The 144,179-nt window shown below is 41.1% G+C and overlaps 1 protein-coding gene, 3 long non-coding RNA genes and 1 other non-coding gene across 5 annotated transcripts; 4 read left to right on the top strand and 1 right to left on the bottom strand.

The window, feature by feature from the left end:
• The first annotated feature begins 36,993 nt into the window (after positions 1–36,993).
• Positions 36,994–54,182, top strand: LOC133251545 (uncharacterized). Its single transcript, XR_009737678.1, has 5 exons — positions 36,994–37,323; positions 44,748–45,116; positions 48,069–48,158; positions 48,664–48,853; positions 53,226–54,182. It is a non-coding gene; the product is annotated as an uncharacterized LOC133251545 (long non-coding RNA).
• A 1,112-nt stretch (positions 54,183–55,294) lies between these two features.
• LOC133251544 (uncharacterized) lies at positions 55,295–61,917 on the top strand. Its single transcript, XR_009737677.1, has 3 exons — positions 55,295–55,746; positions 56,588–56,629; positions 59,146–61,917. It is a non-coding gene; the product is annotated as an uncharacterized LOC133251544 (long non-coding RNA).
• Positions 61,918–77,104: 15,187 nt separating this feature from the next.
• On the bottom strand, positions 77,105–115,101 carry LOC133251543 (uncharacterized). Its single transcript, XR_009737676.1, has 3 exons — positions 114,306–115,101; positions 113,486–113,623; positions 77,105–77,303 (listed from the first exon to the last, which is right to left on the bottom strand). It is a non-coding gene; the product is annotated as an uncharacterized LOC133251543 (long non-coding RNA).
• On the top strand, positions 98,615–126,838 carry LOC133251542 (T-cell immunoglobulin and mucin domain-containing protein 4-like). The gene is made up of 8 exons (XM_061424152.1): positions 98,615–98,724; positions 103,182–103,523; positions 106,609–106,890; positions 108,695–108,781; positions 122,581–122,627; positions 124,214–124,307; positions 125,654–125,693; positions 126,688–126,838. The coding sequence occupies exons 1-8, from the start codon at positions 98,667–98,669 to the stop codon at positions 126,758–126,760; spliced, it is 1,023 nt and encodes a 340-aa protein (XP_061280136.1). The 5' UTR covers positions 98,615–98,666; the 3' UTR covers positions 126,761–126,838.
• Positions 125,305–125,377, top strand: TRNAG-UCC (transfer RNA glycine (anticodon UCC)). The gene has a single exon. It is a non-coding gene; the product is annotated as a tRNA-Gly (tRNA).
• Positions 126,839–144,179: the final 17,341 nt, after the last annotated feature.

Here is a 144,179-nt window from a genome sequence, read left to right as displayed (position 1 = left end):
CCTGAACATCCTATGACATCAGAACTGCCCCATATGACCACTATGCTGATCCCTTTTTCTACAGATCCATTTTGCATCTATTTTACACTTAGGGAATCATACAAAAAGTATTCTTTCATGTAGAGCACCCCCCTGAAGTATTATATTTTTGTGAGATATATCCATGTTCAGTGTGGCTACAGTTTGTTCATTCTTCTTGCGGTACAGTACATCCATATGGCTGCAGGCCCTGTGAGAGACAGGCTGCCTGGGTGTCCTTCACCCTGACATTGGAAGGTGGCTGGGGGGATGAAGAGGATTTCTTCGGGTCCAGAAGGCCAGAGCCCCTGGCCTTGCCCTCTGTGGGGCCCTTAGAGGCTGCAGGAGGGCCCATGGGGCCTCAAGCACCAGGTGACTGATTGCAAGGAGCAACTCTGTGAAAGCCGGCGGAGCCACGGGCAGGACTGTTAGCACTGAGGTCCCCACGGTGACATTCTCATACAAGCTGACATTGTACAGTGGCTGGCTGAAGATGGGCCGGTTGTCATTCTCATTGATGAGGGTGATCTTCACCTTGGCATAGCCCACGTGGTCAGGTACACTCTCATTGGCAAAGAGGTCAAAGTCGTAGCAGTCCACAGTCTCATAGTCCAGGGGGATTGCCACTCGGATGCGAATGTCTGCTTTCCCTTGGACGGATGTCGGGAAGATGATGAAGTGGTGGGAGTTATTCCCCACCAGGTACACCTCGAACATGCTCTTCAGGCTCAGGTTCCTGTGCGAGCTTCTTCCCGAGGGCCACATGATGGACGTGAAGGAACACTGGAGCTTCGGAACGCCTCCAGAAGAAATGGAACTCACAGAGGTGGGCAGCAGAGTGAGGATAAGAAGAGCCCGGTGCGCAGGCCCGGGTGCCTTCCAGACCAAGGGAAGCAGAATTGGGGCCTGACATGGGCGTCCCCCAAATGCAGCTCCTGGGTGTAGAGGGGCATGTACTAGCATTTCAGCCAGCAGTATGAGTCGACTGAGCAAACCGAGATGGCATTGCTGAGCATTCCAGGGCCGAATCTAAGAGAACACCAGCGGAAGTGGGCTGCCCCGAGAGAGGTTGTCTTAGGAATGAAGGGAAAATCCCATTACAGTATTCTTGCCTGGAAAATTCTACGGACGGAGGTGCCTGGCGAGCTACAGTCCATGGGGCCACAGAGAGTCAGACACAACTGAGCGACTAAGCACACACACACACACAACCCATAGTGGGAGGGCTGTGCTGTGCACATTGGACTATTGTTAGCACTCCTGACCTCCACCCACTAGGGGGCACTCGTGTCGCCCCAGGTAGTGACAACTGCAAACGTCTGCAGACCTTCCCAACGTCTCCTGTGAGGCTGTGTCACCCTTGGTTAAAAAATGCTGGACAGAGGATGCCTGGAGGGTGTGGGGGCGTGGGGAACTGGTGTAGCTTTAGCTGGGTTGGTCAGGAGCTGCCTCTCAGAAAGTAGGGACTTTGAGTGAAACCCAAGGAATGTGTAGCTGGCCGCTGAGGGAAGAAATCCAGCAAGTGCAAAGGTGCTGAGGTAGGAAGAGCTTGTTTATTCAGAGGGAGAAAGTGAGGTGCGTTCTAGTGTGGCTGAGGCAGAGTAAATGAGGAAGATTGAAAAGAAATGAAGCTGGAGAATCGTGTGCCATTTCAGGCGCTGATGCAAAGGGCTGTATGAATGTATCTGTTTGAGGAGAACCCCATTCTTGGAAATCAAAGCCTTTTGCTGTCAAGAGTTAAACCTGCAGATTACATTTTAACATTTATTAACCTGCTTGGTGATACTGTTCTAAGTTCAGATATAAAAATCCAGTTTGGTTGGGGTGACAGGAGAGGGTACCTAGGGTAAGGAAGGGGGTGGATCCTGGCATCAAGGGGCTTTTCAAAGCACTGTGTGAGGGTGCCCAGGCCCAGGAAGGAGGCTCCTGAAAGAAGAGGGCCAAAGTTTGAATCACATGGGCCTGAAAGCAGCTGAACTCATTCTTTCTAGACTTACAGCTTGGAATCCGTGGAATGGAGCCGTTGCTGCCTTCAGCTAGTCCACGATTTTTAAAATAGTTATGTGTTCTAAAAAATAAATAAATAAATAAAATAGTTATGTGTTCTAATGTACATTTTTAGAAAATAATGCATCAAAACTATAATTTAGTGGACATTTTTTAGGATGACTAAAATTTTAAAGTTAACCTAAAACTACTTGCGTGAACAATGGCGAAAGGACAATGTGAGTATGGCAAAGGTTATGCAAATGTCTGAAGCCAGAGAGGCAATGAGTTAGATGAGGTGTCCCTACCTCCTGGGCTGTGAACCAGTTTGGTCCAAGGCCTCTTAGGAACAGGGCCACAGAGCAGGAGATGAGAGAGAAAAACTTCATCTGCTACTCCCCATTACTCCCCAGAGATCGCATTACAGCATGAACAATCCTTCCCACCCCATCCCTGGAAAATTTGTCTTCCAGGAAACAGGACCCTGGTGCCGAAACGGTTGGGGATTGCTAAGTTAGATCAACCGGGAATTCATTAGAATACAGATTCCCAGGCTCTGCTCCTAGAGATTCTGATTCAGTAAGAAAGGAATTTATTTCATGTTTGTTTCAATTACAGAAGGTGACTTTAGAAGTAAAAATTTGACAGCAAAGGGTCTGAAAGAAAAGCTTTCTTTAGCAATGCATCTCCTTTCCCCCTTTTTCTCTTCTTTTCCCAAACTAGAAAATTCTTAACATGCATGGGCCCTGTTGAAAAGAACTTCAGTAGTAGAGTGGGTGTAGAGCTGATGACAGGGAAGGAGCCAGTTCAGTAACCAACCACAATGACAGCGATAAAAATAATCACATTCCTCTCCCAAAGAGTCTTCTCAAATTGAGTCTTCTCAATCCCCAACCTTTTTGGCACCAGGGTCCTGTTTCCTGGAAGACAAATTTTTCAGGGATGGGGTGGGAAGGATTGTTCATGCACAAACTGTCTTTGTACAGTTGTATGTACTAAACTTATTCCTCTTGAGTTCCCACAAAGAGTAACTCTTCTCAAAGCCTCTTTGCTAGAAAAGCCAATAGAACTGGAAAGTCAGTGGAGGAGATTAATTTACACTTAAAATTATTTTTTCATTTCCACTCTTTCATTTTCTAAAAGGAATATTTTCAGAGCCCTTAGGTAGAAGGAAATTTAGTTATCATTTAGTACAGTCTCGTCACTTTATGGATGAGAAAGTAGGTGGAGAATATACTGTGTAGGTTTCATTCTAATCTTTGTTTTCTTTTTTGCTCTTGAGTTTAGATTGTTCCTTCTTGTATTATATAACTGTTCCTAAAAGGGTTGTTGCCTTAGTAACTCTGACTCACAATGACTCTCCTGGGGTTTTTCTAACAGAAAAGTATCTTCTTTCTTAAAGACATGAGGTTCAAACCCATCAGGATTATTTCTATTTGAGAAACGAACTGTTCAACTCCCCTCACTTCATCCACTGCATTTTCCTGTAATTTTCGTCTTTTTTGTATCACTCTTCCTATTATAGAGGAAGAAATAGCCCTACTTCTACAGAGGCAAATTTTTCACTTGTGTTCCTTTCCCCATTTTGCTTCATAAATTTTAAAACATTAATCTATGTTAACTGAGTACAAAATAGAAAGTACCAAGAACTCCCTGGCAATCAAGTGGTTAGAATTCAGTGCCTTCAGCATGCTGGCCCGGATTCAATCCATGTTGGGAAAAGATGACCCTGCAAGACAATCAGCAAGGCCAAAAAAAAAAAAAAAAAGGTAGCTAAGATGTGAACAGCAATTGCTAGCAATAATTGTCTAGAAAATATACGATATAAATTACATTAGCTATAGGAAGGTGGTGCTAGAGGTAAAGAATCCACCTGCCAATGCAGGAGACTCCAGAAACATGGGTTCAATCCGTGAGTTGAAAAATGACAACACACTCCAGTATCACTGCCTGGAAAATTCTATGGAGAGAGGAGCCTGGTAGGCTACAGTCTGTGGGGCCACAAGAGTCAGACACAAATAAGCGTCTGAGCACAGAGGAAGTATAAGGTAGTAATTAACCTAATTAAGGTTAAAATTACTCTCTTAGCAACTTTCAGATATATGATACAATACTGTGAACCTTTGTCACCATGTTGTACATTATATCCTCAGAACTGATTTATCTTACACCTGAAGTTTGGATCATCTGACCGCCTTTACCCATTTTGCACCCCCATCTTAACAGGATCTTTTTAAGTACTCAACAATTGAATCTAGAATTTTCATGAAAGCTTAAAATATAAAATAGTTTTAAACTTTTTTAAAGAAGACCAAAGTAAGTTGGAGAGTTTAGAGTTACCCTTTTTTTTATTAAGTCCTGACCCAAAGCTGTTATAATAAAGAATACATAAAAAAAAACAAAGATGAAGTCCCAGTGATTCAGAGTAAAGAACATAGAACACACACACATCCACACACATTTACTTACCTGTCTAGTAGTCTATATTATATGATAAATTTTCATCACCAATCATTGAAGAAAGAATAGACTTATATCCGAACTTAGTGATAAAAATTGCTTCAGTTCAGTTCAGTTCAGTCACTCAGTCATGTCCAACTCTTTGCAACCCCATGAACTGCAGCACACCAGGCCTCCCTGTCCATCACCAACTCCCAGAGTTCACTCAGACTCACATCCATCGAGTCAGTGATGCCATCCAGCCATCTCATCCTCTGTCGTCCCCTTCTCCTCCTGCCCCCAATCCCTCCCAGCATCAGAGTCTTTTCCAATGAGTCAACTCTTTGCATGAGGTGGCCAAAGTACTGGAGTTTCAACTTTAGCATCATTCTTTCCAAAGAAATCCCAGGGCTGATATCCTTCAGAATGGACTGGTTGGATCTCCTTGCAGTCCAAGGGACTCTCAAGAGTTTTCTCCAACACCACAGTTCAAAAGCATCAATTCTTCGGCACTCAGCCTTCTTCACAGTCCAACTCTCACATCCATACATGACCACAGGAAAAACCATAGCCTTGACTAGACGAAACTTTGTTGGCAAAGTAATGTCTCTGCTTTTGAATATGCTATCTAGGTTGGTCATAACTTTCCTTCCAAGGAGTAAGCGTCTTTTAATTTCATGGCTGCAGTCACCGTCTGCAGTGATTTTGGAGCCCCCAAAAATAAAGTCTGACACTGTTTCCACTGTTTCCCCATCTATTTCCCATGAAGTGATGGGACCGGATGCCATGATCTTAGTTTTCTGAATGTTGAGCTTTAAGCCAACTTTTTCACTCTCCACTTCCACTTTCATCAAGAGGCTTTTGAGTTCCTCTTCACTTTCTGCCATAAGGGTGGTGTCATCTGCATATCTAAGGTTATTGATATTTCTCCCGGCAATCTTGATTCCAGCTTGTGTTTTTTCCAGTCCAGCGTTTCTCATGATGAACTCTGCATATAAGTTAAATAAGCAGGGTGACAATATACAGCTTGACGTACTCCTTTTCCTATTTGGAACCAGTCTGTTGTTCCATGTCCAGTTCTAACTGTTGCTTCCTGACCTGCATACAGATTTCTCAAGAGGCAGATCAGGTGGTCTGGTATTCCCATCTCTTTCAGAATTTTCCACCGTTTATTGTGAAAATTGCTTACTATATAGAAAAAAGAATGTTGAATCTCTACATCATACCATATATATGGTAAACTGGACTGGAATTAAAGAACAATTTCAAAAGCAAAACTATAAACTTAATAGAAAAAGTATAGGGAAATACTACAAAGTTTGGAGTAGGAAAAAATACTCTTAAATAAGACCTTCAAGGCAGAAGGCATGAGGATAAAGGTGGATTTTAACACATCATTATTAAGGATTTCAGTTCACTGGGAAAAGCTGGCAGTGTTCAGAGTTGACATTGCTAGTGTTGCTTAGTCGCTTCAGTCATGTCCAATTCTGTGTGACCCTATTGACTGCAGCTTGCTGGGTTTCTCTGTCCATGTGATTCTCTAGGCAAGTGTACTAGACTGGGTCATCATGCCCTCCTCCTCCAGGGAATCTTCCCACGGGATTGAACCCAGGTCTCCTGCATTGCAGGCAGATTCTTTACCTCTGAGCCACCAGAGAAGCCCAGATTTGACATTATACATACATATATTAGAAAAATGGGCATAGAGGAGAGAAGTCAATTCACTGAAGGGGAAATGCAAGCAGTTACCAGTAAGTGAGGAGATTATTAAAGTCACCAGTAGTCAAAGAATTCCAAAGGGAACACTGTAGCACATTTCATCTATTTGCATGGCAAAAATTCTAGAGGGATCATGTTGTTAGCAAGGCTGTGGGGAAACAGAACTCTCATGCTCAACTGGTAGGAGTAAAACTGTGCTGTTATTCTGCAGAGAAATGTGTCAATATGTGTTGAAATTAAGTGCTTGACTAGGCTATAATTTAACAATCCCTTTTCTGGATATAAATCCCTATGAAACTACTTCTCAAGTTCATGTCAGGACATGTGTGAGGTTTTCCATTCAAACATTTTTTTGTATTAGCAGAGAGTTGGAGGCAAACTAAATGTTAATCCTTAAGAGAACAGATGACAATGTAGAGGGTATGCCTACAATTGCATATCATGCAGCAGTTAGAAACTCTAAGATAACTGTATATATGGTAATCTAGCTATAGCTCTGGAGAAGGCAATGGCACCCCACTACAGTACTCTTGCCTGGAAAATCCCATGGATGGATGAGCGTGGTAGGCTGCAGTCCAAAGGGTCGTGAAGAGTTGGACACAATTGAAGTAACTTAGCAGTAGCAGCAGCTATAGCTCAAGAACATCTGGTTGAGTAACAAGGAAGCAGAGTGAGATCTATACATATCAAAATATTTTATGAATTTGAAAAATTGTATACAAAGCAATACTATGCATTTTTCAAGGAAAGTTACATATTCAATGACATTTCAGTTCAGTTCAGTTTAGTCACTCAGTCATTTCTGACTCTTTGCGACCCCATGAATCCTAGCACGCCAGGCCGCCCTGTCCATCACCAACTCCCGGAGCTCACTCAAACTTACGTCCATCGAGTTGGTGATGCCATCCAGCCATCTTATTCTCTGTCGTCCCCTTCTCCTCCTGCCCCAAACCCCTCCCAGCATCAGAGTCTTTTCCAATGAGTCAGCTCTTTGCATGAGGTGGCCAAAGTACTGGAGTTTCAGCATTAGCATCATTCTTTCCAAAGAAATCCCAGGGCTGATCTCCTTCAGAATGGACTGGTTGGATCTCCTTGCAGTCCAAGGGACTCTCAAGAGTCTTCTCCAACACCACAGTTCAAAAGCATCAATTCTTCGGCGCTCAGCCTTCTTCACAGTCCAACTCTCACATCCATACATGGCTACTGGAAAAACCATAGCCTTGACTAGACAGACCTTTGTTGGAGAAAGTAATGTCTCTGTTTTTCAATATGCTATCTAGGTTGGTCATAACTTTCCTTCCAAGGAGTAAGCGTCTTTTAATTTCATGGCTGCAGTCACCATCTGCAGTGATTCTAGAGCCCAAAAAATAAAGTCTGACACTGTTTCCACTGTTTCCCCATCTATTTCCCATGAAGTGATGGGACCAGATGCCATGATCTCAGTTTTCTGAATGTTGAGCTTTAAGCCAACTTTTTCACTCTCCTCTTTCTCTTTCATCAAGAGGCTTTTTAGTTCCTGTTCACTTTCTGCCATAAGGGTGGTGTCATCTGCATATCTGAGGTGATTGATATTTCTCCCAGCAATCTTGATTCCAGCTTGTGCTTCTTCCAGCCCAGCGTTTCTCTTGATGTACTCTGCATATAAATTAAATAAGCAGGGTGACAATATACAGCCTTGACGTACTCCTTTTCCTATTTGGAACCCGTCTGTTGTTCCATGTCCAGTTCTAACTGTTGCTTTCTGACCTGCATACAGGTTTCTCAAGAGGCAGGTCAGGTGGTCTGGTATTCCCATCTCTTTCAGAATTTTCCATAGTTTGTTGTGATCCACACAGTCAAAGGCTTTGGCATAGTCAATAAAGCAAAAAAAGATGTTTTTCTGAAACTCTCTTGCTTTTTCCATGATCCAGTGGATGTTGGCAATTTGATATCTGGTTCCTCTGCCTTTTCTAAAAGCATCTTGAACATCTGGAAGTTCATGGTTCACATACTGCTGAAGCCTGGCTTGGAGAATTTTGAGCATTACTTTACTAGCATGTGAGATGAGTGCAATTGTGCAGTAGTTTGAGCTTTCTTTGACATTGCCTTTCTTTGGGATCAGAATGAACATTGACCTTTTCTAGTCCTGTGGCCACTGCTGAGTTTTCCAAATTTGCTGGCATATTGAGCGCAGCACTTTCACAGCATCATCTTTCAGGATTTGAACGAGCTGTACTGGAATTCCATCACCTCTACTAGCTTTGTTCATAGTGATGCTTTCTAAGGCCCACTTGACTTCACATTTCAGGATGTCTGGCTCTAGGTGGGTGATCACACCATCATGATTATCTGGATCATTAACATGATACATTAAAGAAACATTGGGGTAAGTGTGGAGATATAAAGGAAAATCTGAGAAGGCTTAAGATAATATTGTGCCTTAAACTGCAAAATGAACTCGACTCTGCACCTGTGAAAATACACACATTCACACACAGAAAGAACATGTATTCATTCAACAAATACTCATTGAGCACTTGCATGAAGACAAAAAAAAAAAAAAAATCACCAAAGCCTCACCACATAGAAAGAACCATTTTTGACATTTTGTATACCTATGCTGTTTTCTCTACCTCCTTCTCATATTTCTGAATCTTTAACTAACAAAATTTTACTTTTCTGCCAAAACACATTTTCCCTTTTGAATAATACCATTCCTAGTGCTATAAAACTGGCTTTTTCCCATCCTAAAAATGACCCATTCTCTTCATCATCATTTGCCTTGTATTTCTTGTGTCAAGTCATCATCTTCAAATAATTTACTTTCACATTCACCTCTAAACTTAGAATGGTCTTAATTTCTTCCAAGCTTCCATTTATTTTCTCAGAGGTCACCATCGGTTACTTAATTTTAATCAACAGTTGTTTTCTCTGTTTAAAAAATCAGCATTTATTGTGTGTATACCTTGATATGTAGCATGATGCCAAGATCTAGGTGCTGAGAATACAAGAAGATTTTAGTACAGTCCTTGTGTTCTGGGAGATCACACTCTGGTTGGAAAGTAGATGTGGAAATGGAAAATCTTATGTGATGTTCTAATTACAGAGATCAGATATGACCAGATTGCTACTGGAGCTCACGTGGGAACTTTGGGTGCAGGAGACCATTTTGGAGAAGATTCAGTCTGAGTGTTGAAGGGTGAAGCAGCTAAATAACATTAAGGAATTCTAGACAAGTAGCTCTCAAACATAGCTGCACATTTGGCTTGAAAAGTGCTAATGCGTAGGCTCCACACCAGACCAATGAAATCACAATGTCTGGGGTAGAAGCTGGGCATGTATTTGAGGTTCCTCTTGTGATGTGAAGGTGTAGCCAGATCTGAGAACCACAGATCTAGGCTGATAGAGGAACACGAGCAAGGCTAAAGGACACAGAGTGGCAGGACATGTGGACAGTAAGTGTCAGAGCCTCTAATCCTGGACTGTCTTACTTCAGAGAATGTTTTAACCCCTCCTATTGCTGCTTCCACATGACCGCAGTGATGTTAGGACATGTGACATTATGCTGCAGTGAAACAGTTTAGTGGTTTAGGATAATACAGTTGTGTTTGTATTGCTGTTTGCTTCCATGGAGGATCATAGTGGAGGGGTTCCTGCTTGACCTCATTCTTGTCCTGGGGCCCAAGCTTGTGAAGCTTTCACAGTTTCTAACCAGTTTCTCTGTCAGGGGAGGGAAAATAGTGAGTTGTACGCCAGTTTTTACAGACTTCTATTGTCTATTAGGAATACTGGGGTAGCTTCAAGGGGTGCACACACATGGTCTCTTGTCTTTGAGGACTGCTCTACTAAACAAGGTGTTATTTGTTGCTCAACTAACATCTTTGTTTTCTCCTATTAGAACTCTAATACTTATTCAGAAAGCTAGCGTATTCCATCCCTTGATCAGAGACCCTAAGTTCCTATCCCAGTTTCAGGGGATGTCCCTGCTTGGTCTAAACCTGTCATAGACATCTCATAGGTTGGATTAGAGAATGGACTGGTAAACTTGTTCTAGATAAGAAGTGACAGAGGAAATCTGCTTAGAAGGTCTTCCTCTCCCCAATGGAAGTCACAAAACAATGATGGGAAACTGCTCTGACTCTCCTTTCCCCTTCCAAATGATGAACTTGATGTCCAGAAGTACCTCAGCCCTGTTGTAACAATATGGTAGCAAATCAATAGAGTGGAACATAAGGAAAAGAGCCTGGGTCCTTGGTATTTTTTAATCTATAGGTTGCCTGTATCCAGATCTCTTGTTGTGAGAGGAAAACCCCCTGTGTGTTTAGGCTTCTGTGAATTGGATTCTCTGTTGCTCACATTTGAATGGATCCTTAAGTGACTTGACTGACTATTTTGGTGACAGACATAAATAAATTCATATTTGTGGTAGAGTTCTTAGTCATTGCTGGTTGACCTCAACCACTTCTGAAGAACTACACCCCATTCATAGCCCTCATTGCTCAAACTACAAATGGAATGATTGTATTCTACCCAGTGGGGTCTTTCTTCTCATGGTCATGAATGACCCTGAGGTTCTAACCACAGAGCTGCCAATGAACTATAACCTGAGGTCTGCCATGGGAAATAAGTACTGGAGAGACTGGGGTCCTTGTTCAGGGCTATGACATTTGTAATTGAGAGAATGGGTCACTGAGCTCAGATTGCTGAGGTGAGGGTCTCAGAGAGGACTTGGGGGCTGGGATGTGTGATGTGGACCAGGAGCAAGCTGAGATTATGAGAAAACTGATGATGAGGAGTGGTTCAGAGAGGAGAAGGAAGAAAAGAGCAGAGCAAATGATGCCTTGAAGATTCCTGATGGGGTAGTGATTCCTGACAATGAGGGCCCTCGTCAGGAGTCACCTTTTTCCTGGGACAGTATGAGTGACCCACTGTCCTTGTCCTCAAGTAAGCTGTAACTAATACACTAGAGAGCAAAAGCTATTTGTGAGTTAAACTTTTAACTTATCCAATCCCTCTTTCTTTGCATACATAGTATAAAAGGTAATAATACTTCTTACAGGTTTGTAGTTGGGATTATTTGTGAACAACACAGTACTTGGCACATAGTGGCAGCTGGGCGAATATTACTTCCTTTCCATTTCCCTAATAATTATGGCTGTAGGGAGCTAGAAAGGACCACTTGGAAGAAAGACACAAGCAGAGGCTTGACCACATGTATCAGGTTTTGGATGGATGGTAAATTAGTGATCTTTCCCTTGACTTTCATTTCCAAGATTCATGATTCTCCATGCCTCTGAACTAGCCTCTCCTAGTCAACCAGTGTATTTTCTTTACCGTATACTAGTTTCTACAAAAGAATGTTTGTAAAGTTAAAAAATAAAATAAAATTTAAAAAAAGAAAAAAAAGAATGGATTAAATTATTGATTGTACTCAGATGCTGGATTGGATAATTCCACAAAGGAAAGGCTGTTGAGCAGGCAGTGACAAGATACACACTGCAACAGGTCACTCTGTTTTCTGTGCTCTTCCAACATTATTGGAATAGCAGCTACTTGAATAATAATTACCACTTGTGAGGTGTTCACTATTTGCCTGGTAATCTGTCAAATGCTTTTCAAGGACCTTGTCATTTAGTACGCATAGCAATCCAAGATGTAGCTACTGTTATCTGCATTTTGTGGGGGGTTATTGTGCACAGAGAGGTTAAGTAATTTGCTCATATCCACACAGCTCATGTGTGGTCAAGATGGAATCCAGGCAGACTGATTTTTCACCCCATAGGAAATCACAGAAAGTACAGAAGCGATGCAAGGGTCACAGATAAAAGGAAGCTTGCCGAGGGGATCCTCATAGTTGATGATAAGCAGGAGAGAATACTCTTCTCCTCTTATTAAAAGAACCCATAAAAACAGGCTCCTTCTCAGGTTAAAGTCATTTCCTGATCTCAAGAGTCATAGACTGTATAAGTTGGAAGATATTTAGAGATCTTACAACTAGTCAGTTATTAAAAATTCTCCATAATGTGAGATTCTCTTTTTTTTTAAATAAGATATACTCTTAGGTTCAATTATAATATTCAAAATATAGAAATCAATAATACTTCAATTAAAGGAAAAAATGATGAGTTCCTCTATGCTCCCCCGACACTGTCCATACCACTTCATAGGGCTTTTCAGGCCTTGGTGTCCTGGCCCTAGCCTGTGTTCCAGTCTCCTCACTTGGCACTTCCACTTCGTCTGATTTCAAGTCCAACCATAGTGACAAACGCACACCCATCACTTGTAATACTTGGACCGCTACATGATCTCATTATTGGCCTACCTGTATCTCTGTTTTATATTTTTAGCTCTTTTTTTTTGCAGAAAACATTTAAGTTCTACTTTTATTTTTAAATAGTTTAGTACAGGTATTGAATGGTTTAAATAATATTACAAATCCATGAAAATCTGAAATTCTTTAGTTAGTCTGAGGTGCCTTGCAGCTATTACCACTGATAAGCTCCTCCTTCTACCTGAATTTTTTTCTACCCCACCCAAGTCCTCTCCAATGTCCTTTTGGTCTAGACTTAGGAAGTGTTCTTGACTCTTTCCTTCCACCTTTAAGACTAGGCTAGGATTCTTTCCTACCACCCCCAGTGTTCTGTCCTTTCCCCGTCTCATCTTATCACAACGTGCTCTGTTGTTAACTTGCTTGTCTCCCACTAGGAAGCACTAGTCTGTGAGCTTATTGAAGACAGGAATGGCTAGGGTAACTCTGCAGCCTGGCACAAAGCAGGAACTCAATATATGGTTCAGAGGTTGAGAATTCTTTACTGTTGAGACAAGATAGTAAATATTTTCGGCTGTGCAGGCCATGTTTTATCTGTTGAATTTACTCAACTGTGTGCACAGGCTTAGATGCATCACGACATGTGGGATCTTCCCGGCCTAGGGATCAAACCTGTCTCCTGCATTGGCAGGTGGATTGTTTACCACTCAGTCACCAAGGGAACCCCTGGACCTTCTTCATCTTTGATGACCTTGAATGTTTTCAGAAACATTTGTCAGATGCTTTGTAGAACACCCCTCAATTTGGTGGTGTCTGATGGTGTGTTCTAGGGAGAGACTGCAGAAATAAAGCTCCATTTACCTCACATCTCTCAAATGTCAACATGACTTACCTCCGTTGACATTGATCTTGACCATCTGCCTCTGGCAGTGTTTGCCAGGTTTCTCCACTTAAAAGTTAGTATGTTTTTCTCCCTCTTCTTGAAGCACTTTTTGGGAAGAAAATCACTGTACCCAGCCCACATTTGAGGAGGAGGGGAGTTTTGCTTCACGTCTTTGAGGAGGGAGTCTTTACATCAATTATTTGGTACTCTTCTGTGTACAAGATTTGTCTCTTCTCCCCCACATATGCATTGATTCAATTATTTATCAATATGGACTCATAGTACACATTGTCTACTTTGGGTTATAATGCAGTACTACTTTATTTTGTTGTTCAGATTAGTCCAGTTCTGGTCACTGGGAACTCTTCCTGTTGTCTCCTTTGTCCCTTTAATAATCCTATTGTTAAATTATGGATTTTTTTTTTTAACATTTCCTACTTCCTAGTGCTGCAAGATGCTCTGGAAACTTTTAATATTTTTTTTCCTTATGTCTGAAATTCTTACATTTCATGATAACATACTATTCTTGTGCAGTTCTTTTTATTCATCCAGGCTTCCCTCATAGCTCAGTTGGTAAAAATCCACCTGCAATGCAGGAGACCCTGGTTTAATTTCTGGGTTGGGAAGACCCACTGGAGAAGGGATAGGCTACCCACTCCAGTATTCTGGCCTGGAGAATTCCATGGACTATACAGTCCATGGGGTCGCAAAGAGTCAGACTTGACTGAGTGACTTTCACTTTCACCTTTTATTCATGAAATTTAGCATTTGGTTGGCCATCCCAGTCTATAGGCTCATGTCTTTTGGGTATTAGAATTAGGAAAAATATTTCTTTAACAATTTCCTCTTCTGTATTTTCTATTTTAATATTTGGAACACCCCTAGCCATTTGGCTTTATAGATGGGTTATATTTTCTAGAAAATTTCCTTTACTTTTCAAACGTTCCATAAAATTTGGGGATAGGTATAAACTTTTTAATTTCTAAGAGTTCTTTCTTTTTCTAAGTTAATTTTTTCTTTTTAAAATTTACTTTTAATTGGATGACAACTGCTTTATAATGTTGTGTTGACCTCTGCCATATACCAGTGTTAATCAGTCATATACACACATGCTCCTCCCTCTTGAGCCTCTTCCCCACTTGCCATCCCACCCTTCTAGGTTGTCACCGAGGACAGGTTTGACTTCCCTGTGTTATACGTCATTTTCCCACTAGCAATCTATTTTACATATGGTGTTGAACATGTCTACTCTCTCAATTTATCCCACTCTCTCTTTCTCTTGAAGTGTTCACAAGACTGTTCTTTATATCTGGATCTCTATTCCTGCCCCTCAGATAGGTTCCTCAGTACCATTTTTCTAGGTTCTGTGCATTTGCATTAATATACGCTATTTGTTTTTCTTTTTCTGACTTAATTTCACTCTGTATAACTGGCTCTAGTTTACAGTCTCTCCGCTCCTTCTCTTTTTCTCTTGGATGAGACTAGTTTTGGGTTGTTTCTTTGTCTGCTTGGTTTCTTCTACTCCCTCTGTTATTTTTTTATCTTTTCCATACTGAGTATTTTCCTGAAAAGTCTGGAGACCCTTGGTTGTCTGTTCGTATCTTAAAGTGACAAACACTAATTAGGATGGATGCATGCATGGCTGAGATTCGTGCTCTGATGACTTTATTGAAGTGAAATTGGATGATATTGTTGGGGGACACAGAAATCTCAGTATCTTTGAGTGTTTTATTCAAACCATTCAGTTTATTCAGAGAATACATTCCACAGGTTCCTGGAAATGGGGTGGGAAAGGATACCACAGTTTAGTGAGCATTCAGCGGAAAGGTTTTCTCGGAATCACTCTATTACCATCCTTTCCTCCCTGTTCTGGCTTCTCTGAGTCTAAACTTCACCCAAGATTTATATTTTCACTAATCTTTCGGTGTTAGAAATTTCAAGAGTTAAGGTTCATTTGTTTGGTTACAATCAAAAGAGATTTTTTTTAAAAACCCTGGAACTTTTGTGCATTTTTATCCAATAACAAAGAAAAGCAATGTGAAAGAATGCTCAAACTACCATACAATTGTAGTCATTTCGTGTGCTAGCAAAGTAATACTGAAAATCCTTCAAGTTATGTTTCAACAGTACATGACCGAGAACTTCCAGATGTCCAAGCTGGATTTCAAAAAAGCAGAGGAACTAGAAATGAAATTGACAACATCCGTTGGATCATAGAAAAAACAAGGGAAATTGAGAAAACCATATACTTCTGCTTCATTGACTACACTAAAGCCTATGACTGACTGGATCACAAACTGGAAAAAATTCTTAAAGAGATGGGAATACCAGATCACCTTACCTGCTTTCTGAGAAACCTGTATGCAGGTCAAGAAGCAACAGTTAGAACCATACATGGAACAACAGACTGGATCAAAATTGGGAAAGGAATACATCAAGGCTGTATATTGTCACCCTGCTTATTTAACTTACATGCAGAGTACATCATGTGAAATGTTGGGCTGGATTAAGCACAAGCTGCAATCAACATTGCCAGGAGAAATATCAACAACCACATATATGCAGATGTTACCACTCTAATGGCAGAAAGTGAAGAGAAACAAAAGAGCCTCCGTTCAAATCAGTTCAGTTCAGTCACTCAGTCGTGTCTGACTCTTTGCAACCCCATGAAAGGCAGCACGCCAGGCCTCCCTGTCCATCACCAACACCCGGAGTTCACCCAAACTCATGTGCATTGAGTCGGTGATGCCATCCAGCCATCTCATCCTCTGTCGTTCCCTTCTCCTCCTGCCCTCAATCCCTCCCCGCATCAGGGTCTTTTCAAATGAGTCAGCTCTTTGCATCAGGTGGCCAAAGTATTGGAGTTTCAGCTTCAATATCAGTCCTTCCAATGAACACCCAGGACTGATCTTTAGAATGGACTGATTGGATCTTCTTCCAGTCCAAGGGACTCTCAAGAGTTTTCTCCAACACCATAGTTCCAAAGCATCAATTCTTCGGCACTCAGCTTTCTTTATAGTCCAACTCTCACATCCATACATGACTACTGGAAAAACCATAGACTTAACTAGATGGACCTTTGTTGGCAAAGTAATGTCTCTGCTTTTTAATATGTTGTCTAGCTTGGTCAACACTTTCCTTCCAAGGAAAGAGCCTCTTGATGAGCGTGAAAGAGGAGAGTGAAAAACTTGGCTTAAAACTCAATATTCAAAATATGAAGATCATGGCATCCCGTCCCATCACTTCATGGCAAATAAATGGGGGAAAAGTGGTAGATTTTCTTTTGGGGGGCTCCAAAAACCACTGCAGATGGTGACTGAAGCCATGAATATAAAGACACTAGCTCCTTGGAAGAAGCTATGACAAAAGTAGCCAGTGTATTAAAAAGCAGAGACATAATTTTGCCAACAAAGATTCATATAGTCAAAGCTATGGTTTTTCTAGTAGTTATGTACAGATGTAAGAGTTGGACCATAAAGAAGCCTGAGCACCGAAGAATGGATGCTTTCAAATTCTGGTGTTGGAGAAGACTGGTTTGCTGTTGCTAGACAGAAAAGATATCAAACCTGTCAATCCTAGAGGAAATCAACCTTGAAAATTTATTAGAAGGACTAACACTGAAGCTGAATCTCCAATACTTTGGCTACCTGATGTAAGAGCTGACTCATTAGAAAAGACCCTGATGCCAGGAAAGACTGAGGGCAGGAGGAGAAGGGAATGACAAAGGATGAGCTAGTTGATTGGTACTACTAATTTAATGGACATGAGTTTGAGCAAACTCTGGGTGATAGTGAAGGACAGGAAAGCCTGGCATGCTGCAGTCCATGGGATCACAAAGAGTCTGACATGAATTAGCAGCTGAACAAATTCCTTCTCTATAGCTAGATAGGAGCTGCCACTGATACACTTGGTCTCATGGTGCATTGCCCTAAGGGTCACAGATCAAAGGAATGTATAGTGATTAAAATAAGGAGATTTGGGATCAGAAAGTCTTGGCTTGAGCTCTGTTTCTGAAATTTTTGCTATGAATGCCAATTACTTGGATCTCTTAAGCATTAGCTTCTGCATCTATTAAATGAGAAAACAGTATTATATCTTTCTTAGGGTTGTGAGAATTAAATAATACTTCTATATCGTGTACTAGAGTGCCAGGCATGTAATTAAGCATTCAATAACTGATGATGATGAGATAAATATGCTTTAGAAAACACATCTGGTTGGTGAGCATTGATTTGATTCTTCATCTAACTGATGCTGTGGTCCTGGATATATTGTTGAATCCATAGAATCCAGAGGGTTAGAAATATCATGAGATTTAAGCCCTGAAATCTGGTTCATGAATTATATTGTGTGCTCTTCCCCATCAAGCTGTCTCACTAAGAAATGGTGGAAATGGGCCTAGACCTTGGGCTTATTTGTTACCTGAGGCTTCCTGGTAGCTATCACCACATGCTTCGTCTATTGAACCTCTTCTTTCCTTGCTCAAAAAACTCTTATGGTGTTTTTGGCTTATGGGATGGTTGATGGCAGCTGTGCTTTTATTTCTCTATTAGCAGGTCAAAGGGCCCAAGGGCCTGGGTAAGGGAGAACTCAGGATGATAGCAGACCCAAATTCCCATCTAGCTTCCTTTTGGTTGTCATGAGGAGTCTGTGTGTGAACTCCTGCCAGTGGGGAGAGTTAATTGCATTCGAGTGTGAATTGCATAGTAGCCAGGAAGACCATGGCTGATGCAGTTTACAAGTGTGCACATACACAGCTCAGATTCTCATGTACATGTGGAAACCCACTACATGAGAGGACAAGTGCATGTCCACACCACCACTCCACGTGTCTGTTACACATAATAATAATCAGAAGAAAATTGCTTAGCACATTTCATCATATATCCCAGATTGAGGAAGGCCATTCAGGATGGGGAAAGGGAAGATAATGAGGCAAAAAGAGAAATGAAACTTCAAGGACCTGCCCTGTCAGCATTAACAGGGGTGTAAGAAATGGAATTTGGACAGACAGACAGACTCCTGGGGCCTGCCAACAGCCAAAATGTTCAAAAGGCCTCGGATTCTCTGGCTGGTAATTGAACTCAGGCAGCTTTGTCTGAGTAAGAGTTCTCAGTCCTCCCATCAGGAGTCCCTGGAGGTTTGGCTCCCTGTGATGAATTTCCATGGATGATCTGTACAGCAGAAGCTCAGTGCACTCCTGCATCCACTCACTTTCTGTACTTTGGAGCCACTCCCTCTCTTTGTGACACAGGGTTTTTCCTGAGACTTGCTGGAAATTTTCAGTTCAGTTCAGTTAAGTCACTCAGTCATGTCTGACTCTTTGCCAACCCCATGGACTGCAGCATTCCAGGCCTCCCTGTCCACCACCAACTACAGGAGTTTAATCAGACTCATGTCCATTAAGTCAGTGATGCCATCCACCATCTCATCCTTTGTCGTCCCCTTCTCCTCACACCTTCAATCTTCCCCAGCATCAAGATCTTTTCCAACGAGTCAGCTCTTCACACCAGGCGGCCAAAGTATTGGAGTGTGAGCTTCAGCATCAGTCCTTCCAATGAATATTCAAGACTGACTTCCTTTAGGATGGACTGGCTGGATCTCCTTGCGGTCCAAGGGACTCTCAAGAGTCTTCTCCAACACCACAGTTCAAAAGCATCAATTCTTCATTGCTCAGCTTTCTTTATAGTCCAACTCTCACATCCATACATGACCACAGGAAAAACCATAGCTTTGACTAGATGGACCTTTGTTGGCAAAGTGATGTCTCTGCTTTTTAATATGCTTTCTTGGTTGGTCATAAATTTTCTTCCAAAGAGCAAGCATCTTTAAATTTCATGGTTGCAGTCACCATCTGCAGTGATTTTGGAGCCGCCCAAAATAAAGTCTGTCACTGCTTCCACTTTTTCTCCATCTATTTACCATGAAGTGATGGGACCAGATGCCATGATCTTAGTTTTCTGACTGTTGAGTTTTAAGCCAACTTTTTCACTCTCCTCTTTCACTTTCATCAAGAGGCTTTTAGTTCTTCTTCACTTTGTGCCATAAAGTTGGTGTTATCTGCATATCTGAGGTTATTAATATTTCCCCCCGGCAATCTTGATTCCAGCTTGTGCTTCATCCAGCCCAGCATTTCTCATGATGTACTATGCATATAAGTTAAATAAGCAGGGTGACAACATACAGCCTTGACGTACTCCTTTTCCTATTTGGAACCAGTCTGTTGTTCCATGTCCAGTTCTAACTGTTGCTTCCTGACCTGCATACAGAATTCTCAGGAGGCAGGTCAGGTGGTCTGGAATTCCCATCTCATTAAGAATTTTCTACAGTTTGTTGTGATCCACGGAGTCAAAGGATTTAGCATAGTCAATAAAGCAGAAGTAGATGTTTTTCTGAAACTCTCTTGCTTTTTTGATGATCCAGCAGATGTTGGCAATTTGGTCTCTTGTTCCTCTGTCTTTTCTAAATCCAGCTTGAACATCTGGAAGTTCATGCTTCGTGTACTGGTGAAACCTGGCTTGGAGAATTTTGAGAATTACTTTGCTAGCATGTAAGATCAGTGCAACTGTGTGGCAGTTTGAGCATTCTTTGGCATTGCTTTTCTTGGGATTGGAATGAAAACTGACCTTACAGTCCTGTGGCCACTCTTGAGTTTTCCAAATTTGCTGGCATATTGAGTGCAGCACTTTCACAGCTTCATCTTTTAGGATTTGAATGAGCTCTACTGGAATTCCATCACCTCCACTAGCTTTGTTTGTAATGATGCTTCCTAAGGCCCACTTGACTTCACATTCCAGGATGTCTGGCTCTAGGTGAGTGATCACACCATCCAAATATCTGGGTTATGCCCAGATAAATTTATCTGGGAATTTTAGGGTGGTGATATTTATGTTCATATCAGAAATGGTAATTTAAGACACAGGGATAAGGGGTCAGATAACATGGAGAAAAGACATGTCTTTTGCAGGTATTACTAGCAGAGTGTTCTAGCAGAGGAATTTGTTCTGCTAAGAGCTCTTACTATAATCTTTATTTTCTCTTTATTTATAGGAATTTTTGTTTGCTTCTTGGTTTGTTTTATTTTCCCAGAGGTCAGGATTCAAGGTGAGCTTTATGTTTTCTTTCGGACAACACAACACAACACAACACAACAACACACTCAGTGTGGACCGGTACAGACCCTCACATCCTGATGCTATAGGGCAGGATACTCTGAGCTGAGCTGAAGTCACATCTTGGTTATTATCCTTTGATGACTATGGCCCTTCCAGGTAAGAAAGGAGGGACCTGGATAGGACCAGTTTTAACAATCCATGATCCTAGGACTAGACAGTATCTAATGTCTCTTGCGGTTTAAGCAGTTCATAGTTTCTGCATATGAATCTCTCAGATGTGCTGTGTGAGAAAACACCTGTATTCCAAGAAAAATTAGCCTTTGTCCTACTGTTCTCTCTGCCTTTCTTTCCTCTATAACTCTATGCATCCTGAGGTTTCCACCTAAGTCAGGCTTTTCCTGACCACCCATAGTCTCCAGACTGGTTTAAATGTTTCTGCTGTAAGTTTCTGTCCTCCCTGGAGTACCCCACTTTAGAGAACTTGTTGCCCCATAGTAATTACTCCTTTAACTACCTCTCTTCCAAGACACCCAATGGGAGTTAATAGAATGAAAGCAGTTCTTGTCACTTTCTTTACCATTGTTTTTCCTGGTCTATATACTGTTCTTGAGCTGGAGGCGTGAAGGATTTGGTGATGCAGATAGTTGCTATGGCCGCCTTTCCCGCTATTGGCTGGATACTGATTAAATGGGCATCTCCAACCCTACCTGAAGAAGGCAGCACCTAGTTGATGACTGTTTTTATTTGGTGCCTTTTCTAAAAGATGGGTTTTGCCAGTGACTACTCGGACTCATCAAGCATCAGAGGTGAGAGTGCTCTTTAATGATGTCAAGTTAGCCAGCACCAGGGACTGAGGATCCTTGGTCTCTCTCCCTAATGGGACTGGCATCTCAGGAGGCAAGGTCTTGCTAGCCATATGTGTAATAAGCTTCTCAGGTGAGTCTCATACACTCTAAAATTTAAGAAGAACTGATGTGAAAGCTTTCAGTAAGAGAACTTTCATAAGCATTAGTGTACTTTTCCCTCAAAGCAACTTTGTGAGATAGAAGGTATTATTTGGATTCGATGAAGATAAATGATGCCAATCCAAGTCTTTGCTTTTCATGCCTGATATAACCAGCTACTAATATTATTTTATAAAATATTGGTTGACTTCAATACTCTATGACATCTTCAATACTCTATGAGTTCTAAGCTCAGTTGAAACTAATGATAAGTTTCTGGTCCATTAGAGTTAATGGAGATTTGGCATATTTAAGAAAGAGTGGTATATGTAGTGATGCTAATTCAGATGTTTAGGGGGTGAGTGGTTTTGACATGAATCAATCTTTAATATCTGAAAGAGACTACATTTTCACCGTATATTATATAGTCTTTGAGCTTGCTTTTTTTAGATTTTGATTTTTATTGTTGAAAGAACACCAAGAATAAGTTCAACTGTCTTCACACGTTATCAACTATAAAATAAACTATGGTAACTATGGGTACAATATGTGCAGCAAATTACTAGAGCTTATTCATCTTGCTTAACTTAAATATTATGTTTAGACTCACTTTGGAGAAGGCAATGGCACCCCACTCCAGTACTCTTGCCTGGAAAACCCCATGGATGGAGTAGCCTGGTAGGCTGCAGTCCATGGGGTTGTTAAGAGTCAGACAGGACTGAGTGACTTCACTTTCCCTTTTCACTTTCATGCATTGGAGAAGGAAATGGCAACCCACTCCAGTGTTCTTGCCTGGAGAATCCCAGGGCTGGCAGAGCATGGTGGGCTGCTGTCTATAGGGTCATACAGAGTCAGACACTACTGAAGTGACTTAGCAGCAGCAGCAGATTCACTTTTAATGGGCTTGCTCATTTACTCATTAATGTTGTGTTTAATACTTACTATCTACAGGACACTGTGGTAGGTATTAAATTAGTAGCAGAGAACAACATAAATTCCAGCTTTTTGCTCATGGAGCTTACAGTGTAGTAGGAGAAACAGACATTACATAATAACTTGTCACTTTCAAAGATTACTCTAGCCACTCTGTGAAGAATCAGTTGGATAGGCCAAGACTAGAATTAAGAAACCCAATTTTCATGAACATTTAAAGGTCCAAGTTGTGGACCAGATGAGGCAGCTAAAACACAGAGAAATGGAGGGTTGTCAGCTAAATCTGTGGTGTTTCCCTCTTCCTCCATTTCCACTTGGTACTGGACATATCTTCTATTGGTTACAGCCCCTACAATCACTCACACAACAACCACCCACTGCCCAACCACCACTACCACCACTGCTGAGATGATGCCCACAGCTGTGTTTCCAACAACATACATGACTACACCTGACCTCACAACCACAAAACCACTTCAGATGAGAGCTGCACTGGCAGCCATGGCCTCCACATGCTTTCTGACAAGCTCCCTTCCTGAGGAAGACATGACACTGCTGACCCTTGAGCCTTCCACCAAAGGGCCCATTCTCCCCGGAGGTACCTGGCTCACCTGGCCATTTGTTTCCTTCTGCTGTTCAGATGTACCTTGAATCCCTTGGAAGAAGTTTCTCCTACTGAATGGGGCAGCTCAGCAACTTGCTCTAGGGTCTATGCGTGTACGTATATGTGTACGGGTTTGCCAGGGCTGTCATAACAAACACCACAGGCTGGGCAGCTTAAACAACAAAAGTTTACTTCCCACAATTCTGGAAGCAGGAAGTCTGAAACCAAGGGGTCAGCAGGGTTGGTTTCTTCAGAGGCCTTTCTCCTTGATGTCTGCCTTCTCCCTGTGTCTTCAGGTAATCTTTCTCCTTTGTGTGTATTTGTTCTAATTTCCTTTTTTGTGAGAACATCAGTCATATTCAAGTAGAGCCCATCCATATAACATCATTTTTACCTTAATTATCCCTTTTAATGTGCAGTCTCCAAATATAGTCACATCCAAGGTCCTAGGTGTCAGGGCTTGAACAAATGTATTTGTGGGTGGGGGCCACACAATTCATCCTGCAACTCTGTGTGTCTGTATGTGCGTAATTTAAATTAAATTGTTGTCATTAAATTGTTCTTTTACATTACTCTATGGTTTCCTTTTGTTTGTTGCTATTTATTTTTAACCTTTGTACTTTTGAAAAGTCAGCATTTTGGGTTCTCCAATTGACCTCCCTCCAGGACACTTGGAGACACTTAGTAAAGAACCAGGAAATGTTACCCTGGGTCAGAAGAGTTCCATCCTGCCAGGGCTCAACTGTTTACTTAGGCATTAGAGGAAAGACCTCTAGATGCCTTAAAATATCCCTTGATGAACTGATTCTACTTGTCTTTTTTCTTCCTTCTTTTCTTTCTCTCCCTCCCCTTCTCTCCCTCTGTCTCTCTCTATTCTTCCTCTGTCCCTCCCTTCCTCCTGAAACCTTCTTAATACTGTATCTTGGAACTCTCACTGAGTCACTAGCTCCATTAATCATAGGGACTTATCAGAGTTCCCACCATCTTTCAACCTCTGATTCTGAGGTAAGATTTTCAGAAAAGAATCATGAGACAGCTTGAAGCCTTAGGCATTTTGGCTGCCTCAATAAGGCCTGGATTAATTTAAACAACTTTATAGTATTGAATTGGCTAATTCCATTATACTATGAGTAGTGACCTAAGGTCTATGAACCCTAAGCCAATTTTTATATGTAAATTTTATTCCTTTGGTCTTTAAAAGCATCATCTTAGAATACAACATTTATAGTTTTTCACCTAGATTCTAAAAATTACTTAAAATCATTGGAAAAAAAAAAGTAAACATAGAAGAGTAAAAAGACAACAATAAAAATAGTTCCAAATCCTACCACTCAGCACAAATACTTCTTTTTAACTGCCTAGCCATGAAATTAAAAGACGCTTACTCCTTGGAAGGAAAGTTATGACCAACCTCGATAGCATATTCAAAAGCAGAGACATTACTTTGCCAACAAAGGTTCGTCTAGTCAAGGCTATGGTTTTTCCTATGGTCATGTATGGATGTGAGAGTTGGACTGTGAAGAAGGCTGAGCACCGAATAATTGATGCTTTTGAACTGTGGTGTTGGAGAAGACTCTTGAGAGTCCCGTGGACTGTAAGGAGATCCAACCAGTCCATTCTGAAGGAGATCAGCCCTGGGATTTCTTTGGAAGGAATGATGCTGAAGCTGAAACTCCAGTACTTTGGCCACCTCATGCGAAGAGCTCACTCATTGGAAAAGACTGTGATGCTGGGAGGGATTGGAGGCAGGAGGAGAAGGGGACGACAGAGGATGAGATGGCTGGATGGCATCACTGACTCGATGGACATGAGTCTGGGTGAACTCCGGGAGTTGGTGATGGACAGGGAGGCCTGGCGTGCTGCGATTCATGGGGTCGCAAAGAGTCGGACGTGACTGAGCGACTGATCTGATCAAACTTTTCTCTCATCCAGAATCAGAAAGTGTCCTCCCCAGGACCTCTCAGAGAAGCACAGAGGCGATTTCAGGAGACACTGCCTTGCTCACATCCAAGGTACGGGTATGTGGTTCTCTTTCTTTCCTCTCCCCTTAGATTGAGGGGGAAACACTGAACAGAGTGTCATCGAATCAGATGACTAGAGATGACTGTTGGGTCCTGTGAGGTGAAGCCCACCTGGGACACACCAGTGTCAAGACTGTGTTTGCGGCTTATTCCTCCCTGTGGATTTTAGAGGGTAAGAGAGACCATTGACCTTGATTTCTTTGTGCAGTTCTCCATGGTAGATCATCTTTAGAATACTTGCCTGTCCACTCTAGGCTGGATGGAGCTCGGCTATCTCATCCCATTTCCAGATACGCTGGTCTTCTTCCTTGAAGCCCCAGAGGGTGACCTCACTAGGCCCCTTGACTCCGTACAGTGGAGGCAGTGTTCTTTCATTCATTTGTCCTCTCCTCCCTCTACCAGACTTCTTTAGGTGTATACTAGGGCCCAGGGGCAGAGAATATCCAAATACTTTACATCCTTGGAGGTGCTAGAGGGCTGCCTGGGTTTGATTATCAGCTGCTACTGCTTTTCCCTCGGGGTCTCTGGCCTCTGTTGCGTAACCTCAAGCACGTAAAATTTAGATGAGTGCCTGGCTAGCTAGTAGACACACAAAAGGTAATTGCTACCTTAGTGAAGTTTATAATTAAGAAGAGGAAAACAGACTTCTATGAGGTAAATAAATCAATGCTTGTGAGAGTAGAATGTAGGGGACAGTAAAATAGAATGGTTCATGCGTGTGTTCCAGTGTCCACTTCATGATGCCTTGTCTCTGCTGTGTGATTTTGGCAAAGTTCCTTAATCTCTCTGGGCCTTGGGTTCCTCACTGGTCAAATGGGAATAATGAAACCCCAATCCTTTTCTCTTTCTGGGGATTAAATGAGACAGTGCATGTAGATCACATAGAACAGTGTCCGCCATGTACTAAATAAAAGGTTTACTCAGTAAACCTTTGCTCTTCTTCTTCTTCTTTTTTTTTTTTTAATGACAGAAATCAGTTTAGGGCAATTGTGGGGCCCCCCAGATAGGAATACAGGCATTTACCTAAGTTTGTTTTCTCCTTTTCTTTTTTTCCCCCCAGTGTCTAAAGTTTGGGTTCTTCAGTTGAAATCCCAGAATTTGATGCAGGAAGTGTAGGACTTGGTGATTTTTGAGTCAGGAGTTAGGGGGACTGTGCTGCTGTGAGGGATTTGCCTTTGGCCATGGGAACAGTCTGTCATCTGCCTGCTTGTCTAGAATTCTGCTCTTTGGGGAGCACTGTGGTCACGGCCTACATCCCCCTGCAAGCTGGGATGAGATTGAAACAGGCTAAAAGCATCAGTGCTGGTTCCTTCCCGTCTCTGCTCATTTCTGAAACCAGTCTTGGGATCTAAAGCTAGGACTGCTAGTAGGAAAAACCCACATTCGTCTTTCAAAATGTTAGTAATTTATTTTAAATTATACAGACAGTTCAAAAATGTATTTTTGTTAGAGATAAAGTTTTTTTTTAATGTAGAAATAGTGTGCTATTTGATTCCCTTCTTTAATCTCAGTTCCTCCCCAGATTAATGATTGATATTAGTTGAAGGTGATCACTGTTCAGATCTTTTCCTAGTCCCTTATGTATGGAGTTATAGAAATATACAGCATTATGTATAAAGTTTTGAAATATACTGTCAGCCTTCTGCATGTTTGTTCACCTAACATTATACACTGGACCACTTTCTTTACTGGCCCATGTAGATCTTCATCACTATGTTAAATTGTTGTGTAGTCTTTTGTGCTTCCCTGGTGGCTCAGCAATAAGGAATCCACCTGCAATGCAGGAAACACAGGAGACACAGTTTCGATCCCTGGGTCAGGAAGATCCCCTGGAGGAGAAAATGGGTTGCCATTTCCAGTATTCTTGCTGGGAAAAATCCCATGGATAGAGGAGCCTGGCGGGCTACAGTCCAAGGGGTCGCAAAGAGTCAGACAGGACTGAGCAACTGGGCAGGCATGCTGCCTCACCCAAGCCATATATATATATATATTTTTTTTTTTACTATGAATACTTATAGTATCCATTGCCCACTGAGGGGCGCTTAGTTGTTCCAAAGCTTCATTCTTAAACAATCTGCACTGAGCATCCTTGTAGGTATCTCTTTAAGTGATTAAGCAAGTGTCTCTCTAGCTAGGGCAATGACAAAGAAGGAGAAATGCTAGGTTCAAAGAAATGTGTGCTTTTAAATTTAGTATCTTTTATAAAATTTTTCTCCTGATAATTTCATTTCACTTGATAAACCCTGGGAGAGAAAACACTTGTGACCATACCCATAGGTGGCACTGTTGAAGAGGAGGTGTCTTGGTCCCTTTGTGACATCTACTCAACCAGGGTTTACTGAGCACAGATCATGTGCTGGTGTGCGGTCAACTGTTCTTAGGGGCCATGCCATTCAATCCCTCTTAGCAATGCTTCTATCTCTCTTTGACATCTTTCTCAAGGTTGCATAGCTCTTGGTTGCCAGATCCAGGAAGTCTTGCTCTGATTCCATACTTTTAGATATTATTTTATTTTCCCTTATCTTCCAGTCTGAAATAAAACATCATGTTTTTGTCATTGACCTTCCTTTTCCCCTATGGTATTTGTAATGAAACATTTATAATCCATACTGAGGATTTAGGTAGATGTTAGAATGGCACCCTACTCCAGTACCCTTGCCTGGAAAATCCCATGGATGGAGGAGCCTGGAAGGCTACAGTCCATGGGGTCACTGAGAGTTGGACACGACTGAGCAACTTCACTTTCACTTTTCACTTTCATGCATTGGAGAAGGAAATGGCAACCCACTCCAGTATTCTTGCCTGGAGAATCCCAGGGACGGGGAAGCCTGGTGGGCTGCCGTCTATGGGGTCACACAGAGTCGGACACAACTGAAGTGACTTAGCAGCAGTAGCAGTAGCTGTTGTATAAGGGTTTTAACATGTATTCTCTTATTTACATCTCACAAAGACCTTCTCATTTCAGTTCAGTTCAGTCACTCAGTCGTGTCTGACTCTTTGTGACCCCATGAATCGCAGCACACCAGGCCTCCCTGTCCATCACCAGCTCCCGGAGTTCACTCAGACTCACGTCCATCGTCATGCCATCCAGCCATCTCATTCTCTGTCGTCCCTTTCTCCTCCTGCCCCCAATCCCTCCCAGCATCAGTCTTTTCCAGTGAGTCAACTCTTGGCATGAAGTAGCCAAAGTACTGGAGTTTCAGCTTTAGCATCATTCCTTCCAAACAACACCCAGGGCTGATCTCCTTTAGAATGGACTGGTTGGATCTCCTTGCAGTCCAAGGGACTCTCAAGACCTTCTAGCCAGGTACAAATATTATTCCCACTTTACAAGTAAAGATATGGAGGATCAAAGAGTTTATTAGAGAAGCTAACACATACTGAAGTCTGTCTTTGTTTCAACATTATACATTTTACATGTATTAGCTCATTTGGTTTTTCACAAAATATTATGAGATATATATCATTATCACTTACATTTTAGAATCCATGAGGGTTATACAACTTGTCTGGTAGATAACAGACCTTGATTTAACTCTGTCTGCTCAATTCTGGTGCCATTCTGACATCATGCCACAGGGCCCCTGCCCCATCTACCTGCTGGAACCACTTATTGAATAAAACTTCTTCATTTGCATAAAAATGCTTTCAACCTATTCAGAGAACCTGCATGCCTCTGTGGGATTTTTCTTACCTTGGCTAAATATTCCCAATTCCTTCCTAGTTTCTTCCTTTAGTTTTTGGGTGGCAAGTGGATGGTTGAAGGCCACTTTAAACATAAACACACACACACACATATATAATTGTGTAAGTATAAAAGTCTAGAACTCTTATTAGATTCTCCAAGAATTCTGCAAAGCCCCAAATGATTAGGAACTGAGTTCAAACACAAACAGCAATAACAACAACACAATTAACATTCTCATAGGTTTCCTAGACCCAGGTAAATGCAGTCTGTTAGGCGAATATGAACTGTTACACCTCAGTTAGATGGGAACTCAGATCATTCCATTGAGCCTGAGGATTAATTTCATTTCTCATTTGGCCACAGGAATGTGTGAAATGGTCCCAAATTGTTTCCTACAGACCCAACATCTCTACTGAGTCAGGAGCCTGAAGCCAGCATGAGGAGACACACACGACTAAGTCATTTCCTAAACAAAATCCAGTGGCCTGAGATTAAATTCCCTGTGTTTATGCCTCAGGCTCACTTTTACTACCTCAATAACATCCCAAATCCTTTTTTTCTAGTCCTTTTCCCTCCCAGTCTTCTGGTAACACTGCTGCTGCTGCTGCTAAGTCACTTCAGTCGTGTCCGACTCTGTGCGACCCCATAGACAGGCAGCCCACCAGGCTCCCCCGTCCCTGGGATTCTCCAGGCAAGAACACTGGAGTGGGTTGCCATTTCCTTCCCCAATGCATGAAAGTGAAAAGGGAAAGTGAAGTCGCTCAGTCGTGTCTGACTCCTAGCAACCCCATGGACTGCAGCCTACCAGGCTCCTCCGTCCGTGGGATTTTCCAGGCAGGAGTACTGGAGTGGGGTGCCATTGCTTTCTCTGTCTGGTAGCACTAGGCAGAGGTTAAAATACCTTTGCTGGGAAATATAAGTCTCAGCTCCACCATTGTATGCCTTATTTTTTCTTTTAAAATCTCAGGTTCTTGTTCTAAACTTTTCTAAATCTCTTTCCTCAAAATGTACCATGGAGATGACAGTACATGTTTCACAGGGCTGTTGACTTAAGAAACGCATGAGGACGGTCCTGGTCCATAATTCCTGGTGGTGAATCAGAGCCCTCAGGCGGGACTCCCATCCCCTCTCCTCACTGCATCTCTGCTGCTCTTCCTACGCACACACCTTCATTCTCAGGCCAAGCTGGCTGGGGAGCAAGAGGCCACATCTACCAGCTCCCAGCTGACTTGGTTCCTTCCAAGTACAGAGACATTTTTTGGTTTTATGATTTTTTTTTTTCACTGTTCATCACACCAGGGGAACAGCTGATGAGTGGCAAAATTACAAACTTGGAAAAGTGACAAAAATTAAAAACAAAAAAATCTCATGGTAGTCTTACTTGACTCACTATTAGAATAAGTCTGAGATTATGAAAGCTCCACTGACTCCTTTTTACATGGCTCTACAGAACTCTCAGTTTCGTTTCTTTCTAGGTTTTGTTCCTCCGGATGGACATCTTTAATATTCTGATGCCTCTCAGTTGTTTTTTCCTGCTCATATCACTCAGTAGAGAGGCTCCATTCTATGATTTAGGCTCAAAAGTTGTGTGTGTGTGTGTGTGTGTGTTTTAAAGAGCTGTGGTCACGTATGCCATGCAAGGGCTTCCTGACTTGTATTATTTATTTTATAAGACATCTCCAAGTATGGATCTCCTGCTGCAGGGCCCTCCTCTACTCTGAATGTGTTTGGTCTGCAGACACCATCTGAAGAAACTCTACCTAGGTAGGCAAATCCTTACCTCCACTCTGTGGCTGCCTAGAAAGGGAGCTCAGAGGCATGGTGTGACTTTCCCAAGATCACACAGCAAAGCAGAGGGAGAGCTGAGACTCGTTCCTCGGTTTCAGATGCTTTAAATTTGGGCCCATAGACCCCTGAGGGTGATGTTTTCAGTAAAAAACTGATATTAAATTGAGGCCCAGAAAAGGCCAGTGGGGTGAGAGAGGGCTTGCAGTGAGTCAGGGAGATTGCTGAGCCCAGAGGCCAGTGCTTCTGATCCCATGTGCAGTTACTGTTGTCCCATGACTGGCAGCAACTATCTCTCAGGAGAGCTCCCGGAGGGCAGGTTTTCCTATTTGATCCTCAAGTATCAGGATTCACTTCTTCTCAGCCCTGAATTGGATCATAATGCTCACCAACAATATGAAGTCCAAGCAGTTTTTAATGTACCCCAAATGTGCATGAGGACTTGGCTGTCAACCCAGGAACACTGAAAATAAAGTGAACACGGAAATGAAGTGAACATTGTTCTGATAATAATCACATTTTTCTTTCCTTGAGGTTCTTCAGTTCAGTTTAGTTAAGTCGCTCAGTCATGTCCGATTCTTTGCCACCCCATGAACCGCAGCACACCAGGCTTTCCTGTCCATCACCAACTCCCCGAGTCCACCCAAACTCATGTCCATTGAATCATTGATGCCCTCCAACCATCTCATCCTCTGTTGTCCCCTTCTCCTCCTCTCCTCAATCTTTCCCAGCATCAGAGTCTTTTCAAGTGAGTCAGCTCTTTGCATCAGGTGGCCAAAGTAATGGGGTTTCAGCTTCAACATCAGTCCTACCAATGAACACCTAGGACTGATCTGCTTTAGAATGGACTGGTTGGATCTCCTAGAATTCCAAGGGACTCTCAAGAGTCTTGTCCAACACCACAGTTCAAAAGCAACAATTCTCCAGCACTCAGCTTTCTTTATAGTCCAACTCTCACATCCATACATGACCACTGGAATAACCATAGCCTTGACTAGGTGGACCTTTCTTGACAAAGTAACGTCTCTGCTTTTTAATATGCAATCTAGGTTGGTCATAACTTTCCTTTCAAGGAGTAAGCGTCTTTTAATTTCATGGCTGCAGTCACCATCTGCAGTGATTTTGGAGCCCAGAAAAATATAGTCAGCCACTGTTTTCACTGTTTCCCCATCTATTTGCCATAAAGTGATGGGACCGGATGCCATGATCTTAGTTTTCTGAATGTTGAGCTTTAAGCCAACTTTTTCACTCTCCTCTTTCACTTTCATCAAGACATTCTTTAATTCTTCTTCACTTTCTGCCATAAGGTTGGTGTCATCTGTATATCTGAGGTTATTGATATTTCTCCCGGAAATCTTGATTCCAACTTATGGTTCCTCCAGCCCAGCATTTCTCATGATGTACTCTGCATATAAGTTAAATAAGCAGGGTGACAATACACAGCCTTGATGTACTCCTTTTCCTATTTGGAATCAGTCTGTTGTTCCATGTCCAGTTCTAATTGTTGCTTCCTGACCTGCATACAGGTTTCTCAAGAGGCAGGTCAGGTGGTCTGGTATTCCCATCTCATTAAGAATTTTCCACAGTTTGTTGTGATCCACATAGTCAAAGGCTTTGGCATAGTCAATAAAGCAGAAATAGATGTTTTTCTGGAACTTCTTGCTTTTTCAATGATCCAGCGGATGTTGGCAATTTGATCTCTTGTTCCTCTGCCTTTTCTAAAACCAGCTTGAACATCTGAAAGTCCACAATTCATGTGTTGCTAAAGCCTGGCTTGGAGAATTTTGAGCATTACTTTCTAGTGTGTGAGATGAGTGCAATTGTGCAGTAATTTGAGCATTCTTTGGCATTGTCTTTCTTTGGGATTGGAGTGAAAACTGACCTTTTCCAATCCTGTGGCCACTGTTGAGTTTTCCAAATTTGCTGGCATACTGAGTGCAATACTTTCAAAGCATCGTCTTCCAGGATTTGAAATAGCTCACCTGGAATTCCATCACCTCCACTAGCTTTGTTCGTAGTGATGCTTCCTAAGGCCCACTTGACTTCACATTCCAGGATGTCTGGCTCTAGGTCAGTGATCACACCATCGTGATTATCTGGGTCATGAAGATCTTTTTGTACAGTTCTTCTGTGTATTCTTGCCACCTCTTCTTAATATCTTCTGCTTCTGTAAGGTCCATACCATTTCTGTCCTTTATCGAGCCCATCTTTGCATGAAATGTTCCCTTGGTATCTCTGATTATCTTGAAGTGATCTCTAGTCTTTTCCATTCTATTGTTTGCTTCTGTTTCTTTGCATTGATCGCTGAGGAAGGCTTTCTTATCTCTCCTTGCTATTCACTGGAACTCTGCATTCAAATGGGTATATCTTTCCTTTTCTCCTTTCCTTTTCGCTTCCCTTCTTTTCACAGCTATTTGTAAGGCCTCCTCAGGTACCCATTTTGCTTTTTTGCATTTCTTTTTCTTGGGGATGGTCTTGATTCCTGTCTCCTGTACAATGTCACAAACCTCCATCCATAGTTCATCAGGCACTCTGTTACAATAGGTTTTTCTTGGTCTCAGAGTTGGATGGTGGAAAAGTGGGCATGGGGAACTTTTAGGAACATTTGTTCTCTTACCGTATCTCTCTGTTTTACAAAACCAGATGAAGCTCCATGGTCTGAGCAAGCTGGCCTTTCCCTCAAATCAAGGGATTCTTAGAGGGAAAAGTGGTTGGAGATGAGATTTTATATCTTTTTCTTGGGACTTCATTTGGATACATAGAAATATGTAACATGATACTTGGTAAATGCCTTCTGAATCTATGATTCATTAAGCATGGCTTACCTGGTTGCTTCTCTATTCAGGGACCACAACATATCAAAATGAGGAAATCTTGACCTCTGTCCATAAAGGTGTGGGATACACAGGCTTGGGTTGAGCAAATAACCACTCAGTGGGCTTTGTTTTGGAGTAGAAGTGTGAAGAAGTGCCCTGGGGACCCAAAGGAAGGAGAGAAGGATTCTAACTGGGAAAGGAGGGCCAGGATGATTTATCTCAAAGATCCTTGAATTGGCTCTTCATGGATGAGAGCATTTCATTGAGCAGAGTGAACAGGCAGGGATAACAGTCTGAGCAGGGATAGGGTGACTTATAGGAGCATGGAATCTCTGTGATTGTTTAAGAGTCTAGTTTAATCTAATGGAGATAGGAAGCTAGAAGTAGCCTAGGTTCTTAAAGGCTTTGATTGATGGAATGAGGAATTTAGATTTGACCCCAGGGTCCTAAGAAACTGTTCATGTGTTTGGAGAAGGGAATGGCACTTTCATCTCTGTTTTTTGGAAATATTGTGCTGGCAAGACTATGGAAGCTGTATTGGAGGGGAGTACACCTGGAGGCAGAGAGGCTCCCCAGGAGGCTCCTGCTGTTGTTATTCAGACAGGAGAGGAGTGTGTCAGCTAGAATGATGGCAGCAGTAACAGTGAGAAGGGACAGAGTCAGAGCCATTTAGGACTTGGAATTGAGAGGAGCTGGTGACTGGAGTAAGAAGGAAGGATGACTGATTCTCTGTACTTGGGATTGTAGGTGATGTGATGGGTTCACTGGTAAAGGAACCCCAGAAGGAAGAATGAAAATTATCTGGGTGATCTTGAGTTTGAAGTAAGTGCCCCTGGGTGATGTCTAACAGGAAGTTGGAAATGTGGGGCTGGGTGGACCTACAGATGCTTCGGTGGGGATTGGTGTCTGATCACTGGCACCTCCCTCTGATTAAAATAATCATTACTGTGATGATACAGTGTAAGTGCTGAATAAGGACTTGCCACTATACCAAAGCTTTCATATGTATCATCTCATAGGGGAGCATTTTGGGCTATTGATATTATTCTTGGAGTCATTGATAATAAACAATAGTTACTGACTGTTTATTATAGGAAAGGGCTTGGTTTGATGCTTTCAGAGCATTATCTTATTGTGAACCCTTGTCCAAATGTTTGGGGTGATTCTATTATTACGTTCATTATAAAGGAGAAGAAACTGATATTTGTGAGATTAAAACATTTGCCGGAGTTGGATATGTGACATTTCAGACTGAACAACCCTCATTGTCCTGAGACCTGGACTAATTTTCCGGAGTGCCATGACAGTGCCGGATGCACCACACAGGATCAAATATCCTCCCATCCAAGAAGACTAACAGTGAAAAAGAAGGTGGTCTTCTCCCCTCTCCTTCTTCTTTTGATTATACAAATGTAACCCACTAAGTACTTGAGGCAGCACAATGCTCACCTGTCTCCTTTTTTTTTTTTAATTTTATTTAATTTTTAAACTTTACATAATTGTATTAGTTTTGTCAAATATCTAAATGAATCCACCATAGGTATACATGTGTTCCCCATCCTGAATCACCTGTCTCCTTGTAAGTCTTACAAGCATCCTATTTTAATGGATCACTTCTCATCTATCACTCCTCAGGCTCTGGCTCAATTTTTTCTGTGCTGAGGCATAAGGAACCTGAGCTATTTGGAACCCCTGGAAAGCCATCTAGTGGTGTCCAACCTGATACCATCTGCCTGGGAGCATACAAACCAGTCAACCTTCACTTTCCTTCAGGCCAGTAGCATCATGCACCCTTGGGTAGCCATCCTGGGCCTCCTACTCCTTCTGACAGGTAGGTGCACAGGTGGGCTGTGCTTTGGAAGCCCTGAGGATGGGGGAATATAGCGGGTATGTAGGTATGGTTGAGCAGGGTAGATTTCTAGGGCATTGTTTAAAAATAATGGGGTCAAGTAGTGAGCAAAGAACAAGGCTGAAACCTTAAGCCAAAGAAATTGCTTAAACACTAAGAATTATAAAATCAGTAGCTAGAGGAACAAGGCATGATACAGCACACATGCATCTGCTGCCATTTGTGTTGTTCATGTGTACGCATGAACTTCTCACGTGTATGTAGTAAACAGCAACCATGGTTATCATGGCATGGAAGGGAACGGGAAGAAGGAATGGGGACGGATGGGAAGGAGAATGACCTTCCCTCTTTCCAGTGGCTTTAGACTCCATGCTTCCAATGTAGTGGGTGTGGGTTCCATCCCTCTTTGGGGAACGAAGATTCCCCATCTGTGCTGTATGGGAAATTTTTTTCTTAATAGATAAAATATTTTAATTCAAAACATTCTATGAGAGAGGGGAGAAAATTAGTGATAGATATATCCTAAAATTTAAAAACAATCTTTACAGGTGGAATATGAGTAAAAGTACAATTTAAAATTATACTTCTATAACAAATTTTTAAAATTAATATGTATTAGCTTTGTGATCCCAAAATGATATTAAGCAAAATTAAATATTATCAGAATTCCAGTGAAGAAAATACTCTTATACTATGTAACAATGAGTGTCTTATTCCCAAAGTACTTCCCAGACTCATAGCCCAGTCCTAACTATGAAAAGGGAAAGTGAAAGTGAAGTTGCTCAGTGGTGTCAGACTCTTTGCGACTCCATGGACTGTAGCCTACCAGGATCTTCCATCTGTCCATGGGATTTTCCAGGCAAGAGTACTGAAGTGGGTTGCCACTTCCTTCTCCAGGGGATCTTCCTGACCCAGGGATCAAACCCATGTCTCCCACATTGTAGGCAGACTCTTTTTACCGTCTGAGCCACCAGGGAAGTCCTGAGTATGATTAGCTGTTAAGTCTCATATTTCTTTTAGGAACTTTTTGCCAATGCACGGTTTTTAAGCCAGTGCCACAGGTGAGAGTTTTTCTGCCTGTTTGTTCCTAAGAGGCAAAATTTAGTATTTTACTGAATATTCTCTAATTTTTTGGTTTTGTCTGGGTAAGTGGACTGTAATTAATTGCACATAGCTCTAGAAAGGATTCTTGCTTGAATTTTTTGGAATGACCCTAAAGCCCATAAGACTCGATTTCTCCTGAAAGTATTATAAACTCATTTTCCTAAAAACTGACTTCTAAAGAGTTTACAAGACTTCTGCCTTCTAGTCAATGATGTTTAATAAAATATTAGACCTGTTTTTTAAAATTTAAATAAGAAAGGGTATTATGAAGTGACTATGTTCAATGGCCACTGGAAAATTCAAATAAAAATTGAAAATCAAAACTTTGAATGCAATAGAGTTTTTAAACCAGATTTCAGTTAAGGCAGTGATTGAATCTAGGAGAAAGGAAAAGACACCAGTGTGTTTTATATATTTAATAAATGGATACCTGTCAAATACAGGATGAATATCCACATACTCATGCATTACTAGATGTCATTTGTTTCAATCAAATCTTTTGGAGAAAAGTTTGATCATATTCACCAAAAAAGCTGAACATAGATCTGACCTTTGTCCTGATATTTTCTCTAGAAAAATCTGTCCTATTGGGAAGCATAGGACATTTTCATCAATCGAGAAAAATGTTTATATGATCTTTCATCTTCAATCATATCTAGTAAATAGTGATGCTGCTGAAGAACATGTTAACATGGAAATTTGCTTATACTAAATTCTAAAAACTCAAGATACAGTCACATAGTTTCAAACCAAATAAGCTATATGAAAAAAATTAAAATTATTAAAATGAGAATATTGAGACCTCATATTCTCACGCTCTGGTTTCTCTTTATTTACAGATGGTGTAACCTCTTACCATCGAGTGACTGGAGTAGCGGGTCAGTCTGTCAGGCTACCCTGCTCATATACTGGAGAAATCACAACTGCATGCTGGGGCCCAGGGGCATGTTCTTTGCTGAGCTGCGGAAGTAACATTATCTGGACTGATGGATACAAAGTCATAGTTCAGACAGACAGACGTTATCAGCTAAAAGGAAATATTGGTGAAAGGGATTTGTCTTTGACCATAGAGAATACTGTCCCATCTGACAGTGGCTTGTATTGCTGCCGTATTGAGAAAAGAGGGTGGTTCAATGATATAAAAATCATTCAGGAGTTGAATATAAGGCCAGGTGAGTTAGTCTTCCTACTTTTTTTGATCACTTACTCTAGGTTCCCAGAGATAAGAGTTTCTGTTTGGTATTAACTTCCTCTTCCTTTAATAGGGAAACAGGAGGTTCTTATAGTTTTGTTTTCTAATAACTCTTCAGTAGAATAACTTGTATTTGTGTGGAGTGGAATATTAAAACTAATTTTGATTCAGGATCATAGGCTAGAGGATCTTTCCAGTCAGCATCTCCTAAAGCCGTGCTTCAGGAGTTCTAGTTGCTTAATGAAAATGCACTCTGAGGTATAGTGAACATTGCTATGGAGCTAAATTTATTCCACTTGAAGAACTGCTCTTTTCTCTAGATCATATCTTAAAAGAATTTTTAAATGTTCTTTCTAAACCTTTTAAGACTTATAAAGAATTTCACATGTATAAAATAGATACTTTGACAACAGTCAACATAGTCTTGTTGTGCATACATTGTTCAGTTCAATTCAGTAGCTCAGTCATGTTCAACTCTTTGCCGCCCCATGGACTGCAACACACCAGGCCTCCTGTCTATCACCAACTCCAGGAGTTTATGCAAACTCATTTTCATTGAGTCGGTGATGCCATCCAACCATCTCATCCTCTGTTGTCCCCTTTTCCTCCCACCTTCAATACTTCCCAGCATCAGGGTCTTTTCAAATGAGTTAACTTTTCACATCAGGTGGCCAAAGTATTAGAGTTTCAGCTTCAGCATCAGTCCTTCCAATGAATATTCAGGATTGATTTCCTTTAGGATGGACTGGTTGGATCCCCTTGAAGTCCAAGAGATTCTCAAGAGTCTTTTCCAACACCACAGTTCAAAAGCATCAGTTCTTCAGTGCTCAGCTTTCTTTACAGTTCAACTCACATCCATACATGACTACTGGAAAAACCATAGCTTTGACTAGATGGACCTTTGCTGGCAAAGTAATGTCTCTGCTTTTTAATATGCTGTCTCAATTGGTCATACATTTTCTTCCAAAGAGCAAGTGTCTTATAATTTCATGCATGACTGCAGTCACCATCTGCAGTGATTTTGGAGCCCAAAAAAATAAAGTCTGTCACTGTTTCCACTATTTCCCCATCTATTTGCCATAAAGTGATGGGACCAGATGCCTTGATCTTAGTTTTCTGAATGTTGAGTTTTAAGACAACTTTTTCACTCTCCTCTTTTACTTTCATCAAGAGGCTCTTTAGTTCTTCTTGGCTTTCTGCCGTAAGGGTGGTGTCATCTGCATTTCTGAGGTTATTGATATTTCTCCTGGCAATCTTGATTCTAGCTTGTGCTTCCTCCAGTCCAGCATTTCTGATGATGTACTCTGCATATAAGTTAAATAAGCAGGGTAACAATATATAGCCTTGATGTACTCCTTTTCCTATTTGGAACCAGTCTGTTGTTCCATGTCCAGTTCTAACTGTTGCTTCCTGATCTGCATACAGATTTCTCAGGAGGCAGGTCAGGTGGTCTGGTATTCCCAACTCTTGAAGAATTTTCCACAGTTTGTTGTGATCCACACAGTCAAAGGCTTTGGCATAGTAGATGTTCTGTTAAAGCAGTAGATGTTTTTCTGGAACTCTTTTGATTTTTTTGATGATGTAAAGGATGTTGGCAATTTGATTTCTGGTTCCTCTGCCTTTTCTAAATCCAGCTTCATCATCTGGAAGTTCACAGTTCATGTACTGTTGAAGCCTGGCTTGGAGAATTTTGAGCATTACTTTACTAGCATGTGAAATGAGTGCAATTGTGCATTGAGTTTAAGCATTCTTTGGCATTGCCTTTCTTTGGGATTGAAATGAAAACTGACCTTTTCCAGTCCTGTGGCCACTGCTGAGTTTTCCAAATTTGCTGGCATATTGAGTGCAGCACTTTCACAGCATCATCTTTTAGGATTCAAAATAGCTCAACTGGAATTCCATCACCTCCATTAGCTTTGTTTGCAGTGATGCTTCCTAAGGCTCACTTGACTTCACATTCCAGGATGTCTAGCTCTAGGTGAGTGATCATACCATCCTGATTATCTGAGTCGTGAATATCTTTTTCATATAGTTCTGTGTTTTCTTGCCACCTCTTCTTAATATCTTCTGCTTCTGTTAGGTCCATACCATTTCTGTCCTTTATTATGCCCATCTTTGCATGAAATGTTCCCTTGGTATTTCTACTTTTCTTGAAGGGATCTCTAGTCTTTCGCATTCTATTGTTTGCCTCTATTTCTTTGCATTGATCGCTGAGGAAGGCTTTCTTATCTCTCCTTGCTATTCTTTGGAATTCTGCATCCAAGTGGGTATATCTTTCCATTACTCCTTTGCTTTTTGCTTCTCTTCTTTTCTCAGCTATTTGTAAGGTCTCCTCAGACAACCATTTTGCCTTTTTGAATTTTTTTTCCCTTGGGGATGTCTTGATCCCTGCCTCCTGTATAATGTTACAAACTTCCATCCATAGTTCTTCAGGCACTCTGTCTATCAGATCTAATCCCTTGAATCTATTTCTCACTGCCACTGTATAATCATAAGGGATTTGATTTAGGTCATACCTGAATGGTCTAGTGGTTTTCCTTACTTTCTTCAATTTAAGTCTGAATTTGGCACTAAGGAGTTCATGATCTGAGCCACAGTCAGCTCCCAGTCTTGTTTTTGCTGACTGTATAGAGCTTCTCCATTTTTGGCTGCAAAGAATATAATCAATCTGATTTCAGTATTGACCGTCTGGTGATGTCCATGTGTAGAGTGTTGTTGGAAGAGGGTGTTTGCTATGATCAGTGTGTTCTCTTGGCAAAACTCAATTAGCCTTTGCCCTGCTTTATTCTGTACTCCAAGGCCAAATTTGCCTGTTACTCCAGGTATTTCTTGACTTCCTACTTTTGCATTCCAATCCCCTATAATGAAAAGGACATCTTTTGGGGGTGTTAGTTCTAGAAGGTCTTGTCAGTATTCATAGAACCGTTCAGCTTCAGCTTCTTCAGCATTACTGGTCAGGGCATAGACTTGGATTACCGTGGTATTGAATGGTTTGCCTTGGAAATTAACAGAGATCATTCTGTTGTTTTTGAGATTGCATCCAAGTACTGCATTTTGGACTCTGTTGTTGACTATGATGGGTACTCCATTTTTTCTAAGGGATGCCTGCCCGCAGTAGTAGATATAATGGTCATCTGAGTTAAATTCACCCATTCCAGTCCATTTCAGTTCGCTGATTCCTAAAGTGTTGACGTTCACTTGTGCCATCTCCTGTTTGACCACTTACAATTTGCCCTGATTCATGGACCTATCATTCCAGGTTCCTATGCAATATTGCTCTTTACAGAATCATACTTTACTTCCATCACCAGTCACATCCACATCTGGATGTTGTTTTTGCTTTGGCTCCATCTCTTCATTCTTTCTGGAGTTATTTCTCCACTGATCTCCAGTAGCATACTGAGCACCTACTGACCTGGGGAGTTCTTCTTTCAGTGTCCTATCTTTTTGCCTTTTCATTTTGTTCATGGGGTTCTCATGGAAAGAATATTGAAGTGGTTTGCCATCCCCTTCTCCACTGGACCATGTTTTGTCAGAACTCTCCACCATGACCTGTCCGTCTTGGGTGGCCCTACATGGCATGGCTCATAGTTTCATTGAATTAGACAAGGTTGTGGTCCATGTGATCAGATTGGTTAGTTTTCCGTGATTGTGGTTTCCAGTTTGTCTGCCCTCTGATGGAGAAGGATAAGAGGCTTATGGAAGCTTCCTGATGGGAAAGACTGACTGAGGCAAAACTGGGTCTTGTTCTGATGGGTGGGGCCATGTTCAGTAAATCTTTAATCCAATTTTCTGTTGATGTTGTTGGCTGTGTTCCATCTCTGTTAATTACCTGGGGCAAACTACGGTGGAGGTAATGAAGATAATGGTGACCTCCTTCAAAAGGTCCCTTGCATACACTGCTATACTCAGTGCCCCCAGCCCTGCAGCAGGCCACCACCAACCCACGCCTCTCCTGGAGACTCCTGGATACTCACTGGCAAGTCTGGGTCAGTCTCTTGTGGGTCACTGCTCCTTTCTCCTGGGTCCTGGTGTGCACAAGGTTCTGTTTGAGCCCTCAAAACAAGAGTCTATTTCCCAGTCCTGTGTAAGTCTGGCAGCTCTATGGTGGGGTTAATGGCGACCTCCTCCAAGACGGCTTATGCCAAACCCAGGTCTGCTGCCCCCAGAGTCCCTGCCCCTGCGGCAGCCCACTGCTGACCCATACCTCTACAGGAGATACTCAAACACAGTTTTGTCTCTGTCTCTGTGGGGTCTCTGGGTCCTGGTGCACACAAGGTTTGTTTGAGCCCTCTGAGTGTCCCTGGTGGGTATGGGGTTTGATTCTAAATGAGATTTCACCCCTCCTACCATCTTGCTCAGGCTTCTCCTTTGCCCTTGAACATGGGGTATCTCCTCAAAGTCACTCCAGTGCCACGCAGCCGCTGCTCCAGCACCTACCATCTTGATGGACTTCTCTGCCCTTGGAAGTGGGGTATCTCCCCAAAGTTGCTCCAGCACCACACAGCCTCCGCTCTACTTGAGTGGGTAGACTTTCCCTTCTCCAGGGGATCTTCCCAACCCAGGGATCAAACCCAGGTTTCCCATATTGCAGGTGGATTCTTTACCAGCTGAGCCACAATATATGAGCGTATATAGTTTCACCCCTTCCCTCTGCTCTGTCTTGGATTTTTTGAAACATGTTTCACCCCTGATCATTAAATTGCTAGTTTTAAATTTAAAATAGCCTTATCGCTCTATGAGAACATTTGCATCTCAATAGCTGTTGACCTGTGGCTTTTAAAAATTTCATGAAATTAAAAAAACTGGGAAGTTTACATTTTTCCATCTTGAGGTAAATATTCTAATTTTCCTTACTGTTTGATGAAAGGATCAAATTCTTCAGGATTTCCTAGTTTCTGGTGCTCTTTCCTAATAAATGTTCTCCCACTAAGGTCTTCCATTGACAACAGAACCCAATGCCCCTGGCCTTCTTGAGCTATGTCTCTTGTTTAATTTAAAGGAGCTTGATATTACATTACAACCTTCCATCTTTTGTACTTGGCTTGTGTCCTTGAAGGAAAGTAAAATAAGGTCAACTTTGATACAGCAAATAGCTGACTCTGAGGAAAGTACATCTAGGAAGTAATTTAAGGAAAATAGGCTGGTGCTAGAGACATAGGTTTTGAACTGTGGTGCTGGAGAAGACTCTTGAGAGTCCCTTGGACTGCAAGGAGATCCAACCAGTCCATTCTGAAGGAGATCAGCCCTGGGATTTCTTTGGAAGGAATGATGCTAAAGCTGAAACTCCAGTACTTTGGCCACCTCATGCGAAGAGTTGACTCATTGGAAAAGACTGATGCTGGGAGGGATTGGGGGCAGGAGGAGAAGGGGACGACAGAGGATGAGATGGCTGGATGGCATCACTGACTCGATGGACGTGAGTCTGAGTGAACTCCAGGAGTTGGTGATGGACAGGGAGGTCTGGCGTGCTGCAATTCATGGGGTGGCAAAGAGTTGGACACGACTGAGCGACTGAACTGAACTGAGAGACAGAGGTAAGGAGGTTGCATGTGGAGAAGAGATTTTTTTTTAGAGTTGTAAAATTGTATGATTGGTCTGGCTGAATATTTTTTCAACGATACAGAAAAAAATTAGTAGGGGACTTTTATCGTGTTTAATAGATGAATATTTAAAGTCACTGCCCTGTACAGCAGGAAACTGGTCCATAACTGAGCCAAAGTGATTCCACCTCCAATTCAATTCTTTGCTTAAATTTTCTGTACTTTTCACAGAATGAGCTTACTTTCCAACCTTCTGTTAGGGCTGTTCCTCAGCATCTTCTTCTACCCTTAGCTTCCTAGCTTCTTCCTCAGGAAATATTTACAACCAAGGAAGATACACAGTTAAACAAGCCAATTCAGTTTCCTCCTTGTTACAGTCCTTTATCGGATTTTTTGCTTACTTCCTTTTTTTTTGTCTAGATTTGATTTCAGACTGAACAGAGGGGATTGAGATTGCTCTCTTTGTCAAAACCTCTGACTACACTGTTAGACCAGAGTCAGCAAACTGTAGCTCCAGGGCCAGGTCAGATTATAAAACAGGCTCACCAACAGCTTTATAAATAAAGTTTTATTGGAACATAGCCACATCCATTTGTTTACATTGTGTCCATGGTTGTTTTCACACTGACAGATTAGAGCAATTACCACCAAGATCTCAGGAACCCCCAGAGCCTAAAATTTACTAATGCCGTATACATAATAGAACTCACAAATACCTGTTGAAAAAAGTTTTTCTTTTTTAAGGCAAAAATTAACTAGTATTCAAATTAAGTTGACTCGAATCCCTCAAAATAGTTTTCACACCAATTTCCCCCTATTTAAGTGACTTGAGGTTCCAATTCATAGTTAGTAGAGTTGAAATTTAAGAATACTTCTGTGCAAAAAAATGCTTGGTGAGAAAGAAAAGTACTTATTTTTTATTCAACCCTACAATTTCTGCTTTTGTGTCAGGCACCGTGTTTTGTTTTAATTTTAGTTCCAATTCTTTCTCTGGGTAACTCTGAGGACTTCAGTAAGAGATTTGGAATCCTATACCATTTCAGACTCTGGAAAGAGTCAAAGTTATTACCTGTTGTTATTATCTCTTAGGTAGAAAGGAACTTTAAAGCATCCAGTCTCTCTTCTAACCAGATTCAAAATGCATTTGTGTTATTGAGTATATGTTAATGGTTTAAACTAATCTGTGTTTAAGATGTAGTTCTGTGACTTCCCTGGTGGTTCAGATAGTAAAGCATCTGTCTACAATGTGGGAGACCCAGGTTCGATCCCTGGGTCGGGAAGTTCCCTGGAGAAGGAAATGGCAACCCACTCCAGCATGGACGGAGGAGCCTGGTGTCCATGGGGTCACAAAGAGTGAGACACGACTGAGCGACTTCACTTTCACTTTCTGTTGGGAAAGTACCCCTAGGACTGATCAAACTGAATGCTGTTTATCTGGTAAATATTTTGGTTCTTGGGAACTACTATTTAGGTCCTAGGTGTACACCACTGAGAGGGTAAAGATGGTTTCAGGTTCTAGACATTTTCTCTTTCTCACAGATGTTTTTGAAGATACATAGATTTGGTATGCATGACTAGTCTTTACAAAGTGCTTCAATACAAATCCCATATGTCAGTTTTCCTTTCAACACCTCCTAAAATTTCATCCTTTCAATGCAGCTGTTTCCTTGCTGTGACCATGTCTTCACTCCCTGCTTGTCACAGATTCTAGCTGACCAATGATGAGAATTTGGAATTCATGGGCAATAAACACAGAGTTCTACCTGGGGACAGTCTCCTTGGTCATGTTGTTGAACAGACCCAGCACATGGCTCTTGTTACCTGCAGCTTATTGAATCCTTGCTTTCATGTTAATTTCTAGCTCCAGCTACAACAACAACAACCACTACTCCAACAACTACCACCACTACCACTACTCAAAGAACAGGAGCCAGCACTACTACTACTCAAAGAAAAGTGACCATGACTGCTACACCTCGAAGAGAAACAACTGAGGCTAGTACTCCAACAATGACAGAAACTAATCAGACAAAAACTACTACTTCAACAACCACCGTCACCACTACTCCAACGGCAACCACCACTATTCCAAAAACGACCACCAGTACTACTCCAGTAACAACTGCCACCACTGCTTCAACAATCACGATGATCACCACTGTTCCAACTACAACGAAGGCTTCTACCTCTGCTCTTCCGATGGCAACACCCACAGAGGACTTCCAGCCAGGTAAACAGATGTGCTTCTGATCCTTTAGGCTTTAAAGGAGAGGGTATTGACTATGCAAAGCACTGTGTTAAGTCAGATGTACAATCTACAGTAAGGATTCTTAACAGGCCTCCAAACCTAGCTCTACAGAGTCTGTGAATCCCCTGTCCCCTGTTATATTCATCTTTTATATCTATAAGCATTTACAGAGTGAAGGAGACCTAAGGCTTTTTATCAGACTCTCAAGAAATTCATTAATACAAAAAAAAAAAAAAAACAACCCAGATCACTGATCTTGGACATCTAAGGAGAATGGCTCATTTGAACACAGAATTGTGAGGGAAAAATAAGGATGCCAGAACAGAGCCTGGTGAATGAGATTCTGCCCTTTCAAGGAGCTCTGAATAGAGATCATTTATTCATTTTAAAGCCTAACCCAACACATGAGGATAAGATTTCAGTGAAGTTAATGCTTACTCTGTTTCCTGTGTCAGGAAATGTGCTAACTGCTTTACAACTATTAAGCCACTTAATTTTTATGACAACCCTACCCATTGTCAGTGTGAGTCAATCCTACTTTATATTCCTGAGGACTGAGGCACGGAGTCTGAGTTCATCGTTGTTTCTGTTCATTCATATGAATGGAAAACGGTTGGGTCTAGATTGTGCCCATTAATTTGAATGTTGGCCTTTGCTGCATTCTATACTGAACATAGAGTTTCTGTTCGGATGAGTTTGTTCTGATCTGACATCCTCACTGGAAAAGCTTTCATACAATTACCCTGCTTTTTCAGGGTGTCAGTGACTGACACATTTTTCTTCTAACCTCCTTTGTTCATGTATCAGAGGAATGCCATTTATACTGATGACAAAGTAAATATCAGATTTAAGTATTATGCAATTTAGAATGCAGACATTTGTTTTTTTCCAATTCAGGCTACAGTGTTCATACTTCAAATTTCTGTTAGATAATAGTTTAGGTTTAATATAAATGGAGAATATTTTTGAATTATAGGTGGGGAAATAACTTCTCATTTTGTGGACATGTTTGGGTTCAAACTTTCTCTCTTTAGGATTAAAAAGATAACTTTTATGTGGAGATTCTCAAAGCCTCCACAACCCTTTGGCACTTTGAAGTGGCTCTGGAACTGAAGAGAAACAGAAATATCACAAACTCTTAGCCAAAATGTCTGAGGGAACACATTGATTTCCCTTCACGCCTGTTGATCCATGTGTGTATTCAGTGAGGAGGGATCTGAAGGATTTTCTTCAAGTTGAATTTGGAAGGAGGTCTTTAGGTTGAAAGTGGGATTTTTACAGCCATAAAAGTTTGCAAGAAAAATGCACTAGAGCAACTGTTGACTTTTTCAATATTGATTTAACTTAATAGTTTGTGCCTGCTGAGGTGGATGGATTAGAGCTCCTGTTTTGAGGGACATGTGTAAGTTATGGCCTTTGTTTAAAGCAGAAGTTCAGAAGGAAAGTGTTGGTGCATATGATCGTGTGACCTCCTAGGGGTAGTATTAGTTGAGTCTTATACATGTCCTGATAGTTTCCTAGTGAGTTTGAGTTTAGAGTTGAACTTTACAATACAGAAAGGATGTTAGCACTGGAACAGATCTATAGCACGGGCATTTGTATTTACACTCACTCCCTCTCTGTGTTCTGTGCCCCTGTCCATGCTAGTCACCTAGAGTACTCCTGAACTGCTTGGAAGTAAAGTCCTAGGAGAACAGGAGAACAGAAAAATGCCCACAAAGACCAAAACTACAGATAGAAGTTAAGATCAATAGGTCTTCTGCACAGATTTAAGTTGAATGAAGACTGTGATCTTTTGATTTTCTTTTATTGTCCTGTTCTTAATTCCTAAAGAGAGCCATATCCTGCTACAAATTTGAGCATTAGACAAAAGCAAAACCAAAAAAAAAGAAAAAAGAAAATAAATACACCACCAACAACAATGACCAAAAAACTCCCATAAAAACAAAAATTTTCACAGAAAACAAAAGATAGCTCAGAACAAGAGAAGAGGTAATGTTGAAATGTGAAGTCCATGGTGAGAAAGTGGAAAGAAGACCTATGAGAGGCAATAGGGAAAGCCTGGGTTTGGAACTCTTGTTCAGTCAGCACCACTGCCTTGCTCTAAAATTCTGTGATGCTCTCAGAGGAGGGGATATAAAAATCTTATTAAGAGGCAACTGGTCAACTCTGCAGGTCAGATGAGATGTTTGATAGAAAATAAAGCAGAGATTTCAAGAAAGGAAAAAGGAAACATAGCCCCGAGAATTCTCAGTAAAGCTTTCTGGTGAGAAATAGAAGATGAGTCAGATAACATCTGAAATCAGTCTTATGAAAGGAGTGATCAAAACACAACTGCATAAGGAGCCAGGGTACCAGGAACATTGCTTTGAGGCTTATTACCAAGACTCAGACAGTGGACAGTACTGACTCCATAAAGTGACTTCAAGAAATTGAATAATCTCAGTATGTTTTCTGTGCTGGTCAATGTGTACATCTCCCTGGAAAGATGTAGATGGGTAATTAGGAACTTGAATAAGGTCAGGAAATCAAGATCGGGGTTCTTGTGAACAAGGTGGGTTAGTGCCCGCCCCAAAGCCATGCTCCACAGAATTGAAATGTCATTGGTATGAATAAAAGTTTGGTATGAATAAAGACTTAATTGAGTGTCCTATATAAGATGCTCTGTTGATAGGTTTTAAGAAGATACTAAGAGTATAAAAGAAGAAATGATTCTGTCTATTGATAAGCGCTTCAGATCATTATCTAGGTAATATTTATTCATGATAATGAAATACATATATGGCAGGGTAATGTCTCAAGGCCATCCTTGAATACTTCTCTAAGAAAGAGTCAAAGGGTAATTCCTAATTTTAGTTTTGTTTGCTATTTTTTTCTGGAGTTGGAAAATTCCTCCACGAATTGAACAACATTCTTTCATTCTTATCATTTCAGTACCTTCTCCAACGCAGGCTGCAGAAACCAAGCCTACCACACCATATGAAACAAATAAAACTTGCTCACCATCATACTCTTGCTCAACAGGTAACTTTGTTTTCTTTCCTGAAAGCCTGGGAGCTTTCAAATTTTGATAAATGTTAGCACACTGTTAAGAGCACATATTCTGTAATAACACAGGTCTGACTTGAGTACCTACAAAGGCTACTCCAATTAGCTATACGACTTAAACAAATGTCTTACCCTCTTTGAATCTGTGTTTATCTTTTGTAAAATGGATGGAATTTTACTGATGTAGAATTCTTTCAAGGATTAAATTAGCTAAAGATTGGAACATAGTTAAATGGTAGTGATACATAGAGTGGCACCTATGACTGTCACTTAGCATGTCCAGAAATATGCACACCTGAGCCACATAGCTAGCTTGTAAGATTTGGGAACATCCACATGTGTATCTGCATTTCCCTAAATTAAATGAACCAGCCTTTTCTTTAAACTTATTAGTAGGTTTAATCCCCTGGACAGAGCCTTAAAAAGCCTAAATCCAAATTAACCAGACTAGTCACTTGTTTATGTTTCTCCTAAACTCCAGAAACTACATAGAAAGAACCACAAGGCCCTCCCGCTGCCATGTTAAGCTTTCATTTCACATGGACACTTTGAGATGGGTTGAGAACATGGACAGGAGAACCAAAGAGTCATGCCCTCCTAGGATTGGGCTATGCCACCAGAAAAGTCTCCCTGCTCTCCTCAATTTTGGAAAATCCATATTCTTTTCAGAGGTAAGATTTGTCTTGTCTTTCCTGTGATGGCGAAAGGTGATGCTGAATCCTGTCATCTGTCCCAGCTAACTTGCTACCTGTGGTGGTAACTTTGGGGACGTGGCACATGCTGAACTCCTTTGCAATGCAGAACTGGCTTATGTGTCCTTGTGCCTGTGATGCGTTCAAACAAGGTCAGGCTTTTCAAGACTCCTCGTGCATATGACTCATCATGCTCAGGAGCTGCCAATCTGTAGCAGACCCCCAGTATGGCCTACCTTTTGCCAATCATCCCTGGAAGCTGGTTAATAGAAAATGGACCTGCAGTAGGATGCACAGAGGGACCAATTCCACTGGGAATCAATCTCTAAAATATGTCATTAAAACCTGGTCAAGGTAGAGATTTTCAGAATGGATCAGACATTGGAACAGCTGTGTCCCCACAACTTCTGTGACTGCTGCCATCTTGGCAGTGTCTCTGAGGTTCTCCAGCCAAATCCTCACAATGCCCAAGTCAAACTTCAGTGGGTTAAAGCCTCACAAAACAAAGAATTTTAGTATGGAAGGAATTTTGGTCATCATATGGCCTGCCACCCACCTTTTGACAGACAGATGTACCAGCAAACTGTCAACTTGTTGTGGTTGTTCATTAGCTACGTCATGTCTGATTCTTTGTGGCCCCATAGTCTGCAACATGCCAGGCTTCCCTGCCCTTCACTGTCTCTTGGAGTTTGCTCAAATTCATGTTCATTGAGTTAGTGATGCCATCCAACCATCTCATCCTTTATCACCTGCTTTTCCTTTTGCCTTCAGTCTTTATCAGCATCAGGGGCTTTTCCAGTGAGCTGGCTCTTCACATCAGGTGGCCAAAGTATTTGAGCTTTAGTCCTTCCAATGAATAGTCAAGATTGATTTCCTTTAGGATTGTCTGGCTTGACCTCCTTATAATCCAAGGGACTCTCAAGAGTCTTCTCCAGCACCACAGTTCAAAAGCATCAATTCTTCAGTGCTAGTTTTATGGTCCAATTGTCACATGCATACATGACTACTGAAAAAAAACCATAGCTTTGACTCTACTCACCTTTGTCAGCAAAGAGATGTTCTGCTTTTTAATCTGCTGTCTAGGTTGGTCATAGCTTTTCTTCCAAGGAGCAAATATCTTTTAATTTCATGGCTGCAGTGACCATCCACAGTGATTTTGCAGCCCAAGAAAATAAAATCTGTCATTACTTCCCTTTTTTCCCCTTCTATTTGCCATGAGGTAATGGAACTGTATGCCATGAGCTTAGTTTTTCAAGTGTTGAATATCAAGCCACCTTTTCAATCTCCTCCTTCACCATTATCAAGAGGTTCTTTAGTTCCTTTTCACTTTCTGCCATTAGAGTGGTATCACCTACATATCCAAGGTTGTTGCATTTCCCCTGGCAATCTTGATTCCAGCTTGTGATTCATCCAGTCTGGCAGTTTACATGATTTACTCTGCACACAAGTTAAATAAGCAGGATGACAATATGTAGCCTTGTCATACTCCTTGTCCAGTTCTAACTGTTGCTTCTTGACCAGCATACACATTTCTCAGGAGACAGATAAGGTAGTCTAGTACTCCTGTCTCTTTAAGAATTTTCCACAAGTTGTTGTGATCTATACAATCAAATAAGTCAAGAAGATCAAACCAATCAATCCTAAAGGAAATCAAACCTGAATATTCATTGGAAGGACTGATGCTAAAGCTGAAGCTCCAATACTTTCGCCACCTGATGTGAAAAGCTGATTCACTGGAAAAGACCCTGATGCTGTGAAAGACTGAGGGCAAGATGAGAAGGAGACAGCAGAGGGCGAGATGGTTGGAGAACATCACTGACTCGATGGACATGCGTTTGAGCAAACTTTGGGAGATAGTGAAGGACAGGGAAGCCTGACATGCTGCAGTCCATGGGGTCACAAAGAGTCAGATATGACTTAGTGACTGAACAATAACAACATAATCAAAAGCTTAGCATAGTCAATGAAGCAGAAATAGATGTTTTTCTGGAATTACTTTGTTTTATCCATGATCTACCTAATGTTGGCAATTTGATCTCTGGTTCCTCTGTCTTTTCTAAACCTAGCTTGAACGTCTGGAAGTTCTCAGTTCATGTACTGCTGAAGCCTAGCTTAAGGATTTTGAACATAACCTTGTTAGCGTATGGAAGGGTTATCCAAGTCATTAAGACCTTTTTGTATCATTCTTCTTTTGTATCATTCATCATTCTTGCCAACTGTTTTTAATCTCTTATGCTTCTGTCAGGTCCTTACCATTTCTGTCCTTTATCATGCGCATTCTTGAATGAAATGGAGAAAGGGAAGACATACCCAACTGAAAGGAAAAGATATATCCAACTGATTATAGAGTTCCAGGAGAGATAAGAAGGCCTTCTTAAACGAACAATGCAAAGAAAACTGTCATATATTATCTCATTTAATTCTTTTGGGGCACATTTATTTCTTGCCTTTGCCAGACTAAGGAGCCTGTTTAGTACTGTTTTGGAGACAGACAGTCTTCAGTTCAACTGCTAGTTACTAGCTGTGCACCCATGGGCAAGATGTTGCATTCCTCACTGCAAGTTTGTGAGGAATGAAAAATAAGATGTTTGGAAAGTCCATTGCATGGTGTCTCTCCCCACATTGTTCCTATTTTTATATAATAACAATAGTAATAGCTGATATTTGTCTAACATGGTGTTAAGCATCTTATAAGCATCATCTAATATGACTGCTTTATGAGATGGGTGCTATCAACAGCTTGTAGTTCTAATGCTTACCTTAGCTAGAAACATAAATATATACATTTATGTGTATGCAAAGGACCTTGATCAAGGTCACATTGTTGAGGGGCATTGTCAACATTGAAGTCAAGTTTTATCTTGCTCAAGTCCATGCTGCTTTTACAAAATTACCCATTCTATACCTGAAACACTTACCTAAGGTTATAATACAAGTCATGCACAAAGCCTAGACTATAGCTATTGTCTTTGGCTCTCCAAGAAGTACTGTCAGAATAATTAAAATGTAAACACAATATGTAAAATGTAAAACTTTAGAGGGGATTGGATGGATTCATTTTCACTGCCATTGCAAAATGACATGACAAAAGTTTTGTCAGTAGTTAAGGACTTTCTAAGACCTTCAGTGTTTTCATTGGATGAGAAAGTAACTTGTGTAGAGGTTATGAACTGAAGCTCTTGTCCTGTTCTGTAGTTGGAAACTTAGAACCATTTCAGGACTACTTCCTCAGCTGTAAAATAGGATTAAGAAAATTGGTATAAGAATATAAAGGTCTTGGTATATAATAGATACTCAGTAAAGAAAGAATCCTGTGTCTGACCTATATGTCAGATAGATTGCTTAGAAAGGTCAACAGTATATGTTCTGTGTAACAAAAGGCATATTTCAAAACACTATTAAAATTTGAACATTCAAAACTTTAAAGCATAATATTCTTTTATATCAAGATTTCAGGTACATAGCATCCTTGTGTGTGTGTGTGTGTGTGTGTGTGTGTATGTGTGTATGTCTGTATGTGTTAGTTGCTCAGTTGTGTCCAGCTGTTTGTGACCCCATGGACTGTCCCACCAGGTTCCTGTGTCCGTGGAATTCTCCAGGCAAGAATACTGGAGTGGGTTGCCATTCCCTTCTCCCAGGGATTATCCTGACCTGGGAGTTGAATCCAGGTCTCCTGCATTGCAGGCAGATTCTTTATTATCTGAGCCATCAGGGAAGCCCATATAGTATCCTTAGAAATTCTGCATATATCCTCACATTACATTAGCTTTGGGGCTGATGTAACACATCTTCTAAAGCTGTTTTGGATCAATATCTGGGCATACTGGCACATAATGTAGGAGTTGGATGCCACCTGTTTGGGATATCTTAATGCATTTCACTCACATTTTAAATGTAAAGCCAATGTAACATCTGTTTTGAAAAGGGTGGTTCTGCTGTTTGGTGTGCAGTGGCCTCTGAGCACTCACTGGCAGTTTCATAGCTGTTATAAAAAAAAACTGATTACCTACCTTAAGTGGTCATCTTTAACCTAGTTCTGAGAATGGGCCACTATAACTTCTTGAAAATTGTAGGTAAACATTCTGTGAACATATACTTGTTTCCACAGATAGAAAAAAAAGGGGGTCCATTTTGGAAGGGTGGGTGATGAAAATGGTTAAGAAGCGTAGGTTACAGGTTAAATTAAATAATGTTAGTTATTTGATTTAACTCCTGCAGTGCCTACAGCATTTGGGGATATGATTATTCAAGTTTTTATTCATTACCAGAAAGCAATGTGAATGTATTTGGTGTTTGCAATGAAAATTCAGTATTTTTATAATTCTAATAAATTTTCCTTCTTGTGGAACAGATGGAATGGCACTGTGACAGAGTCTCCAGATCCCCTTTGGCGTAGCTATCAAGTTGTAAGCATACTCCTTCCTACTTCATTAGCCTGATTCACTTATATGTTTCCTTGGAAACAAGTTACATTAGAGAGTATTATTATAAGTCTTGTTCACAGTTGATTATTTCTAATTCATAAAATAAAGGAAGAAAAGAATTTGACTCTTAAATAGGGATGTTTTCATTAATTTTAAAAAATTATATAGATGCACTATTTTGTTAGAAATATCCAAAAAGTGATATTATACTCCACACAAACACTCTACAAAATGTCTCCTGGCCATAAAATTAGAAAAAAAAAAGAGTGAATTAATTCAAAGATAGTGAATTAACATTACATATCAAGAAAGACTTTGATCATCATTAGAGAAATAGCATGCCTTGGATTGACGTGGTGGAATGGGGGCCATCCCAACCAAAACTATTATGGAAATCAAAGTGTGCTTGCTTAAACTTAGGCCCCCTAATATCTTTTTCCAACCCAACTGTCCTCCTATTGAGAAATTTTGAGGCCACTGCTGAGTCTTTGTATATGTAATCCTCCCCATTTGTTGCTGGTGTTTAGTCACTAAGTTTTGTCCAATTCTTTGCAACCCCATGGATGGTAACCTGCAGGCTCCTCTGTCCATGAAATTTTCTAAGCCAGAATATTGGGGAAGGGTTGCCATTTCCTTCTCCGGAGAATCTTCCACACCCAGAGATCAAACCCATGTCTTCTGCTTGGCAGGCGAATTCTTTACTAATGAGCCACTTATGAAGCCCTGATCCTCCCCATATGATGACTTTTTAAGGTCCTAAGGTCTTGAACAACTTTCTGATTCTGTAGGATATTCTCATACATAGTTTGAGAAAAAATATAAGGAGCTGTAGTCTCATGATGTTCATTAAAGTCTGATCTTTGTAAGTTAGAAGAATTTATCAATAGAATCTTTTCTTTTGGCTCACTTGGTTAAAAAACTTTTCTTTTTACTATGTGCAAGTAACTCTTAGAAGCAACAAACAAAAAGAGTTTAGGTATGAGAGTAATCCTGATTGCAAGTGGTGAGAGATTGCAACATGGCCATTGTAAGAGAAAGTCAAGCTCAGAAAAAGTGGAGTTATTTAGTGTGAGATCAAATGGCTTTATGTTGCATACCTGAGTGACAATGATAACACTACCATACAGGAATGACATGAAAGAATTTAGCCGCTCTCACCAATCAGCTATGGGCACTGATTGATCTGATGAATACGGGTAGAATTTGTTTATATCTATTAAATAGCAGAACTGCCACTGTGTAGATGAATGTAATATTGTTATACAGTTAGATTTATGCTGGATTAAAAAAAAATATTCTGAATGGTGGGATTTTTTTTTAATCTTTAGGACAGGTATGTTTAGCAACAAGTAGAATCATTACAGAAGCAAGTCCACAATAGGCAGTAGCAAAATCGTGGGCTTTTTGTGTCTTGCCTCTGAAGATGTCACAGTGTCTCCCAGGTGTCCTGAAAACCAAGGAGCATATATTTTGTCCTAGTAGTAAATCATTCTCCTGAACTCCACTTTAAAGAGAGAATTGAACAAATACATGAAGATGTATAAGAAAAGATGTTCTTTGCTGCTATGCATAATCATAAAAATGTTTCAAATAATCTTAATACTCAATAATAGGGATTAATTAGTCAATTAAACATGCCCATTTATTGCCATTAACAATGTTGGCACCGCAGTGTACTTACTGACATGAAAAGAAAATGTCAATTGATAAGTGAAAAACTAACTTTTAAAATAATGTAAGGACTTCCCTGGAAGCCCAGTGGGTAAGACTCCACACTTCCAATGCGGGGGTTCACAGGTTCCATCCCTGGCTGAGGAACTAAGATCCCACAGATTGTGCAGTACAGCCAAACAAATGTGTGTGTGTGTGTACATATGTATATATATATATATATATATATATAAATATCAGAACTAAAAAATGTGTCAAACTTACATGAGAAAAAACATTTTTTGTTTTAATATCATAAGAATAGTATATACAGAAATACCTTATTCATTTTTAAAAGTATTTGTAATTTACGTATTATAAAACAGGCTCATTTGAAATGTACAGTTTGAGTTTTGACAAATGTATACACCTTTATAAATACCATCACAAGCAAGATATACATTTCCACCACCCCAAATGTATTTGAATTTTAAATTGTCTTAGAATTTCACCATATGATTATAACTTCAGATCATTTGGTCTCACCCCTCATGATAACAAACTAGCCAAATGTTAATAAATATATCTGGGTAATTTATTTTAGGAAGTGTGTTCTATGCATAATTCTAATAATATGGTTTTATTTTGTTGTTTTTTATTTTGTTTTTGATCTGCTGATGCTTCTTTAGGGGCTGGTACAAGGTCCATGGATGAGCACCGACAAGGGAGTCTCCATTGGAATCTCTGTTGCTGTCTTGGTAGTATTGCTCATATTTGTGGTATTCTGGATTAACAAAAGTAAGTCACCTCAGGACTGTGCCCACAGGAGTATTCTTGAGCCAAACGACCTGTAGCCCTATATTCCATATGATTTTGGTTTCACGTAACTTCCTTGGTTCTTACCTTGTTCTTTTTTATTTTTATTTATCTTAAAATTATCTTCCCAGTGAAGAGAAACATGATACTTAAGTTCTCCATGGGAGAAATTAAATATGGAGAATTAAACATTGGTTAGGTAGAGTTGGGATTTGGATATCAACAAACCAGTGTAATATACAAGATTTGTTCACTCCTTCTTTTCCCCTTCCTTCAATAACTAATTTTTGTTCCTATAGGGAGTGAAATTGCTGAGAGTTTTACAATACCCACTTAACAGAGGAACCAAATGAGCCATTGGAGGATACATGATTTCAGGGCTAAGAAGAGAACAAAGGGTTTCACAAGGCAGCCACCTAGGGCCTCCTGGTGTCCTTCCACCAGTGTGTGTGTGTGTGTAAAACCTGTCATCTATAGGAGAAACACAACCTCCCATTTTTTTACAGTGAAATATGACTATATTAAAGTAAGCTAGGGCATGTGGGTGAATGCATTAACCCTAATAATCATAAGACACTTTCCACTAAGGGGTTTATTTGGCTCCTAGAGATTCAAGAAAAGTTATCTGAAGTTATTAGGGAAGAGCCCAGATTGATTTGTTTCCCCTTCATTTTAAAAATATTCTTTCCTCTTAATTAATTTTTTCAGTGTCTGATATCTGTACCTATTTTTCTCATATTAAGGTAATAACAGTAATAATATACTTATTGGGGAAAAAAATCTCATGAACTCTTTAGCTTATATGTTTAATTTTCTCATCCAGTTTAGAATATCTTTGCCTGGGTAACAAGATGGAGCTACTATGGTAAGTTTGAAAGAGTTTGTGTCAATGCCTTTTGATATTCTTATTAAAAATAAGGAAAATGTCTCTGTCCCTCTCTTTTCCTTCTGAGTTCTCCATTTTATACTCTGGATTCTGAAAAATCTAGTATATAGAGAATCTCCATTGCTGTCTAACCTTCCAGTAATGATTTCAGTGATGTGATGAGAATACATCTCTGTGTTTTCTGCACATGTGCTAGAACAGTACAGAAACGGCACCTGAAACGAGACCTTTTAGAGCAAGAGAACTAAACTGCAGAGTTTGTTTCATGGGCCATTTGAGTGGGTTGTTTGGTTTGTTATTTGATTTAATTCATTGCTTTGTTTATTGCATGTCTATTGAGTCCCTATTATATTCCAAAGAGATGAGCAGAACAGACTGAAAACATGTAAATGAATAAGAAGGGCACTTTCAGGACTTCCAGAGAAATACCATGGGGAATACAGAGCAGGGCAGTAGGCTATGTGAGTGAGCCCCAAGGGAGCAGGAGGCAGCTCTGCAAAGATCTGGAGGAGGACACCTCCAGGCTGAAGACCCACAAAGCTGGGACTTGCCTCCAGCTCTCCAAGGTCTCACTATCCCCTATTGTTCCATACCCGGCCTGCTGTGCTCAACTACATTAGTTGTGTGGCCTCAAAACCATTTGACTTTACAGTTGTGTAAATCTACCCCATGGCCCAATAAAAAGTTAAATCCTCTTTGTATACATCCCTGTAGTCATTTGCCCAAACATCTGTAAAGGTGGGAAACCACTGCTGCTGCTGCTGCTGCTAAGACACTTCAGTCGTGTCTGACTCTGTGTGACCCCATAGACGGCAGCCCACCAGGCTCCCCTGTCCCTGGGATTCTCCAGGCAAGAACACTGGAGTGGGTTGCCATTTCCTTCTCCAATGCATCAAAGTGAGAAGTGAAAGTGAAGTCGCTCAGTCGTGTCGGACTCTTCGAGACCCCATGGACTGCAGCCTACCAGGCTCCTCTGTCCATGGGATTTTCCAGGCAAGAGTACTGGAGTGGGGTGCCACTGCCTTCTCCGCCTACTTCCAAATCCAAACAGCCTGCTTCATCTGGTCCAGCTTGGGCTTTAGGCAAAGTCTTTCTTTGAGAAAATCCATCCCTCTTAAGCCACCAGCCATTATTCCTAGTTTCTCTTTCATTATTCCTAGTTCTCTTTCATGTTTGTACACAGTCTTTCCTATACCTAAGTTAATCACATGAGCCAGTCCACAGAACATGCCTTGAACAATGACCAACACATTGCAACTGTTCCATAAATGTTGACTTTTACTATTGCAGACATGCCCTTCACATCAATAAACCTGTGAGACAGGCACTAGTATTAGTCTTAGTTTACAGTTTGGAAAACAGGTTTAGAGATGTTGAGTAATATCAAAAGTCACATCACACAGAAGTTAAAAGGCTCCAGTATAGGTCTCCTAGAGTCCAAAACCCAGACTTATAGAAGTTTTTGACTGTCTGCTTCCAAAAATGGAAGAAAAATAAATACTCCCTATAGGCAGAAAAGAATGGAAAATAGCATCCTCTTAGTCCTTTCACTGTTTAGATTTTTAAAATTTTCAATTTTTATCCCCTAATTAGAAAAGAAAATATTTATTGTAGAAAATACCTTACAAACAAAACAAAACAAAGCTGAGGGTTTCCTCATCGTGTTATTTTGGGGGCAGCTATTAATTTATCACATTGACTTATTTTGAGCCACAGACACCTACACTGTTTCTACATATATGTGACTAATCTGTTTAAAGATCAGAGCTGAGTGAAGATTCAGTGCATTTCATATCATTTATGGGCAGGCTTAGGTAATGAAAATAGTGACTGCGTACAAGTTCTAAGAAAGTAGCTGTATCAAAGCCCCATAGATTACCTTTTTGTACCCTTGATGTGTGAGCATATAAGCTATAAAAGTCGTCTAACTCATAGCTTTCCAATTTTGACCATTAAGACACAGTAAGAATTTTGGCTGCATGATCTAGTACACACTTAGATGAAGCAATGCTATTTCATTGTATCCAGTATGCTTTGATATTTTGTATGCTGATATATATTTATCTTAAATATAGGATATAGACCACTAAATAGATTTAATTTAGCCTTCTCTAAAGGGTCACAGTCCCCATTCAGAAAAACACCAACCAAACCATTCCCTGGCCATCTTTGTGAATGAGCATCCTGGCTTAGTACTTCATCTTGATGTCTGGTATTTGTCTTCTTACATTTTCAATTTTTGTTTTCTGTTACATAAGTCTCTTAAAGGAGACAAGTCTGAGATTTTGAAATGACTGCTGAGGACTTCTATCACTTTATTAAACAGACTTTCCTAAAACTTCATATTCATGAAATCTGGAAGCTTCTTTTGACTTCATAGGCTGTCTGAATGATGCCCTAGGAAATGCAAATACCCAGTATTGCCTGAACATAAAGAACTGTGCTCCTCATCTTCGAGAAGTGTTTCTCTCTTAATCTTGTTATTCTTTCTACAGTGTGATTCCCTTGAAGGAGTCTCATATTGGAGCTTTGAAACATGCAGCTCTGAAGCCTATCCAAGCAGAAGATAATGCCTACATTATTGATGACTCTCATTAAGTCGTGGGCCCAGATTCTAAGGCATTATGTAGAAGACAGTGCCAAGATATCACTATGTCAGAATCCTTCAAGCAGCAGGACAAATTTTTGGTCAGTTTCTGATGACATTCCATGGAGTCAAGAACATTGGGTAGAGTGGGTCTAGATCATCTGTGCACAATCAACCTCTATCACACAGTCCTAATTTTTTGTATTAAAACTGAGTCAGTCTTTCTGGTCATTGCAGAAATCTCTGCAAAACATGAAAGGTACACTTTAGAATTGTACATTCTCTTTAGACCCTATGAATCCTGTTATCCATCAAGAATTCTCATTGGGGAGGCAGAAAACACACTTGGACCTTGGTTAATAAAGCTGTGGAGAGGAGCTGACCACAACTTAAAATCAGCAAATTTAATTTGGTACTTAAAGGACTTAACATGGAAGCATTTCATGATTTTTTTTTTAATTGACTCCAAATGTTATATTCCTTAGGACATCAAGGGTTTCAAATCATGGGAGTGTATAGGTTTCTATTTACCCATTGGGAATATAGAAGTGAATGTGATTTTGCCATTATAGGTAGATCCGGTTTCTCAGGGCTCTGGAAATAGAAGGCGTTAAGTGCTTTCCCTGGGACCAGAATGGTATTTTTGCAGTTAGAAGAAGGTAGGGTAGTGAGTGATCCATGGAGACACCAGGGTAAGAAAATCAATTGCCGTGTGATTTATGCTGTTTCTGCTGCATTGGTGCTACAGTTCTAGGTGTTTATGTAGACAATTGGTAAGCTCTGATAGAATTTTTAGAATGAGGCAAGGCAGAAATAAATACAAGGAAAGAAAAGAAAAGAGGGAGGGAGTAACAAAAGAGGCTTTCTGTTTTGGAAAAGCCAGTTTGCAAATATAATAGTCTTCTTTGATCATGTTACCAGTTTCTACCAAAAGGCTAAATCATCCTCAAACCACTTCAGTTCTTAAAATTATATTGGAAAGATAAAGGGTCTTTTCCATATATAATCAATTCCTGTGTTATATCTTTTTCACAACTCAATTAAATTTTTGTTTTTTTTCCAGAAGAGTTAGTCAAAGACAAAAAGTAAAGCTGGTTTTAGTCACTTTGAAGTATTTTTGCATGAACAGCTAAGAAGGCTGGAAATTAATTTCACTTCACTTCACCTGAAATAACTCATTCTTGAGTTTTTTGTTTTTGTTTTTGGTGGGGGGAAGGGTAGTGGTATTCAGAGCTGCTCACACCAAAGTGGTCCATGAGGGCTGGATGGTTGTTTTTGAAGGCAACGTTTTTTAAACTTCTGCAGAATTGTAGAAAATTAATAGGACCTCTGAATAAAGGTTATGTGGGCAATGAAGAGGTGGTGCTAGTGGTAAAGAACTTATCTGCCAATGCAGAAGACATAAGAGATGTGGGTTCAATTACTGGGTTGGGAACATACTCTGGAGGAAGGCATGGCAATCAACTCCAGTATTCTTGCCTGGAGAATCCCATGGACAGAGGAGCCTGGTGGGCTAGAGTCCATAGGGTTGCAAAGAGTTAGACATGACTGAAGTAACTTAACAACATGTATGCATGGCAATGAAGATGGCTAAACATTGCATACTAATTTTCATAAACGGAACCACACTGATCTGTTTTTAAAAATTATGTTCCAACAATGATGTTTGTTTTTTTTTAATTCAAGACAACGTGCACAAAGATGGAGATGTCGAATTAAAGCCCAGATTTGTAACTTGTCAGGAAAGCCCTAACAACGTTGGGCAACATCCCTACGCAGCCAGGGCCCCGTTAGATGGCACCACATCCCTCAGCCCTTGCCTTGCCTGCAGCCTCATGTTTGTTACCTACTTTGTTACTTGTGGGGCTTTGAATTTATGATTTGTGCTATCTTCTCCAAGTCCTTCCTAAAGTTTGTGATGGCACATTACAAGTTCTGGAAATCTACTCAACTTTGTTTAATCCAGCATTTCCAAAATTTGTTGGAATCCCCTGAGCACAGTGACTACTGGCATACCCAGTAGCATTCTGTGAAACAAGACATGGAGCATGGGAGAAAGCAAGCAGTACTCAGAATTAGAGACAGGCCCTGAGCTCTAATCCCAAATTGCACCAGGAACATTGGATGACTTTAGAGTAAATCATTCTTTATGCTTTATTTATAATATATTTTTAAATGAAGTGTAGTTGATTGAAAATGTTGTGTTGATTTTTTCTTTTTGCACCTATGAAAGTTATTCCCACACTTACATTGGTGTATGGTGGTAATTTCAATGACATGATATTTGTGAAAAAATGAAACTGAAAATCATTTCAGAAATACAACGGGTTTCTGTTTATAGAGTTTCTCATAGATAGGAGATCTAGCATCAGTGCTCAATAAAGAATTTCAGTGGTATTGCGTTCACAGGTTTCTCATTATATGGTCCCTTTTATTATTTTTCTGAATAACAGTTCTGTTCTAGAAGAATTTATATGGGTAATTTGGCTATCATTTTATGCTATAGAAAAATTTGTCAATAACTGAGGGGGAGAATGGATTAGAGGGAAGGAAGAGGAGGTATTTAACATTAAGTTAACATTAAATTCTTTCCTTTAAAAGTGCCGATCAAATAGAATGTATTGAATTTTTTTTTTTTTTTTTTTTTTGAGACCATTGAGATTCCATTTTCTCCTGTTGGTCTAGGGACATTAAGATACTGGTATAATTAAAACCATATAGTTGAACTTAGGAAATTTTGCTCTTCTTTAAAAGCAGAAGAACCAGTCTTTCACTGATGGCTGCGAAGATAATTTTGTCAGTCCTTGAAATCATGAGGGACTCCTCATCACAAATTTCATTTGTATGCACACTCATTAATTGAACACATTTTTGTTTTCATTTTCTAAAGTGACATATTTTCTTATCCTCACCATTTACTGAGTTCGGGCATCTTCAACTTGCTGTGGGCTCTCAGGACAAGGGCAAATGAGGCCAGATTTGAGAGTCAAGGTGCCTGACACTCCTCTAGGTGCTGAGGTGGAGCAAGGAACAACCCTGAACTCCAGTTCCCAAGGAGCTCCATTCAATAGGAAGGAAACCCCTACACCATCTGCTCTGGTGCTGATGATGATAAGGAAAAAGCATAACACACTGACAGAGCTGAATTTCTCAAACACGGCATTTGGGTCCAAATAATGCACTGTGGGAGGGCACTGTGCAAGCATTATAGGAGTGCTTATCAACATACCTGGCCTCTATTTGCTAGAGGGTATTTGTGTGCCCCCCCACCAACCCCCCCACATAGTGACAACTGCAAATGTCTGTAGACATTACCAATGTCTCCTTAGAGGAAATAACACCCTTGGTTAAAAACTGATGACAGAGGATCCCTGGAGGGCATGGGAATGTGGGGAATTGGTGTAACTTTACTGGGTTGGTCAGGAGCTGCCTCTCAGAAAGTAGGGATTTTGAGTTGAAACCCAAGTAATGTGTAGGTGGCAGACATGTGGAAGAAATCCAGCAAGTGCAAAGGCCCTGAGGTAGGAAGAGCTTGTATATTAAGAGGAAGAAAGTAAGGTATGCTCCAGTGTGGCTGAGGCAGAATGAGTGAGGAAGATTGAAAAGAAATGAAGCTGCAGAAATGTGCGCTGTTTCAGGGGCTGATGCAAAGAGCTGTGTGAATGTTTATGAGAATTCCATTCTTGAAAATCAAAGCATTTTTGCTGTCATGGGTTAAACCTACAAATTATATTTCAACATTTATTAACATGCTTTAGTGATACTGTCCTAAGTTCAGATATAAAAATCCAGTTTGGTTGGGGTGACGGGAGAGAGTACGTGTGGAAAGACAGGGTAGGGTCCTGGCAGTGAGGCGCTTTCCATAGAGCCGTGTGAGGGCACCAGGCCTAGGAAGGTAGGTCCTGAAATAAGAAGGCCAAAGTTTGGATCACAGGAACCCAGAAGCAGCTAAACCACTCTTCCCAAACTTACAGCTTTGAATGAGTGGAGTGGACCATGTACTACCTTCAGTTAGTCCAAAATGGATTTTTAAAATAGCTGTGTGTTTTAACAAGCATTTTTGGAAAACAATGCTTCAAAACTATGATTTGGTGGACATGACTTAGGATGACTACAATTTTAAAGTTAACCTAAAACAACTTGAGTGAACAAAGGCAAATGGACAATGTGAGTATGGCAAAAGTTAGGTAGATGTCTGAAGTCAGAGAGGCAGTGAGTTAGATCAACTGGGAGCTCATTAATATACAGATTCCTGGTCTCTGCTCCTAGAGATTCTGATTCAACAAGAGAGATAAGACCTAGGAATTTGTTTTTTGTTTGTTTAAATCACAGAATATAAGTGTCTACAAATTATTTTACATTTTTACAAAAACATTCAGATTTCATGAAAGAATATACAGAAGTAGAGCATGCAATAATCCTTTATTTCTACTTTATTTGAACCGTAAATTTCAGGAAATGGATATGAACCCTTTATATTTAGACTGAGTGGGTATTCTGATGGATTTTAGAAGGTAAAAGAAATTGCTCCGAGTCCCTAAAATTTAGGAACACCCTAACAATGTGGGGGAAGCATATTTTCTATCTGGTTTTCATAGCCTAGCTTTGCAGAATTATTTCTTCTAGGTTCCTAGTACTCTCTAGAAGGAATAACAGTTTATCCTTTGTTCTCTGTTTGACCAAAGTCTTTTTGCAGTTGGTTGTGGACAGCTTTGAGGGAGGAAGTCTTAGGATACAAAGCTTCTCTAGACTGTTTCTTCTTTGATTCTTGATTACATCAGATGATCTGAAGAAGTAAGACAAAATCATTGCGGCACCTACTGCAAAGGTAGTGACAGCTGAGAAAAATTCAGAGAGTGCTTTTAGTAGCATTGGTGTAGAATGTGAGCAGGGTGGACATGGGGCTGCAAGAGGAATAATCTAACACTAGAATTCCCAAGGATCTAACTGTAAACTTCCCTTGGCACTTCTCAAAGAACCTAAGAAGCTTTGCAACTGTTGGTGTTTTGGATGATCCCAATAGTCCCTAAATTTTTTTCCACCCAGGCACCAGTGTAGTCGAAGGAACCAGGATCTGATTGTGCTATGGAAGTTGAAAATCCTCCCACTGCTCCCCAGTGGGTACAAGTCCCTACTCCATCATAAGCCCCTCACAGGTTCTCCCTTGTCCACTTCATGCAGCCCCTCCATGTGGTGCTCTGGCAGATAGACATGCCTCACATACCCACTCTCCACTCTGTAGGTCAGCATGTCTTGGGGAGATGCTTGTCTCCTGTCTCTCCAACAGACATGCCATCCCTCAAGGTTCATCTCAGCCTTAGCCTCTTCACACTTTCTCACCTCATCCTTGTAGACAGAATGCATCCCCTCCTCCGAACACTTTTGTGCAGCCCATTTTAGTCTCTCTGTGAATAATATGGAGCACCTCCCATGTGCCAGGCATGGTGCCAGTGCCTAGCTCAGGTCCCTCTGCAGGAGGCCAGCACCCCACCTAGCTTGTGTGGCACATAGGGGTGTATTACAGAGGCCTCCTCCTCCTTCTGCCTGATAGAGCGCTGGAGCCAAGGCAGAGAGACCTGTCAAATAGAGTCTCTACAAACTGTGACCATAAGTAGTGACCCTGTAACCTAGTTCTGTGCATGAGAGGTGTTCAGATTGATGATGCTTTTTATATTGAGCTTTTTGAGAGAAATGTATGTAGTTTCCCAGCATCCAGTTTACACAATACTTATTCATGACAATTAGTGAATAGAATAGAATAGACTGAAATAATGTTCCCTAGAACCTTCTTGTGTGTGCTGGGGCTGGGATGAGAGTGAAAGTGTGTCTCAAAATTAGAAACTACCCCTCTTTATGACTGACTGGAGTGTAGGAGTTTGTGTGAATTCCACTGGACTCAGACTAGTAATTTTCAACCTTGATTGCACATCAGAATCACCTGGGAAGCCATGCCCTGACCAAACAAATTAGGATCTCAGCAGGTGGGGCCCAGGTTGTATTAGTCTTTTCAGTCTCCCCAGATGATTTCAATGTGTAGTTGAGGTTGACTGGAAAAGGGAGATGACAGCATATTTTCTTATTGCGTGTGTCAAGCACCCTAGAAAAGCCTGAAAGATACAAACTAAACAGGAGTGCATCAACACTGGTCCGGTCCAGGACAGGCGAGCCATCAAGCAGGGAAAGGGCAGGACACTTTGCCACAGCAGATGTGTCCTCCATGCGGCTTCCTTGGCAATGGCTTGATGCTGGTGCAGCCGTGGAATCAAAAGTCTGGATGCTGCCATGCTTTTGTAAGGCTTCTCAGGAAGCTGGCCCACAGCTGTCTCCTTTGACCATCCCTGGGCCTCCGAAGAACTAAATGTTTTCTCCCACTAGTTGTAAAAACAAGCAAAGAAGAAAGTCCCCTTTGGCCTGTGAGGAAGTGCTCTAAGGTAACCTTCTGTGTTTTGTGCTGTCGACTGCTGAGATGGGGAGTGCTCTGTCTGGCAGTTTCTGCACCTGCTGGAGCCTAAAAACACTTGGGTGATGAATGATTCACATATTTCTCAATAGACTTTATTTTTTACAGCAGTTTCAAGGTCACAGCAAAACTGAGCGGGAAGTCTGGGGAGTTCCCATATGTCTGCCTCCCTCTCCCCAAAATACATAGTCTCCCCACCATCTGCATCTCTCCAAGCCTTGTACATTTGGTACAATTGATGAACCAATATTGACACATCACTATCAACTGAAGTCCATAGTTTGCATTGGGGTTCACTTTGTGAGATGCATTCTACAGGTTTGGACAAGTGTATCATTACATGTACCCACCATTACAATATCATGCAGAATAGTTTTACTGCCCTAAAAATCCTCTAGGCTCCACCCATTCATTTGTTCCTCACCACAAACCTGTGATAATTACTGACCTTTTAATTGTCTCTGTTGTTTTACCTTTCCAAGATTCTGTGTAGTTGGAATTATGGAGTATAAAGCCTTTTCAGATTGACTTATTTCACTTAGCAATATGCATTTCCATTTCCTTTGTTTCTTTTTGTGGCTTCATAGCACATTTCTTTTTATTGTGAATAATATTTTATAGTTTAAATATACTGCAGTTTGTTCTTTGACCTATTGAAGGATATTTTGTTGGCTTCCAATTTTGGTCACTATGAATAAAGCTGCTATAAACATTCATGTTCAGGTTAATGAGCATGTTTGATGGACTGTATGGTAAGTGTTTAGTTTTGTGAGAAATTACAAAAGTGTCTTCCAAAATCGCTAAATAGCAAAATAGCATTTTTTCTTCCTGTGAACAATGAATGAGAGCTCCTATTACTTCACATCCTTGACAGCAATTGGTGGTGGATTATAATGATTCTAATAGGTTTGGCCCCTGATATGAAGAGCCTACTCATAGGAAAAGACCCTGACGCTGGGATAGACTGAAGGCAGGAAGAGAAGGGAGCAACAGAGGATGAGATGGTTGGACAGCCTCACGGACTCACTGGACATGAGTTTGAGCAAACTCTGTGAGATAGTGAAGGACAGGGAAATGTGGCATGCTGCAGTCCATGTGATCACAAAAAGTCGGACATGACTTGGTGACTGAATAATAGCAATAGGTATGTAGTGGTGTCTCGTTTTTGTTGTTTTGTTTGTTTGTGTTTGTTTATTAGCTGTGCTGGGTCTTCGTTGCTGTGTGCAGGCTTTCCCTAGTTGCAGCGAGTGGGGGCTATGCTCTAGCTGCAGTTCATGAACTTATCGTGGTGACTTCTTGTTGCAGAGCATGCCTCTACAGCACGCAGACTTCAGTAGTTGTGGACATGAGTTTAGTTGCCCCATGGCTTGTGGAATCTTTCTGGACCAGGGATCAAACCTGTGTCTCTACACTGGCAGGTGGGTTCTAACCACTGCACCCCCAGGGTTGTCCTCTCGTTGTTTTAATTAGCATTCCCAATAACACATGATATTAAACATGTTTTTCTATGTTTATTTGCCTTCTTTTTATCTTCTTTGGTGACATGTCTATTTTGATCTTTTGACCATTTTTTAATGAGGTTGTTCATTTTCTTATTGTTAAGTTTTAAGCATTCTTGTATATTTTACATTACAGAGATAGAGATGTGTGTGCTCAGTCATGTCTAATTCTTTGCAGCCCCATGGACTATAGAGCTTGCTAGGCTTCTCTGTCTATGGAATTTTCCAGGCAATAATAATTGAGTGGGGTGCCATGGCATACTCCAAGGGATCTTCTTGACCCAGAGATCAAAACCAAAGTCTCTTGTATCTTGGAAATTGGCAGGTGGATTCTTTACCACTGGCACTGCCTGGGAAGCCCAATATTTTACATTATAGTCCTTTATCAGATATGTTTTTTGCAAGTGTTTTATCCTAATCTCCGGCTTGTCTTCTCATTCTCTTGACAGTGTCTTTCACAGAGTAGAAGTCTTTAATTTTAATGAAGTCCAGCTTACCATTTTTTCTTTCATTGGTCATGTCTTTGGTGTTGTACCTAAAAAGCCATTGTCATATACAAGATCATCTAGATTTTCTCCTGTGTTATAATCTAGGTTTTACATTTGGGAGTATGATCCATGTCAGGTGTAGGGTCTGCATCTAGATTCTTTTTTTTTCAATGTAGAGATCCAGTTATTCCAGCACCATTATTGAAAAAACAGTCATTTGTCCACTGAATTCCCTTTGCTCCTTTGTCAAAGATAATTTGACTTTATTTGTGTTTTTCTCTTTCTTGGCCCTCTATTCTATCCCAATGATGTATTTTTCTATTCTCTGGCCAGCAGCATACTGTCTTGATTCCTGTAGCTTTATAATAAATCTTAAAGTTGGGTAAGTCCAATCTTCTGACTTTGTTCTTTAATATTGTGTTATCATAATAAAGGACATAAATGGTATAGACCTAACAGAGGCAGAGATATTAAGAAGAGATGGCAACAGTACACAGAACTATATGAAAAAGATCTTCATGACCCAGATAACCACGATGGTGTGATCACTCACCTAGAGACAGACATCCTGGAATGTGAAGTCAAGTGGGCCTTAGAAAGCATCACTACAAACAAAGCTAGTGGAGGTGATGGAATTCCAGTTGAGCTATTTCATATCCTAAAAGATGATACTGTGAAAGTGCTACACTCAATATGCCAGCAAATTTGGAAAACTCAACAGTGGCCACAGGACTGGAAAAGGTCAGTTTTCATTTCAATCCCAAAGAAAGGCAATGCCAAAGATTGCTCAAACTACCACACAATTGCACTCATCTCACACGCTAACAAAGAAATGCTCAAAATTCTCCAAGCTAGGCTTCAACAGTAGATGAACCATGACTTCCAGATGTTCAAGCTGGATTTAAAAAAGCCAGAGGAACCAGAGATCAAATTGCCAACATCCACTGGATCATCGAAAAAGTAAGAGAGTTTCAGAAAAGCATCTATTTCTGTTTTATTGACTCTGTCAAAGCCTTTGACTGTGTAGATCACAACAAACTGTGGAAAATTCTTCAAGAGATGGGCATACCAGACCACCTTACCTGCATCCTGAGAAATCTGTATGCAGGTCAAGAAGCAACAGTTAGAACCGGGCATGGAACAACAGACTGGTTCCAAATTGGGAAAGGAGTACATAAAGGCTGTATATTGTCACCCTCTTATTTAACTTATACGCAGAATACATCATGAGAAATGCTGGACTGGATGAAGTACAAGGTGGAATCAAGATTGCTGGGAGAAATATCAGAAACCTCAGATATGCAGATGACACCACTCTTAGGGCAGAAAGCGAAGAACTAAAGAGCCTCTTGATGAAAGTGAAAGAGGAGAGTGAAAAAGTTGGCTTGAAACTCAACATTAAAAAAAACTAAGATCATGGCATCCAGTCCCATCACTTCATGGCAAATAGATGGGGAAACAGTGGAAACTGTGGCAGACTTTATTTTTGGGGGCTCCAAAATCACTGCAGATGGTGACGGCAACCGTGAAGTTAAAAGACACTTACTCCTTGGAAGGAAAGTTATGACCAAACTAGCATACTAAAAAGCAGAGACATTACTTTGCCAACAAAGGTCTGTCTAGTCAAGGCTATGATTTTTCCAGTGGTCATGTATGGATGTGAGAGTTAGACTGTGAAGAAAGCTGAGCACTGAAGAATTGATGCTTTTGAACTGTGGTGTTGGAGAAGACTCTTGAGAGTCCCTTGGACTGCAAGGAGATCCAACCAGTCCATCCTAAAGGAAATCAGTCCTGGGTGTTCATTGTAGGGACTGATGCTGAAGCTGAAACTCCAATACTTTGGCCACCTGATGTGAAGAGCTGACTCATTGGAAAAGACCCTGATGCTGGGAGGGATTGGGGGCAGAAGGAGAAGAGGACGACAGAGAATGAGATAGTTGGATGGCATCACTGACTCAATGGACATGAGTTTGAGTGAGCTCCAGGAGTTGGTGATGGACAGGGAAGCCAGGTGTGCTGCAGTCCATGGGATCACAGTCAGAGATGACTGAGCAACTGAACTGAACTGATTCTGAGTCTTTTACATTTCCATATACACTTTGGATTCAGTTTGTTATTATCAATAAAATAACTTTCTGGGATTTGTGTTGAAATTGCATTGAGTCTAAAGCAAGTTGAGAGGAATTGACATCTTAACAGTATTGGGCTTCCTGATCCATGAACATGGAACAGATCTCTGTTTATGTAATTCTTTGATTTCTTTTCAGAGTATCGTAGCCTTCCTCATGTTGATCTTATACATATTTTGTTAGGTTTATGCCTAAGTGTTTCTGTGTTTGTTAATATAAGTGGTGTTGTATTTTTTATTTCAATTCTTAATTTTTCATTGCAGTTATATAGGAAAGCAACAGACTTTGGACATTAATGTTGTATCCTATAACCTTGATTTAATTGCTTATTAGTTTCAGGAATTATTTGATCACTTCTTTGGAATTTTCTATATGGGCTATCATATGTGAACAGAGAGAGATTTGCTTTTCTTTTGAATCTGTATACCCTTTATTTTATCTTTTTGTCTTTCTGCATTAGTGTGAATATCCAGTATGATGTTGAAAAGAAGAGCGGATAACCTTACCTTGTTTCTTAACTTAATGGAAAAGCACCTTGTTCAGGTTTTGAACAAAAGCCATGACTATGAGAACTTTATAAGATATCTTCATATGTGCACAATCCAGTCTCATGTGTATTTCTAGCCTTCTGCTTTTTATTGGAATCATCCCCTCTGCCTGTGAGCATGACAAAGGCTCTTAACAATTTTCCCTTGACCATTTGATGCTTTAACCATATCTAGCTACCCACCTTCCTCTTTCCTTTATATCTGAGCCAACTTTTCTGTTCCAAATGTCCACTTTCCTGCCTCCCATTTACTTTTAAGCTAATGCACCTGGCTTCTGGCTCTACTCCTCCACTGAAGCCATCAAGCACAAGTTCAGTGTAAGTGCAGTGGTTATGTCTCAATTCTTCCCATTTCTGACCTCTTTGTAGCATTTGACTCCACTGACCAAGCCATGCTTCTCACAAGTTTCTTTTCCCTTTTGCTTTCAGGAAGTCGTGCCATTTATCCTGATTTTCTTCCTACCCTTATGCATTTGGTGTTACTACCTGTGGCTGGATCCTCTTTCTCTAATTCGCAAAATGTTAGTATCCCCAGAACTCAATCCATTGCTTACTTCTTTCTTGTTATCATCTCCCTCTTTACTGGAGATCTCTGAATCTCTATTACAGTCATATCTCTCTCCTGAGCTTTAGGCCCACTTGTGAACTACTGACTGGTCTTTTCCAGCTCTATTGGGCTTATCCGTGTGTGTCTATTTCTAGGTCTTCTATTTTTTAATTGAGATAATGTTAACATATCATTATATTAACTCCAGGTGTACAAGACAATGACTTAATATTTCTATATATTGCAAAATGGCATACACAGTTAGAAAAGATTTTTTTCTTGTGATGAGGACTTTTAGGATCTACTCTCTTAACAGTTTTCAAATATGCTGTACAATATTATTAACTGTAACCACCATGCTTTACTTTATATCCCCATAGCTTAATTATTTTGTAACTGGAAGTTTATATTGTATCTTTTTCACTTTTATCCATTTCTTCTGTCCCCTATCCCCCATATCTGGTAACCACCAATCTTCTCTGTATCTATGAGCTTTCCTGTTGTTTAATTTGACATATAAGTGAGATCATACTTTGTCTTTCTCTGTCTGACTTATTTCACTTATCATAATACCTCTAAGTTCTATCCATATTGTTCTAAATGTCAAGATTTATTTATTTTTTATGGTTGAATACTATTCCAGTGTGTTTCTGTGTGTATGTGTGTGTGTAGTATAAATCACATAGATAGATAGATAGATAGATCACTTATTTTTTAGGTGACTTTATTTATCTAATATTTATTTATTTGGTTGCACCTGGTCTTAGTGGTGGCATATGGAATCTTTGATCTTCATTGCAGCACGAAGGTTCTTTTAGTTGTGGCATGAGAATTCAAAGTTGCTGCATGTGGAATCTAGTTCCTGTACCAGGGATCTAGTTCTTGGACCAGGGATCTCCCCCTACCTTGGGAGCATGGATTCTTAGCCACTGGATCATATCTTTTTATATATTCTTCCACAGATAGACTCTTAGGTTGTTCCATACTTTAGCTATTGAAAATGATGCTGCAGTGAATACTGGGCTGCATATATCTTTTCAAATTGGTGTTTTAATTTTCTTCAAATAATTTCCCAGAGTGGAATTGCTGGATCATATGGTAGTTTTATTATTTTTAATTTTTTTGAGGAACCTCCACAGTGTTTTCCATAGTGGCTACACCAATTTACATTCCCACCAATGATACTCAAGATTTTCCTTTTCTCCACATCCTCTCCAAGACTTGTTATTTCTTATCTTTTCCATAATAAGGTGTGATGAGATATCTCACTGTGGTTTTGACTTGCATTACTCTGATAATCAGTAATGTTAATCCTCTTTGCTCTGCTTGTTGGCCATTTGGGTGTTTTTGAAAAAATGTCAAGATCCTCTGCCGTTTTAAAATGTTTTTTTGCTATTGAGTTTTATGTGTCCTTTATCTGTTTTGGATATTAACCCCTTATCAGATATCTGAGGCCTCTGTTTGTCCCAGTGGTCTGTGTTTCAATAGAAACACATTGATCAACATTGCACAATCTTGATCACTGTAGCTTTGTAATTAATCCTGAGATCGGATAGACTGATTCCACCCACTTTGTTCTACTTTTCCAAAATTGTTTCAACTGTTCTAGTTGAGCATTACTTTCCTAGCATGTGAGATGAGTGCAATTGTGCAGTAGTTTGAGCATTCTTTGGCATTGCCTTTCTTTGGGATTGGAATGAAAACTGACCTTTTCCAGTCCTGTGGCCACTGCTGAGTTTTCCAAATTTGCTGGCATATTGAGTGCAGCACTTCCGCAGCATCATCTTTCAGGATTTGAAATAGCTCAACTGGAATTCCATCACCTCCACTAGCTTTGTTCGTAGTGATGCTTTCTAAGGCCCGCTTAACTTCACATTCCAGGATGTCTGGCTCTAGATGAGTGAGTTATTCTTAGTATTTTCGCATTATCATTTTGGTGGTTGTAGGGTCTATAGTGACATCCCTGGTTTCGTTTGTGTTATTGGTAATTTGTCTTTTCTGTTATTTATTTATTTATTTTGGTTAGTCTTACTAGAAGTTTATCAACTTTGTTGATCTTTCAAAAAAACAACTCTTTCTTTCCCTGATTTCCTATATTGTTTTTCTGTTTTAAATTTCATTGATTTCAACTCCTATCTTTATTATTTTCTTCCTTCTTTTGGCGTGGTTTCTGTCTGCTTCCTTTGGGTTTCTTTTCTCAACTTTTTCAAAGGTTCTTGAGGTTAGAGTTTAGATTACTAATATGAGTATTTTTCCTCTTTTCTAATGTATGCATAAAATTCCTATAAATTTCCATCTCCATGTAGCTTTAGCTGTGTTCCACAAATTCTGATATAATTTTTATTCAGCTCAATATATTTTTAATATCTTTGATCCATGAATTATTTAGAAATGTATTGTTCAGTTTCTGTGTTTGAAGATTTTCCTGTTATTTTTGTCTTGGGCATTGTCTGTCTTGATATGTGTTTTGTGGTAACTTGATGAGAATGTGTATTCTGTATGTGTTTTATAAATGTTGATTACATCCTCTTGGATGATAGTGTTGTTGAATTCTCCTATATCCTTAATGACTTTATGTCTAGATATCCTTTCAATTATTGAGAGGAGGTGTTGAAGTTTTCAACTAGAATTGTGAGATTTTCTTTTTCTTTTTTTTCAGTCAGTTTTTGCTTCACGTATTTTGCAGCTGTTATTTGATGCTTATGCATTTATGATTTTTATGTCTTGCTGGGCTGGTCTTCTCATCTTTATATAGGGCCCTTTTTGTGTGTCTGGTAATATTCTTTGAAAGTCTGCTTATATAATGGTAATATAGGCATTTGTGCTTTCTGTCTTGATTAACATTTAGATTGGTGTTTGCTTGATACATATCATTATTTATTTGCTACAGCTATCATAACAAAATGCCATAGGCTGGGTGGCTTAAAAAATATAAATTTATTTATTTTTTCACAATTCTGGAGTCTAGAAGTCTAGGACAAGACATCACCAGCTTTGTTTTTTCTGAGGTCTCTACTGATTATAGATGACTGCCAAATCTCACTGCGTCTTCACTCCATCTCCCCTCTGTGAATTTTTGTGTCCTAATTCCTCCTTTTGGGATATCAGCCATATTGAGTGAGGGTCAATCCTGCTGCTGCTGCTGCTGCTGCTAAGTCACTTCAATCATGTCGGACTCCTAGTGACCCCATGGACTGCAGCCAACCAGGCTCCTCCATCCATGGGATTTTCCAGGCAAGAGTACTGGAGTGGGATGCCATTGCCTTCAATCCTAAAGATCCTCTTAACTTAGTTTTCTTCTTTAATGGCCTTATCTCCAAATACTGTTACATTCTGAGATTCTGGGGATTAAAACATCAACATTAACTTGGGTGGTAATACAATGCAGCAAATAACAGTGTATTTTTCTTATCGTTTTATTTTCAACCTGCTTATATTTGTATATTTGAAGTATAGACAGCATATAAAAAGAAAATCTTTCTTTTTGGCGGGGGTCAGGGCTATGTTGGGTTGTATCATGTGGGATCTTTTCATTTTGGTGCATGGACTCTAACCGTGGCACATGGGCTCAGTAGTTGTGGTGCTCAGGCTTAGTTGTTCCTCGGCATGCGGTGTCCTAGCTCCCTGAGCAGGGATCTAACCCATGTCCCTTGCATTGCAAGGCAGATTCTTAACCCCTAGACCACCAGGGAAGTCTCCAAACTGGTCTTGCTTTTTAAATCTACTCTCTTCTCATCTTTCTTTTTTAAAATACATATTTAGGCCATTTTTACTTAGTGTTATTATTGATGTGTTAAAGCCTAAATCTCCCATTTTGTATTTGTTTTCCTTCTCTTCTGTTTTTTTCTTTCTATTTTCTTTTTTTGCCTTCTTGTGGATTACTTGAACGTGGTCTAGAATTGATTTATCTATAGCGTTTTTGAGTGCATCTCTTTGTATAAAGCTTTACTGGTTTCTCTATGTATTGCATTATGCATGCATAACTTATGGCAGTCTACTGTTATTATTTTATCAATTTGAGTGGAGTATAGAAACCTGAACTTCCTTAACCTTCTATTTCTAATATGGTTGTCTGAAATATTTCCTTTACATTAACTAAGAGCCTCAGCAGATAGTGTTATAAATTTGATTCAATAAATTGTAAAACAACAGAATATTCATCAATATTTTTGGTTAACATCTTTCTTCTCTCTCGTTTTCCTTCATTTGTTATTTCCTTTTTGCTTAGATAACTTCCTAAGTCATTCTGTTAAAGTAGATCTGCTAGCAACAGATTTTCTTTCATTTTAGAGTGTATTTCTTTTCCCCTTTGTTCCTTTAAGTATTTTTGCCAGATACAGAATTCATGTTTGACAGTTGCTTTTTTATCACTTCAAAATGTCTCACTTTTTTTGGTCTGCATGATATCAGATGAGAAATTCACTGACACTAAAATTTGTGTTTCCCCATAAATAAACATCATATCTCTTTAGCTGCTTTCAAGATCTTTTCTTCATAATTTTAGAAATTTGAGTTGATTTTTCTTGGTGTTGAATTATTTATTTCCCTCCTTTGAGGCTTTCTCAGTTACTGGAATCTGCAAGGTTATGTTTTCGCCCAGTTGGACCATTACTTTTTTTTTGGTTGTTTGTTACAGCACACAGACTTCTCTAGCTGTGGCCCTCAGTCTCTAGAGTGCACAGGCTTAGTAACTGCAGCACACAGGCTTCTCTAGTTGCAGCAAGTGGGCCTAGTTCCCTAGGCATAGAGGATCCTAGCTCCTGGACCAGGGATAGAACCCTTGCACTGGAAGACAGATTCTTAACTGCTGGACCACCAGGGAAGTCACTGGGTCCTTACTTCAGTCCATTATTTCAGTCCCACTCTTTCTGTCCTATCCTTTTGAAATTCCACAGAAGTGATTGTTGTGATCAATCAAGTCATTGCTGCTGCTGCTGCTAGGTTGCTTCAGTCATGTCCAACTCTGTGTGACCCCATAGACGGCAGCCCACCAGGCTCCTCCGTCCCTGGGATTCTCCAGGCAAGAACACTGGAGTGGGTTGCCATTTCCTTCTCCAATGCATGAAAGTGAAAAGGGAAAGTGAAGTCGCTCAGTCCTGTCTGACTCTTAGCGACCCCATGGACTGCAGCCTACCAGGCTCCTCCGCCCATGGGATTTTCTAGGCAAGAGTACTGGAGTGGGGTGCCATTGCCTTCTCCAGAAGTCATTGAGTCTCAGTTATTTTTTTATTTATTTTCTCTGTGTTACTTGGTAACACTTGGGTAAATTAATCTCTTCTCAAGTTCTCTGCTTCTCTCCTCTATTATCTCCATTCTAATATTGGGTTCATTCACATGGCTTTTATTTCAGCTATTTTGTCATATTTTTCAATCCCATGGTTGTCATTTGGTTCAATTATGTAATTTCCATTTATTTGTTCTTAATTCTAGACATTTTTAGGGACAAGGATACTTCTTTAAATGATGGCATTTACTTATTATTGGTATTTCAGTACACATCTCTAAAATATTAAATAAAATTTGTGTGCAGTTACCACTACTGCACCTAAAATATAGTGGTAACACTTTAATATCAGCCCGTATTTCTTTAATTATTTCTCCCAAGTATCTGTTTATGATTGAGTGATTCAAATCAGTATTCAAATAAGACCCTCAGATTGCATGTTGTTTAATCTTTTAAGTGTCTTGTCATCGAGAGCAGTGACTCTCCCTTTTTTTATGCCTCTGATCTGTTGAAAAACTAGATGAGTTCTGTAAAATGTCCTACCTTGTGGGCTCTTCAGATTGTTTCATTCCCTTTAAATTGTAAGTTAGAGCTAAATGCTTGATTAGATCCAATTTCAATATTTTTGTTAAAAGTATTTCAAAAGTGGTGTTATTAAAATGTTATATCTAATAACTAAAAATTTGAAGGCATTGACTAACTATCCAGTAAATAAGGCTTATTTGTTATTTAAATAAGTTATAACATATCCTTACAGTGTGCAACTAATCCTGAAGATATTAAAAACATGAAGTAAAAGATGATTTAAAATTAAAATTTGAGACTATGAAACATGTAATTTAAAAAGCTGGTCACGAGAGCATAGGTAGTGGTTATGACTGGCAGGAGCTGCATCACAACACTATCAGTTAGGGGTGGGATCATTAGCTATTTGTCCTGTATTACTTTGTAGGAAATAAAAAGAGAGACATAATGATCATACATTACTTTATAATAATCCTAATATTAAACCAATGCAAATTATGTTTAAACAGCATCCCCAGAAACAGAATGGTATAAAAAGAGTATAAACCTTGGCTTCCTGCAGGTTCCTCAGCTCCTGCAGAATAACTTCTTCATATGCAGAATGTCTGGCTAGCTTTAGGCTGTTCTAACATTAGGAGCCCAGAAACCTGGGAAAGGAGACAAAAGATGAATGAGAAATGACATGTAAAACAACACATAACTTCTCCTTTTAACCCAGAGATTTAGGGAGCCTTCAGCACACAAATGCCCACCTCTCCCCACCATGATTGAGACACGCTGGGCGGTCACCACACCCTAGGCACAGTTCAGACTGTGTCACATGGGCACCCCCCTCATGCCTAGGTTAAGGGACACGAACGGCCAGGCAAGACACAGCTGTGAAAGGAGGACCTGACTGCTGGAGCCTTGCCATTTGCCCTCTGGGCTACTTTTCCCTGTGTGGCAATCCCACCTTTCCAACTTCTTATTTCCAAAGAACTTCCTCCTCACCGTCCCCTCTTTGGCTCTTTGTCATTGTTGTTGTTCAGTCACTAAGCTGTGTCTGACTCTTTGCGACCCTATGAACTGCTGCCTACCGGCTTCCTCTGTCCTCCACTATTTCCCAGAGTTTGCTCACATTCATGTCCATTGAGTTGGTGATGACATCCAACCCTCTCATCTTCTGTCACCCTCTTCTCCTCCTACTCTCAATCTTTCCCCACATCAGGGTCTTTTCCAACAAGTCAGCTCTTTGCATCAGGTGGTCAAACTATTGGAGCTTCAGTTTCAGCATGAGTTCTTCCAATGAATACTGGAGGTTTTCATTACAAAGGTTGATTTCCTTTGGGATTGACTAATTTGATTTCCTTGCAGTCCAAGAGATTCCCAAGAGTCTTCTCCAGCACCACAATTTGAAAAGTATCAATTCTTTGATGCTCAGCCTTCTTTATGGTCCAACTTTCACATCTATACATGACTACAGCAAAAACCATGGCTTTGATGGCAGAGTGATAGCTCTGCTTTTTAATTTGGTCTCTAGGTTTGTCATAGTTTTCCTTCCAAGCAGCAAGTGTTTTTTAATTTCATGGCTGCAGTCACTGTTCACAGTGATTTTGGAGCCCAGGAAAATAAAATCTGCCACTATTTCTACTTTATCCCCATCTAGTTGCCATAAAGTAGTAGGACCAGACGACATGATCTTAGTTTTTGAATGTTGGTTTTTAAACCAGCTTTTTCACTCTCCTCTTTCGCCCTCAACAAGGCTCTCTTTAATTACTCTTCACTTTCTGCTTACATTAGAGTGGTATCATTTGCATATCTGAGGTTGTTGATATTTCTCCTGGCAATCTTGATTCCAGCTATTTCATCCAGCCCAACATTTCACATAATGTACTCTGCATTGAGGCTAAATAAGCAGGGTGACAATATACAACCTTGAGGTACTCCTTTCCCAATTTTGAACTAGTCATTTGTTCCATGTCTGGTTCTGTTGCTTCTTGATCTGCTGTTTTTCAAGAGACAGGTAAGGTGGTGTGGTACTCTCATCTCTTTAAGGATTTTCCGCAATTTGTTGTGAACCACATAGTCAGAGGCTTTAGTGGAGCCAATGAAGCAGAAGTAGATGTTTCTCCGGAATTCCCTTGATTTCTCCATGATCCAAGGAAAGTTGGCAGTTTGATCTCTGGTTCCTCTGCCTCTTCTGCCTCTTTGAAACCCAGCTTGTACATCTGGAAGTTCTCAGTTCATGTACTGCTAAAGCCTAGCTTGAAGGATTTTGAACATGACCTTAATAGCATGTGAAATGACTGCAACTGTATGGTAGTTTGAGCATTCTTTGGCATTGCCTTTCTTTGAGATTGGAATGAAAACTGACATTTTCTACTCCCGTGGCCATTACTGAGCTTTCCAAATTTGCTGGCATATTGAGTGCAGCACTTTAACAGCATCATCTTTTAGGATTTAGCTAAATCCTCAAATAGCTCAGATGGAGTTTCATCATCTCCACTAGCTTTGCTCATAGTGATGCTTCCTAAGGCTCACTTGACTTCACTCTCCGGGATGTCTGGCTCTAGGTAAGTGATCACATCATTGTGGTTATCTGGGTCATTAAGATCTTTCTTGTATAGTTTTTCTTTATATCCTTGCCACCTCTTTTTGATATCTTCTGCTTCTATTAGGTCTGTACCACTTCTTTCCTTTATTGTGCCCATCTGTGGCTCAGCTGGTAAAGAATCCACCTGCAATGCAGGAGACCTGGGTTCGATCCCTGGGTTGGGAAGATCCCCTAGAGAAAGGGAAGGCTACCCACTCCAGTATTCTGGCCTGGAAAATTCCATGGACTGTATAGTCCATGGGGTTGCAAAGAGTTGGACATGACTGAGTGACTTGCACTTCACTTAACTTAGCTTGAAATATTCCCTTGATATCTCCAATTTACTTGGAGAGATCACCAGTCTTTCTAAAAATATTGTTGTTTCCCTCTAGTTCTTTGCATTGTTCATTTAAAAAGACTGTCATGTGGCTACCCTCCCCCATGCTCATGGTAAAGGGCACCCAAGGCTAGTCATGACACAGCTGTGAAAGGAGGACCTGACTTCTGGCACCTTGCCTTTTGCCATTCGAGTCCTTCTCCTTGTGTGGCTATCCCACCTTTCCCATTTCTTACTTCCGAAGGACGTCCTCCTCAAGGTCCCCTCGTTGGTTCTAACTGTATATTTACTTGGCACATTGTTTGAGGGGGAATGCAGTAGTGACCAAGTGCCCAGGCTAAAGCCAGACAGTAAAGTCTAGCTCCATCACTTGCTGGCATGTGTCTTAAGGCAAATAATTAATTCTCAGACCCAGTTTCTCCAAAGTATCATTAGAAATGGAAAATGTGGACTTAAAAGCTTTCTAAATATTTAATATGCTAGTTTCCAATGGTAGGATTTGGGGCTGAAACTGATGAATTTTGTTCTCTCCTTTCTCCTCTCTACTCTCCAAGAATTTAACAGAGAACTGTATTAGAGTAATTTAGAAGGTATATGTTTTCCTTAAACTGCTAGGTAAAGTTTAACACAGCTAAAAGAAATCAAAGAATAAATAGCAATTCTTTTTGTCTTTGCTTACACCCAATCCCCAATTTATCCAAGGGATAAATTGCTGAATAAATAAATAAATTGTCATTAGCTGAATGCATTCCAAAGCTGTTTCTTTGTACTTTGTTTCATTTTAAAAGAAATATTTCTTACATTCTATAGAGCTTTACATTTTAAAATATATTTTCACATACTTTATTAGACAGTGATTTTTTTAAGTTTGCTGTTTGCTTTATTGGGGTAAAATTTACACACAATAAGATTCTCCAATTTGAAGCATTGGTCATATTGGCAAAATGCATACAATTATGTAAATACCACAAAATGCAGACATGCCCAGCGCTCCAGCAAGTTCCCTTGTCCCTCTATGCAGATAATCCCCACCCCCTCCCCTTACTTCCCTCCTCAACCAAGCCACTACTGATCTAATAATCTTCTGTCTCTGCTGTCACACGATTTTGCAATCTGGTTTTTCACCCAGCATAATATTTTTGAGATTCAAGTTGCACATACTGGTAATATGTTCTCTTTTATTTTTTTGCTGATTAGAATTTTAGAATATGTGAACAGTCCAGTTTTTGGCTACTGAGAATAATGGTACAGACATTGATGTATTCATGGACATGTTTGTGGACATGTCTGTGGACATGTTTTCATTTCTGTTGGGTAAATACCTAAGAGTGAAATTGCTGAACCTCACAGCAAGGGTATGTTTAACTTATTACTAACTGTTCATGGGAGAATGTTTTGATATTATGAAAACTCTGTGCCAGAGGAAAGCAGCTCTTCCAATTTTACAGAAAAGGAAACTGAGGCATGAAAAAAAAAATTGGGATTTACTCAAACTTTTCCACTCAGAATTGTGACATCCTAAGACTGGGCCATTTGAAAGACATACCCATTTGAATGCAGAGTTCCAAAGAATAGCAAGAAGAGATAAGAAAGCCTTCCTCAGGGATCAATCTAAAGAAATAGAGGAAAGAAATAGAATGGATAAGACCAGAGATATCTTCAAGAAAATTAGAGATACCAAGGGAACATTTCATGCAAAGATGGGCACAATAAAGGACAGAAATGGTAGGGACCTAACAGAAGCAGAAGATATTAAGAAGTGGTGGCAAGAATACACAGAACTATATGAAAAAGATCTTCATGACCCAGATAACAACGATGGTGTGGTTACTCACCTAGAGACAGACATCTTGGAATGTGAAGTCAAGTGGGCTTTAGGAAGCATCACTATGAACAAAGTTAGTGGAGGTGATGGAATTCCAGGTGAGCTATGTCAGATCCTAAAAAACAATGCTGTTAAAGTGCTGCACTCAACATGCCAGCAAATTTGGAAAACTCAGCAGTGGCCACAGGACTGGAAAAGGTCAGTTTTCATTCCAATCCCAAAGAAAGGCAATGCCAAAGAATGTTTAAACTACCGTACAATTGCACTCATCTCACAGGCTAGCAAAGTAATGCTCAACATTCTCCAAACCAGGCTTCAAGAGTATGTGAACCATGAACTTCCAGATGTTCAAGTTGGATTTAGAAAAGCCAGAGGAACCAGAGATCAAATTGCCAACATCCACTGGATCATTGAAAAGGCAAGAGAGTTCCAGAAAAACATTTACTTCTGCTTTATTGACTACACCAAAGCCTTTGACTGTGTGGATCACAACAAACTGTGGGAAATTCTTCAAAAGATGGGAATACCAGACCACCTTACCTGCCTTTTCTGAGAAATCTGTATGTAGGTCAAGAAGCAACAGTTAGAACTGAATATGGAACAACAGACTGGTTCCAAATCAGGAAAGGAGTACATCAAGGCTGTATATTGTCACCCTGCTTATTTAACTTATATGCAGAGTACATCATGAGAAATGCCAGGCTGGATGAAGTACAAGGTGGAATCAACATTGCCGGGAGGAAATATCAGTAACTTCAGATATGCAGATGACACCACTCTTATGGCAGAAAGTAAAGAAGAACTAAGGAGTCTCTTGATGAAAGTGAAAGAAGAGAGTGAAAAAGTTGTCTTAAAACTCAATACTCATAGAAAACTAAGATCATAGCATCTGGTTCCATCACTTCATTGCAAATAGATGGGGAAACAGTGACAAACTTTATTTTCTTGGGCTCCAAAATCACTGTAGATGGTGACTGCAGCCATGAAATTAAAAGACGTGTGCACCTTGGAAGAAAAGCTATGATCAACCTAGACAGCATATTAAAAAGCAGACATTACTTTGCCAACAAAGGTCCATCTAGTCAAAGCTAAGGTTTTTCCAGTAGTCACGTATGGATGTGAGAGTTGGACTATAAAGAAAGCTGAGCGCCGAAGAATTGATGCTTTTGAACTGTGGTATTGGAGAAGACTCTTGAGAATGCCTTGGACTGCAAAGAGATCCAAGCAGTCCATCCTAAAGGAAATCATTTCAGAATATTCATTGGAAGGACCCATGCTGAAGTTGAAGTTCCAATACTTTGACTATCTGATGCAAAGAACTGACTCATTGGAAGAGACCCTGATGCTGGGAAAGATTGAAGGTGGGAGAAAAAGGGGGCGACAGAGGATGAGATGGTTGGATGGCATCACCAACTCAATGGACATGAGTTTGAGTAAGTGCCAGGAGTTGGTGATGGACAGGGAAGCCTAGCCTGCTGCAGTCCGTGAGGTCACAAAGAATTGTACATGACTGAGCAACTGAACTGAACAGAAGACTGGGCCATGTATTTCTAGTATTCATTTGTCTTCAGTTTATTTTCTGTTTTCTTTAAAAACTTTTGCTAATGTAAGAATATAAGCTAAATGTTATAGAAAATTTTAAAATATAGATTATAAAGAAATAAGGAACCACAAATCACCTGTTTTCTCTGTTCACAGAAGGGCATTGTTAACATCTTTTATATGACATTGCCTGGGAAATCTCATGGACAGAGGAGCCTGGCAGAATACAGTCTATGGGGTTGCAAAGAGTTGGACATGACTGAGCAACTAACACTTTATATGACTTCAGGCTTGTATCTGGGTGTGTGTTTTTCTTCTTACAAAATGATTGTGCACAATCATTTGTATCTTTAATGTCATACTCAATCACAAATCATTTTTCTCACTTCTTTCAAGGAAATCTTTTTACCTCAATAAGGGTACACCTGTAACATCCTTTTAAATTGTTGCTGAATCTCTATGTAGATGATTCAGTCTAACTCTTCATATCTATGGCACATGACACTCACCTTATTTTCAGTTTTGTGATATTATTAACCATAGTCTTGTATTTGTTTTTAATAATTTATTTGTATCACCACCTTTTTCTAAACCATACTTTTGTGTTTTGAAATGGTCATTTGATTGAAGAGTTGGTGTTCTTCAAAAGTGTAACTTTGGTTTCTTTCCAAGTTACCCTGTAGATGTTGGTAAGGTGTTTAGATTTGCTATTTTAGATGGAGGAATGGAAAGATGGAGCTTATTTAATTGAAAATATATTTATCTGTTATTCAAGACACTCCAGTGATGGGTTTTGTACTTGTCACAAATATTTTTTTTGTTTGGATATGAACAAAAAGTTTTGCCTCACAAAAGAGGAACTTTGAGTAAAAACTTGGCAGCCAAGTTCTGAAAGAACAAGCTTTCTTTAGCAATGCAACTCCAGAAGTTTCACTTCTTCCTCTTCCTCTTCTCTTCCCAAACTAGAAAACTCTTAAAATATAAGGACCCTGTTGAAAAGACCTTCAATGTTAGAGTGAGGGTAGAGCTGATGACAGGGAAGGAGCCAGTTCAGTAGTCACAATGACAGTGATAAAAATAATCCAGTTCCTCTCCCAAAGCATCCATTCTCAATTGTCTCTGTGAGGTCATATGCACTAAACTTACTCTTCTCGAGTTCCCACAAAGAATAACTCCTCTCAAAGCCTCTTTGCTAAAAACTCAATAGAACTGGAAAGTCAATGGAAGAGATTAATTTACACTTAGAATTTTTTTTCACTCCGACTTTTTCATTTTCTAAAAGGAATATCTTCAGAGACTTGAGGTAGAAGGAAGTTTAGGTAACATTTAGTACAGTCTCCTCATTTTATAGATGAGGAAGTAGGTGGAGAATATATTATTTAGTTTCCATTATGATCTTTGTTTTCTTTTTCACTCTTAAGTTTTAGTTTTTCAGTTCTTATATTATATATCTCTTCTTGAAAGGAGTTGTTGCCCTAGTAACTCTGACTCACAATGACTGACTTGGGTTTTTCTAATAGAAAAGCATTTTCATTCTCAAGAGATGATGTTCAAACCCATCATAAATTTTCATAAAATTTTTAAATAAATGTAATCCATTTTAATTGAATACAAAATATAAGGTAGTTAAGATGCCAACAGCAATCACTCTGTCAGCAATAATTGTCGAGAAAATATGAGATAGAAATCATGTTAGCTATAGGAAACATAAAATATGTAGTAAGTAACCTAAGCAAGGAGACACAAAAGCTTTATGAAGAAAAAATTTAAAGTATGTTATAGAACAGAGGAAAACCTGATGTACTAAGTTCATAGACTGAATGACAACATTTGTAAAGATATCATTTCTTTCTTAATCCATCAGACTTAGCATTTGTAAATATATCAGCTTCCTTAATGAATCAGATCACAAAAGCTAATTTAATAGAAACATAACAGGATCTTTTTTCCTCCAGTATTATTGAGAGATAATTAACTTATAATATTATATCTAGATATTTATATACATTGTAAAATGATCACCACAAAAAGTCTAGCTAACCTTCATCATCTTACAGTTACAGTTTATCCTTGTGATGAGAACTTTTAAAGATTTACTCCCTTATAGAAACTGTCACATATACGATATGAGATTATTAACTTTTGTCACCATGTTGTATATTATATCCTCAGAACTGATTTATCTTATAACTGAAAGTTTTGACCTTCTGACCACCTTTACAGATTTTGCCTACCATCTGTCCTAACAGGATCTTTTAAAGCACTCAAGAATTGAATCTAGAATTTTCATAAATTTATAAAATCTAAATAGCTTTAAATTTTTTAAAAAGAGAACCAAAGGAAGTGGAAGAGTTTAGAGTCGCCCTTCTTAATATTAAGTCCTGATGCAAAGCTGTTATAATAAATAACATACAAGAACAACAAGAGTCCCCAGCGTACCAGAGTAAACAACATAGAACACACATACATTCACAAACTTTATCTGTCTAATATTTTACATAGCATATGTTAGAGATGGCATCACCAGTGAATGAAGAAAGAACAGACTTTTAGCAAAAAGTAGTAAGAAAACTAGCTTCAGTTCACTTAAGTTCAGTTGCCCAGTCATGTCCAACTCTTTGCAACCCCATGGACTGCAGCATACCAGGCTTCCTTGCCCGTCACCAACTCCTGAAACTTGCTCAAATTCATGTCCATTGAGTCGGTGATGCCATCCAATTGTCTCATCCTCTGTCATCCCCTTCTTCTCCTGCCTTCAATCTTTCCCAACATCAGGATCTTCTCCAATAAGTCAGTTCTTTTCATCAGGTGGCCAAAGTATTGGAGCTTCAGCTTCAGCATCAGTCCTTCCAATGAATATACAGGGCTGATTTCTTTTAGGATTGACTAAATCTAGCTTACTATATATAAAAAATAAACTTTAATCCCTACCTCATACCATATATATGATGAAATCCAGAGGAATTAAAGACAAATTTCAAAAGTAAAACTATAAACTTAATAGAAAAAAAAACAGGCAAATATAGTAGTAACTTTGGAAAAGGAACTCTCAAATAAGACCTTCAAAGCAGAAGTCTTGAAGATAAAGTTTGGTGGATTTTAATACATCGTTATTAAGTATTTCAGTTCATTGAAGTAGTCAATGGACAATGCCGGCAGAGGAATGACGTAGCAGAAGAAATTACTTGTAAATTTCAGATATGACATTACAAACACACACACTCAGATTGAGAGACAGAAAGGAAACAATTTGAAAAATGGGCAAAGATAAGAGAAGTCAGTTCACTGAAAGGGAAACACAAGCAGATGCTGGTAGGTGAGGAGACTATTAAAGTCAAAAGTAGGCAGAGAAATCCAAATGGAACAAATACATTTGTCAGCTTGGCAAAAATTATAGAGGGATCATATTGCTAACAAGATAATAGAGAAACCACTTTCATACACAGCTGGTATAAGTGAAACTATGAGTCATTACAGAGAGAGCTTCATCAATACATGTTGAAATTAAGTGTGGTACTGCTGCTGCTGCTGCTAAGTCGCTTCAGTCATGTCCGACTCTGTGCGACCCCATAGAAGGCAGCCCACTAGTCTATAATTTAACAATTCTTTGTCTGGTTACCTACCTCTAAGAAGCTATTTCTCAAGTCCATGTCAGGCCATATATGAGTTTGTTTATTGAAATTTTTTTTGTGTTGCAGGGAGTTGGAGGTAAACTATGTGTTCCATCATTAAGAAAATTGATGGCTCTAATATGGAATATACTATAATGATACACAGCAGTTAGAAACAATGAGGAAAATGTACATATGATAACATAGTTATAGCTCAAGAACATCAGACTGAGTAAGCAAAGAAGCTGAATGAGATCTATGGCAAAATATTTTGTGGGTTTAAAACATAATATACAAAGAAATACTATATATCTTTCAAGGATACTTATATGTCCAATGACATTTACACAATGCATTAAATAAAAACTGGGATCCATGTGGAGATAAAAGGGAGGAGCTGACTCATTGGCTAAGACCCTGATGCTGGGAAAGATTGAAGGCAGGAGGAGGAGTGGGCGACAAACAATGAATGATTGGATGGCATCACTGCCTCAATGGAGATGAGTTTGAGCAAACTCTGGGAGAAGCCTGGTGTGCTGCAATCTATAGGATCACAAAGAGTCATACACGACTTAGCAACTGAACAATAACAACAGCAGACCTAAGATGATATTATGCCTTAAACTGTACTATGAAATCAACTCTGTGGCAGTGGGAACCATACACACATTTACTCACATAGAGAACACTTATTCATTCAACAGCACTTACTGAGCACCTATTTGAAGACAAAATCACCAAATCTCACCACATAAAATTAACCATGTTTAACATTTTGTATACCTGTGCTTTTTTCTCCACCTCCTTCTCCTATTTCTGAATTCTTGACTAACAAAGATTATACTATTCTGCTGAAACACATTTTTTCCTATTGAGTGATATCATTCCCAATGCTACAAAACTAGCTTTATTCCCATCCTGAAAAATGACCCATTCTCTTGACCACTATCATCTGCCTTTCTACTTCTGGTATCAAGACAACATTTTCAAATAACTTACTTTCACATTCACTTCTCAAGTTAGGACAGTTGCTACTTCTTCCAAACTTCCATGAAAGCTGTTTTTTTTCAGAAGTTGCCAATTTTTTTTTTAATTTTAATAAAGCGGTATTTTCTCTGTTTAAATAGACACAGTTTATATATACCCTGGTATGTAGCATGATAGCAGGATCTAGGTACTAGGGCTACCGGAAGATTTTAGTACAGTCCTTGTGTTCTGGGAGATCACACTCTGGTTGAAAAGTAGACGTGGAAATGGATACTTCTATGTGATGTTCTTATTAGAGAAATCAAATGTGACCAGGTGCTCCTGGAACTCACCTGGTAACTTTGGATTCAGGAGGACATTTTGGAGCCTCTCTCAGTCTGAGCATTGAAGGTGAACCCCTTAAATAACATTAAAAAATTCTAGACAAGTAGCTTTCAAACTTAGTTGCACATCTGGCTTAACAAATACTAATACCTAGGCCCTACCCAAGACCAGTGAAATCACAATGTCTGGGATAGAACCTGGGCATGTATTGGAAGTTCCCCTTGAGATTTGAAGGTGCAGCCAGATCTGAGAAGCACGGATCTAGGCTGATAGACAAACATGAGTGAGGTTAAAGGGTGCAGAGTGGTAAGCCATGTGGATAGTAAGTGTCAGAGCCTCCAATCCTGGACTTTCTCATTTCAAAGAATGTTTTCAACCCCTCCTGTTGCTGCTTCCACACGACTGCAGTGTTTTTAGGACACGTGACATCATGTTGCAGTGAAGCAGTTCAGTGGTTTAGAACAATACAGTGCTGTTTGTGTTTCTGTTTGCTTCCATGGAGGGTCATAGTGGAGGAGTTCATGCTTGATGTCATTCTCACCCTGGGACCCAGGCTTGTGGAGCTTCCACTGTTTGGAGCCAGTTCCTCTGTCAGGGGAGGGAGGATAGTGAATTGTACACCAGTTCTCACACTTCTACCTGCATGTGACTCATGACACTTCTGCCCACATGCACAGGCCAGATCAAGCCTGGTGGCCATCTGACATCATGGGGGTGGGGAATGCTCCTTCACCATGAGCCTAAAGTTAGCTGAAACATTTGTAAAGGCAACTATCACCAAGTTCTCTGATATCAAGTTGCGCTTAATTGCCACAGGCAACCAGTTACATTCATCTGCCATTCCACAATTTAATATATCCTGAAAGTAGTGATCTCACTACATTTGGGCTAATTAGGATATCCCCAGGGGAACTGAATGCTGTACTTTTTCTTTCTTACGTCTAATACTTGCACTTTCAAGTTTTTAATCCAAGTTATGAACTTGCCAGACTTGTGTTTCCAAGATTTCAGCACTTCCTGTATTATTCAGATGGAAACCATCTTAAATCTACAGAGGGTAAGTTTAGACTAACAATGACTCTTTGAAATAACCAGAACATGTATCCACACAGGCTCCATTTCTCCTTTTCTATTTGTGGATTGCCCCCACCCCTCAACCCACCCTAGCCAAGGACAATTTCCAAGGCCTATTGACTCATGCCTATTTCCTCCCATTTTTATTTCCTTTGCTTGTAAATTGAAACAGTGTTTCCTAATTCTTTATGGTTTCAAATAATTTACCCATTAGTAGTTTCATTTAATCCTCCCCAAGTCAAATTTATAGTGAATGGTTTATTCTTTTTTTTTTTTTTTTTACAGATGAAAAAAATGAGGTTTAGAGAGGTGAGATAAGATCTCAGGAGATTAGTTTCTCTTTTTCATGAGCCAAAACATTCTTTCATTTATTCACTCAGCAAAAAATTATTATCTATTGGAAGTATTTGGCCAGCTGCAGAGAGAGCATATTCAGGGTCTCTTGTCTTAGAGGAGTGCTCTACTAAAGAAAGTGTTGTGTATATTCTGCATAGTAGGGTCTTTCTTCTCATGGTCATGACTGATCCTAAGGTTCTAACCACAGACCTGCTGCTGCTGCTGCTGCTAAGTCGCTTCAGTCGTGTCCAACTCTGTGTGACTCCATAGACGGTAGCCCACCAGGCTCCCCCGTCCCTGGGATTCTCCAGGAAAGAACACTGGAGTGGGTTGCCATTTCTTTCTCCAATGCATGAAAGTGAAAAATAAAGTGAAGTCGCTCAGTCGTGTCTGAATCCTAGCGACCCCATGGACTGCAGCCCACCAGGCCGTTCCATCCATGGGATTTTCCAGGCAAGAGTACTGGAGTGGGGTGCCATTGCCTTCTCCGACAGACCTGCTAGTAAACTACAAACTAAGGTCTGAAATGGGAAATAAGAACTGGGGGGGACTGGAGTCCTCTTTCAGGGCTATGGAATTTATAATTGAGAGAATGGGTCACTGAGCTTGGAGAGCTGAGGTGAGGTTCACAGAGAGGGGCTGGAATGTGTGATGTGGACCAGTAACAAGCTGAGGTTATGAGGAAGATGATGAGGAGTGGTTCAGAGAGGTACAGGAAGAGAAGAGCAGAGCAAGTGATGCCTTGGAGGTGCCTGATGGGGCAGTGATTCCTGACCATAAGGGCCCTCGTCAAAAGTCACCTTTTTCCTGGGACAGTATGAGTGACCCACTGTCCTTGTCCTCAAGTAAGCTGTAACTTACTCTCTAGTACACTAGAGAGAAAAAGTTATATTGTGAGTTATATTTTTACCATACCCCCCCTTTCTTTGCATACATAATGTAAAAGATAATACTTCTGTACATGTTTGTAGTTGGGATTATATGTGAACAACACAGTACTTGGCACATAGTGGCAGCTGAGTATTACTTCCTTCCCATTTCTCTAACAAGCAGGGCTCTATGGAGCTAGAGAAGACTACTTGGAAGAAAGATGTAACAGAGGCTTGACCATGATGGATGGTAAATTAGTGATCTTTCTCTTGACTTTCATTTCCAAGATTCATGATTCCCCGTGTCTCTGAACTAGCCTCTCCCAGTTAACCAATTTTCTTTACCTTGTACCAGTCTCTACAAAAGAATGGTTTAAATGACTGGCTGTACCCATCAACTCAGATGCTGGACTGGATCCACACAGGAAGGGATGGTTCCACAAAGGAAAGGCTGTTGAGTAGGCAGGGACAAGACATACCGTGCAACAGGTATCTGTGTCTTCTGCTCTCCTCAACACTACCTGAATAGCAACTACTTGAATAATAATTAACATTTGTTAGGTGTTCACTGTTTACCTGGTACTATGCTAAATGGTTTCCATGGATCATGTTGTTTAATATTCACAGCAGTCCAAGATGTAGGTACTATTATCTCCATTTTAGAGAGATGTAGTCGTGCTAAGGACTTCCCTGTAGCCCAAATGGTTAAGAATCTGCCTGTAGGGAAGGAGATCAGGGTTCAATCCCTGGGTTGGGAAGATCCTCTGGAGAAGGAAATGGCAGCCCACTCCAGTATTCTTGCCTGGAGAATCCCAGGGACAGAGCAGCCTGGCGGGCTACAGTCCACGGGGTCACAAAGAATTGGACACGACTGAGCAACTAGTGCATCCACATTCATCATTCACAGTTGTGCACAGAGAGGTTAAGTAAACTGCTCATAGCCACACAGCTGGTTGTGGTTGAGAAGGAATCCAGGCAGTCTGAATTCCCATCCCACAGAAAATCACAGAAAGTATGGAGGCTAATGCAAGGGTGATAAATGAGAGGAAGCTTGCTGAGGGGGGATCCTCATTGTTGACAATAAGCAGAAGCTACCCTTTTCCTCCCACTAAGAGAGTCCATAAAAATAGCTCCCTTTTCAGGCTAAAATCATTTCCTGATTTCAAGAGTCATAGACTGTATAAGTTAGAGGAAATTTAGAGACCTTACAACTAGTTAGCTCTTAAAAATATTTCCCAGTTATGAGTTTTTTTTATAAGTTTTACTTCCAGGTTCCATGATCATACACAAAAGATAGAAATCAACTATATTTCAGTTAAAAAAAGAAAGACAGTGAGTTCCTCTTCGCCCTCATGACTCCTTCATGTGGCTTTTCAGGTCCTTGGTGATCTGACCCCAGCCTGTGTTTCAGCATGCTAACTGGTGCTTCCACTTCTTTCCTCTGATTCAAGTTCAGACATAGTGAAATACACCATCCCCCGCCTCATCCCCCTCCCAACATAAATCAATAATACTTGGATCACTCCATGATCTCATTGTTAGTCTACAAAGCCCTGTGTGGTGGTGGTGGTTGTTTTTTTTTTTTTTTCCCATCTTTTTTTTTTTGGAGAGAATGTTTAAGTTCTACCTTTTCTTTAAAATATTATAATATGCATGTTTAAGTGTTAGTAGCTCAGTCATTGGAGAAGGCAATGGCACCCCACTCCAGTACTCTTGCCTGGAAAATCCCATTGACAGAGGAGCCTGGTGGGCTGCAGTCCATGGGGTTGCTAAGAGTTGGACACGACTGCGAGACTTCACTTTCACTTCTCACTTTCATGCATTGGAGAAGGAAATGGCAACCTACTCCAGTGTTCTTGCCTGGAGAATCCCAGGGATGGTGGAGCCTGGTGGGCTGCCGTCTATGGGGTCCCACAGAGTCAGACATGACTGAAGCGACTTAGCAGCAGCAGCAGTAGCAGCAGCAGCTCAGTCACGTCAACTATTTGAGACCACATGGACTTTAGCCCGCCAGGCCCCACTGTACATAGGATTCTCTAGGCAAGAATACTGGAGTGGATTGCCATTCCTTTCTCCAAATATACATCTTTAGATAGCTTAAATAATATAATAAACACTTTAATACCTGAAATTCTTTAGTTAGGCTGAAATGCCTTGCAGCTATCACCACTGGTAGGCTCCTTCCTCTGCCTGAAATCCTTCTACTCTACCCCAGTCCTCTCCAATGTCCTTTAGGTCTAGGCTTAGAAAGTGTCCTTGACTGTCTTCTTCCACCTAAAACTTGGGCTAGGAATCTTTTCCTAACACTCCTTTCCCTGTCACATCTTATCACAGTGTTCTCTGTTGTCTGTTAATTTGCTCGTCTCCCATTAGGAAGCACCAGCCTCTGAGCTTGTTAAGGACAAGATTGGCTGGGCTAACATTGCAACCTGACACACAGCGAGAACTCAGTATATAATTTAGAGGTTGACAGTTCTTTACTGTGAAGACCAGATAGTAAACATTTCTGGGTGTGTGGACCATACCGTATCTGTCCCATTCACTCAGTTCTGCCACTGCAGCATGAAAGCAGCCAGATAAAATAAGTAAATGCATGAACATGGTTGTGTTGCAGTAAGACCTTTTTTTGCATGGGCTGGATGTGGTCCGTGGGCCATAGTCTGCTGACTCCCACTATAACTGATGAAGAAATGAACACATTAAAATGAATGAGTGGGATTACATTTAACCAGAGAGGAATTACCACAAGGAGCCCTTTATCAGAAAACGTGGACTCTATTTTCTTTCTGTTACTTGAAAGATTTGTATCCTCTGTGGCTTCCAAGGCCTTGTCTTAAAATGGCACCTGAAGATACCACCTCTCCTTTAAGATTTGAAACTATCAGGTCCTTAAGAGTAATCTATGTCTTATTTGTCCTTACTCCCAGAGCCCAGAGTCTAGCAGAATTCCCACATGCCTAGAGTAAAATAGGTGACAATCACTAGTTGGGGCAAAGCAGATGATTGGTAAAGCAGATAGTTGGGCTAGATAATAGTATAAACTCCTAAAACTAAGTGTTAGTTAGTCCTCCAGACAAATAACTGCTATGCAGAGGTCCTTTTAGGTTTAGACTTGGGGTCTTTTGGTTCCAAATGATGGAAGACTCAACACAAACTGGTTGAAGCCCAAAGGGAATTTACTGGCACATTGATGTGCCTTGTTTCAGAGGGTCAAACCTTGTCAGAAATCCACTCTAGGGCTCCACTTGCCTTCTGCTTGATTGGTTCTCTTATCAGACAGGCTTCAGCCATTGGTGGCATGATGACTAATATTGGCTTCATTCTTTTGTCCACACAGTTCAAAGCCAGGTGGAAAACAGGAAAGTCCCTATTCTCAAGAGCTCCAGTAAATGTGACAAGACTGTGTGTCCTTGGCTTTGTTTGGGTTGCCTCTCCATCCTTGAGCCAATCACCACAAATGAAATCAATGCCAGCTGAACTTTGTTGACTGAGAAAGAGGGAGAGCTTATTCTCCAGAGGCAAATTGCATGCACATGAAGTGAACACACTGCGTACGCAGAGAAGGTGGCAAACACATGAAGCGTCCAGAACTGCTATGGCACCCCTCCCCAAAACAGTATGCTTTCATACGATGATACAAGCTGCTGCTGCTGCTGCTGCTAAGTCGCTTCAGTCATGTCCAACTCTATGCGACCCCATAGACAGCAGCCCACCAGGCTCTGCCATCCCTGGGATTCTCCAGGCAAGAACACTGGAGTGGGTTGCCATTTCCTTCTCCAATGCATGAACGTGAAAAGTGAAAGTCAAGTCGTTCAGTCACGTCTGACTCTTAGTGACCCCACAGACTGCAGCCTACCAGGCTTCTCTGTCCATGGGACTTTCCAGGCAAGAGTACTGGAGTGCGGTGTCATCGCCTTCTCCAATGATACAAGTTAACTATCCAGAATTAGGATGTTTATGAATCCCTGAAGTCTGTCCACTGAAGCTATCTTAGGAAGAGAAAACATTCAAGCTTATTCACATTTTCTAATGTGGGCACTTCTAAATACCTAATTACTATTAACATTTTCACTTATAAAATAAAGGTACATGTACTTCTTTAAAAATACACTTAATATATTTTAGAACAGCTTTAGAGTTATAGAAAAATTCTGAAGAGTGTGCAGGGAGTTCCCATATAGCCAATATTTAGTTTCCCCTATTGTTAACATCTTCCGTAAGTGTGGTATATTCATGACAGCTACTGAGTGAACATTGATAATTATTATTACCCAAAGTCCAAAGATTTCCTTAGTTTTTATGTAATGGCCTTTCTCTCTTCCAGGATTCCATTCAGGATACCACATTACTTTCAGTCGCTGTGTCCCATTGGCTCCTCTTAGCTCTAAGTTTTTTTAGACTCTCCTTATTTTTGGTGACCTTCACAGTTTTCAGAAACACTTGTCAGCCCCTTATTTAATTGTGTCTGATGGTTTTCTTGTGTCTAGACTTAGGTTGCGGAGAAGGCAATGGCATCCCACTCCAGTACTCTTGCCTGGAAAATCCCATGGACGGAGGAGCCTGGTAGGCTGCAGTCCATGGGGTCGCACAGAGTCGGACACGACTGAGCAACTTCACTTTCACTTTTCACTTTCATGCGCTGGAGAAGGAAATGGCAACCCACTCCAGTGTTTTTGCCTGGAGAATCCCAGGGACGGTGGAGCCTGATGGGCTGCTGTCTATGGGGTTGCACAGAGTCAGACTCGACTGAAGTGACTTAGCAGCAGAAGCAAACTTAGGTTGTGAGTTCTTAGGAGGAGACCACAGAGGTAAATTGTGTCCCATTTACCTCGCATCTCTTAAACTGTCAACATAATTGATCTCTCTTGACATTTATCTTGACCTCCTGCCTCTGGCAGTGTTTGCCAGGTTTCTCCACTGGAAAGTTGGTCTTTTTCTCTCCCTCTCCATTCTGTATTTTCAGGGAGGAAAATCACCGTGTCCTGCCCACACTCGAGGAGGGGAGTTTTGCTTCACCTCCTTGAGGGGTGAGTATCTACATCAATTATTTGGAATTCTTCTGTGAAGATTTGTCTCTTCTCCGCCACAAACATATTGATTATTTACTGTATCAGTATGGACTCACAGGTTTTTATCGTTTACTACTTTGGGTTATAAAACAGTACTACTTCTGTTCAGATTGTTCCAGCTCTGGTCATTGTGAACTCTCTCAGTTGTCTCCTCTGTCCTTTTTTAATAATCCTATTTTAAATTAATGGATTTTTTCTCCTGAGCATTCTCTACTTCCTAGCACTGCAAGAGGCTCCAAACCGATCTTAAATATTTCCTGCCTCACTCCCAGAATCAGCCATTTTCCCAAGATGCTCTAGTTCCTTTTGTTGGAGAGCAATGTTGAAAACTAAGTTCTGGGTGCTAATTGTGCTCAATATGTACATTTAAGAAAATATATTCTAAATGCCATAGATTATGTTAAATTATTTAGAAGAATCTAGTTATTTTAAAAGACTTATTACTAAAAATATAGTCAATTCCATAATTTCCTTTGCATAAAATTTTAACTTCTTGAGATCTTTCTTTTCTTCTTGAAATATTGTTTTTACATCTGTATTACTATTACTATGATTATGCTGATAGTGTTTGGTTAATTTAGACATTAAATATTGACCTCATATAAGTGCAAATAGTGTTTGCCTCTCTTCTACCACCACCCTACTTTCTGTCTGCCCATCTTCCCATGATGCCATATGACAATTTTCTGTCAAATCAGTAGCAAGATTTTCTGTTATTGTGACCATCATTTCCCCCTCTGACTTTTGAAAGCATTCCTGCATTATTTTCTAGATTATCTATTTAGAAGACCAATGCCTTTCTGATACTAAACACTTTCAATACAATATGTATTTCTTTGTTTTCACTCTGGAGCCTTTTAATATCTTCTTCTTATGTCTAATATTCTCATATTTCATGATAACATACTATTTTTGTGGGGATCTTTTTTCATGAAATTTAAGATTTGGTTGGCCCTCCCAATGAAGACTCATTTTTGTTCGTTACAAAAATTAAGAAAGCTATTTCTTTAATAATTTCCTCCTCTCTGTTTTCTGTTTTAATATTCTGAAACATCCCTAACCATTAGACTTTATAAGTAAGGTTATGTTTTCTAGAAGACTTAAGTTTATTTTTCAAACCTTCCATAACATTTTGGTGTGAGTATAGTCTTTTTAATTTCTAAGATATCTTTCTCTTCTCTGATGTTTTCTTTTTTATAGTTTCTCTGTCCCTTCTCCTTTTTCCTTGAAAGATACTTGTGACTTTTTTTGTTTGTTTGCTTGCTTGTTTTATTCTGCTTTCTTTGATGTCTATGTATCCTTTTCATATGGAAGACTTTCCTGAAATGTCTGGAGATGGAAATGGCAACCCACTCCAGTACTCATGCCTGGAAAATCCCACGGACAGAGGAGCCTGGTAGGCTGCAGTCCATGGGGTCACTAAGAGTCGGACACAACTGAGCGACTTCACTTTCACTTTTCACTTTCATGCATTGGAGAAGGAAATGGCAACCCACTCCAGTATTCTTGCCTGGAGAATCCCAGGGACAGAGGAGCCTGGTGGGCTGCCATCTATGGGGTCGCGCAGAGTCAGCCATGACTGAAGCGACTTAGCAGCAGCTGGAGATCCTCAGATGTCTATTTATACCTAAAAGTGAAGGCCTAAACACTAATTAGGAGAGGTGCATACAGGACTTAAACTCATGCTCTGATGGATGGCTTTATTGAAGGGAGGTTGGGTGATATTGTTGGGACAATGAAACTCTCAGTATCTTTGAGTGTTTTATTTGGACCATTCAGTTTATTCAGATTTTATATCCCCCAGGTACCTGGGAATGAGGTGAGAAAGAATTCCACAGTTTAGTGAGCATTGGTCGAAACGACTTTCTCTGAATCCCTCTATGTTCATCCCTTCCTCCCTGTTCTGCCTTCTCTGAGTCCAGTGTTTCCCCAATATTTGTATATTCATTAATCCTTCAGTGTGAGAAATGTGAAGGTTTAAGGCTCATTTGGTTGGTTACAGTTAAATGAGATATATATATTTTTTTAATTCCAGAACATTTGTGCACCCTTAAATTCCCTCTCTGGGGCTAGATAGGAGCTAGACACTGATATACTTGGTCTTATGGTGTATTGCCCTAAGGGTCACAGATCAAAGGAGTGTGCAGTGATTAAGATCAGGGGCTTTGGAGTCAGAAAGTCTTGGCTTGAGTTCTGTTTCTACTATATTTTTGCTGTGAATGTCATTTCTTTAGCTCCCTTTAGCCTCAGTTTCCTCATCTGTTAAATAGGAAAAATATCTATTTCTCAGGGTTGTGAGGATTAAATATAATACATCTACATCATTAGCATTAGCAGAGTGCCTATCATTTAAGCATCCAGTAACTAATGAAATAAATCTATTTTAGAAAACACATCTGATAGGTGAGCATTGATTTTATTCCTCATCTAACTGATTCTGCAGTCCTGGATATATTGCTGAATCCATAGAGTCCAGAAGCGCCCTAAGTATCACGAGATTCAAGCCCTGAAATCTGGTTCGTGAATTGTCTTGTGTGCTCTTCCCCATCAAGTGGTTTCACTACAAGTGGTGGAATTGGGCCCAGACGTGGACTTTTTTGTTATCTGAGCCTGTCTGGTATTTATCACCATATGCTTCCTCTATTGAATCTCTTCTTTCCTTGCCCAGTAAACTTTAATGGTATTTTTGGCTCATGTGATGGTTGATGGCAGCCCTGCTTTTATTTCTTTATTTTTTTAATTTAATATTTTTTCTTTAAACTTTTAAATTTATTTTTGGCTGCACTGGGTCTTCACTGCTGCACATGGGCTTTCTTTAGTTGAGGTGAGTAGGGGCTACTCTCTATTGTAGTGTGAAGGTGTCTCACTGTGGTGATTTCTTGCATTGCAGAGATCAGGCTCTAGGGTGAGTGGGCTTCGGTAGTTGTGGCACGTGGGCTTAGGGGCTCTGTGGCATATGGAATCTTCCTGGACCAGGGATCAAGCCTGTGTCCCTAGTACTGGCAGGCAGAAGCTCAACTACTGGGCCACTAGGGGAGTTCGACCCTGGTTTTACTTCTCCATTATTAGGGCAAGGGGGCTAAGGTTCTGGGAGAGGGAGAAACCAGAATGGCAGCAGAGCCAAATTCCCAAGTTCCCACAGTTTATGAGTGTGCATGTACATAAAATAGGTGCTCATGTACATGTAGGAAACCCCCTGTATAAGTGGACAACGGAGTCCATGCATGTCCACACCATCACTCCATGTGTCTGCACACACACTAATGGCCAGGAGAAATGTACTCAGCACATTTCATCATACATCCCAGATTGAGAGAGGCCATTCAGGAGAAAGAAAGGGAAGATTATGAGGCAAAAAGAGAAATGAAACCTAAAGGTCCCACCCTGTCAGCATTAACTGGAGTATAAGAAATGGAATTCGGACAGACAGACAGACAGACTCCTGACATCTGCAAACAGCCAAAATGTCCAAAGGGCCTCTGATTCTCTGGCTGGTGATTGAACTTGGGCGGCTTTGTCTGAGTAAGTGTTCTCAGTCCTTCCATCCAGGAGTCCCTGTGATGGGTTCCCATGGCTGATCTATAAAACAGAAATCCATTGCATTCCTGCATCCACTCAGCTTCTCTTCTTGGAAGGTCTCTCTCCCTTTCTGTGACACAGGGTTTATCCTGAGATTGCTTTGGATGTTTTAGGGTGGGGGTATTTATGTTAATACCAGAAATGGCAATTTAAGAAGAAATATAGATAAGGGATGGGATAACATGGGGAAAAGAAATGTCCTTTACAGGCGTTACTAGCACAGTAAATGCCAGGGGGATTTGTTCTGCTAAGAGCTATTATTATAAAGCATATTTTATCTTTAGTTTTAGGATTTTTTATTTGCTTCTTGGTTTATTTTGCGGGGTGTCAAGTGTCCAGATAAGATTTACATTGTCCACACATCATCTCCGGCTTTTGGACGATGCAAATGTACACACTTGGTGTGGATTGGTGCAGACACTCACATCCTGAGTTATAGGACGGGATACTGTGGGCTGAGTTGAAGTCACATCTTGGTTATTATCCTTTGACACTGAAGACTATGGCCCTTTCATGTAAGAAAGGAGGGACCTGGATAAGACCAGTTTCCACAGTCTATGACTCTAGGACTAGACAACATCTAGCGACAGGGAGGCCTGGCGTGCTGCGATTCATGGGGTCGCAAAGAGTCGGACACGACTGAGCGACTGATCTGATCTGATCTGATCTGAATGTCCCTTGCAGTTTAAACAGTTCCTAGTTTTTGCACATGAGTCTTTCAGATGTGCTGCATGAGAAAACACCTGTATTTCAAGAAAACAAGCCTTTGTCTTATTGCTCTTTGCTTATTATTTTCCTCTATAACTCCATGCATTCTCAGGTCTCCACCTAAATCAGGCTTTTTTCTGACCACTGGTAGCCTCCAAACTGGTTTAAGTGAGTCTGCTATGAGTTCCTGTCCTCCCTGAAATCTCCCCATTAAAGAACTCATTACCCTGACCCTATAGTAGTTGTTCATTTAACCACCTCTCTCTCCAGATACGTGTGGGAGTTAATGGAATGAAAGCAGTTCCTGTCGCTTTCTTTATCACTGTTTTTGCCTGGCCTTATCTTGTCCTGTGGGCTGGCAGTGTGGAGGATTTGGTGATGGTTGCTATGGTCACCTTTCCAGCTACTGGCTGGACACTGAGTGAGTGAGCTTCTCCAACCCTACTTGAAGAAGACAGTGCCTGGTGGATGATTTCTTTTGTTTTTTCAATTTGTGCCTTTTCTAAAATGACCCTTTAGAAGACACTGACTACTCAGACTCATTAAGGATCAGAGCTGAATCGCTCTTTAGAGATGCCAAATCAAACCCTTCACTCTGTCAATGATACAATTGAGCCCCAGATTGAGGAAACACCTTGGATAAGGCCACCAGCTAGAGAAGGAACCCAGCTGGTGCCAGAACCTAGATTGTACCCACCATTCTGGGTAATTGCTGAAAAGAGAAATTGATTTAATTTCTTTGTTTCAGGGTAATTTTGGAGCTGGAAAGAACAGTCTCTTTTCTATTTCTACATTCTGATATGCTTGGTGATTTGTTTTAATAGCTTATTTGTTTCATGTGGCCTTTGATGCTCCACCTCATGTGGACCTGAGAACTATTTCTGAGGTGAGCACGATCTCTCCCCTTTGCCGCATGAAGATAATGAGGTCAGGATTATTGTGGCTTTCCTCCAGAGAACACAAAAGCAGTAACTGGCAGAATGAGGTTTTCATTGTAAGCATAATGGGTGTTTTTCTGCCACGCCTGCTTCCTTTTTTTAACATTAATTTTTGACAAATAAGTAATACAGAAATACCCTTGGTGAAACAACTAAATTGTTATAAAGCTAATATCCCCTTTGACACTACTACCCTCAACCCCAGTCTCCGATCAAGGCAATGCTGACTCAGTGAGTTGGATGTGTGTCCTGTCAGCCACTTTTCTATGCATTTACTTTCATATGTCTGTGCCCGCAAATCCTGCAAACATTTTTTTTCAATGGTTTTGTATTTTAAATGTCATTTTGAAATGTCCACTTTTTGTGCATTAATAAGCCTTGGAGTTTTCACACCATTAGTTATCAATCTGTCTCATCCTATTAATCTTGTACGTGTGGCTCAATGGAAGGACGGCGCCATAGGTTAGCCGCTACCCACGTACACATGTTCGTTCCATCGCACACATATGACCTGGCAGTAAACATTTTCAAATTGCCTTCCTTGTGCATGTGTGCTTTTCTGCAGCAGAAAACACACCATGAAATTTTTCAGGCTTAGTTCCATTTGAGTGTTAACCAAAACTGCAAAATTGCCCCAGAGTGTGGCTGTACCAATTCACATCCCATTTCACTCCAGGTTACTCCAGTCATTTGCTTGATCCCTGACTGGGCAACACTTGATATCATCAGTGTTCTAAATTTTTGCCAGTCTGATAGGGGAAATTTACTGGCCACTCATATTTCCTCATCTGTCTATGAATTGCCTGTTTTGTCCTTTGCCAGTTTGTTTCTATCTGGAAAAGGCTTTCCTTAGTGAATATGGGGTGCCTCCTTCTGTACTGTGATAGTTGGGAAAACAAGCTGTTGAATCTCCAGTGGAAATAATTCTGTCACATATTTTAAAAATTAATTTACCAACTAGTTCTGAGAACAAGCTCATATTTTAGAAATTATTGGTCTTTGGTGCACATGTTCTGCACTGCTATGACAGTTGAGGATGATGACAATTATTCCGTGCCCCGCCCCCCCGCCCCCCCCCACCCCCTGGCTTCATGGGGTGGGGCAAAATGGGCTTCTACAGCATTTACAATGTGTGGAATATCTACTGTGGCGAGGTAAAGAGACGACAGGTTCAGAGAAGGTCCCAGGCAGGTCTGAATTTACAATGACCTTTCATCCTGAGAGCAAACTTTGGAAAACCCAGCATGCACATCCTTTGGCTTTCTACCTGGGCCACTGTTAGGACTCATGCTCATCTTCTCTCAGATAAGGATAGCTGGAAGTTGCTGACTGCTGTGCCAGGGAGGAACACAGTGCTGCTGGCCATGTCTTACACAATTCAGCTGTCGGGGTTAACAGAGTTAGTGAATGGAGAGTCTTACAGGAGGGCATCTTGAAGAAAACAATGAGCAGAGATCAAGGTACCCAAGAAGGAGCAGGATGTCATCCTGACGATCTGGAGCTATGGCCTGCCTGGCTGTCCCTTCAATAGCTTGGTTTGATTGAGAACAATCACTGATGATCAATTAAACCAAAGGGCTTAATATTTGCAGCAGTGGAAAAGTTTCGTAGATTCTCACAGATGGAAGTTATCTTAGAAAAGGCACAGAGTGAGTGTTCAGTGACCTTGGTTGTCATTTGACCTTGACCTTGGTTGTACATTACCATGGGCCTCAGTCTTGAGATTCTGACTCAGGTTGGGCAAGATAACAAGTATTTTTAACAAGCTCCACAGGCCATGCTGATGATCAGCTGAAATTGGGAAACACAGATATTGCATTTCTAAAATGGTAATATATTCCATTGCATATAGCTAACATGATCAACATAATCTTCTAGCACCTTTAAGTCACATTTGCCATTCTAAAGAATTCCTATGATTCCTCTCCAGTTCTAACTTAAAAAAAAATCCACAAACTTCCACCTTATTTCATATTCTCTAACAACAAACACATGGTCTAGAGCAATTAATTTCTGAGCAAACTCTAGGAGATAGTGAAAGACAAGGAAGCCTGGCATGCTGCAGTCCATGGGGTCACAAAGAGTTAAACACAACTTAGTGACCAAACAACAACAGCCTGTCTCCCTGCCATAGTACACTCTGGGGTCAAAGACAGCGGGAGACCCATTTGAGGCATTCATGTCAGTAGTACATGATCACTGCCTATTGACATACACTGGGTAGAATGCTACTTACACCTGTTTATATGAGAGTACTGTTAGATTGACTTTACTTTCACTTTTCATTTTCATGCATCGGAGAAGGAAATGGCAACCCACTCCAGTGTTGCCTGGAGAATCCCAGGGACAGAGGAGCCTGGTGGGCTGCCATCTATGGGGTCGAACAGAGTTGGACACGACTGAAGCGACTTAGCAGCAGCAGCAGTTAGATTGAAGGGTCAGAATTTTCCACTGGAGAATTTATTTTATTGAATGGTACTCAAGGTCAGCAAATCTGCAAATTAGCAAATTAATCAGAAAATCTGCAGCAGAAATGGGTTCAGACTCATGTAGTCAGCTGCTCCCACTTGAGGGATAGCAGAGTGTGAACTTAGGAGCTTAGTGGCAGCAAAGGACAGGCCAGAATTTGGGCTAAAGAAACATACAATACAACCTTCTTCATCTTCCTGGAAGCATCTGCATGCATGATCCCTGTGGAGCATATTTGAGAGATTTCAATACCTCACAACTTAATTTTCTCATCTTTCCTCACAGCTCCGGCAGCATCACAGACTGTTGTGAGAGCATTTTTGGGTCAGCCAGTGACTTTGCCGTGTACATACTCATCCTGGTCTCCGCATAGTAATAGCATGTGCTGGGGCAGAGGCCAGTGTCCCAAGTCCAAATGCGATGACGAGCTTCTCTACACCGATGGGACAAAGGTGGTCTCAAGCAAGTCACCAAAATACCAACTTCGGGGGATTATCCAGAGAGGGGATGTCTCCTTGACCATCATGGACACCAGTGAAGGTGACCAGAATGTGTACTGCTGTCGCATAGAGGTGCCTGGCTGGTTCAATGATGTGAAGAGGAACATCCGCCTGGATCTGAGGAGAGGTGAGCACACAGAGGTTGTGTCTGTGGGTGGAGAAGTTCGTGTTGGGTCATGGAGTCAGAGGGTGGTGGCAGAGAGACTAAGCTGCTTAAGCAGTGAGTGGACAGATTAAACCTGAGATGTGTTTGTGTCTACAGGAGCCACAGTCTGGAGCAATTGCCTGTGGGAGCTGAGGAACCCACAGAAATGAATGAAAGGGTAGAGGGTGAGGAGTAGGGGGTGGGGAAAAGAACCAGTGAAATTCAAGGTCAATATGAAGAGGGCAGCTGCTTCTTGCCTAGGGAACTGAAGAAATTTGGGCCCAGGGCTTTCAGAGCTGCCAGTTTTTATGTTAACTGTATTGATTTTTGCATGTTGGCAAAGATCACAAAACTTTTACAAACACTGAGTGAACAAAATACAATGTTTTGTTCATGCATTGCTGCTGCTGCTAAGTCGCTTCAGTCGTGTCCGACTCTGTGCGACCCCATAGACAGCAGCCCATCAGGGTCCCCCATCCCTGGGATTCTCCAGGCAAGAACACTGGAGTGGGTCGCCATTTCCTTCTCCAATGCATGAGAGTGAAAAGTGAAAGTGAAGTCGCTCAGTCGTGTCCAACTCCCAGTGACCCCATGGACTGCAGCCTACCAGGCTCCTCCATCCATGGAATTTTCCAGGCAAGAGTACTGTGTTCATGCATTAGCTTCATCCATAAACCAACAGTGGGCTACTTCCAGTGAGGGGAGAGGGCAGGAGATTTGGAGACAATCATAAATAGCAGTTTTCAGCTGGTCTTTCCTTCTGCTACTATCAGCTGCTTTTGATGAAATTTGAAATATGGCAAAACTCCTAAAGATTTGAGCTGCATGCATGCATGCAGGGTCTACGGTTGAATTACGTAAACAATAATCACCATTCCTGCTAGTCTGGAATGGAGCCTCTCAAAGTCAGCTCTGTGCTCAGCCCGCACCAAGGACCAAGGATTCTTGGGCTCTGTTCTTAATTGGACTGGCATCTCAGAAGGCGAGGTCTCACTAGCCATATGCATAAGAAGCTTCTCAGGTGACTCTCATGGGCTCTAAAATTTGAGAAAAACTGATGTGGATGCTTCTAGTTAGAGAACTTTGATAAGCATTAGTGTATTTTTCTCCCAAAGCAACTTTGTGAGATAGAAGGTATTATTTGGATTTGTTGAAGATAAATGATGCCAATCCAAGTCTTTGCTTTTCAAACCTGATATAACCAGCTATTAATACTATTTTATAAAATACTGGTTGACCTCAATACTCTATGACATCATTTCTCAGCTCACTTGAAACTAATGATGTCTTTCTGGTCCATTAGAGTTAATGGAAATTTGGCATATTTAAGAAAGGGTGGTATGTGTAGAATATCTGTTGCTAATGAACCCAAATTCAGATGTTTAGTAGGTGAGCAGTTTTGGCATGAATCAATCTTTACACTCTGAAATCATTTGTTTTAGATCTTGAGTTTTATTGTGGAAAGAACACCTAGAATAAGGTCTGTTCCCTTCACAGATTTTCAAGTGTACCATAAACAATTGTTAACGTGGGTACAATGTGTGCAGCAAATTTCTAGAGCTTATTCACCTTGCTTGACTGAAATGTTATGCTTGGGTTTCCTTTTGATGCAATCATTTATGCCACATTTTTGCAACATCTACTAGGTAGATCTACTGTAGATCTACAAGGAACATCTACTAATACCATGATAGGTATTAGATTTGTAGAAGAGAACAACATAAATTCCAACTTTTCTCTTGTGGAGATTACAATGTACTAGGAGAAGCAGACATTATATAACAATCAACAAATAAATGTGTCTTTAGGAAATGCTACAAAGTCTGTGGTCAAGTCAGTCAGTTCAGTTCAGTTGCTCAGTTGTGTCTGACTCTTTGCGACCCCGTGAATCTTAGCATGCCAGGCCTCTCTGTCCATCACCAACTCCCAGAGTTCACTCACACTCACGTCCATTGAGTTGGTGATGCCATCCAGCCATCTCATCCTCTGTCGTCCCCTTCTCCTCCTGCCCCCAATCCCTCCCAGCATCAGAGTCTTTGCCAATGAGTCAACTCTTCGCATGAGGTGGCCAAAGTACTGGAGTTTCAGCTTCAGCATCATTCCCTCCAAAGAAATCCCAGGGCTGATCTCCTTCAGAATGGACTGGTTGCATCTCCTTGCAGTCCAAGGGACTCTCAAGAGTCTTCTCCAACACCACAGTTCAAAAGCATCAATTCTTTAGCATTCAGCTTTCTTCACAGTCCAACTCTCACATCCATACATGACCACTGGAAAAACCATAGCCTTGACTAGACTAACCTTTGTTGGCAAAGTAATGTCTCTGCTTTTCAACATGCTATCTAGGTTGGTCATAACTTTTCTTCCAAGGAGTAAGCGTCTTTTAATTTCATGGCTGCAGTCACCATCTGCAGTGATTTTGGAGCCCCAAAAATAAAGTCTGATACTGTTTCCCTATCTATTTCCCATGAAGTGATGGGACCAGATGTGGTCAAGTATGAGTGTGCAAAAAACATTGTTATTGTAGACTGCGGATGACCTCTTTGCAGAAGTGACCTTTTAGCTGAGACATGAGGTTTAAAGAAGAGTCAGTCTAAGGAAGAGAGGGCCTAGGAAGCAGTCAGTACAAAGTTCCTCCAGAGGGAAGGTCAGTAATATAGTTTAAGAACCGAAGAAAGGCCTGTGGGCAAGGGAATGTGAGAACAGAGTGGAGGCATGGGGTTGAAAAGAAAGATCCAGATCAAGTGGGACCCTGTGGGTGGGGTTAGGGATTGGATCTTCACCAGAAGGGCAAGGAGAACCCAGTTAAAACAAAGTTTTAAGTTGGAGACTGACATAATTTGGTTTGTCATTGTCAAAGATTACTCTAGCTAGGGTGTAAAAAATAGGTTGGAAAGGCCAAGCGTAGAGTTTAGAATCCCAGTTTTCCTAGGCATTTTGATGGTCCAGGCTCATGGACCAGGTGAGGCTATAGAAACACAGACAAAGGGATGGATGCCAGCAACACCTGTGGCGTTTCCCTCTTCCTCCGTCTCCACTTGGTACCAGACATATCGTGTATTGGTTACAGCCCCCACAACTACGCCCTCGACAACCACCCGCCGCCCAACCACAACCACCACCACCACCGTCGCCACCACCACCGCCATGACAACAGCCACAGCCGTGCTTCCAACAACAGTCGTGACCACCTCTGACCTCACGTCCACACCACCACTTCAGATGAGAACTACAGCTGCGCTCACAACCACGGCCTCCGTGTGCCCTCTGACAACACTGAGCTCCCTTCTGGAGGAAGACACGATACTGCTGACCCTTGAGCCTTCCACTGAGGGGCCCACCCTCACGGCAGGTACTTGGCTCACCTGGCCATTCTTTCCCTTCTGCTGCTCAGGTGTACCTTGGGTCCCTTGGCAAAGGGTTCTCCTACTGAATGGGGCAGCTCAGCAACTTGCTCTAGAGTCTGTGAGTATGTGTGTGTGTGTGTGTGCGTGCGCGCGTGTGTGTGTGTGCGTGCACGCATGTGTGTGTGCGCGCATGTGTGTGTGCGTGTGTGTGCATGTGCGTGCGTGTGTGCATGTGTGTGCGCGCATGTGTGTGCATGTGTGTGTGTGCGCGTGCATGTGTGTGTGCGTGCGTGTGTGTACATGTGTGTGTGCGTGTGCATGTGTGTGTGTGTGTGTGAGTTTGTCAGGGCTGGGCACCACAGACGGCATTTTAAACAACAAAAGTTTATTTCTCACAATTCTGGAGGCTAGAAGTCTGAGACTAAGGGGTCAGCAGGGTTGGTTTCTTCCGAGGTCTTTCTCCCTGATGGCTGTCTTCTCGCTTGGTACTCACATCCTCTTTCTCCTTTGTGTATCTGTGTCCTGATCTCCTCTTTATGTGAGAACATCAGTCATATTTGAGTAGGGCTGTCCACATAGTATCACTTTTACTTGTTTAAAGGCTCTATCTCCAAATATAGTCATGTTCTGAGTTACTGGAAATTAGGGCTTTAAATATGAATTTACAAGCAGGGGTGGGAGTGAGGCGGAGGTCAGAATTCATCCCATAACTCTGTGTGTGCATGTGTGTGTGTGTGTGGGGAGTGTAGTTTCATTAAATTGTTCCTTTTCATTGTTTTATGGTTTCCTTTTTTGTTCCTATTTTTTTCCTTTGTGTTTTTGAAAAATCATCATTTTTAGTTCTCAACTTGACCTTCTAGGAGTACAGATACTTAGTAAAGAACCAGGAAATGTCACCCTGGGTCAAAGACCAGTTCCATCCTGCCAGGGCTCAACTGTCTACTTAGGCATTAGAGGAAAGACCTCCAGATGCCTTAAAATATTCCTTGATGGTGAACTTCCTTCCTTCCTTCCTTTCTTTCTCTCTTCTGTCCTCTCCTCCCCTCTTTCTCCCTTTCTCTTCCTCCCTCCCACCCTCCCTCCTGAATCCTTATTGATCCGACACCTTGGAATTCTTACTGAGTTACTAGCTCCATTAATTATGGGCCCTTGTCAAAGCTTTCACCATGTTTCAAACTCTAATTCTGAGGTAAAGATATTAGAAAACAATCATGAGATATCTCGAAGGCTTAGGCATTTCAACTGCCTCAATAAGGCCTGGGTTAATTTAAACAACTTTACAGTAATGAATTGGCTAATTCCATTACACTGTGAGTACCGACCTAAGGTTCATGAACCCTAAGCAAATTTGTATGTTTTATTCCTTTAGTCCTTAAAATAATCATCTTCAAATACATTTACAGTTCCCTTAGATTCTAAAAATTACTTACAATCCTTGAAAAAAAAAACTTGAAATATATATGTGTTAGTCGCTCCGTCATGTTTGACTCTTTGCAACCCCATAGACTGTAGTCCACCAGGCTTCTCTGTCTATGGAATTGTCCAGGTAAGAATACTGGAGTGGGTAGCCAATATGTCCCTTCTCTAGGGGATATTTCTGACCCAGGTCTCTGGCATTGTAGGCAGATTCTTTGCCATCTGAGCCAGCAGGAAAGCCTCAAAATATACATAGGGATCAGGATCATTTTTATAGTTGTCTTTGTGCTTGCCTAAAATAAACGTAGAAAACTACAAAGACAACTGTAAAAATTGCTTGGCACAAGCACCAACTTTTAGCTGTCTTTTATCAAACTTTTTTTTCTCTTCCAGAATTAGAGCCTGCCCTGCTCCCTAGGACCTCTCAGAGAAGCGTTGAGGAGACTTCTCACCGCAGCACTGCCTTACTCACATCCAAGAGTACGTGTGTGTGGTTCTCTCTTCTTCTTCCCTTGCCCCTTAGGTTGAGGGGAAACACTGAACAGAGTGTCATGGAGTCCGATGACTAGAGATGACTTTTGGGTCCTGTGAGCCATGAAGCCCTCCTAGGACACACTGGTGTCAAGACTGCATTTGTGGCTTGTTCCTTCCTGTGGATTTTAGAGAATAAGGGATACCATTGACCTTGATTCATTGGTTCAGTACTTCATGGTAGATCATCTCTAGAATACTTGCTTGTCCACTCTAGGCTGGGTGGAGCTCTGCTATCTCATCCTATTTCCAAACACACTCATCTTCTTCCTTGAAGCCGCAGAGGGTTTACTCACTTGACCCCGTGGCTCTGTATAGTGGAAGGAGTATTCTTTTGTTCATTTGTCCTTTCTTCCTCCTGCCTGACTCCTTTAGGTATTTATTAATATTAGGGCCCAGGGACAGAAAAAGGGCTCCTTGGGTGTCTCAGTGGTAAAGAATCCACCTGCCAAGCAGGAGATGTGGGTTCGATTCCTGGGTCAAGAAGATTCCCCTGGAGAAGGAAATGGCAACCCACTTCAATATTCTTGTCTGGAAATCCCACAGACAGAGAAGCCTGGTGGGCTATAGTCCATGAGGTCGCAAAGAGTCAGACACAGTTTAGAGACTAATAGCCACAGCAACAGCAGCAAGGGCAGAGAATACCCGGAAATTAATCCACAGCCTTGGAGGTGCTAGAAGGGACTGCTTGGGCTTGATTATCAGCTGCACTACTTTTTCCTGGGGGTCTCTGGCCTTCGTTGTATAACCTCATGCATATAAAAATTTAGATGAGTGTCTGGCTAGCTAGTAAGCATGCAAAAGGTGGCTGTTATCTTAGTAGGTAACAGGAGGATTCTTTACCACTGATTCACTTTTTCTTAGCCCTAAGGTGAATCATTATGCTCATGAACAGCATAAAGTCTAAGCAGTAAAATCATTTCAAATTTCAAGCACCCAAATATGCATGAGGACTTCTCTGTGAATCCAGGAAAACTGGGGAAAAAATTACACCCTCCTCTGGTAATCGTCACATTTTCCTTTCTTTGAGATTTTTATAGTAGCTATTTCTTGGTCCCAGGGTTGGATGGTAGGGGTGTGAGGATGAGGGACTTTTACGAGCATTTGTTCTCTTACTGTATCTCTTTGTTTAATAAACCAACTCAAGCTTCACAGTCCAGAACAAGCTGGCTTTTCCAGCAAATCAAAGGATTCTCAGAGGGAAAAGTGGTTGGAGATGAGATTTTATATCTTTATCTTGGCACTTCATTTGGATATATAGAAATATATAGCATGATACTTTGGAGAAGGCAATGGCACCCCACTCCAGTACTCTTGCCTGGAAAATCCCATGGACAGAGGAGCCTGGTAGGCTGCAGTCCATGGGGTTGCTAAGAGTCAGACACGACTGAGCGACTTCACTTTCACTTTTCACTTTGATGCATTGGAGAAGGAAATGGCAACCCACTCCAGTGTTCTTGCCTGGAGAATCCCAGGGACGGGGGAGCCTAGTGGGCTGCCGTCTCTGGGGTCACACAGAGTTGGACACGACTGAAGTGACTTAGCAGCAGCAGCAGCATGATACTTGGTAAAGGCCTTTCAAATCTGTCATTCATTAAACATGGCTTACCAGGTTACTTCTCTGCCTGCTGCTGCTGCTGCTAAGTCACTTCAGTTGTGTCCGACTCTGTGACCAGATGGACGGCAGCCCAACAGGCTCCCCTGTCCCTGGGATTCTCCAGGCAAGAACACTGGAGTGGGTTGCCATTTCCTTCTCCAATGCATCAAAGTGAAAAGTGAAAGTGAAGTCCCTGAGTCATGTCCAACTCTTCACGATCCCATGGACTGCAGCCTACCAGGCTCCTCCACCCATGGGATTTTCCAGGCAAGAGTACTGGAGTAGGGTGCCATTGCCTGCTCCGACTTCTCTGCCTAGAACTTCTCTGCCTAGAACATATCAAAATGATGAAGTCTTGACCTCTGTCCTTAAAGGAGTGGGAGAGACAAGCTTATGTGGAGCAAACCACTATCCAGTGGGCTTTGTTTTGGGGTAGAAGTATGAGGAGGTGCCCTGGGGACCCAAAGAGGGGAGAGAAGGATTCTAACTGGGAAAGGAGGGCCAGCATGATTTCTCTCAAAAATCCTTGAATTGGTTCTTCATGGATGAGAACATTTCATTGAGCAAAGTGAACAGGCAGGGAGAACAGCCTGAGCAGAGATAGGAGGACTTACAGGAGCATGGAATCTCTGATTATTTAAGAGTCTAGTTTAGTCTAGTGGAAACTGGAAGCTAGGAGTGGCCTAGGTTCTTAAAGGACTGATTAATGGGCTGAAGAATTTAGATTTTATTCCAGGGTTCCAAGGAACCAATTCATGTGTTTGGAGTAGAGAATGGCATTTTCAGCTCTGTTTTGGGAAAACTCGGTCTGTAAAAAGTTTTAGATGTACAGGAGAGGAGTAAACCTGGAGGCAGAGAGGCTCCCCAGGAGGCTCCTGCTGTTATTCAGACAGGAAGGAGTGTCTCGACTAGAATGATGGCAGCAGTAACAGCAGAGAAGGGACAGTCAGAGCCATTTAGGGTTGGAATTGAGAGGACTTGGTGGGTAGAGTAAGAAGGAAGGATGATTGAGTCTCTGTACTTGGGAGATTAGCTGATGTGATGGGCTCACTGGTAAAGGAACCCCAGGAGGAAGAGTGAAAATTGTTTCAGTGATCTTGAGTTTGAAGTGTCCCTGAGAGATGTCTAACAGGAAGTTGGAAATGTGGGGCTGGGCAACCTACAGATGCCTCGGTGGGGATTGGTGTCTGATGACTGGCACCTCCCTCTGGTCAAATATCATTACTGTGATGATACAGTGTAAGTGCTGAATAGGAACTTGCCACTATACCAAAACTTTCATACATACCATCTCACAGGGGAGAGTTCAGGATTGTCGATATAATTTTGGAAGTCATTGATAACAAATGACAGTTACTGAGTGCTTTTAGGAGAAGGCTGGGCTTGATGCCATCAGTGCATTATCTCATAGTCAGGCATTGTCTAGATATGTGAGGAAGATTGTACTGTTACATTCATTATAAAGGAGAAGAAATTGAGGTATGGAGAGCTTGAGACATTTGCCAGAGTTTGAACTCCAGGTCTCCTGGCTGTTGAAACTAAGCTCTTAAACCCTTTATCTATTGTCTCATTAGCAGAGGGGATAACTGAAGATCCTTTGGCATTGTCTAAATGCCCTACAGGAATGGAAGGATGAAGGCAGACACCCCACCTCCTTACAGGAACAAGTACCATGAGAGAGGATGTAGTGAAGGCAGAAAAGCCAGCTGAGGATGCAGAGAGAGCCAGCAAAGGTAGAAAGGAGTCCAGGAGACAAAGGTTATGGAGTGTGTAGGTAAATATGAGGGGATTCTAAATGCTGGTTAGTAGGATGAGGTGTTTAGACAGTGACCATGAAGGAAACAGGGTAAGCTTGTGGGTGGACACCCTAAAGTCCAATGCTGAGCAATTGTCAGAGAAGAAATATTAGATGTTCTTTCAAGGAGTTGGAGGGTGAATATTTAGAGAGGAGGCAGGATGAGAGAGAAGGCTTGTCCTGGTACAGGAGAAAGAGAGGCAATCAAAAACGGGAGAGGCAAGGTTTGTGTCTTGATGTGGAGACGGGAGACAAGGGAGTAAGGTTGGTATAAATGAAAGGGGAAGCACAATCAGATCTCACATTGACCTCCCAGGGAGGTAGGAAAAGACTGGGAAATCTTGAACTTTGGGCTCATCCAGCCCATCTATACCAGGCCAGGCCATGGGCTGGAACCACAGGGAACCTATTCAAAATATAGATGGCCCTACTCTGTCTAAGACTTGCAGAGCAAAGTAAGTCAGAAAGAGAAACACAAATATTGTATACTAACACATACACGTGGAATCTAGAAAAATAGTACTGATGAACCTATTTGCAGGGCAGGAATAGAGCACAGACATAGAGACTGGACTTGCAGACACAGTGGGGTCCAAGAGGGTGGGATGAATTGAGGAAGTAGCACTGACATATATATATACACACTACCATGTGTAAAATACATAACTAGTGGGAAGCTGCTATATAACAGGGAGCCCAGCCCGGCGCTCTGTGATGGCCTAGAGGTGGGGGATGGAAAGGGGGAGAGAGGCTCAGAAGGGAGGAGATACATATATATATAATGTGACTGGCTCACATTGCTGTAAGGCAGAAACCAACACAACACTGTAAAGCAATTATGCTCCCATTAAAGACAAAGCAAGCCAGAACAACAAAAGATGTGCAGAATGAGGACCTTTAAGAGTCTAGGGGTAGGCCCAAGGACCTGAAGCCCAGCCCTGGCCCCAGAGGGCATACAGGAACTGCCAGTGTGGTAGACTCTTTATCCTGCATGGAAGGAAACAGGCACAGAGGCACAAAAAAGATCAAATAGAAGACGAAGTAGGTCACACATAGGACTCTCTTCTGGCTCCTGAATCAGAGCTGTCCCGCCTTCGCTGCACTATTTCCTTGAAGCCAAAATTGAGCCCTGTCAGAACTTGACACTGTATGGGCCCTCAGTTTATCAAGGGCATAAAGGACTTGTGGGAGGAATTGGCAGCAAGTTCAGCAGAAGGAAGAAACGAAGACAGGGGATGAAGCAAAGCTCATTTTCACTCACAAATGCCGGTGTCAAGAGGGAAGAAATTGGATGCAGCTGATTTCAAATGCAACATCTTTTGCGAAGCATTAGCTGATTTGTTTTATCTCTCAGGCCCAGTGCTGTTCGTGCACTGGAATCAGTTGGGAGGCTGGCGGTCTGGGGATAAAGGAAAAAGGACAAAAAGTGGATTCTCAGGATGCTTTTCTCAATAGTGTTACATTCTACCAACCATACAAATGTTTTTTTCTTTCGTTAATAAACTTGGAATTGAATCGTGCAATTCTAGCACGTAACAGTTCGCCTTCAGAAAGGCCAACCATATAAGACGTGTCTTATTTGGAGAGGCATGTCTGTGGTAAGGCAATCAGAGAGTGAAAATGAAATTACATACCAGCCACTGGAACTAGAACTTGGAGCTGGCTCTAAGAGGGTCCTCACCCATGGTTAGCCAGGTGAGCTGGGTGATCACTGCAGACCACAGTGTCCCTCGGACACCAAGTCAGGTGCTGGAGACATCCCTGGTTTCACAGGAGGGTGGGATCAGTGGATAAACCACAGCGAGCTCTGTGAAGAGGTGAGGAATCCGTTCTCCCACTGTGAACAAGTCAATGAACAAAGGTACCAATGGTCCTTGGGGAGAACCTCCCCACACTTGTGGAATCTTAACTCCTGTGATACCCAGAAGCAGAAGAGGAGAATGAAGTGGAATTTGTAATCAGACACCATTGTTCTACCTTTAGTAGCATTGGGCACTAGCTTTGCACCTTTGGGCAAAATATGAGACCTCTCTGGGCTTCAGTTTCCTTCTCTTTCAATAATTCTGCCCAAGTTTACTTACCTCATAGATTCATTTTGAAGTCCAAATGTGAAAATAAATGTGAAAGTGCTTTGTGCATTTTCAACTACTTCCCTTATTGTATCAGCAGCAGCAGCAATATAAATAATAATTTTTAGAATCTCTTTCCAGAAACTGCACCCATCTAGACAGCAGAGGGCTAGGGTTCCATTCCAACTGGACCACTTCCCACTGTGCCATGAAACAGCATGGTCAGTCACCCTCCAGCACTGATCTTTTCAGAGCAAGTGTGTATGAGCTCTTGCTATATATTCCGAAGGCCACAGAACCCAGAGCACAAGAGCTTGGGCTCTGCAGGTGGAAAATCCTGGCTCTGAAGTTGCTTTCTGCCTTCCTAGCTGTCAGTTGAGCCAGTCGCCTGACATCTCGAGGCCACAGGACTCCCGCTGTGAGATGAGGACATTCCTGTTGCCTAGCACAGAACACTCGGAGATCAATCGTGGAAAACACACTGAGCTGGGCGTGAAGTGAGCACTTGGTGCCTGGCACCCACTTATTACTGCTGTTGCTAATAATCCAGAGGGCTCTCTGTGAAATGTGCACCTTGCCCGCAGTGAAGATTTATTGATCAGCTGGTGGGGGCAGAGCAGGGATAGGCATTGCCCTACAGAGAGGAGTCCAGGGATGACGTCTTGTCTGTTTCACTGAGACGTGCAGATACCAGCACGTGAAAGCAGGAGCCTGAGGTGGTGACTCTGGGCTCTCCCAAGGATGAGGGTGTTTGTGTTGCTGGGACATCCTTGGAGGCAATGGAAGTTTGAGGCACAGTTTGGAACTGGGTGACTCTTAAATAATGATGTTCTAGAATCTCTGGTGTCCTTTTGTTACCTCACCTGTGTGGAATGCAAAGTCATCGTTTCTCCCCTTTATGAACCACTTTGGGCACTGATACTAAATTTTCTCTCTGTTTCCTTTCAAAATTAAGTAGATCCTACCCAATTTTGCCCTTGGAGGTAAGGAATGCCAGATTCACGTAGTTGATGCTCTGTTGATTGATTGAAGTTCATAGTACTCTTGTTGATCATTCAGAGGTCTCCCAAATTTAAAGAGAGCATGTGAATTCAGTAAATGACTCTTTCTATTTTCAAAATGTGTTTTGAAATTCCAGATCTGTCTTAGTGCTGCCAAGTGAGGCCAGAAAATATGGGTTGTGGTCACTCACTTTCATTGTTACTCATCACTGTGAAACCCTGAACGAGTGAAACTGTCTCTCTAGATTTAAATTTTTCTCTTGATTAAAACAAGGGAACCAGAGGAGATAATTTTGAATTTCTTTCAAATCTGAAATATTCAGACTTTGGATCCTTTTGCTGTCCTTTGGATTTTTAAGGCCATACCACAACTAATCCACAAGGGGGCAGCATAAGCCAGCTGCTACCTATGAAAGGTAAGACACTTTTCCGAAGCCTTGAAGTTGTCTCTTTTAAAATTCTGCTGCTGCGGCTGCTGCTGCTGCTAAGTCGCTTCAGTTGTGTCTGACTCTGTGCGACCCCAAAGAGGGCAGCCCACCAGGCTCCCCATCCCTGGGATTCTCCAGGCAAGAACACTGGAGTGGGTTGCCATTTCCTTCTCCAATGCATGAAAGTAAAAAGTGAGTGAAGTCACTCAGTGGTGTCCGACTCTTATCAACCCCATGGACTGCAGCCTACCAGGCGCCTCCATCCATGGGATTTTTCAGGCAAGAGTACTGGAGTGGGTTGCCATTGCCTTCTCCTTTAAAGTTCTAGGGGTGTGTTAAGATTGTATCATGGAACTGACTTATTTCAGAGTTAAATTTGTTTTAAAAGTAGAGACAGATGAGTCCCAGTGTCTATGAATTCAGTAATGAGTCTGCATATGTAATATATGCACTGAGAAGATAGTGCCAGGTAATTTCTGGTATGAAATTCAATGGTTAGAGCATTCATGTTTTCGAATAAGATTTTAATATGCCCTTATTCTTTTCTATTAGAGTGGTTACCATCAGGATTTTTTGAGTCATTCAGCGTTGGGTTCAAATTTCCTTTTATTGTCTGTGTTACCTGAGGTAGAGTGATTTAAATGTTCAGCCTCAGTTTATACATCTGTGAAATGGGTTTTATAAGCACCAAAATGAAATAAGTTACATGAAGTGCTCATCCCTATGCTAGGTCTGCTAAGGTGCTCAGTAACTGATTCTGAGAGAAAGGTTCTAGGAATTTTGAATCACATTTCTGCTAAAAGACTAGAAATAGGGGCAATTTTCAGAATGGATTCTCAAAAATTTTTCTAGCCTAAAAATTCAGTGCCATTCCAGAACTGCACAAAGCACATGATTTTATTTGAGTGAGAAAGTGGGGTCTAGTCTACCCCCTCAGACATAAAACCACCTTGAAAGGAACTCTCTCGTCATCTTAGGGTCTGAAGGCTTTCAAAATTGTACTCAAAACTCATGGCATTCCCTGCTTCCACAGACACTGTTTCTGGACTGGTAGATTCGCTTACCAGTAGTCAGCAAACTTTTCTCTGAATGGCCAGCTAGGACATCTTCAGGCCTCACAAGCCTCCGTGCTGTTCTCTGCCTCAGCTACTTACCCCTGCCCTAGCACTGCAGGAGCACTTGGAGACAGCACATACGCAAATGATGCCTCCAGGCTTCCACAGCACCGTATCAATGGACAAAGAAATATAAATTGCCTGCAGTTTTCATGTGTTATGAGTTCTTCTTCTTTTGATTTTTTCCCCCCAACCATTAAAAAATATAAAAAGGATTCTTGACTCTGAGGCTGTGCAAAAACAGGTGGCAGGGGGATCTGGCCCTTAGGCCACCCTTGCAGGGCTCAATCTAGACTGTCCAGATAGTAGATGCGTTTCTCAGAAAGGGCAGCTGTGAGTTTATTTCCATAGGTTCATTTTCCAGAGCGTGCACTGAACATCACCCGCTACCCTAATAGATGAGAAGTCCTCTGAAGGGAAAGGCTGTTTCCATGCCATACTGTTAAAGTTTAAACTTTATTTTTCATGTTACAAAAATAAATACATGCTCTTGTAAAAGAAAAAGTTAAAACTATAAAATGGAAGTTTCTTGTTTTTCAAATATTTCCCCCAATCCTCGCCCTAGTGATTGAGATCAAGGGATAATTACTGTAACAGTTTGTGCTATGTCCTCTCAGATCATTTTTTTTTTTTTCCTTAACAACATAGTATAACAGCAATTAAAAAAAATTCAAATTGTTTTCAGAATCATTCTCTCTATATTCTTTTAAATCATGCTTTAAAGTTCATTCAACATTTTTTTTCAGTAAGTCTTTACTGCCAGGCTACTACATATCATGCATAGATCACATAGACCTATATAAAATGGCTGGTATTTAAGCCATTAAAAAAAAAAAAAAACTTTTTATTTTGAAATAATTTTGGACTCCCACAGACTTGCAGAAAACAGTACAGAGAGATCTATACGTTCCTCCAGCTTCCCCTAGTGGTAAGATCTTACATTACAGTGAATTATCAAAAAGAAGAAATTTACATTGTTGCAATACGATTAACTTGACTACAAATTCTACTTGGATTTCACCAGTTTTTATATGAACCCACTATTATAAAAAGCATATTTGACCTGTAAAAGCAACTAATATGTACATCCTATTTCATCCTTCTATTCCTCAGTACTCAGATCTTGAGAGGTACCTTTTTTCTAATAGCACCACAAACCCTTTCTTTGGCTGCGGGTGAATGAGTTTCTAACAGCTATCTTCAAAGTTTCACTTAGAATGTCACTGTGGTCTGGCTTCAAATAAATGACACACACCCCAGCAGTTTTCCCTTAACTCAGGCATTTTGCAAGGTTTCTAGTAATTAACACAAGATACGTAGACTATTTTGAGCTTCCCTGGTAGCTCAGTAGTAAAAAATCCATCTGCCAATGCAGGACACAAGAGTTCAATCCCTGGGTTGGGAAGATCCCCTGGAGAAGGAAATGGCAACCCATTCCAGTGCTCTTGCCTGGGAAATCCCATGGACAGAGGAGTCTGGCGGGCTACAGTCCATGGGGTCGCAAAGAGTCAGATAGGACTTAGCGACTGAACAACACAGAACATTTTATAAAGTTTTCACATTTGAGAAAGTTTAGAAATCATTTAAAGTATTAATTTTAAAAATTGAATTGCCTACAATATCTCCACTCACAGTCAGCTGTAGTTAGCCTTTTGGATTTCTTTTTAGGTTTCTTTGGGGAACAAGAGGTATGTATGTGTTTGTATATATATTTTGAAGTATTTATGTACTCATTCCCTATACTAAGTATAGCTTTATATCCTTGAAAAAATTAGTATGTAATGATAATTTTCTCAGGTCATTCAAATACTTTGTAAAAAATTATCCAGAGATATAAAGGTTAAATGGGACATAACAAAATCAGTTGGCGAAATAGCAGCATTTTCAGATGAATAAACTGTGGCTTAGAGAGAGAAAATATCTTGCCCAAGGTCACAGAGCCAGGAAGCCTGGGGGAAATATTTAGTGGTGGTAAAGCGTAAGGGAGGCTGATTGGCAGTCTCACTGTGCTCTGAGGTCTAGGGTTGATTTTTTAACAGAAATTCCATTTTATCAGAGTACCCATGCATACCCAGAACTTAAGAGCCTAAAATTAAACCAGCTGCGACAGCTGCTGCTGCTAAGTCGCTTCAGTCGTGTCCAACTCTGTGCGACCCCATAGACTGCAGCCCACCAGGCTCCCCCGTCCCTGGGATTCTCTAGGCAAGAACACTGGAGTGGGTTGCCATTTCCTTCTCCAATGCATGAAAGTGAAAAGTGAAAGTGAAGTTGCTCAGTCGTGTCCAACTCCCAGCGACCCCATGGACTGCAGCCTACCAGGCTCCTCTGTCCATGGGATTTTCCAGGCAAGAGTACTGGAGTGGGGTGCCATTGCCTTCTCCAAATTAAACCAGCAAACCATACTAACTTACAGTGAGAATCAAGCTGCCAAGGGGTCCCAATTATGGTATTTTTTTGTGTAAATACGTTCTCACCTTGTAGGAAAATCAGGTATTAATCAGAAGCATCGGTGAGTACATTGACCTGGGAAAAGCATGGTTAATTTTTAAGATTCTTTTGTTGTTGTTATTACAATTTTACTAATTTAAGATAGATACTACACATATGTGGCCAAAGCACAAAGAACTTGTAAATAAAAAGTAACTTTCCTTTCATCCCTTGTGCAGACCCACTGTTGTCTAGGAAGATCTTAGAGGCCAGTGTCTCTGTCTTAGTTTTCTGTTGCTGTTATAAGAATTTACCAGAATGGTAGTCCCACGGACAGAGGAGCCTGGTAGGCTGCAGTCCATAGGATGGCAAAGAGCTGGACATGACTGAGTGACTGAGCATGAGTGGCTTAAAACAGCACAGATTTTGTTTACAGCTCTGGGAGGTCAGAACCTAAAATCTCGATTGGGCTACTTGGCTTCTGAATTCTCTAGGGGAGAATCGAATTCCTTGTCTTTTCCAGCTTTTAGATGACACTTGCTTTCTTTGGCTTTGGACCCATTCCTCCATCTGTAAGTCAACAACATAACACCTCCAAATCTTTCTCTCTGACCTTTTCCCATCATCACATAACCCAATTTTGGCATTTTGACTTTCCTCTTATAAGGATACTTGTGATTGCACTGGGACCACTGGCTAACCCAGGATAATCTTCCCATCTCAAGATCCTTCACTTACTTGTATTTCGAAGTCTCTTTTGCCATGTGCATATCACAAATTTCAAAGATTAGAACATGATAACTTTGGGTGTCGTTACTCTGCCTACCATAGTCTCCAAGCAACTCATTCTTTCCCTCTTGACCAGAATAACAATGTATTACAAGCGGTAAAACATTTATTGACAATTTGTTCAACATACCTCCACCTAGCATGTACATGCTGAAATATATCCCTCCCGGATAAATGTTGCAACGATTCAATTTAATTAAATACAAACAGGAGCTCTCAATTTCCCCACTCCCAGTGGATGGCCTTGCACAGCCCAGGTGAGCACCGAGCTCTCTCTGGAGACCACTGTTCTGGCCCATCCCTTTTCTAGATTGAATGCAAATCATTATACTGAGCATTCCTTCTTGCCTCAGCGCAACATGCAGTTTACATGGTCCAGTTGTGCTTGAACTCCACTGTAATAAGGTTGTTAAGAGCATAGATGTTGGTGTCCATCTGACAGGTTCAAATTCCAGCCCCACCACCTTCGACCTGTCTGACCTTGGTCACGTTGCTCAACCCTTGGAACCTCAGTTTTTTCACTGGCAATATGTGACAACGTCTTCCCTGCAGGGTTGTTCCTGATGATTAAATTTTCAGTGGAATGCTAGTAATAATATGATATTAGATTAATGCTCTTTTGAGCTTAAATGCCAGGCCTTTCAATTCCATTTAGTCTTCTCACATGTGCTCAGCACCCATTTCCTGATTCCTTCTTAGGCTCTCTCATCCTTTGTATGTCGGTTCCCTTTCATTCCTGCATCAGGTTCCCAGGACTATGGTAATAGTATCACAAACCATGTGGCTTAAAACGACAGAAATCTATTCACTCACAGTCCTGGAAGCCAGCTGTCTGAAATCCAGGTGTCAGCAGAGCCCTGTCCTCTCTGAATTCAGGCTCTAGAGGAGAATATTTCCTTGCCTCTTCCAGCTTCTGGTGCTGTAGGGATTCCTTGATTGATGGCAGCATCACTCCCATCTCTGCTTCCGTAGTCACGTGACCTTCTCTGCCTGTGTCTCCCTGTGTCCTCTTCTCTTCCTAGAAAGATACCAGCCATTGGTATCTTTGAGGGCCGCTCCTCAATCTCGGATGACTTCATCTGAAAATCCTTAACTAATTACATCTGTAAAGACCCTCTTTCTAGATAAGGTTGCAAGATGAGGTTCAGCTTGCACATGATTGTTGAGGCAGTCAGGTCTGCCCACTGTGTTCGCAGTGCCCTGTTATCTCTGCTCTTGGTTCTTAAAGAACTCACTCCCTTCTGAAATGCCCCAGATCTGAAAATGTGGGCACTGCCAGCATAGTGGGCCAACCTGACCGTTTTAATGGGTTAATAGCCGATTGTTATAGTCTCAAGACAAAGAAAATTCCTGCTGGAAGGTTGGAGTTAGGTGATTGGTTGGGGCACTAAAGGATGTTTACTGGAGTGTGCATCTTTGCCTACCTGAAAGTCAGGAAGCTTGTTAGTGATGATCAGGGGTGCTTTCGGCAATGGTTACAAAGGGGCTTAGTCAGTTTCAGAGGTCACCTTGGTCTGGGCTCTGCTTCTGTGGCCTTGGTGCAACGCCTTGCACCTGTGGCCTGGGGCAGGACTCAACAAGATTTTGGGAGGTGTGGGGACAATATTCCACCTACTACAGTTGCCCCCTGACAGAATTGCTTTTCTGGCAAGTTCTGGGAGGCCCCTGCCTTCGCCTGAATGTGCTCGTGGCAGGATTCAGGGCCTTGAGAATGTAAAGCCAGCATAACACAGAAGACAAGAAACATCTGTTTAAATTTGGTTGTCTGTCCTAAGTTATAAGGGACTTACTAAAGAGCCTTTACTGGTGGCTCAAAGATAAAGAATCCACCTGCCAATGCAGGACACAAGGGTTTGATCCCTGGGTCAGGAAGATCCCTTGGGGAAGGAAATGGCAACCCACTCCAGTATTCTCGACTGGAATTCCCATGAACAGAGGAGCCTGGTGGGCTGCAGTCCATGGGATCACAAAAGAGTCAGACAAGACTTAACAACTAAATAACAACTAAGTTGTAAATTCCATTGAGAAGGTCGATAGTATGGCTAGAATAGTGCATGGCCTATTATAAACGCTTAATAAAAATTTGTTAACCGACAGACTGAAAAATTTTCTTTCAGGATAAAAGTCCTGAATTTACTACTGGTGGTTAAAGAAAATTTGGATTCAATTGCCTGGTGACTAATTGCCTAGTGACTCACTCTACCCATCTATAAAATGGAGATGCTCCTGGGGGATAATATTAGACAGCAGATGAGCTTTAGATAGAAACACATCAAAATAAAAATGGCTGTGATGGGTAAAATAAAATTTAAAAAAAAAGGAAAAAAAAACTATACCATAAGTATTTGTTAATGTCATTAAAGATAATTTGAAAATAAAAAAATAATAAAAATAAAAATGGATAAATAAATTAAGCAAAAAAGGAAAACCAGGATTAAAAGATTAAGCACATCAACTAAATTGTTTCAGGATGTAGCATTTTATTCTCCCATACAAAATATAAGCATTATTTTCTCTTTCTCCTCAGCACCTGAGACATCATTTCTTGTGCAAAATGAAGTCGAACCAGAACAGGTAAAACTTTGTGTGAAGTATTTTGAAGCATATGACTTAGAGTTTTAAAATCCACAATAAACGTTTGCAGAAATGGATTAGGGGGAGCATATCTATCCAAGGGCAAAATGCATTACAACTGTTATGAAATAGTGGAGGATTTGTAGACACTCATGGCAGAAATTACATTGATATCATCACTTCTATATGTATAGATGCTTTGAAAAGAAAAAAAGAATTATATATATATATGTATGTATTTATATATATACATATATATATAAACATTGAAACTATTATGTGGTCCCTCTGGTGGCCCAGGATTAAGGACATCCTACAGCATCAACACCTGTTACCAGCATTCCTCTTATTTTCTGAGCTTATTCGTCATTCATTTTTATTATTACAAAAGTGATTCACCACAGCTTCATGGGAATCCTTCAGGCAGTAAAAACAGCCTATAAAGGAAAAGTGAAGGTCTCATCCCTTCTTCCTTCTTCCCTTTCTCTCTCCTCAAAGAGAGGTGATTGTGCCACGTTTACTGCCTTGTAAGAGAAGGGACTGGAAGTAGAAGGGATGCAGCCTGGCCTGGCCAATGGGACATGGTGTAGCCCCCAGGGAACTGGATGCTGCCCATAGAGTGGTGCTTCTCAGACTATTTGGTGTCAGGACCCCTTTATATTCCTAGAAATTAGAACTGAGAAATTAAAAACAATATGAATTCATTAAAAGGGATAACAAATATGTTAATGCAAATAATATTTTATGAAAAATAAGGACATTTTCTCAGGACTTCCCTGGTGGTAGAGGCATTACGACACTGTGCTTCCAATGCAGAGGGCATTAAGTTTGATCCTTGGTTGGGGAACTAAGATCCCACATGCTTTGTGGTGTGGCCAAGAAAACAAAAACAAATAACCTAGTTTTTCCTGAATGAAAAAAAATATTAGTGAGGAAAGTGGCATTGTTTTACAAATTTACAAGTCTTATTAATGTCTGGCTCAGTAAGGGATAGAGGATCTCACGTCTGCTTTCATATTACATCATCAGAGCCTCAACACCTTCACATCACAGATCATGCGATTGAAACCTCCGGGAAACTGCAATGCAGGTCTCATGAAAGAATGACAGTAAAAATAGCAAATAATGTGTCCTGAAAATCATTTTGATCTCATGGAGGGATCCCCTGGCTATACTTTGAGAATCACTGCTGCAGAAAATTTGAAATCGAGTTCCACTTTCTCTTTTACCTGGTTACCTCTAGAAGTCTAAGTCAGCCAGGAGAAGAACTGAACAGGGTAGGTTGAACTGAAAGGATTTAGGCGATGGCCGGCCAAGTGATTCGACAGTGGAGAGCACAGCTCACAGCAGTCTGCCTGATGCTTAAGAGTTAGGAAAATTTGGGGGCTCTGGGTAAAACATTTCAGATTCTCCAAGATTTTTTTTTTAAGTTTAACTTTTGTAAGGCTGGCTTTGTTCTTGAAATGCACTGGGCAAAATGTGGTGGGCTGCAGTGAGAGGGTGACTGACAGGCATGCTGGTGATGGCAAACAGGGAGGATGATGTTGGGAAATGAGTGGCCAAGGGGCTTCCCTGTGTCTCACCAGATAAGAATGACCAGCAACTACGATCTGCTCATGATCATTGCTCCGTCCCTGGGATTCGTGCTGTTGGCATTGCTTCTGGCGTTTTTTCTTCGAGGTAAGGAGGGCAGGACCAGGTGGGGTAAAGCCTTTCAGAGTTTTGGAAACTCCAGGAGAATCTAAGAGAGGATGGATTTTGCTTCCTGCCCCTGTCTGCTCTCCCCCGCCCCTTTCCTTAGAGCCCCACTTCTATCATTGCCCTTACCTATCAAGGAGGATAACAGGTAAACTCATTCTCCCTGAGATGCCAAAGGCTTTGAACATCATCTCCTGATAATGTTTATGTTTTGAGAAAGAAAAACAACATAAAATAAGAGCACCTTTGTTTACTAGACACTTACTCTGTTTTCTGATGCTGTATTTTTGACATCTCCTAATTCATTTCATCCTTCTGACTCCCTTAAGTGGCAAGTACTGTCTTATCACTGTCTTGGGGTGGAGGACTCTTCTGGTTGGGAATGCCTCCAGGTAGAGAGCCATGAGTCATCCTAGTCTTATTTGTTTGCTTAAAGTAAAACTTCCTCACCTAAGATCCAGAGAGAGAACTCCAGGGAATCAGTAAAATCCTCGAAATGTTCACATCTTTATTTTTCAGGGGGTAGGGGCCATGATTATCATTAGATTCTCCAGCTGGTCCACAACCTTGTATCTGCCGTCCCCCATCTTCAAAAAAAAAGTTTTAAAGCAACGCATGAGGAAGTCATGAACCAGGGTTTATCGTTTCATGCAAAGTACAGGCACATAAAATGGTCCTGTAAAAATGGGGGAAAAAATTTCTCTATAGTCATTAATAGAAGCTGGTAATGAGGATCTCTGACTAGCAATAATCATCTCAGCCTGTTTGAACAACAATAGTGAAACTTACGTGTCTCTACACCTATCCCTAGTGAACACTGCAAAAGGAAATTTGGAGCTTAGTGGACATTTGCCATTAACCGTCATACAAAGTCATGTTACAGTTTGGGAAATTCTGGGTGTATGTCCTAAGGAAGTGTTTTAACACCCAAGTGAGTAATTGAATTTAAGTAACTTAAGAATAAATCAGCTTAGGGAATTCCCTGATGATCCAGTGGTTAAGACTCTGCACTTCCAATGCAGAGTGCACAGGTTCAAACCCTGGTCAGGGAACTAAGATCCCATAAGCCATGCTGCATGGCCAAAAATAAGGAACTTAAAACCATTGTCTATAATGTTGGAACAATCTTGTAATTGGTGGGAAGTAATGAGAGGCCAAAAGAAGCAATCATCTGATCTGGGAAGGGAGTGGCTTTCTCTGCCAAGTCCAATTCCTAAGTTTCCACCTCTGGACCACCTCTGCTCTTCATAAGGTTGCTTTGTGCTTCCCCAGCATTTCATTCACATAAGTACAGCTGCTCTGCTTCTAACATGGCCTTGTCTTTTCAGGGAAATTCGTGAAAGCCAATTGTTTCCAGAAACACACCAGGTAATTCATCTTGCATGACTGATTGCTGTAATGATTGTACAAGCTGTTGCAAATGATCAGATACTACTCAGTGGTTTAATGCCTTGGGCTTGCATTCTGATTAAATATAGAGCTGGAGAGATGTGGCCTTAGAGGTAAAAAAGTTGTGGGGATTCAGCTTGCATTAACCTCCGTCTTGGATAACACTGTGGTATTTGTCCAATATGCAAATATACTAGCAGCTTGCATTAGCAGAAGTACGTCGCACAAAAGAAGGAAAGTGATACGCCATTCTACCCATTACTTGCTCAACTCTGGGTGACTCACTTCAAAAGGTCATTGTTAAACTGGAGCTCATTGAAGGAGTGTTGGCAGCATGGAAAATGACAAAAACATAAACAGTTTCATTCCTGGGATTTAATTCCTCTACCAAATTTGGCCACAGGACCAGTTTTTTGTTTTGTCTTTTTTTTTTCTGTTTTTTTTTTTTTAATTTTATTTTATTTTTAAACTTTACAATATTGTTTTGTCTTTTTAAAAAAACAGTTTGAAGAGTCTCTGGAAAGTGATTTTGCGTATCTGTCCTGTTACATAGATTTTTTGGAAAAGAAATGAAAGGATTTTGTGTAAACTGTGATTAAGAACTGGTTTTCACTTAATAATTGTATCATTACTACAATATCTATAAATAAGTAAATATTAGTAAGTTGGAAAATTGAGGGTTTAGCAAGGTAATTCTAAGTCATACTTGGAGATCCTCCTGGTAAACAAACACATTTAGATAATGTTTTTATGTTTTGCTAACACAAGAATTTTAAATCTCCTTATTATAATAGATAGGCAAAGAGCCTTTTATCTCCTGTGGCCTCAGTTTTCCCATCTGTGAAGTAAGAGGCTTGGACTGGATGGACTCTGGGCCATTTTAACTGCTTGGTTAGTCATTTTGTAATTTAGCAGCATCCATTGGTTGCTGGTCTTGGTGTTCTCATCAGCAGGCTCTCTTCTCTCTTTATAGGCTAGACAATGTTGGAGAAGGTAAAGATGTCCTCAGTGGAACAGAAGATGAAGATGGTCTTTTCACACTGTGATGTGCCCCTTTTTCTTAGGACTGACGATGTGGGTATGACACGTGAATCATCAAAATAAGTCTTAGAGTTTTTTTCGAATCCGTCTATTGCACTGGTGTCACTGACGCGTCTTGCTTTAGTTTCACAAGTGACAGTTATCTTAGAGACCACACTGTCTCTGTCTCATGGTTTAACCTCTGTAGTGTCACTGCTGTCGTAGTGACACTGTGGACTTGCTGTGTCACAAGTCCACAACATACTTGAATGCCTTCAGTGACAGTGAACTCACTATTGCACCTAAGGAAGTCCATTCAATCTCAGGGCACTTCTGAGACTTAAAAACATTTAAAACAAAGTCTGTGGAATCACACCATCATTTTGATGTACCTCTAAAAGGCCCAGATTTTCTATTATTTTCCATTCACAATTATGTATCTTTAAAGATGGTGGCTCAGAGGTTAAAGCGTCTGCCTGCGTCTGCCTGCAATGCGAGAGACCTGGGTTCGATTCCTGGGTCGGGAAGATCCCCTGGAGAAGGAAATGGCAGCCCACTCCAGTATTCTTGCCTGGAGAATCCCATGGACAGAGGAGCCTGGTGGGCTGCAGTCCACGGGGTCGTGAAGAGTCGGACACGACTGAGCGACTTCACTCGCTCAAAGATGACCATAGTGTCACATCTTAATTCTTGCTTGGGGAATTTGATTTTGGAAACAGGCAAGAGTTCATCACAGTAAGGTAAGGTGAATAACGTGGATGTTCAAACAGGGCCAGTCCCTGGATGATGTGACTGAGGCAGTCCAGATCAGTTTCTCTAAGTATATAGTCCATAGGAACTGGCTCCTCAGTAAGAACAGGTTTATTTAAACACTTTCAGAGCAGTAGCATGAGGAACCATGGAGAGAGGTTAAAACAAGCAGTCATTGACTGAAAGAAAGAATGTGCACCTCAGTGAGAGGCCTCTGGCTGGGAAGAAATGTGGAAAGTCAGCTGGGGCTGAAAGAAATTTGCCGGAAATACTTCCTGGTATGTTTGGGCAGTAGACACACTCATGAAATAGGTGCACAGTCTTTCCAGGTAGCCATGCTTTATATTTTGACTCTCTTGACATTACTTCAAGAGAGGGGAAAAAATACCAGTTTTATGACCCATCCACAACAGCCTCTAAGTTTTTCCATTGTTGGTTCACACAAATAGAGCAGTTAATAAAAGCACCCCCTCTCACCCAAGCACTTGGAGAACCACCTGCCCAGGGCGGCCAGCCTTCTGCCTCGCTCACCTGGTGCCAAGAGGAGAGGCAGGGTTGGACTAAGTGAAGGAAATAACTAGCAGCACACGGGTTGCTTCTTTATTAGGCTTGGCTTTCCGCTCTGTGTTAACTCAAAATACTGGAAATGACCAGCAGGCTCAATTGAGATTTAGAACCTGGGGATGGGTAGGTGGGGGGCGATGGATCTAGAATCAGGTACAGGGCTTCAGTGTCTCCATCTGGAAAATGGGGTGGGACTAGATGACCTTGTACAGATGGTCAGGTTTTAATATTTTCTGGGTTAATGAGACACCCCATCCTAACTTAGCTCATGCTCCCTACCCACCTTCCCAAACCACCACCAATACCACCACCGACTTGGGTCTGACTAGAAAAGATGACAGCAAATACCATGCTCCCTAAACCTAATATCTCAGCTCAGTGAGTATATTTGTGTCTTGCCAGGAGCCATCTACTATCTTTTCCCAAGTATGTTTCTGACCTTTGATCAGATTCAGAAACACTTAAATGAGTAATCACAGTATTTTACAAATGATAATGTCCTCCAGGAGCCTCTAGATAGTAGCATTCAACCCTATCTGAACACTGCAATTATCTGGGGAATTTTTATGTTGATTCCTGGGTTCCACCCTTTAGGAGGTTTCTTGGTAATTGATCTGGGGTGTGTGACCTGGGCATCTGATTTTATTTTTTATTTATTTATTTTTAATGCTCCGAGTGGTTGGTGAGAACCACTGCTCTCGCTCTGTGGTTCTGAAACTGGGCACTTCAGACCAGCAACCTAAGCATCTCCTGGAACCTGTTAATCCCACGCATTCTCCTCCCCACCTCACACCTACTGATTCAGAAACCTCAGAGAGGAGCCCAGAGATCTGTGTTTTAATTTGTTGTAAGTTAAGATGTGCCCTAGAATTTGAGAACTATAGTAGTAGTAAAAGTCGATCAGTCGTGTCCGACTCTTTGCAACCCCGTGGACTGTAGCCTACCAGGCTTCTCCGTCCATGGGATTCTCCAGGCAAGAATACTGGAATGGGTTACCATTTCCTTCTCCAGGGGATCTTCCCGACCCAGGGATCGAACCCGGTCTCCTGCATTGGAGGCCGACACTTTAACCTCTAAGCCACCAGAGAACTATGGCAGCATATAATTTCTAACAGGAAGGTGGAGATTTTAAGAAAAGACTCTTCTGTAACCAGGGCCCAGGGATGATTGGCATGGCCACAGAGGTGGGGTGGGGGTGGGGTGTTAGTTTCCAGCAGCCAATGGCCAAGGTCCCAGTGGAGTCATCAGCCCTCAGTCAAGCTAGCATTACTTTCTGCTGGATTCTTAGGGTAGCTTCTAACTACACTCACCAACTAAGCTCCTTTCCCTCTCCAATTTGTCCTCCATGCTGTGGCTGAGGAATCTTCCAAATGCAGATATGAGATTCCTGTCTCCTATTTTCCACTCAAGGGCACTTAGAGGAAACACCCTTAGGCTCTGCCCCAGGCTGCAGTGGGGAGCTCAGAGGCCAGGCAGCTGATAGGAGGAATGAAGAGGAGTGAAGTAGCCTAAACTGACATGGAATGTTGTGTGTCCACTTGCAGGCACGCACACCACACTTAGTAAATAACATCCTCGAACTGGATGGCCACGAACTGAAACAAGGCAGCCAGTGTGAGATTCAAAGGTCTAGGGGGTGGAGGATGGGAGTCACAGGATAAAGAATGAATACATCCAGAATTATTACCCTGAGACTCATTGATCAGAGCAGGCGGTTGGGGTACTGGTTCCTCTTTCCCTCTCTGTGCCATCAGGATGAATTGGTAGCATCTACAAACAACCCCCTAGTATCTACTGTGTGGTTGGCCCAGAGGAGAGAATCACTTCCCTCAAGAAGCCTAAAAATTTTAATGTGACAAAACCCACATAGGAACCATGTGTCATGTTTGCGTTTCCACAAGGAAAGACTTTAGTGGAGACAGAGCTCTGACAGCTGTTTTTACACGGTAGAACCACAGTCAGACCTTGAGGATTTAGAGCAGCCTAATTCTGCAACCTGGACCTTGGCCTTTCTAGGCTAAGTGAAAGAGATCACATCTCATCCTTAGAAGCATTTGCTGTGTTCCAGGGTCTCTACCACATTGAAACATATACATTACCGTGTGTAAAATAGATAACTAGGAGGAAGTTGCTGTATAACACAGGGAGATAAACCCTTAGTCTGTGTCAACCTTGACAATCAAGAGGGGACATATGTGTGCTTATAGCTGATTCTCTTGTTCTATGGCAGAAACCAACACAACATTGTAAAGCAATTATCCTCCAATTAAAAAAATGAAGGCAAGATCACTGGATCCTCACAGCCACCCAGTGAAACAGGTATATTATTCTCGAGAAAACAGAAAAACAAAAAGAGCTGAAAGACTTTGCTCATAGTCTACCCCTGTGACAGAGCTGGTCTGGAACCAGGCCTGAAGGACTCCATGCTCTAACCACTACCCCATCCTTCACCATGACAGCCCTTGTAAGATTTCACACATTTAAAACTGAGGCATTGACCGGAGTTGGTCTGAATTAGACTTTAGTTGACTCAGATCCAGGGCAACCTGAGAGTTATGATGGTTCTCCAGTGCCAACCCCTTTATAGCTCAGTCTTCCCCAGTCCCCATATTATTTACTCAGAGTCTATTTGCATTTGTGGAGGAAGCTGCTAGTGGAGAAGCTGGCAGGAACCTTAATGAAGCCAGGTGGGACCCATTGAAATGGGAATGTGTCGAACTAAGATATGAAGAAATGAAGCCAGCTGTCAGCAGGCTTAATGAAAGGTTAACAGAAATCCTGCAATGGGTGGCTGGGGAGACTCTGTCTCTCTAAAGAAAACAAAAAGTTGAGAAGTGGGTTCCCTGCTTGGAGGCAAGAGCAGAAGGAGGAAGCCGCTTGTAACCCGAAAGGCTGGGTCTGAGATAGAGTTTCATTTAGATTTGTAAACATGTTACAGTCTCAAGAAAAAAAAAGAAATAAAGAACTGTGAGTTCTCAGCTCTCTGAGCATCAAAGGCCAGCAAAGGGAAGTGTTCCTGAATATGAGGAAGCTAACGCTGCTGAGCAGTATCCTGGGAAGCCTTGGAGATGGCTGCTCCCAAAGCAGAAGGTGGGTTCACTGTCTGTGCTGTTAATGTGTACTTCTGCAGAGGTAGCTTTATTCATGTTGCATAAGTCATCGGGGGACGGGGAAGCAGGAAAAGCCCTTCACATCCTTCGATTGAACTCCCATTTCTTAGTTGCTGAACCTGAGGCCCAGAGAGGAGGAACTGGTTACCAACGGGGCTATATAGAAAGCCAGTGCTAGAACAGAGAGCTAAACCACAAACCCCAGATTCATCTGTACATACTGCGTGCTGTGCTCACTCATGTCTGACTCTTGCAACCCCATGAACTGTAGCCCATCAGGCTCCTCTGTACATGGGATTCTCCAGACAAGAATACTGGAGTGGGTTGCCATTTCCTTCTCCAAGGGATCCTCCTGACCCAGAGATCAAACTGTGTCTCCTGAGTCTCCTGCATTAGCAGGCAGATTATTTACCACTGGGGAGCCCCAGGTGATAGGATAAGAGTATCTATGGCCATATGATAATCTTCTCAGAATTTTCTAATTCCACTTGGATCTGCTTGCTTCTTTACTCTTTTGAAGTCACATTCTTTAAGCTCTTATTGGGCCTACAACTCACATTTCTTTCCCTTATGCTTGTCTTTCCCAGCACACACTTGACCCTGCTGGACTCCCTCCTGTTCCTAGAAAGGAGGAATCGGATGCTGAAGTGCAAAGCTTGACTGTTGCTTTCTTAGAGCTGCTGCCATTAACTAGAGTGACCAATTTGTCCCAGTTTTAAGACTGAAAATTCTGGCACACAAGAACCTTACCACCTCGGTGTCCGACAAACTGGGATGGTTGGTCAGCCCAAGTACAAGCAACACTCCTTTGAGTTCCTTAATATAGTGTCCCTGCACTTGGCTTTACTTCAGGCATTATTTTTTTTTTTTTTTCTGTGACTTTGCAATTGGACCCAAGGGGAGTTTAATTTCGGAATGGTGGCCCAGACTGTAAAGAATATGCCTGCAAGGCAGGAGATCCTTTGTCAGGAAGATCCCCTGGAGGAGGGAATTGCTCCCCACTCCAGTGTTCTTGCCTGGAGAACTCCATGGACAGAGGAGCCTGACAAGCTATAGTCCATGGGGTCTCAAAGAGTTGGACATGACTGAGTGACTAACACTTTCACTTCCAGCGTTATAGACTACTAAATCTATATTCTAAGACCCTTGTTCTGCAAAATGTGGGCCTCAGACAGCTGTTTTCATCACCTGCGAGCTTGTTAGGAATGCAGAATATCAGTGGCACCCCAGACCTTCAGAATCTGCATTTAAACAAGACCTCTGTGTGATTCATATGCACATTAAAGATCAAGAAGTACTTGTCCAAAGCACTGATCTTCAAACGTGTCTGTACACTAGAACATTGTGGGGAACTTAAAAAAATCCTGAAGCTGGATTCCCCTCTGCTCTCCTGGTTTAATTTCCATGGGGGAGACCTGGGTTTCAGGAGTTTTGAAAGCACCTCAGGTAATTCTACTATACAGCCATGTTTGCAAAGCACTGGTCTACAGGGAGGGCAGCTTTGCACCAGAAAGCAATATTGCTAATTAATCAGGATAACTCTTGGCCTAAGTCACAAGTTAATGTGGGTCTAGTACCCCCATGTGAGTTTGCTCCAAGAAATGATCAATAAAATTTCTCAAGAAGATCTGCAATGACAAGATAATGACCTCAGTGTCCCATTTACTGTGGACAAGGCCCATTAAAGTAATTAAAAACCAAGATATAATATTTGGTCTGTGGAAAGTGATAATGAGAAAACAGCAAAGATAAATAGAGAAGGAATGTCTGGAGGGGCAAGGTGATGCTATTAATCTGTTAAGAGATATCAGAGGGATAATGAGATGGCAGTAAGATGACAAGGGACATGTGGAGAATGGGTTCAGTGGAAGCCTTTCTGTCGAAGAAGCAACTTGGTCAAAGGCAAGCCTGTGCCCTTTGGCACCTAATTGCAACAGGAGTCCCCGTGTATGTGTGAATTTGGTGACAGGAGTACAACCACCAAGCACACACCTTTGTAGAAGGCCACTGCTAGTTACAGGGAATGGATATCTTAGCAGTGACACCAGGTTACTGTTGATCACAAGGAACAGTTAATGGTTTTAGTGCTTTTCTAAGTATGTGAAGATGCAAGAATCCAAGTTCATAAAAATTTCCCCCTGAAAATATCTAATTATCAGAAGGCCTGTTCCTCCCTTTTCCCCAGAGAACAGAGCACCTCATTCCTGATCTCTACCCTGAACTTCCTTTGGATATGTTAAAGATCAGCAGCCGGAGGGCCAGTTACTCAATCCTTGTTGAGCCAGATGGGGAGTGACATTCTTTAGTTGACGATGAGATGTTAGAGTCTTTGTGACTTTCCTTGACTCTACCCTCTTGATCCCAAGATGGCTGCCACAGCTCTAAAATACCCTTCCACAAAAGCATCACAAGCAGGAAGGAAGAGGTAGATGGGAAATGGGAAATGGGACTTTCCCCCTGATATGATACTTACCTTTTTTCAAAAAGGGAACTATTTCCTAGAATCAACCAGAGAACTTCCCCATATATTTCACTGCCCATACATTTCACTGGGTCACAGACCCATTCTTTAGCAAGGGGAACTGAAAGCTGTCTGGGACCAATTTACACCAATTATTATAGGCTACGCACACTGCCATTCAGGCAAAACTTAGGATCAGTCTGCATGGAGAAACTGGGAATAGTTGTTTGGTAATGCTGAAGAAGTGGAACGGTTCTATGAAGACCTACAAGACCTTTTAGAAATAACACACCAAAACGGTGTCCTTTTCATTATAGGGGACTGGAATGCAAAAGTAGGAAGTCAAGAAACACCTGGTATAACAGGCAAATTTAGCCTTGGAGTACGGAATGAAGCAGGGCAAAGGCTAATACAGTTTTGCTGAGAGAACGCACTGGTCATAGCAAACACCCTCTTCCAACAACACAAGAGAAGACTCTACACATGGACATCATCAGATGGTTAGCAGCAAAATCAGATTGATTATATTCTTTGCAGCCAAAGATAGAGAAGCTGTATACAGTCACCAAAAACAAGACTGGGAGCTGGCTGTGGCTCAGATCATGAACTCCTTATTGCCAAATTCAGATATAAATTGAAGAAAGTAGGGAAAACCACTAGACCTTTCAGGTATTAACCTAAATCAAATCCCTTATGATTATACAGTGGAAGTGAGAAATAGATTTAAGGGACTAGATCTGATAGACAGAGTGCCTGATGAACTGGTCAGAGGTTCGTGACATTGCACAGGAGACAGGGATCAAGACCATCCCCATGGAAAAGAAATGCAAAAAAGCAAAATGGCTGTCTGGGGAGGCCTTACAAAGAGCTGTGAAAAAAAGAGAAGCGAAAAGCAAAGGAGAAAAGGAAAGATATTCCCATTTGAATGCAGAGTTCCAAAGAATAGCAAGAAGAGATAAGAAAGTCTTCCTCAGTGATCAATGCAAAGAAATAGAGGAAAACAAGAGAATGGGAAAGACTAGAGATCTCTTCAAGAAAATTAGAGATACCAAGGGCACATTTCATGCAAAGATGGGCACAATAAAGGACAGAAATGATATGGACCTAACAGAAGCAGAAGATATTAAGAAGAGGTGGCAAGAATACACAGAAGAACTGTACAAAAAGATCTTCACAACCCAGATAATCATGATGGTGTGATCACTGACCTAGAGCCAGACATCCTGGAATGTGAAGTCAAGTGGGCATTAGAAAGCATCACCACAAATAAAGCTAGTGGAGGTGATGGAATTCCAGTTGAGCTATTTCAAATCCTGAAAGATGATGCTGTTAAAGTGCTGCACTCAATATGCCAGCAAATTTGGGAAATTCAGCAGTGGCCTCAGGACTGGAAAAGGTCAGTTTTCATTCAAATCCCAAAGAAAGGCAATGCCAAAGAATGCTCAAACTACTGAACAATTGAAGTCATCTCAAAGTAATGCTCAAAATTCTCCAAGCCAGGCTTCAACAGTACCATGAACTTCCAGATGTTCAAGCTGGTTTTAGGAAGGGCAGAGGAACCAGAGATCAAATTGCTAACATCCGATGGATCATGGAAAAAGCAAGAGAGTTCCAGAAAAACATCTGTTTCTGCTTTATTAACTATGCCAAAGCCTTTGACTGTGTGGATCACAATAAACTGTGGAAAGTTCTGAAAGAGATGGGAATACCAGACCACTTGACCTGCCTCTTAAGAAACCTATATGCAGAAGCAACAGTCAGAACTGGACATGGAACAACAGACTGGTTTCAAATAGGAAAAGGAGTACGTCAAGGCTGTATATTGTCACCCTGCTTATTTAACTTATATGCAGAGTACATCATGAGAAATGCTGGGCTGGAAGAAGCACAAGCTGGAATCAAGATTGCCGGGAGAAATATCAATAACCTCAGATATGCAGATGACACCACCCTTATGGCAGAAAGTGAAGAGGAACTAAAAAGCCTCTTGATGAAAGTGAAAGAGGAGAGTGAAAAAGTTGGCTTAAATTTCAACATTCAGAAAACGAAGATCATGGCATCTGGTCCCATCACTTCATGGGAAATAGATGGGGAAACAGTGGAAACAGTGTCAGACTTTATTTTTTGGGCTCCAAAATCACTGCAGATCGTGACTGCAGCCATGACATTAAAAGATGCTTACTCCTTGGAAGGAAAGTTATGACCAACCTAGATAGCATCTTAAAAAGCATAGACATTGCTTTGCCAACAAAGGTCCATCTAGTCAAGGCTATGGTTTTTCCAGTGGTCATGTGTGGATGTGAGAGTTGGACTGTGAAGAAAGCTGAGTGCCAAAGAATTGATGCTTTTGAACTGTGGTGTTGGAGAAGACTCTTGAGATTCCCATGGACTGCGAGGAGATCCAACCAGTCCATCCTAAAGGAGATCAGTCCTGGGTGTTCATTGGAAGGACTGATGCTGAAGCTGAAACTCCAATAATTTGGCCACCTCATGCGAAGAGTTGACTCATTGGAAAAGACCCTGATGAGGGATTGGGGGCAGGAGGAGAAGGGGACGACAAAGGATGAGATGGTTGGATGGCATCACTGACTCAATGGATGTGAGTTTGAGTGAACTCCGGGAGTTGGTGATGGACAGGGAGGCCTGGTGTGCTGCAATTCATGGGGTCGCAAAGATCGGACATGACTGAGCAACTGAACTGAACTGAACTGAACTGAAACAGTCTTGATTTCAAGCACATTTATTCATCTAACAAAAGTGTGCTGGATGTCTCCTATGTGCCAAAGGTCCTATTGGATGCTGGAGTCTAAGAATGAACTAGAGAGACCTGTTCCTCATTCCAAGACACTTATAGTCTCTAAAGCCATTTCTGTCTTTATTAGGCTAGGCGCAAAATATAGAGACTTGAATCACTTCTAATGTACCTGAGAGGCAAAAAGAAGGAAGAGAGATAAAAGAATGAAAGTTTGGAATTCTGCCTGCACACTTCCTTGCAGATGTGACTTTGATGCCAGTGTCTGGAGTCAATGGAGGAAGGAGGAAACAGACACTGCTCTAAGCACTGTACGTGCATTGTTTTATTTCATCTTAACAATCACTCTGTGAGGGAGCTTCTAGTCTTATCCCTGTTTGAGAGATGAGGAAACGGAAGCTCAGATACAGAGTAACTCCTCTGCAGTCGAGCTGGGACTCAAGCTGTGGAACAGCTCCAAAGCCGAAGGCTCCACCCTGTACTCTAGCCCCTCCAGGCACACAAATTGCCCTGTGACCTCCCAGGGGTTATGCTAGTGTGTGAGGTGAGAAGGACTAGTCAGCTGGGAGTTGTAGGTCTCCCCCTAATAACCTCAGTAAAATCAGGTGTTCTCCCTGCGTATGTTTGTCTGAATACGACCAACCTAGAAATGGGGGAGTGGAGAAGGCAATGGCACCCCACTCTAGTACTCTTGCCTGGAAAATCCCATGGACGGAGGAGCCTGGTAGTCTGCAGTCCATGGGGTCGCTAAGAGTGGGACACGACTGAGCGACTTCACTTTCACTTTTCACTTTCATGCATTGGAGAACGAAATGGCAACCCACTCCAGTGTTCTTGCCTGGAGAATCCCAGGGACGGGGGAGCCTGGTGGGCTCCCGTCTATTGGGTCGCACAGGGTTGGACACGACTGGAGCGACTTAGCAGCAGCAGCAGCAGAAATGGGGGAGGGGCATGATGCCATGATGTAAAGGACATGATGCCAGAGGGTCTTGAGCCTGGGTCTCACAGTCTTGAAGAGACTGGTTTAGATTTACCAGCAAATGTGCTATGTTTTCAGGCACAGAGACTGAGTGATCAGAATTGAACCTTTAAGGTATACTACAAATATACTACAAATATGGCCTCCTTTCTCCCTTTTAAGATATATTCTGAGAGACAAATGAGAAAAAGAAAGACAGAGTCCTGGAGAGCCTGCAGAGAATCCAGTCTTCCTCCCTGGCCTTGCCTCACCCTGCCTCTTATCTCTGCTCTCCACCCGGTTATCTCTTCCTTCTGCTTGGTTCTCTTTCCCAACCCAGCCCCCCTTTCCCTCTGAGATGCCTTCAGTGTCTTATCTTCCTTCAGCAGCTCCATCAACAAAGTTCTATCATTTTTTCCCCTTGTGATTCAGGATGCCTCAGCATCATTTTAATCTATTCCTCTGAGCTTTGGTTTTCGATCTCTTCCCAAACTTAATCTCAGACCCTTCTTCACCGAAATGAAAAAAAAAAAAAAAAAATGGCCGAACGAGATTACATAACCTGACAATCCCTTCTGGCTGGGGAATCAAAATGATTAGAGAAGACAGTCCTGTTTTGCTTATCCGTAATGCCCTGGGCTTGCCATGGTGAAAAAGGTTTTTCCCATTGACCAAAGACTCAGCATCAACTAATGCTAAAACCTCCTCTTCTATCCCCTACATTTTTAAAATAATTGTAGAAACAGTTTGTAAACTGTGGTACATGGAAAGAGCATAGGTCTTGGAGTCAAACTGGCCCAGAACCTGAAGCTGCTCCAGCCTGGCCAGGAGGCCCAGGATATGCTGCTTTGCTTCTGTTAGTCTCAGCTTCATCATCTGTAAGCTGGGACTGATCATGGGACTCTCCTCATAAGTAAACATTAAATGTAGCAATGCCAGGAAAGCATGGCACGGGGTGGGTGCTCCATAACTAGTAGGTGCTACTGTCATAGCTCCCTCTCCAGCTGCACAAGCTCAGAGTCTGTTTATTAAAACTTGCTGGGAGGACCTGCAAACTCCCAGTGTGGATCAATCCCATGGGCTAGTGTTGAACCTGGAGAAGGCAATGGCACCCCACTCCAGAACTCTTGCCTGGAAAATCCCATGGACAGAGGAGCCTGGTAGGCTGCAGTCCATGGAGTCGCTAAGCTTCGGACATGACTGAGTGACTTCACTTTCACTTTTCACTTTGATGCATTGGAGAAGGAAATGGCAACCCACTCCAGTGTTCTTGCCTGGAGAATCCCAGGGACGGGGGAGCCTGGCGGGCTGCCGTCTATGGGGTCACACAGAGTCGGACACGACTGAAGTGACTTAGCAGCAGCAGTGTTGAACCTGGGGACTGGTGGTCTATCTCAGAAGCTGAGTGAATGATCTGTAGTTATCACAATTTAGAGAGTCTAATCACAAATTAGGAGCCTAATTTTACTTTACACATCTGAAGTAAAGTGAAGTAAAAGTCGTTCAGTCATGTCCGACTCTTTGCGACCCCATGGACTATACAGTCCATGGAATTCTCCAGGCCAGAATACTGGAGTGGGTAGCCTTTCCCTTCTCTAGGAGTTCTTCCCAACTCAGGGATCAGACCTATGTCTCCCACATTGCAGGCGGATTCTTTACCAGCTGAGCCACAAGGGAAGCCCAAGAATACTGGAGGGGGTAGCCTATCCCTTCTCCAGTGGATCTTTCTGACCCTGGAATCAAACTGAGGTCTCCTGCATGGCAGGCAGATTTTTTTTTACCAACTAAGCTATCAGGGAAGCCTATAAGAAGCATCTAGGAACAATGCTAAAATGCATAGTTTGTGGTTCAGTCACTAAGTGGGATCGAACTGGTTGTGTCTGATCCCAGAGACTGCAGCACACCAGGCTTCCTGAATTTTCTCAAACTCATGTTCATTGAGTTGATGACATTATCCAACGATCTCATCCTGTGTTGCCCCCTTCTCCTCCTGCCCTCAATCCTTCCCAGCATCAGGGTCTTTTCCAATGAGTCGGCTCTTCACATCAAATGGCCAAAGTGTTGGAATTTTAGCATCAGTCCTTCCAATGAATATTCAAGGTTGATTTCCTTGAGGATTGACTGGTTTGATTTCCTTGCAGTCTAAGGGACTCCCAAGAGTCTTCTCCAGCCCCACAATTTGAAAGCATCAATTATTCAGCACTAAACTTTCTTTATGGTCCAGCTCTCACATTCATACATGACTACTGGAAAACTCATAGCTTTGACTAGATGAACCTTTGTCAGCAGTTATCTCTCTGCTTTTTAATATGCTGTCTGGAGATGCTGATTTAGTGAGTCTGGAATTGTGTCCTATTACTTGTGTTTTTATAATTTCCCTCAGTAGAGCTCTGAATCAGGGTGCACGAGACCCTCCAGGGAGGCTCAGAGGCCACATTCACGTAGTGCTCCTATTACCCTGCCCAACTCCTGACCTCTCTGCCTGGACAGCCTCTTCTGAACGCTGACCTTGCTTTATCTTTATCTTTGTGCCTGGTGCTGGCCTCTGATTTTGCTCTTCTGTGGTCTATCATGGTCGACCCCAGGGCGTTGTCCTCTTGTCTGTGGTTCTTTCTCTCAGCTGTCACTCCTGGTTCATAGCTAATTTTCTTGAGCACCTCTGAGGTTTGGCTTTTGACTTAATTCTGTTTTCCATCCTAAATTCCCCCAAGGTAATGCTGGCCCTCTTGTGACTTCAGTACACCTATTGATGGTTGTCATTTGCTGTCCTTTCCTGCCTCACATTTGTGCCTTTGGTACCTACCAGCCACCCCTTTGGATTCCCAGTATGATGGAGAATTTTTGACTATGGTAAGAGCACCTTTTTGAACTATTTTAAAAGACCAAGAATGTGGACTGTAGACAGTACATTGAATGTTTATGTTACTCTATGCTGAGTTATTTTTTATTTGAATTTTAAATCCATCTTATATATCTTGGTCTATTATGGGGGTTTTCCACCCCTACCAAGTGGTGAAGACTATAAGAAAATTGCTCTGGTTTCTATCTGGATTCTTTCTTTAAAAAAAAAAAAATTGTCATTATATATATATATACATATATATATATATACACACACACGTATATAACATAAAATTTGCTATTTTATTCATTTTAATGTATAATTCAGCAGTATAATTCCATTCACAGTGTTGTACAATAATACGTAAATTATATATTTCCAAAACTTTTTAATCATCCCAAGCAGAAACATGGTAACTGTTAGGCAACAACTCCCCTTTCCCCCTTCCCTCAGCCCCTGGCAACTGCCTTCTACCTTCTGTCTCTCTGAATTTGCCTATTCTAGATATTTCATGTAAGTGAAATCATATGATATTTGTCCTTTCATATATGGCTTATTTCATATAGTGTAATGTTTGTAAGTTTCATCTATGTTGTAGCATGTATCAGAACATCATTCCTTTTTATGGATAACTCATATTCCATTGTATGTATACACCTGTTTTATTTATCCATTCATCTGCTGATGGACACTTGGCTTGTTTTTACTGTTTGGATATCGTGAATAATGCTGCAATGAACACTGGTGTACAAGTATCTGTTAAAGTCCCCGCTTAATATTTTTGGGGGTGTATGTCTAAGATGAATTGCTGGGAAATATGGTAATTCTACATTTAGCTTTTTGAGGAATGACCATGCCATTTTCCTCAGTGGGTGCACCATTTTATATTCCCACCATCAACGTACAAGCATTCTAGTTGTCCTACTTTCTCACCAACACTCTTTCTTTCCTTAAAAAGAAACAAGCTTAGCCATTCTAGTAGGTATAAAGTGGTATCCCCTGGTTCTGATTTGCATTTCACTAATGGCTAATGACGTTGAGCCTATTTTCATATGTTTATTGGTCATCTGTGTATTTTCTTTGGGGAAGGATATGTTTAAGCTCTTTTCCTATTTTAAAATTGGATTTGTCTTTTTGTTATTGAGTTGTAGGCATTCTTTATATATTCTGGATATTCATTTCTTATCAGATATGTGATTTGAAAGTATTATCTCCCATTCCATAAGTTGTCTTTTCACTTTCTTGATAATGTCCTTTGCACAGAAGTTTTTAATGTTGATGAAGTTCACTTTGTCTATTTGTTTATTTTGTTGGTGGTTACTTAGTGTTATCTTTAAGAATCCATATCCAAACCCAAGGTATGAAAACACACCCCTGAGTCTTTTGGCTTAGTCTTTTGTTGTTGAGATAGAGTTGATTTACAATATTGTGTCAGTTTCAGGTGTACAGTAAAGTGGTTTAGTTACATGGACATATATTCCACTACTTGACGTCTTTTCAGCTGTTTTTTTGTTGTCCTTTGTCTCTGTAGGTTCTTACTCTTGTTGTCTTAATTTCTCGAATGCCTGGCTATCTTGATTGTGTGAGCCCCAGTATAATGTGATCTTCTCCAGAAAGAACTTTTTGAATTTGCTTTTTCTAGGCTTTTTGTCACCAGTCTAGGGTTACCATAACTCATCCTCAAAGCTTGAAGTGTCATGAATGACTTAGATGACTTGGTGACAGTTGCAAGCCTGTTTGACCACAGGTTCATGCTTATCCGGAGGGTATAGCCCATTTTGTCCTAGTTTATGCTGGATAGTGCTTTATCAAAATCCCTAACTTTGGTGAATTCTAGACCTTGACACTTTCTCTCTGACTTAATCAGGCAGCCCAAACAAAATTGCAGATATCACTTCCAGATCAGAAGATGCTTCTATGGCAAAAGAAGCTTCAAGTTGTACTATTATGTCTCTGGTTTGGCATATTCTTTAGTTTTAGATCTAGTGGTTTTTCATTCATTATTTTGAAATAATAATGCTCTTTGATATTTTAAAGATATTTTTAAATGTTTTGTTCAGGTTTTTTTGTGTCCTCAACTGGCTGGTTGGTGTAAGTTACCTAATTGATATTACTTAATCAACTGTCCTTGAAAATGTTTATTTTCCCCAGTAGTCCTGCCAGTGTTAGTAATAAAACCAGTTTCTTTGAAACAAAGGTAAACAGCACAAAATGTTATGTTTAGTTTCACAATAAGATTATAAAATCTGCTTAATAACATACCTTGATTTATTCTCAATCTAAAAAGTCTATTTCCTGGTATGTTATACATTTAATGTAGAGGACAGCAGATCAAAGGAGATTCAATGTCTATCTACAAAAGAGTTGAAGAACTGCCAGTGGGAAGAGAAAATTGTCTTGTTCTATGTGATTCCAGAAGGCAAAGGACTGGGAATGGAAATTCCAAAACTCAATTTACATCTAATTAAAGGATTGCTTTCCTAGGACAAGTTAGAGTAATGGTCAGTGGTGAATATTGTGTAGAATAGGATTTTGGTCACTAAGCATTCATTTGTTCTGCTTTTCTATGTGGACTGATTCCTTCAATACCTCTCTTCTTCCCTGTCATTATCATTCCCTTGCAGCTGACTCATCCCCCTGCCAACTGTGGCATGTAAACTGAGCCTGGAGTATCAGAGCACTGCACAGACCTGCCCCACTTCTCACAATAATGAATGAATCAGGGACGGGCACAGCCCAAGTTAGGCCAGTTAGAACTAAAAACAATTCTGGGTTTCTTTGAATTATCGAGGTGTGGATCTTTACCTACTGGCTCTGAAGGACAAAACAGAGGGCTGCAGCTGCCATTGGGGCACCACAAGGGGAGTCCCCTTGAGAAGAAGAGGAGAGCTCAGAGCAAATATGGGAATAAAGATTAAACCCTGGTGACATTGATGGAGTCTTGATTATGCCAAGACTGAAAGTATGAAGTTAGATTATTCATATTCTGAGCTATGATGCAATAAACCCCCATTTTGCTTAAGCTAGCTTGAGTTGAGTTTTCTGCCACTTGAAATAGAAAGAGCTTTATCAAAAATGGGTAGTAAAGCCCCCACTCACAGCATTTACGCTGAAGAGGATGACCAGCCTTCGGAGTAAGTTGGAAGGGGCGCCCAGGTTGTGTGAAAGGTTGGCTTTGACGACTTTTGGCTTTCAGTCCTTGGCTTCTCCAAAACTCTCCATTATTTGCATTTGTTCTACTCAGTAGGCTGGTAGTTTCATAGAGACTCCTAGAGGACTGTATTAGCTATCTCTCAGGGCTGACTAATATAGAAGTTAATACATACCTAGGCCTGGGATGCATATTTAATGGAGAAATCCATAATGTTTAATCCTGAAATGAATGATTTATAGAGAGTTGGGTTATTCACTTTGTTCTTAATTTACTTGTCTTGTTTAGACAAAGTAAGGCTTCCTAACAGGATTTTCATCATAGCCTTGGCTGAGTAATGAGTTACTTTGCCAAGATGAATTATTGATTAAACCTTTGTATCATCTGCCTGGCAAATTAAGGAAACTGTTTCATTTTAAAGATGTCCATATTCAGGCATATATGCACAAAAGAAGTTTTGAGTATTGTCATTTACTTCTCCATCATTTAATCATCAAAGGAGTATTTATAGAAACTGGATCTGAGTTATATCATGGTGTTGTGTTATTTTTAGATCCCAAAGAAGTAATAGTCCCCATCTGTGGATATAAATGTTTTCTCTCCTTTTGTTGTTATAATTATATACATTTTAGGTCCAGATGTTTAAAAATAGGAAAATTTCTTTTCAAACCAATAGAATACCAAGTACTTAATAATGATGACAACACTTTTATGATGTATTTATTTTTTTAAATGTTTTATCTCAATTTCCTCAATGTTTAATAGTTAATTAACACTTAGCATGTACCAAGCATGTTGCTGGGAACATTAGATGGGTTATGTTATTTAATTTTCATGCCTTCCTACAAACTACCTAC

The sequence above is a fragment of the Bos javanicus genome, chromosome 7 (genome assembly GCF_032452875.1).
Source record: "Bos javanicus breed banteng chromosome 7, ARS-OSU_banteng_1.0, whole genome shotgun sequence".
Taxonomy (NCBI): Eukaryota; Metazoa; Chordata; class Mammalia; order Artiodactyla; family Bovidae; genus Bos; species Bos javanicus.
The sequence above is the reverse complement of the archived record's forward strand: the minus strand, read 5'-3'. Positions and strand labels throughout refer to the sequence as shown.

Excerpts from the sequence above, each read along its gene's own strand:
- LOC133251542 (XM_061424152.1), top strand. The coding sequence starts at position 98,667 with ATGTCCAAAGGGCCTCTGATTCTCTGGCTGGTGATTGAACTTGGGCGG. Across the intron at positions 106,891-108,694 it reads GGGGCCCACCCTCACGGCAG|AATTAGAGCCTGCCCTGCTC; the intron begins GTACTTGGCTCA and ends TTTCTCTTCCAG. Across the intron at positions 108,782-122,580 it reads TGCCTTACTCACATCCAAGA|CACCTGAGACATCATTTCTT; the intron begins GTACGTGTGTGT and ends CTTTCTCCTCAG.